This window comes from Lycium ferocissimum, chromosome 11 (genome assembly GCF_029784015.1).
Source record: "Lycium ferocissimum isolate CSIRO_LF1 chromosome 11, AGI_CSIRO_Lferr_CH_V1, whole genome shotgun sequence".
Taxonomy (NCBI): Eukaryota; Viridiplantae; Streptophyta; class Magnoliopsida; order Solanales; family Solanaceae; genus Lycium; species Lycium ferocissimum.
This window is the reverse complement of record NC_081352.1, coordinates 37,260,928-37,382,051: the sequence shown is the minus strand read 5'-3', so window position 1 is coordinate 37,382,051 and position 121,124 is coordinate 37,260,928. Positions and strand designations below refer to the sequence as shown.

The following is a 121,124-nucleotide window of genomic DNA, read 5'->3' as shown; positions in this document are numbered from 1 at the left end:
CATATTTACTATAGTTGAACGACAAATTGAGATAAAATTTTAGCGGATCAAGGCTTATCATGTCTTGCCCCTTTATATCCCTAGTTCCCTACTAAATTACGTAAACATACTATGATTGAATGGATAACTAAAGTGAAAAAACGTGTTCTTTTATGAAATACACAAGTCATGTACTGATTTGGTCTGCATTCAGTGGATTTTAAGTACTTAAATGCTTTTCTTATTATTCTTCCGCTTCAATCGTCGGAGTTAATTTCTATCTTTTTCAATTTGACGAGATGGCTAAGTAACTAAAGTAACATTTTGACGTTTTTATAATCATTAAAATAATGGCTATTCCAATGGGTCCTTATTAACCCAATGACTAATTAACCTTATTAAACTACCACAATCGTTTAAGAATCAGATGAATTGACAAGAAGTCAAACTTAAAATAGCAATTTTCATATTATCACCAAAAGAATTGGATAGTCAAAGACTCACTAAAAATATGAATGAAGATTCCAACTAAGATAGTGGTACTGTGGTAGGGACGCACCCACGCGGTTCTCTTTATTGCAAAAAAAAAAAAAAAAAAAAAAAAAAAAAAAAAAACAAAAAAACTTGGAGGATATTTAATTATTATGCAAAAAATTTAGTTCATTAAATAATATTTCATAAGTTTAAAGAATATCACGGTTCAGTTGGGACCAATGGTTTTTTTTTGTCATGTATTTTCCCCTGCCGAAAGGTATTTGTCATTTTCAGCCGCCCAAATATTTGTTTTTCTCATTCACATTAATATATTATTCAACCACCGTATTCTCAATTTTAGTATCTCTAGAGTGGTTTAGTTTGAACCAAGCATGAGCCAACTAATGAGACAAAAATTATCCGCACCACATATTTATACTAAGTTAACAATGAATTAAACTAATATATATTACTTACCCATAATGAGTGATAAATGTTGATACATGACTTTTTGTTTTGTGGTTTCCATGTCAGTGTCCCATACCCATTTTGAGGGACAACTAATTCAAGTTTGCGCTGTGAAATCTCACTTATCACCTAGCGGAATGTTTGGTTAATGATGGAGTACTTACCACCCAGCAGAACGTTTGGTTAATGATGGAGTACTTACCACCCACCGAATTATTTTGTTAATGATGGAGTATTTATCACCCACCGGAATGTTTAGTTAATGATGGAGTACTTACTAACAACTGGAACGTTTAGTTAATAATACCACCCACCAAAATATTTGGTTAATATGGAGTACTTAACACCCCACCAGGACGTTTGGCGGTACAAATACATAACTATTTGTTCTAGCTTCTTAGTTTTCTCAGCAAATTCATATAATCAACTCTAATTTATCTAAATTGATATTTTGTTTATTGCTATCTGTTTTTAATAGTCAAAATCGAATATTTGTTCAACTTCTATTCAAAATTCTTTTTCACATTGCCAAGTCAACAAATTCCCAAGTCACACAAATAGATTTTAATGTATGGGCTCAAAAAAGAGACCTTCGACTGACAGGTCGACAAAGCCAGCTATAACGTTAAACAAAGTTCAGCAAGTCGGCGCAAATATTGCACAATTTTTATTCAAAGACATTATTATTGAGAGTGGGGACTGCTCGGAAGTTGGCAAATTAAATGCTAACATGTGATATTTTACAATGAAAAAAAGATGAACTCTTAAAAGCATAACCCTCTAGAACAGGGCTCTTTACACACCCACACCCAAAAAAGGCCAACTTCTTGACAACTAAAATAGGAATAAGTCTATCCAACCTTATCAACTTGTAAGTACATGGGCATCCCTTCTTTTTTTTTTTTTTTTTTTTTTAGGATAATTGTGATGTCGGATGGTAATACAAGACTTCGATCGAGGTATTTACTACCTCCCACCAGCGCAGATGTTGGATATCTCTGTCCATCAAGACTTGGACAAACGGGAAAAGATCACCTAACGTTTTTGCTTTCGCCGAAATTTGAACCTGAAACTTCATGGTTCTCCACCCACTTCATTAATTACAAAGCCATATTTGGGCATTCCATAATCTAATTCCACCCATTCCCATCTAAAACCAAGATGAAGTAGGTTTAGAGGACAAAGAGTGTAGGTATCATGTGAGAAATAATATACAAGCATGCCTTACATGGAATATGCTATCCATGCCAACCATAACCTAACATGGATAAGTGAAAACACAGGAAACTTTGGAGTGATTATTTCATCCTATATATCTAAGTTAGTGGACAGAGTTATCTGATATTTTAGTAACTACAAATACTTTATAAAATAGTCCAGGTGCGTGTAAGATAACTTGAACATATAACTTTAACGACAAAGTTATAAAAAGTTAAAAACAGTAGAGGATTTTAAAGGATGGAAATAGACAAACAAAGAAAGGGACAACCGCAACAACCCCTTAAGAGAGTAATTAATTCTATCAAACCCAGACACTGCCCTCTTCACCAGACCCACCCCGTAATAAGAACCGACCATCAATTAAAATTTGTGTACTTGTTACAAGCTGGAAATTTAGAATCTTCATATGCAATGACCATATTACCACTATCCCTTATCATTGAGAGTTTGATCTTATAGTGACCAAGATTGTCCTACTTGTAAAGCCCCACACAGCTAGTATTATTTAACAAGAATGTAAAAGAGAAGCAAATCTAAATAATGCATAGGTTAAATGATTATTTAACAAGAAATGGAGACATAAACAACTGCGCCTCAGTCTCAAACAAATAAAAAAAACGAAAATTTTATTGATAGAATGGTTGAGCAAAGAAACATAAGTATCAATAACATCATCATATTCATCCTTCTCTTTGACTAACCCCATAACTACCCACCATAATATCCAATTTCCCCCTCCTTGGCCTCCAATGGTTTTGTATATATGATTATATATATACATGTTTAAGATCCTCATCTAATGCCAGCAGCCAGCCACTTCTTTTCTCTCTAAATGTTCAGCTAAAATGGCCATAAAAATCAATTTTACAATGTTCGCTATTTTCTCCTCACAATAGAAGTTTATACTAGGGAAGAACAGCCTAATGTTTTAAAAAGAAAATGATTTGAAAAGGAAAAAAATGGAAGAGATTAATGGAGATGGGAAGAAGTTGGAACCAAGACAGCAATGAGGAATGAATGAATAAATTAAAATGGAAAAAAGGAGACTAAACTAAATCCCTCCTAAGGCTGCTGGCTTTTTAGCTGAATTGGCTCCTTAATGAAATTATTTGTAGTAGCTCAATTTTGTCACAGGTAATGGCGATGAATTCCGGGTGACTGGAATGGCCAGGGACAATAGGCTAAGAACCATGATTACGTTGCAATCAATGCACTTAAACACTGTAATGCCTCACCGACGATTCTAACACCTCTTGACTTGGGCAGATCATCTCCTTCACGCGGCTTCCCCTTTTGTATATCTTAAATGTCGGTACAATTCTAACGTTCTCTGCACTAGCAATTGCTGGGCTCTCTTCCACATCCACCTTCAACAGAAAAGAGGAAATCAATACTAGGAGTAATTACATTTTTGGACCGCTCAAAAGAATAATAGCCAGCAAATGTATAGGTGTTGTATAAGTACATATAATAGTACATGTTGTATTGTATACACATAATAAACATAATCAGTGTATATGTTTTGTTTATTTTGGCTAGCACCCGTAATTAATTTCGGCCGACGGGACAAAAATGAAAAAAGCCCATGAATATAAGGTTTCTTCATAAGTATGTTGAGCATATAAGGGGCTCTCTTCCACATCCACCTTCAACAGAAAAGAGGAAATCAATACTAGGAGTAATTACATTTTTGGACCGCTCAAAAGAATAATAGCCAGCAAATGTATAGGTGTTGTATAAGTACATATAATAGTACATGTTGTATTGTATACACATAATAAACATAATCAGTGTATATGTTTTGTTTATTTTGGCTAGCACCCGTAATTAATTTCGGCCGACGGGACAAAAATGAAAAAAGCCCATGAATATAAGGTTTCTTCATAAGTATGTTGAGCATATAAGATAATCAGCAATTGCCCCATCAAGAAACGACAAAACATTGCAAAAATTGTTTACCTTGAGAAAATTTATGGAAGGATATTTGGTGCTTAAAGTGTCTAAGAAAGGGGATATCTGCTTGCATTGTAGGTTAGATGCTGCTTTAAAATGGACCACAGATGCACCTGCAATTTCCAATATAATCTATGAGTTGGAGAAAAAGACTAACGAATGTCAAGCAATAAGGCAGGAAAACATACAAGGTGATGAAATCGCAGCTCGGAACTGCTCGAGACCAGAAACCAATTCCACCTCTCCACCAAATTTCATATTGTGAACGTCTTCACCACGTGATTTCTTTAATGCAACTTGGGCATGGAATAACGACTCAGCAACCTCATTATCATATGGAAGCTCTTTCTTCAAAACCTCATAATCTCTAACAGCTTCAGCCCATCTTTCCAGCTATAATTGATTAACAGTCAAAAAAAAAAAAAAAAAAAAAAACAACTTAACTCAACAGCAGGAACAAGCAAGTGATACTAGAATAAAAGATTTTAATATGGGATGTTACCTTGGTGTTTGAGGCAGCCCTTCGAAGAAGGGCTTTAGTGTAATTTGGCTGGAAACTGAGAGCTCGATTGCAGTCATCCACGGATCTTTCCCACTGCCCAAGTTTATACCAGCAAGCTGCTCGATTGCAGTAGAGAACTGAATTTGAAGAATCACGCCGGAGACCTTCCCCATAAGCAGCACATGCTTCAGTATACCTTTCCGATTTAAATAGTTCATTGCCGCGAGCACGAGCCCGTCCGACCAACCTGACATTGTTCAGAAAAACTGATACTTCAGTATTTCGAGGCTCAATCTGTCCAGCTCTCTCGACTGCACTGACTGCATTTTCAAACCTGCAAATATTCAAGATCCAATTTCTCATACTCCCGCATAGCCTTTTAAAAACTTAGCAAATCATTCTGAACTGACCTTCCTAGAGCCAGGTCAATCTGAGCTTGCACAAAGAACACGTATGCCTCTGAAAGCATCCCAAAATTTTTTGGCTGGGATGATCTGGTAGATAGTTCATGCTTCCGAGTAATTGATAGGCACGATTCTGCATCCTCTACTTGATGTAGCTTCAGAAGAGCTTCCGCTCTACATGCAAATATCTGTAAATTCAATTTCAGTAATTCAGTATCAGCATTTAACTTTGGGTCTTTTTAATTTTTGGCCCGTCGGCTGGAATTAATAATGGGCCAGCCAAAATATACAGAGCCTATACACAGATTCTGTATATTCTATGTATATTTATATTTAATATACAAAACCTATATATTTGCTGGCTATTATTTTTTCGAGAGGTCCAAGAATGTAATTATCCCTTTAACACTCTCATGCAGCACTTTCTTTTACAATGTGTGGAACCACTAGGATTGCTTTACCTGAGGAGATGCATCTGCTCCAGAAGCAATGGCTGCATTGGCTTCTCTTAACGTGCTTGTCCAATCACCGACTCTACGTGCATCAGTGCACTTGCCAATATGTTTTTCCACTGCTTGCAACTTATGCAACTCAACTTGATCTGGCTGATGCCCTTGGAAACAAATATGAACTCTGGCTTTCTCAACCTGTCCGAAACTACAAGCCTTACAAGAATTAGATTGCTTACATCACAATGCAAAATAAGCAAGGTGAATTTCAAGAACCTAATTCTGATAAGGACGCGGCATGATGCTGAAAGCAAGTGTGTAACTGGGAATTCTTGAAGAAAATTAATGTTTAACATAGAATTGTTAGGGGAAAGACATAAGCTTGAACTAGGATGATGCTGCCAATGATTACTAAAGATGATCAACAAACCACATCGTAAGCGACTGCAGCAATCACAATAAAAATTGAACAACAACACGGTGTTTTGATCGGCTAAGAATCCGGACTAACAGTATTGATAGAGGTAAAATAACAGGAAAAAAGACGGAAGGACAGCCTTATGAGAAATGGGCTGTCCTGTGAAAAATGGGCAAACATAGGGAATAAGTAACAGTGAAAAGGAAAAAAAGGCAAACATAGAGAATAAGTAACAGTACTATAGCCAGAACAATCCAACAGAGGCCAAACCATCAAATCCAGATCAGCTAAATCAGGCTAGATCTAGTAAATATGAAGGTGCATTCCCCCTTGGCACAAATGAAGATCAAAATCACTAAAGTTCATGAATTTTCAACATCTCATATGATAAATCACACACAGATTATTCACACATTGCCAAGATTCATGATAACCAATGACCAAAACATACATAAACATTCTAAAAATCAAGTCTTAACTACTAAACTTACCTAAGTAACAAAGATTATTCTCACACAGATTATTCACACATTGCCAAGATTCATGCTAATCAACAACCAAAACACACATAAAGATTCTAAAAATCGGGACTTTATACTTAACTTACCAAAGTAACAAAGATTATTCACACATTGCCACGACTCACGATAATCAATAACCAAAAACACACATAAACATTCTAAAAATCAAGACTTTATACTTGAACTTACCTAAGTAACAAAGATTATGCACACATTGCCAAGATTCATGATAAACAATAACCAAAACACACATAAACATTCTAAAAATCAAGACTTTATACTTAACTTACCTAAGTAACAAAGATTATGCACACATTGCCAAGATTCACGATAATCAATAACCAAAAACACACATATAAGATTCTAAAAATCAAGACTTTATTACTTAACTTACCTAAGCAACAAAGATTATTCACACATTGCCAAGATTCATGGTAATCAACAACCAAAACACACATAAACATTCTAAAAATCAAGACTTTATTACTTAACTTACCTAAGTAACAAAGATTATTCACACATTGCCAAGATTCATGCTGATCAACATCCAAAACACACATAAACATTCTAAAAATCAAGACTTTATTACTTAAACTCACCTAAGTAACAAAGATCCTAATCGATGATGTGCTCTTACATACGACGGATCCAACCTAATCGCTTCTTCACATTCCCTCATCGCCTCCGATAACCTCTTTAAACCGATCAACGCCGCTGCCCGGTTACAATGATAAGCAGCATTTCCCTTACAAATACCTATAGCTTTATCATATAGATTCAAAGCCTCTAAAAAACATCCCTTTTTATAACTCTCATTACCTAATCTCTTCAACTCCTCTGGATCACTACTATTATTCACCGTGTGGGTCCCACCCAAATCAACCCCAACACCCGACCCGACTTGTTTCTGACCCGACCCTCCCCGCATTATACTACCATGCCCGTAATAACCCGTACCCGAACCCAAAACATCAGTCTTCGTTGACTTACTAGCCATGCCCGTTTTCAAAATCTTGCCCGACGGGCAGATATTACCGGTGGGCAGTGCATTTAACTGAGGTGAATTTACTGAGCTACCCCCACTGGAATAAGACCGCGCGTGGCCTGGTTTAAACACACGCGCCGCTTTAGGTGAGCTTTCAACTGACCCGGAAAGTTCACCGGAATGACTTGAATCGGATTTTTTCGGACCCAAATGAGAAGACCCGTTATTATTATTATTCCGACCCGAAACCGATCCAGATGAACTAGAACTACTACTAGTAGTAGGCCCATTTCGTAAAGGTGAAACAGGTGAACCAAGATCGAGTTCCCGAAAATCAGGTTTGTTAATTTCGAGTACATTTTTATCTTCAACGCAAGTCAATGATGAGTTTCGTAAACGATCAGTTAAACCGTTTATTTCCAACATGGGTCTTCCAAAATCAGACATTTTTTTGTTTAATATAATGTGAAGTGTTTCAGTATAATGAACTGAGACTCAAGAAAGGATATGAAGAAGACATGTAAAGAAAGAAGGGAAAAGAGATGGGGATCTTGTGATATAAAAGGAAGAAGTAAAGAATGAATGCTGAGTATGAGGAAGAAAGAGAAATGGGTTTTTATTTCATTTATATTAACAGAGAGAAGAAGAAGAAGAAGAAAAGAAAAGTTTTTTTTTTTTTTTTTTGGGTGGGGGAGATTAATTAATTAAGGCAAGAGGGATTTGTTGGTGGTTCATGATCATCATCATCAACATCATTTATCATATATATTCATCTTCCTTCACGAGACAACCTTGCTTTGTCTCTCTACTTCTTTCTATCTTCTCTTTTTCTTTTTTCTTTTTTGGTTGCTTATGGTATCCGTATTAAAATTCGATTATATTCGAATTTTTAATACGATTATATTTGAATTTATGTTTGATAAGGTGTATTTTTAGATTTTTTTCATACCCAAGACTCGAACCGAGATCTCTGATCAGGGGCGGAGCTAAAAGCGCGAAGCTTTTGTTCAAACAGTGTATATGTGTTAAGAAATTTATTTATTATATATAAGTATTGAATGTAGAACTTAGGTATTATCACTTGAAATAGTTGTTCTAAAATCCAGAACGCATAAAATTGAAATTCTGATTCTGCCTCTATTTTTAATTAAGAGAAGAGCAGTCTCATCCGCTACACAACGTCCTCGTGATTTTCTTCTATCTTCTCATTTCTCTCTCCCCCATTAACTCTTGTTCTTGACCCCTCTTTCTTCTTCAATAATTTACTACTCCTTGTTTTGTTTTGTTTTTGTTTTTTAAAATTAAAAAGAAAAATTAATGCGTCTCCTTATATCCCTAACCCCTCAACTTCTCCACTCATTCTTCTCCCTTTCTCCTTTTTTTTTCTTTATCTTCTTTTTCCTCTTTTATCTTAAATTATTGTTGAAGTACACTGATTCGATTAGTTCGAGTTTATACTGAGTAAGTTAGTTCAGAAGTCAAAGTTTTTCCTATTTAAAGGTACTCTATTATTGGGATTCGAATCTAATACTTCTGGTTAAGGGCAAATAAATTCTAATCATTTTTTATTTTATATAGTGTATACAAGGTATTGTGCAAAAAGAGAATAATACTACTCCGAACATAAGTATTATAGTTTTGGTCCAAAATCGAACTTTGGAGCCGTTTGGACATAATTTCATCTCATGAGATGAAATCATGTTTGGACATACAATTTGAATTTCTTAAGTTGTAGTTTTCTTATAAACATAAAAACCCCACAAGTTGTTGTGAAAACCATCAAAATTTTCCCAATTCTTATACAATCTTACCAAATGAGTAAATCATAGTTCATAATAAAATTAATTCGCTACTAGAAGACCTTTCTAAAAAATACAGCATCAATTAATCAAACTTTAGTTCAATAAAAAGGAAAATTTTAACATGAATAATAATGTAACTACTCTTTAATATAATCCCACGTAGATACGAATAATATATCTACCAACTTATGGTTGGTAAACATGATTAGTAAATATATCTACCAACTTATGGGTCTTTTTTATAAAATATAAACGTATGGGTCAAATTTTACATTTATATTTATTGAAATCATGATTTCAAATCCCAAATCATGCATTTTTGGATGATTTGGGATTTCATCTCATGAGATGAAATCGAGAGAAATCGCGTGTCGGCCGATTTCACATGTCCAAACGGCTACTTAGTTTTTTAACTCTCTGAAAAATTTAAATTCAAAATTTAGAAGCTAGGCCAACAGTATGATATATTTATAGGTAAATCTATTTAATCTATGTAGTCAAACTTTTTGATTTCTCAAATAAATAAATTGACGTGAAAATAGTAATAATATCATATAAAATAAGGTAGGGAAAGTATTACTTAGACAATAATTTTTTTTTCTTACTATGATTTCTATGACAAATTAAATAACTATTTGCAATCTTTTCAAATGTTTTTATACTATTTTCATGTAGTAGGAGCATATTATTCATGTATTCCCTATATTCATTGATATCAGCACGAAAAATTGATCAGTTGACTCATAATTCTACTGTATCATTAATTTTTGGGCAAAATCATAGTTATTAAAAAGTAATAATTCAAAAAAAAAAAAAATTACTCCATATGGTAACTTTCTTCTTCTACGGTAAGTTGGTAACTCCTGAATCTTTAATACAAATATCCCATTTATCCATATTAATAATATCTTCCTTTCCTTATAATTTCAGATCATACATAGGGCAATGAAGGAAAGTAGACTTGAATACGACTACAATAGCTCGATTTTGGTAATTGAATTAAAATAGAGTGGAGCTGAGAATAATAAATTGATAAAAACTTATTCATACAGGATATTTAAATTAAATCATATCAATTTATCAAGATTAAATGATCTAATGAGGTGAGAAGCAGGAGCTGACAATAGGGTTGGTCATATAAGTTCGACAAAACCAGTAGTTTTGACCTAGTATGTGTACTTTACATTAAGAAATACACTAAAAATGTAAAAAAATCAAAATTCAAAACTCAATTACTATCACATGAAGTCTGTCTTAAAATTTAGAACTCATAAAATTTAAATTCAGCACCTGTCTTTCATGAAAATATATGTTATATGGGCAAACACATAAATATGCTCATATAAGTTTGGTATAAATAGCGATACGAGTAAATCTTACCCAGAAGAAATGTTACAGGCTTTCTTCAATGGTCCAACTGTAACTATGTACCACTGTGGTCACAAACATGTACTCCCATTTAACATCGTGTACTTTTTTTCTCAGTTTATGTTTACTACGTACAACTGTGGGCACAAATTAAACCTATAACACTATTATATTTAACATTAGTATATGAACTTCCGTATATTAATCTATGTTATGATACCTTGCTATTCTATCCTTAACACACTCTAACCTAACAGCAGGCCGGAGCTACAATCGGGAAAGGCGGCCACAGAGTTATCAGTTGAACACATACATAAAATTTATGGCTTTACTACTACTTACTAAGCAAAATCGTAGCACCACCCTTGTTTAGAGACAACAACACTACGAATGATAATGTAGTTTCAGGACCGTAAACTTAAAATTCTATATAGGGTAAAGCTGCGTAAAATTGACCATATTGGTCCCGCCCTTTCACGAACTCCGAACATAGCGGAAGCTTAGTGCAAAACTTAAAATTCTAGCTTTGTTGCTCTCTCCCTCTCTGAAAGGGGATAGAGCAAGCATTCCTCCATTTTTGCAAAATTAGAAAGATTTTCAATAGGAAATATAGTCAACTAGGCAAAGATTATTGTGATCAAGTAGCCATTTAAGAAACGACAAACCGTTGAAAACAATATCACCATTACATAAAGTACTAAAAGATCTAGGTTATAAGAAAACGGCTCTCCCCTTGTCTTCACTCTTCAAATGTCTTAAATTCAATTGTACACATTATGAGCTCAACCATTATTTTTGTACTATATCAGAAAAAGAGAGGGGATCGGTGGGGACATGGGGTGAAGGAAAATTAGTTACCGATTTAACTCCATATGGATGTATCTCATCATTTCCTTCACATTTCTCCGAATTTATTTTGGGAGTGTGGAAACTCGAGATAGGAGAAAGGAAAAACTATAGTTACTTGTAAAATTATATAAAATATAAGATAGTTGCAATTATATTAGTAGTAGTAAGCAATCACTCAATTATCTTTCCCTGTACAAGTTTTTGTACACGAAACAACAAACAAATACAATGGTAAGAGTGACTTTGTGTAATTTTCCAATACCAAATTTTTATTACTAGCACTAAATAATCAAGATTCGCGCAACGTAAAGCTCGTCTGAGAAAAAACGTGTCTTACAAAAAATAATTCTTCATGTTCAAAATTTGAACCGTAAAAGTAACTTGGTATGTGAATCGATGCTTGAAGAATAACGTCACATAAACAAGTGGAGAAAACCAAACCATTAATTTTTCACTTTTGGAGATAGACATTGTGGAGGATTGAGCTATTATTGGATTTGTCTTGGAATCTTGGACTCCTATGTGAATAAAGATATCTATATATAGCCCAAAGAAAGCAATTGCATCGTTGATGCTCTCGCGCGCTCGTATGAGACACAATGATAACATATTCAACAAAGTGAACTGGATGAAACTTCACTGATTATAACTAGTTCTATGAATATGGATGATATATGTATATACTAGAGTTTTTTTAAGTTATACACAGGGGCGGATTTAGGGGGAGTGAAGGGTGAACACCCTCAACAAAAAATTACATTGTATATATAGGGTAGATTTTCTGTGTTTGTGTACATATATAATTTCTTAATACCCTATTCGGTTTCAACATTTTATTTTCTGAAAAATTAAGGGGTGATACTATTAATTACTTGACTTCTTATATTGAACGAACAAAACATAAATCACCCAACAAACCATTTAACCTCACTATTATGACATGATAGGTTGACTAATGTTTTAAAGCTACGCCTTAATAAAACATCTCTAGTCCATCATATCATAGGGTCCATATTTTAAAAAGAAAACGTATATCTTTGAAAAAAATTAAAAAGAAAGAACAAGAAAACTGAATTTGCTATGTGATATGGAGACAATGCGTCCGTTAATTTCTGTTGTTTACAAAAACCTAACCAAGACACTGGGTTTGACTTGGACCCACATAAAATATACACCTTGTTTCGCAGTAATTTGTTAGCCGTAATTAACTTATCTCTTTAATTATCATTTCTTTCCTAATTCTTGTAATTTAAGTTTTATTACTTCAAACGTTGGTGATATATAAACTATATGTATACAATTGAATTACTTATAAGATAACTATTTATAAAATTTAAGGAAAATAATTAATTGTTAGCTCAATAAAAAAATAACTAAAATATTAATATAAGAAATAAACTAGCTATACTTATCATTAATTTTTTTACATTATATAACATAAATGTACACATTTTTTAATTCATTTTTTTTAATTCTCACTTTCACATGGAAGCCTAGGGTGGTCATTCCAATTCCCCAAGATGCCCTCTGATTCACGTGTGTTTTCATTGTTAACACTCACTACCATCAACTTGTCAAAGATTATGATGAATGATAAGTATTCTTCAATTCTTAATTAAATATTTCGGATACAAATTTTGAGTATGAAGCTGCTTTTAATATAAAACACTTTAAACTTATAGTGAGATTTTCTTATGCAAATTTGAATTAATCCCCTCAAATAAATCATATTGTTCTCCAGATAATAAATAAATAAATATTTAACCCTCACTAATGCCCTTGATAGACGAAAATGTTTGGACAAAACTCCCGATCCTTTCCTTACCACGTGGCATGACAAGACCACATCATCGTCATTAGGCTTCTAATAACCCTACATCCGTTTCACAACATTGTTTGGTCAAATACGTGTTGCCTCCAATAGCATACAATGATAAGAAACACCCTTTCCTTTTACTCAATTCGTCTTATTTTCCTTTTTAATGTATTATAAAATACATATATTTTATATTATTTATTAAATACTATTTAATTTATTATTTCATATTTTTCTAATAAACTTTATGGGATGATATGGCATGTTTAAGATTATATTGATATATTATACACACTTCAGAATGGTTACAGTTTAAGTTTGTATTGTTATCAATAAGGATTGTGATGGGGTGAGTAAGATCCTCACCCTTAATCAGAGGTTTCGGATTCTTTAGGGTATCAAAAAATCTTGTTATAGAGCGTTTCGATCCTCAGTAAATTAGCCCTATGCAACACGAATTCAGATTAGTCGGGCCCAATACAAATATCGAACACCACTGGAAAAGGAAAAAGAAAGTTTGCGTGGTTATGTGAATCTATCATATACATTAAGGTTTGTCTCTTATAAATTTAAATAATTCCATTAGGTTTGTATATCATATTCATACAAGTGCAAGTTAGAACTTGATTTAAACTTTTCAATATTGTGAAGAATAAAATTGCTGTATTTTGAACCTATTACTTTTCCATCTCGCTTTCGATATCCAACTTTTGACCAACTTTCGTTACAAATTCATCATTTGAAAACCTGAAAGGGGAAAATTTTAAAAACCGAAAGAAGATGAAAAGGAAAGAGAGGACAGCCCTTTTACTAAATTTATCTGCTACATTACATATATTAATATATACTCGGGCCTCGATCATTCTTTCCTTAAATGTGTTTATATTCCCTTAAAGTGGAAATTTTTAACTAACAATGGATTATCCTTTTTGTATAAATTTAAACAAAAAGAGAAAAAGAAAAGCTTCAAGACAAAGTAATTCTTGCCGTTAAGATCGGAGAAGGAGTTTAATAATTCTGCAATTTAGCATTATATTACTTATTTGATTCACATTCCAATTTGCTACCTTCTATTTTACTCTATCAAATCCATTACTCCGTCGGTCAGATATGCCCCAAACTTTATAATCCTTGATTCCATGGCACCTTTAATTTTTCCATATGTACCAATTTATGTGATATATTTTTTTAATATATTTCAAAATAATGGTACATTATATAATCAGAAATAATTTAATTTAAGCTTCTCATTTTACCTTTATTGAAATGATTTACAATCACATATATTAATAATTTATTTTAAACCACAAATTTTTAAAGTCTTTCTCTCTTACTTAAACTCCATTACGGTCAAAGTAAATCACCTAATATGGAAGGAAGAGAATACTATATAAGAAAGCCAAACAAGTTTTTATTTTCTAAAATTGTTTAAATAATTGAAATTTTAGTTAGTGGGAGTTAAGCTATTTTATGTGATTTTTGAATATGCAAATTTTATTTTAAAGAATTGCTATTCTATACCCATTCATACTGAAAATTTCGTAATTTCACCTTTTTACTTTGAAAGCAACCACTTAAACAGCCGGTCGGCAGCTATAGTAATATGAATATTAATTAGTGGCTACATATATTCTTGGTCGAGCGGCCAATTATGTAACTTTCCTAAAATGAAACGGAGAAAATAATTATAAAAAAAAAATGAGAATTATTTTATTACAAAAAAAAAAAAAAAAAGGCCAACTCTTTCCACATGGAGACTTCGATGAGCTCGAGAGAGAGAGAGAGAGAGAGTGATGGGGAAATATCCACCTCAAAACAAGGCTTTTTTAACTTGGCATTTACGTGAAATCCATATGCAAACAGGGGTAATCTGGTAAACACATGTTGGCAAATTTTAGACATAAGTAGCTGGCCATGTGCTGGACTGCATTTTGCCAGCTGGCTCATTTCAGGAAAATCTATTGGCGTCCAGCTAAGCAGATCACGCGGAGATGCGACGGCGTTATTACACTATACTCATTTATGTATTCGTAGTTATATTGAAAAATTATAGTAATTCAAATATTAGTAAATCAGTTTTAAAAAGGCTTAATACATACGTTTTGTTTTGAACTCGTCAATAAATTTCATTTAGATATTCGAACTACGACTTATTTTAATTGAGCATATGAATACATGATAAAGTGCTCCTATTATATATATACATTAGCCTCAGTAAGCAGTAAAATTTCAGACTTGTTCCAATTGAGACTGATGTGTATAATCAAAGGAGATAACATACCTAATAGAAGCTTGAGAATACATGCAAAAAGAAATCAAAATTTGAATCAAATGTCTCAAATACAAATACTCTATCATGTGTTCAGGTGGTCAATCAAAATAAGTCAATAATTTGAGTGTCTAATTAAATTTGCTGACAAATTTCAAGAACCGTCCGTGGACCATCTTTTAAAATGTATAGTCCATGTGCAATGTTGGTTCCCATATTTTCACAATTCAACTTTTACAAATTATTTTTCCAGATAAAGTTCCTAGTTAAACACTATCTCCGCTTTTACAATTTTTCATATTTCTACTGTTAATATTTTTTTGGTTTCATTTAACTTAAACATTGTCCCAAAAGAAAAAAAACTGTAGTATATATTTTGCTTAAACAGAATAAAATCCAGGTAGTTGATGGAAGCGTAACGTAAGGCTAACGATTGGGTCAGCAGGGAAGTAGGTATAATCCGGTGGTGGCAAGGCGTGGAATGATGACTAGGCGATCTTCTCAATCCCTGCCAGGTCATCAATAAGCACTCTTACATGAATTAATTTAAGAGCTTGTTTCGGTTAGTATTAATATTTAAAAGTAGTTGTTAAACATTAGATATTGAGGTTGATTTTATAAAATAAATAATTACGTGTTAAGATGCTTATAAGCACTTTTATTTACTAAAAGGACCGAAATATCTTTATATAAATTAAAAGTTATTTTTACATAAAAAGGACGAATGACTGAAACAGATTTTTGTTTATTAGAAAGTGCATTTTAGGAAGAATATTGTGAAAATTACAAAAGATATAAGGGTTTAATTAAAGTCATAAAGGACGTTGTCAAGCCAAATATGTTTATAAAATGTAAAATTATATGTTGATTTTGACTAACTTATGACTAATTGTGACTTATAGACATACTTAGTCTTTGTCGAAACACGTAGATAAAACAAAATATGTTTTTAAGCTAGATTGACCAGCTTATAAATTTCGTCAAACATTCTTTAAACATATCAAATTACATTTTCCGTTTCAATATATGTTCGTACATAATTGACTGATCACGAAATTTATAAAAAATAAAATTAAAACTTAAAATCTTAAAGAGAAGTAGTAATTTATAACATTTACTTTTTAAATTTTCATATATTCATTTGCTTGATAATAGAAGTAATCATAGCTTTAAATAGATTGAGTCATAGCTTAGAGCCTATAATCTAATGTCTCACGGTTCACATGAGTGAAGTTGTGAAAAATAGTGTTATTGCTTGACACGTAACGTCATCGAATGAATAAAAGGTGAGCACATGGTTAAGAACTTTACAAGTAAATAAATGGGAGTGGTGATTTGGCAACAAGGTGGCCATGTGTTCCCCACGCTACTTTTGGGCCACATGGTTCTGATGTGGCTTACAGCTGGACTTTTTGCTTCGTGGCCGTTAACCAAGGCCCAATTGATTTTGTGGTGGACTTTTCACTAAAGTAATGGTACTACAAATTCAGTATTAAAAATAGGGGTATTGTCATGAAGAACATTATTTGTGCCCCTAATAACAACTTATGAAGATACAGCAATAGTTTTTGGCATAATGCATAAATAAACTCTCAAATTTGGCCTCAACCGGTAAGTATGCCTTCTAAATTTGAGTGCGCACAAGTAGGTATCTCAACTTGTCTCCACTTTGTCATTTGAACACTCCAACTTACAAAGTGATCATCTAGATACCTTTAAACTTACGTGTCACGTCAATGTCATGTCTGTGTCAAGTCAGCATTTTTGTTTACGTGTTCAACTTTATGTAAGTTGAGGTGTCTACTTGTGCACACTCAAAATTGGAGGTCATACTTGCCAGCCACCGTACATAAATACGGTCATACATATACTAGCCGCCGTACATACACACAGTCATACATACACTAGTCACATACATAATAATACAAAAAAATATGCTATAAAATTAAAATTTAGTTATATTTGTAACAATTTAAAAGTATTGATAATTTGTTAAAAGTATTGCTAAATGGTAATTAAATATGCTAAAATATTTAATTTTTATATTTTAACATGAAGTTGAATTAATGGAAAAATAGTAAACTAGCTTTGATTTGTAATTAATTGTCTCACCCCAATCTAAGTGAGGCGTGATTGGCACCCGGCACCTTACTAAGGCCGAGCGAACCAAACTATATCTCGCATCATCTATGTCTTGAAAGACAAAATAAGGCCAAGAAGGCCAACCTATGAACATAATATCATGCATAAGCAAACACCTGACCATCTGGGTCAACTTACGTCTCAGTAACTAGCAACCCAATATATATATATATATATATATATACAATGGGCCCACGAGGCCAACATAACAACTGACAAGACATGACTAAATTGTATACAGGAAACTATCTGCAAAGCCTCTAATAACATGACCAAAGTATATAAGTCAGGACATGTCCCTCGACATACCCATAAACACAAAATATATATACAATTCTTGACTCGGTAATGCTCCATGAAGAAGTGTAGTTCACCAATCAAGATTGGTATCTGGAGGCAGTCTACTGTGGAGGGTCCTCGTCTCGCCTGTCTATACATGTGTGGCATAAAACAGTCAGTACGAAGAATACACCGAGTATGTAAGGAAGAAATGTAACATAATAAACATATACTGTAGAGAAGAGGGATAAGAATCAACCTGACACTTCTGACTTACCGTTGAGAATCTATCATATATGTCTCTCTATTCTCTCGTATGCTTAACTACATCTATGTACAATACTGTGGCCCTGACTAACTTATCATCATGGTGCTATCTTCCTAACTGATCAGCGGTAACTGTCCAACCGACCGTAGCTTGGTGGTAGCTGTATAACTGCCCATATGGTTATCCCCCGATGGTAGAGCGCATATCGTAATTGCCTAACTGATCAGTGGTAACTGCCCAACCGGCCGTAACTCGGTGGTAAATAAGGATACATAATCTTCCTGACTGAGACCAGTGGTAAGTACCATCAACATAAGAACTATAAGCTGTGGAGCAATTCTATACCCTTCTTATGATCATACATTATCCATTAAAACCTATGTGATTTCATAAAACCCTTAAGCACATTTTCGAGTCCTTAAGATGGCTTCCTGGCTATCTGACCTTAGTTCATTCTTGGATACGTCCTAACCCTTTCTCCTAGCTATCTGACATGTATATATAAAGCATGCGTGATAGCTCAAAGAAATGCTATGACTCTATCGGAGTGACATAAGGTCGGTATACCTCTAATTACCATTATAGAGCTAACATCACCGACATATCTCATCTTGAATGAATCAATGACCATAAGATGAGATCAAGAACCATAAACAAGACCAATAATCATGAGAACATCAAGAACGTACACTTTTACTATTTTTAAGAGTGAAGGCATTATGGACATCATTGGTATAAGTTCGTATCAATAAGATTATGCCATAAGAAAGAAAGGTACAACCTTAACATGCCTCGTCATCAAATTAACCACTCAACGTCTATCTTCCTAAGCTTGCAAATCTTATACTTGAAGAATCTTAGCCACACACAACTTACTTCAAGACCAAATTCATCTCAACTCCAAGTGTAACCAAGAACAATTACTTTTTATGGACTAGTTAAGAATTTAGAGCTTGATCTTCTCTTGAAATGATTTAAAATGTTTATGGATGATGGACAGAGCTTAGAGGGTCACTAGGGTTCTATTTTGATGAACAAATGAGCCCCAAGTCATGGGAAATCTATTTATAGGCCAAGGAAAATTTTCCACCGACTTAAAGTACGGCCAAAATGTACGGGCCATACTTCAATGTACGTCCAGTACTTTCAGCCCGTGCTTGGAAGGTCAAAATTCCAACTTTCTGGAAAATTATGGAAAATGACATACGGGATGTACAATTTTGTACGGGACGTACTTTATCCCATACTTCTCAAAATTGCGATCTGTCAGTTGCATTTGAAAGAAGACTCGCGGAACTTGAATTTACATATGTTATGCATTCCATAACTCCTCATATGCTAGAAGATATACCTCCCTCAAGTTGGACCAAAAATTCCCATCCAGAATTCTGCCAAGTTTTCCCAAAGTTTTGACAAACTTAATTCCTTTGATTCGCTTGATCCCGGAACCTTTAGACACTTTCTTAGCACTTGTTAAAAGTCTTCCTTAACCTTATAAGGGTTCCACAACCTCTCCGGGCTTACGTTAGTTTACTTACGATGCAAACGATGCCAAAATTTCCGAGGTGTAACATTAATATTTAATATTTTGGAAATAATGTATGTCCAGACGCCTATGGAAGAATTTGTTTGAGAAGTATTTTAAGTAATATAATCATTCTTGCTCGAATTTCTTTTTCAAAGCAAAATTCAAATCATTAGTGTAACTTCCATAATATTAACTTTACTGGTGGAGATGAAGGTACTTTACCCCTAAAGCAACCATCTTCGTCTGCAAATTAAGGGAAATTAATGTGCATCTTTAAACTAATTCAAGGTATGGAAACTAAGTTAAACCGTGACTTAAGTTACAAGGAAATGAGATATTGTTGTCGTTTAATTGCCAATTAGTATAATCTTTGGCTTATGGGTTTTGTATTGGTCAGAGTAAATGATTCTTGCTTAACTGAACAACGACATTTTGAGTGAATTTTTCAAACAATAACAGTGTTCTGTCGCCTAATTTAGTGGGCAGTCATGCAAAGAGACAGTTAATTATCATATGATTAAAACAAGGCAGAGGCTTTGTAAAAAAGAATTAAAAATTGTTTGCTTCTAACTTTTTTTTACCCTATTTTTTGGTACATTTGCTTCTAACAGTTACAGACCAGTGTAACGGACCGAAAAGCCAAAACAGTGTATCATTTTTGGATTATACTGAGGATAGTTTAATCTAGAAAGAAAAAAGAAAAGCATAGTTAATCAAGGTTTTAAAAAAAGAGAGGATAGTTTAATCAAAGACTAAAGGATAGCCGGTTGAAGCCCTGTTAAAATACAATAGTGTAGAAAGCAAAATTTCGTTGATAATGTAAATTAAAATTCTTTACTATTTTAACTGGCGAGAATTTTAAACTCGTAAAAGAGAGTTAGAGTACTATTTATATTATGATCCAGAACATATCACATGCCTAGGTAATTAATAACAACATTAATTCTTATGCTCGTGCTAACAAGTACTAGTACTACATACGTATACAATTATTTGACTTATTAGCAACTTACCAAAAATACTCAAGGCTTGCTAGTACAATCTTTAAGTTCTAATTTAGGGATAATAATACTTTCGGTCCATCAATAATGGGTAAATTAAGATTTTGGTCCTTGTGATATATGAATTAACATATTTAACCTTCAATAATTAAAATGTGTATTTTTGGTCCCTTTGGTAGAAAATATGTCATATTTGATCTATTTTTAGAAGTATATTATCCTCATATATGGAGTAAGTAACAACATAAGTTTAGTAAACAGTGGAAGGTTAATAATTCTGAAAATTGTGAATATTCATAAGATCAAAAGTGTAAATTTCAAATAGTTGAAAGTTAAATGTGCTTAGTCAAATATCACAAGGACTACAATGTACTTAATCAGATATTCCACAGATAGAAGAGCACATTCTGCGCTCTATAGTGTTATTATCTATGGTAGAAACATACAGATAATTTAATTTCGAGTTTGAATTTAAATTTTTTATGTGTGTGTCACATATTATCTTTATTCATTTATGGAGCAGGCCGACTTACTATATTTTTTTATTTGTTCTAGGTGATGATTAATGATTAATTCTTACCTTATAAATCTGATCAGTTCGGAATCTAAATGACCCAAAAAAAGTTGAGAATTAACTAGGTCAACCATAAATAAATAAATAAATAATTTGTGTTTGAGTTAGTAAGAAAGCAAAGTTGGACCGAATATGTATAAGTTAACTATTGAATTATTGTCCAAAAAATAGACCACTCAAATCTCAATGTGAATATACTGTATTTGTTAGCTTACGTTAATTCTTAGAATTTAATAAGGCATCGTTTTTTTCATTGTTTTCTTGTAACTTACATTTGGCATCATCTTGAATCTTCATGTTTTTATTTTCTTTATAAAAAAACGAATAAAGCTCCTGCCATGATGGTGACCAAATTAAGCCATGACTCGCTGGATCTTAACGACTTGATATATACTACTCCATCTTTAAAGATATTTATTTGTTTCATACTTTCATTAATGCCTCATTGGTACGATGAAATAAGGGAGTAACAGTTACAGCTCAAACTTCTAGTACTAGTTAATTTAGGATCAGACTAATCTGAATTATAAGTTTGTTTAGATGGTTGTTACCTAGTTTACTCTATTTTATCGTATTGTTATTTTAAATATAAAATTCATTTTAGTTGTTACTTAAATTATATTATATTGTATTGCTTATGTAACAATCGATGAAAAGTGTGGTATGTTTTATTTAATGACTAATCTGGTGTGATCGTGTAGCTTATTTTTTTTTTCTTTCTTTCTCATTCTGCCCTTACTTATTATTTAATAATCTTATTTTATTCTTTACCAAACTTTTTTTTTGTAATAAAATTATCTTGTAACCTGCTTTTTCTTAGTTATATTGTAACTTTTCAGATTGCTGGTGCATGGCATTATGAAACGACGAGAAAGATACCATCTATCCAAATTATTCATCAAAAGAATACAATACATATGATATTTCATGAAAAAGTGTGTACAAACAAGCTGAACAACAATTATGGGGAAAAAATGTAAATGTGATATGTACGCGTGTTAACATCTTATTTTTATGCTGAGTGAATAGAAAATATAGGAACAGATTCGATATTAGGAAATATGGAAAAAGGAATTAAAGCAGTGAATTCCGTGAATAAATTAAAATCTTTTTTTCTAACTATATTAATCCCTTAATAGCAATGTACAAAGTGTGAAAAAATGTATACTTTCAGGAATAGCCATGGACACTTCAATATAATAGAGAATCTACTTGCCTTGTGTGTTTTTCAGAAGGAAAAAAAAAAAAAAGAGGATCTACAAATTGTCAGTTATATTCAGTGAATTTTAAGCAAAAGATATAGGCTTTAAAAGAACCTCGTAAGAAATGAAGAAATTGACTAAACTATAGGGAGACGATTAATAAATTCAGTATTCTGTAAATAGACACTTTTTGAGAAAATTGCAGTTCAATGTAGATATAATAAATATATAATCACTTCAACAGTATTTCTTTTGGGAAGGTTCACTGTACATGGCTATAAATCGAATCAATATCCATTGGGTTTACAAAAGTTACAACGTGAATGATGAGAGTCCTAAACCAATGTATACTCCTCAATATTTTATTCTTATACTTCATTTAAAAAGAAAAGAATGAAATCACCGTTGGATTTATTTTTTAGCCACAATATTGAATACTTAAATATTTCTAAGGGGAAGTGGTCATATTTACCATTGAATGAGCAAAGTGGTATAGCCATTTTTTAATGGCTAATTCTTAGAGATGTTTAGCACAAAGTTAAGCCACGTGTGATCGCGTTTAGTACCAGCTTTAGCCTCGATTGATGATTCATTTTCACAAAGAAGCATGACAATGAAAATAATTATCCTCCTGTTGTAGCAGGTGATGGAAATACTCTACGCATTCCATTAGTTATAGGTAAATTTCATTAATGATGACATAATAATAATTTTTCACCAAAGTCATATAATTATGTTTTGAAACAAAAAAATCACAAAACTAAGTTTATCCTAATAACACAAAAGTCATAACTTATCACTTATCGGAAAGTAGAGTTTTTCGGCAATTGTGAATTTTGTGTTAGTAAGGTGAAAGTTTTGTGATTTTTTGTTACAAAACATTTTTTTTTCCCCCGCAAAAGTCCACTGATGGTGGATGGTGGGATTTAGGCCAGACCCCAACCTCTTACAAAATACAGTTATGTGACCATTAATGAAATTTACCCAATAATTATATTAACGTTCCAATAAATAACTTAAATTCGAGACACTTATCCAAAATTTTAGTGAAACATTAAATTTCTTATCTTATACCTGCTTTTCGTGAAAAATACCGATTGAAATAAAGGATCCAAGTTGAACTATATAATAATAATTTTGCTCTCATATTCGTTACGCATGGAAACATTTTTCATTTACATATTCAGAATCGCCCTCAATAATCCATATGTTCCATGAAACAGCGACCAAAAACAGAGCATAAAGTGTTGACAAGAACTAAAAAAGTGTAAAGTCAGGTCATTTTTCGTATACCTAAAGGTGATAAAGGCAGAATTTCCAGTAAATAAAGGCTGAATTTTACAGCCTGTGAATCAAATCATTTTTTACTTTCCACGTCAAAGATTTATATGTTGAGTATGCACTGATAATTGATCACTACTTCACTAATACACTTATTTGGGGACAAACACATATACGGAGACGAATCCGATTCCCTCCCTAGTCTATCCATCATCCATTTAATTAAACAAAATAAAGGGAGGTTCCTCATTAACTATTGCGGTTGAAAAGGAAAAAAAGAGTAAAAGAAAGCAGAAACAAGATTTTAAGTCATTTACGTGCTCAAATATAAATTAAAACACAATATTTGTCATGTCAGGGTGACATGTTTAGGAGCTAAATCTTTGTTAAGAAGTGTCTAAATAAGGACTGATCACAATTGTGCCAATTCTGAGGGGCTGTCTAGTGTTTAGGAATTTAATCAATAATGAGTTGATTAACAACTTAAGTCTTGAAAAAGATAACCTGAAAAGAAGAAAAGAGGTTAGTACATTTCAAATAAAATTAAAAAAAGTAATAGTAGTAGCTAGGGGACTAGGAGTAGCTTTCTTAGTACTGGAAAATATACGTGAAAGTTACCAAAAGTCTGATATCCCAAACTGTACCTATATGTGTAGACATCATATTAAATCACCTAGCTTTAGTTTCCCCCAACAATTGGTCCATGAATATTAAAATCCCTAATCAGCTTTTTTGGCAACCTTAATCATCCTTCGCCCACAGTTTAAAACCTGGCTACCAAAACCTCCCTAACAGGTTGATTAAAGATTAATCTAGGAAAAAGAAAGACTAGGAAAAGAGAAAATGTATTCCCGGTTGCGGAGGTAGAATTTTCACCTAAATTTTTTAATATATATAATATACATATAAAGTATTTTTATAACATTTTATATACAATGTGATTTTTCAATAAAGGGGGTCCGAGTGAACTCCCTTCCGCCACTCCAAAATCCAACCTTGCTTAATTTCTTTGTCTCAATATATATAATATTATTTGATCGGACACAAATATTTTATAAAGTTACTTTTTCCGTCTCAATTTATGTGATATAACTTTACTCAGCATGAAATTTAAGAAAAATGATGACTTTTGAAACTTGTGGTCTAAAACAAGTCATAAATATTTGTGTGACTGTAAATCATTGCATTACAGTAAACGGACAAAAAAATTAAATTAAATTATTTCTAAATATATAAATTTATCTTTCTTTTTGAAACAGACTAAAAAAGAAAATTGTATCCATTAAATTGGGTCGTAGAGAGTAGTATTTTCTTAAAATAACTCTTTTAAAAAAAGATAAATTGGGACAAAGCTACTAGTATGGGGAGTATAGGAGCAGCAATATTAGAGTGGAAAGGCATATAGATATTTGAGAGTTCCAAAATCTGAGGTGCCATGTGATTGACATATGGAAAGGAGAACTAAGAACTAAACTAAAGAATGTCTTGGTTTTGGCAAACCCACACACTGTGGAAGAGAGAAATGGATATTTTTGCATATATTTTAGTGAGTTAAAGTCCTTTTATTTATTGCAGAGCTAGCCAATAATAATCATGAGATCTAGCAGAACACACCACGTTCTACCCTCACATGAAAGAAAGTGAGAGCAAGAGATTAGAATATCATTTAATAATAGCCAATTGGCCCAATTCCTTAGTTTGAAGTTTGAACTTGATGAAGTCCAAAGATGGAAAGGGTGACGAATTTTCGTTGGATTTGTAGTTAATATTTTTGTCCTTAACCGAACGTGTGTTTGTATTTTCGTCTACTATGTCCATTGTTTTATGTCTTTCAATGTACCCCAAAAAATGTAAGACTTTCTGTACTATAGGATGGCAATTCTTTTCCTTTTTATTTTAAGAAAAATATTTAAATTTATACCTGCCGATGTACAAAACACCTTATGAATTTTACTCGCCGTTATACTTTAGAATCGTTTCTTACCTTTATCATTAGCAAATTAAATCATCTAGCATTTTAATTTGACTTTTCAAGAATTTCTAGAGTGAATTTCGGAAACAAGGTCTACATTCCCATCTAATTTTAACTATGCTTAAAATAACTTTTTATTATTTTTCAGGTTGAAGTTCCGCTCGCTACATTCAAGTATAAAATAATTTGTTAGCAATAAGAGTATAAATGATCCCAAAATATAACGGAGGATATAATTACCTCTCTGACTCAATTTATATAATACTTTTTCCTTTTTAGTCGGTCCAAAATAGAATGACACATTTTTTATATTCAGTGGTAATAAATTTAACTTTAAACTTCCACTATCTAAAAGAGATGATTTAAAACTATATAAATATTTATAGTTTATTTAGACCACAAAGTTCAAAAATCTTACTTTAATTCTTAAATTTCGTGCTTAGTCAAACATATCATCCATAAATTAGAACGCAGGGTGTAATATATTTAGTATAGCCAAGAAATATTTTCGACAGTATTTTATCTCTGCATTGTTTGAGTTACTATTCGGTAATAGGCCACTTGCGAGCCTGCAAATTAGTCTTCAGTTACATGCCACCAATGAAAATATAATGTTCTCTGAATCTGTATTCAGAAATGGAGATTGGATATGACTAGTTGATCGAGAGAGATGAATTACAGTACTATTGCTGCAATGGCATGTGATAACCACATGTCCAATTGAAGAACAACAGAAGAAGATGAATAATAACGCTCAGTAACAACTGATTACACAATTATTAATTTTGTTTCTGGAATGTGGATATAGAGCATGGGGACTTATTTGTGGTATCCTTTTCAGAAAAGCTTGTGCCTGTCTTAGCTTATATATATCCCTATTTTCTGAACAATCCCTTTCTCTCTCAAACCTATCCTTATCCTCTTTAATTTCTCTCGAACGACATGCCTTTGTTTGACATGAAAATGGACTTTGGGTCTAATGCAATTAGAACGTCGAGAAAATAATATTAGGTCGTAATATCATGTACAATAAAAGTGTATTAGTCATGCAGTCTGATTCCGATATCATAATAAAAATTTTGGACTTAACTCAATTCGAAAAATTAGATATCATATGAGGAGATAAACTGTCATTCCACGTGAAACTACTAACACTTTTTTCTATAATAGTGATATGATCAAGTAAGTATTTTAGACGATTAGTGCGTAAAATTTGAACTCTTATATATCAACGTCCAGATAAAGAAGAAAGGGATATGTAAATTCTGATAGAATCCTGCTACTCTTATCGCCATAAGTCCCATACTCAATAAATAACAAGAATCTGGCCATATATGCCATGTTTGACGAGTATTTGCACCAAGCCATTATCCAAAGTAAATCGTAGCCTTTTCTTTTCTGTTTTTAATTTCAAGAAACTGAAATGGCCACGTGATTGAAGGGCCAAAAAGACAAAAGTACTACTCCAATTTAGGATGTCTTTAACGTGAAAAATAAAAACATCCTAAGTTGGAGAGTACGGTTTCTCACAAAGTTCTATGTAGAAAAACTACAGACACAATGATCATCCATCTGTTTTCAGACTTTCCTCTCAGGAAACCACTATTTGATTGGCTCCCCTCCTCCACAAATTTGATATAGAATGTTTTTTTTTTTTTTTGGTAAAAACATGTTTGCATATGTTCATGCAACTCTTTTATAATACCTCCACCTAGATAAAGACACGAAGAAATAAATTTGAAATCTAGAATAGTTATTATACTGAATTTGATTTTTTATTTTTATTTTTTTTGTATAATCATGTAGTGTTTTTGAATCTACTGTCCGAATAATCTATATTTACGTCCCATAGAGGTTCATTTAAGGAGAAACGCTCCTTATCAGAGATTTGCCTATTTTCAGGATTGAACCCATCTCTGATTAAGAGTAGAGGGATCACATCCATTTCATCATATTCCTTGGTGGTATATTATACTGAATTTGATAAAAGAATAAAACCATTCGTTTTAAATGTCAAATTAAGCTTCAATAAATTATATTAGTTTGGATTATTTACTGGAAAAAACCTTTTTGTACATGTAAAAATTATAAAACAGTTATTACTAATATTTCGGATCCAACTAAAAGAAAATGAGGTTATATATTTTTCAAATGAATCGAGCTTGACCAAATTATGATGTTAATGTGTACCTTAGTTAACGCAAATCGAAATAAACCAAATGATTTTTTCCCTTTTAATTGATTAATTTAATTACTCCACTTAACTAGGATAGCTATAGAAGCTAGCCTATGCTGGTATATATTCTTCTGACTTCTGTTCTCTGTCAGATTTATTAGCTAGTTTATGCAAAAATCACAAGATGAACATAAAAAATTAAACTAAAACCATGGTAATTATCCCATTTGCTCATAGAGTTCATTGGATTCCTCTTACATTCACATTAAATTCTTAAAAATAAACAAAGGGGGTAGTTGGGGGTAGGGTGGGGGGTGTATGGGCATCACCAGAATTCAGAGTAATTTAAGTTATTCAAGAAAATGGAGTTCTCCTCATGTTTGGGTTGTGACCATTTTTTGCCATTAAGTGCCTTTCTGGTTAGTATTCCTCACTGGCCATTGGCCCCTCTGTTCCCATCTACTAAGTATTTTTTTTTTCTTCTTATTTTTCAACATGTATATTTAATCTGAATCTTTGTTGTTCAGAAAAGATGCCTCTGGCATTACCTTTTGTTGGATTTTGAGTTAAATTTTTGGTTCAGACATCCACCTTTTAGGAAAAAGGATTACATAAAATAATAATTGCATGTACATCAAAGGACAGAAATTGGTATGTCAGAATGCTTAACTGGCTAGATTAGACCTAACCTCAACTGAGGACAAAAATTATTCATAATATATATTTAAACTAATCCAATAAATACAAACCTAAAGAAATTTTCTTATTTTTTCACTGATCGTAATAAATTAATATAATTTAATGTAAACATCACTACTCAAGAAATTCCACAGAAACAAGTTCATTAACCACTTTTCACTCTATTTTCATAAAATAGTGACTGTTACGAGGTTTCAAATTTCACAAATTAGAGTGCCAAATAGGACTATCAAATATGGAGCTTTAGAAGAATGTTGTCCAAGAATTCCTCATGTGATATTTGACAATTGGTCTACCATAAATATGCTGACCATGGTCTCGTGAATATTGACTTAGGATGCTCTACAAATCATAAATAAAGGAGGATCTACACACTAGCTACACCTTAATTTAGTGGGTCCTCCTTCACCACCCTAAAGAGGAAAACATCGAAAATATAAATAAAGAAACATTTCATTTTCGAAATAACACTGTAAAAATATTCTGTCAAGTTGTCTTATACGTGAATTTTGTTTACAATGATATTTCTTCTATTATATTTCAGCAGAAGTGAATCCAACATTTAAATTTTATGAATTAACTTTTAAAGTTTTAGCATTGAATTTGTTGTATTTTTTAATGTTACGGGTTCATACTATTTGTTTCAATTCTAGTAAATTTATACTCCACGTCAAACGTATTGGGTTCAGATGAAAAAGATGCCGCAACAATCCGCCTATGTAGCCAAGCCCCCATTTGGGTGCATTCATTTCTAACTTTTGAGAGGAATCCAATTATAAACATTGAGAACTACAGCATTAGAATAAATTTAATTGCAAAGCCATTTCTTAACTCCATCATTTGTCTCTCTTCTTTTGGTGAAATTCCTCTAAATTAGTTTGCGTAACAAGAGAAGAATTTCAATGACCTTTCACATTTTTAGAAAATGAAATCCATCTAAAATGTCCATAACACCCATAGCAAATCACTTGATTCCAAGAGTCTTAAGACTCAGAAAGCCAGAATCCAAAATAACAAATAAAAAAAACTTAGTATTTATTAGTACCTGTATAGTTTTTAGGTCTGGCAAAACAAAAAGTAAGTTTGATGAACAGGTGCTACCGAGCTGGAAGTTAGTCTTTCAGTTCTACTGGGCTAATCTGTCAAGTAGACCAAAGCTTGCCTAGTAACCGATAGGCCCAATTCATGAGAACCCAGGTGATTCTTTTTGGGCAATTTGCAGGATTAACCTTCGCCGAGGGTGATCTTCAATTTTTGTCCCTCAAATTGGTGGTCTTTAATTTTTGTCCTCTGCCTTTGCAAATTATGCCTTAAGGCAGAATTCTACCCATGCAAATTCTGCCTGGGCCTTAAGGCAGAATTTGCAAAACTGTTGATGCAAATTCCGCCTTAAGGCCCAAATTCTGCCTGCATGGACAAATTTGCAAAATTCTGCTGCAAGGCAGAATTTGCAAAGGCAGAGGACAAAACTTAAAGACCACCAATTTGAGGGACAAAACTTAAAGACCACCCCAAATGAAGGGCAATGCCGAAATTCTGCCTTAAGGCAAAATTCTGCCTAGTGAATCCAAACTCTACCTTGAGATTTTTTTTAAAAATTTTGAGCTGGAGTTTCGAACCCGAAACCAAGGGATTTTTAGCGAAGGACAAAAATTAAAGACCACCAATTTGAGGGCCAAAAATTAAAGACCACCCCCCAGTGAAAGGCAATCCTGCAAATTGCCCTAGGTGATTTACACTATTTTCTTTCACGGATTCCCTTCAAAGGCGCTGGTCTTTAATTTTAGTCTCTCAAATTGATGGTCTTTAATTTTTGGTCTTCGCTTAAAAAAGTGACCGAAAATATCTCGAGGTTCTTGGTTCAAACCCATCGCTCAGTTTTTCTTTTAAAAAAAAAAAAAAAAAAATCGTAACGCAAGACTTCATGAAAACAACAAATATATTTAAGGCAAAGGCGGAATTTGCCTTACGGCAAAAGTTTGCCTTGCAATTTTTTTTTTTTTTATCGTATTTGCATATGAGCGAGGATATCGAACCCAAAATCTGCAAGATATTTTTTTTTAGGTGAAGAGCAAAAATTAAAGACCAGCAATTTGAGGGGCAAAAATTAATGACCACCCCTAAATAAGGACAATCGTGCAAATTGCCCGATTTACACGGATGGCATTGAAGTGGAAGGTTCTGAACTTTTACTTCGCTTAGCCCACGCACAAATTTTCAAGTTTAACAAAACTTTTTACTTAAAGTTATGTCCATGGGGCAAGCGAGTATCGCAATATCAAAACCACCCATTATCAAGATCATGCTAAAACCCGCAAAAGGGTTTAGTAAGAAAATTTTCTTCTTTTCTAAGATCATACCATTAGACACTACTAGGGCTGTTTTTTAGAATATAGCTGACACTTGTAGAACTTTTGAAAAATAATCACACAAATTATTATTAGAAGAAGAAGATTTAAGCACAAAAAAATGGAGGAGGGTTTGACTAGTTTTCAATTACTTTGCAAACATTGGTTATATTCCAAACAACTCGTAAGAGTGGATCTCCATGAAAATCATCCTTTTTTTCCACCCTTTTTCAATTGCCGAAAAGAAAAAAAGTAAACTTGGATAAGGTGCGTTGTACCAATTCCTTGCAAATATACAGCAAAAAAATACACCTTTTCATGATTCTGGTTTGCTGAAAAAACCAACCATTATCATGATTTACAATTGACTTCTAAAAACCTTGTATTGTTCATAGATAAATATTAGTACTACTATCTTTTCCTCCACAGTGCATCAAACAAGTTCTAGGACCTCAAAATTACAACTGTGTGATGTACTCAAACAGAATATTTGCAGTATCAAGTCTCTTGCTCCTACAACCTACCCCCATAGTCTCCCATAAATCTCCTATTGCTACAAAACTCTGATCTATAAATGCAACAACCGCCGGAATAAATTATATTCCTCAACTACTGTTATACAGGTAACTTACAAAATGAATGTTGACATTTCGCGGAAGCAATTTTCCAGCAGCAACGTTGACTGAGCCCATTAACCGAAAGGAATGAATCAATCTGTAAACATTTGCCAGCCTATGTGTTTGATGGCAATGAGATCTAATCATCCTCATCTGATGGCAGAGTAGGACTCTTGGAGCAGGCATCTTTTGCCTGAAGTTCCAACATTTTCTTCTCAGGATTACACAGCCCTAGAGGATAAAGTTAAGCCAAGAAATGGTATCAGCTAGTTTGCAAGAACAAGTATTACGAGTAATTTAACTTTTGCAAGAGATCTAAAGCTGGTGTAAGTGATGATTTAATTGCCCCGGTAAAAGGCAAGTATCTATTATAGAAGATGTAAAAGGGTAAACTTTACCTTATTATATAAAAAAAAAAAAGACGTAAAAGGGATTATGCAAAAAGAGAACTGGTCCACTAAGATTCACATTTGCACAAGGAGATCGAGATTAAGATCAAGAAATCAAGTGTTAAGATGCTACAAGAAACAGATAACCAACATATTTCCGCGAGTAAAATTATCAATGATATATTTCTTCAGATAATAGTATGTATCCAATATTCTTTTACTAAAATAAGTGTCATTTAAGGAAATGCCCAAAACTAGCAGTTTCCATCGACAGTGCTGCACATTCAAATTCATGAACTAACATGTATCAAAACATAAGATTATTTGTCATTGGTCCCTGCTGCATGTTGAAATTCATGATCTAATATTCATCAAAGCAAAAGTTCATTTGGCTATTTATCCCTGACAAAAAATCAACACCGGCACATATGTGAAGCACTGATTTTCAAATAAGAGGACAGACCTGAACACTTGGGAATGTCCCACACAGCAATGGATGAAGGAGTACACTCTGGTTCACATAGTTGTCGGTTATCCTCATGATTTACATTCATTGCAAGCATCCAGGAACCAATAGTAACATCCTCATTGCTAAACATTCGGAAACTGAAAAATTAACAGCAAGGGAGATGGCTTATCAGCTATTATGCTTTTTGACTGGGAATTAGCGGAGACACAAGGTTTAATAAAACAGAAAAGGGCCAAATATACCCCTCGTTATACTTTGGGTCCAAATATACCCCTACTGTTATACTATTGGTTCAAATATACCCCTCCTCCGTTAAGTTTGTCCAAGATGGACATCCAATCCTACGTGGCACTGACATTTGATGAGGTGGATGCCACATGGCATGCCACCTCATTATTTATTCTTCCACCACTAAAATTATCTTCCTCTCCACCACCATTACCGCCACTATAACCATCTCTATATCTAAAAAAAAAAATGAGTTCGTACAGCTAAGACAAAGGAAAATTTAGTGCTACCTAAGATATCCACTATGAACAAGCTTTAACCCATACCCCTCAATCATAATTGCAAGATATTAACGAGTTCAATTTTAGTTTCTATTGAATCCATATTTTAAGAATTTGAATTTATAATTTAATTGGATAAAAAATTATTAGATTTAACTGGATCCAATCAATAAGGCTGCATCCATCCTCCATTGAATGTAAACAGAATAGGAAAAAACATGAATGCATAAACAGAATAGGAAAAAACATGGGGAAGGAACTTCTGTTTTTTCATTTCCTCTAGTTTCCTTTTTCTTTTGGTCCATACTTTCCCCATCGGCCAACTGCTGTTTTCCCCTCTATCCATTCCTATATCTTGATAAAATTTCATAAACGTGGTGCTTAACCTAAATCGGATAAAACTTCTACAAAAACAGTTCACAATGTTTAGCTAAGCTATTCACAATGGCAAGTAAATGTTACTAGGCTTAAAAGTTTCATCTTTCAAGTTAGATAAATAAATAGAGGTGGTCATGGTGGCGGCCGACGGTAATGGTGATGGAGGGGAAGAGAATTTTAGTGATGAAAGAATAAATAGAGGGGAGGGTAAAATGGGTTGGGCCCGATGAGGTGGCATGCCACGTGGCATCGACCTCATCAAATGACAATGCCATATATGAGTGGATGTCCATCTTGGACAAACTTAACGGAGTAGGGGTATATTTGAACCAATAGTATAACAGTAGGAGTATATTTGGACCCAAAGTATAACGAAGGGTATTTATGACCCTTTTCTGATAGTACAGGGGTATATTTGGCCCTTTTCCGTTAATAAAAATAGAGAAAGAGGTACTGAAAGCAGTGTGATGCGTAATATACATCCAGCTTTTATAGTAAAGATCTTACGCTATCTTAATTTATTATTCAAAACACCAATTAAGATTTTCACTTTGAAGAATTAATTGATAAAGACAACTTAAATATTTATGGTAAGTGTTGCAAGAGAATGGCATGATAGATGAAAATGCAACACACATAAAAAAAAAAAAAAAAAACAGAAATATGAGTGCGCTACACGAGTGTTATAAGAGAACAGACCTAACAAAGTGAAATGATTTTAGTTTATTCTTCACGTTTGTTAGTTTATAATGAAGCTAGGGTTTTTTTTTTTTTTTTCTTATATGATGAGAAAAAATAAAGGTCTGCCTAGGCCAACCTGGCAGGCCAATGGGAACATATTCCAGAAGTAATATACACAACAGGCAGTAAACAGGACCTACTACTAACTTTCTGAAAATAAAAATTTATGGAGTGACAGTGTGCACTTCAGGATAGATCTTTTTTTTTTTTTTTTTTTTTATATACAATGGTAACATAATTTATGCACTTCAGGATAGATATAATTTATGCACTTCAGGATAGATCAAAGACAGGATTTTGTACAAAGACGGCTAACTTGCCTGTTGTTCCTGAGGGCAACCAAACTCACAACAACATCAGCAGAAAGAGCATAAATAGGACCATAAGCGTGGAGAAAATACTCCTTCCCTAGCATATATCCAAGTGGTTCATACCTGCATCAGTTTCACAGAGGTTATATTTTAGCTAAGAACATGGATGGACAATTATAGTATAACGAAGAAGGATCTTCACATAATATTTTTTGACCTATAGAAAGCAAATGAGAGAGTCAAGAAAGGTCCTCTAATGATGTTGCAGAATAAAGAGATTCGTATCAAATAAATGCCACAAAAGTTATGTACAATAGAACAATACAAGAAGGAAAATAATCGAAGATGGAAAGGAGTTTCACATAATGTAGGTTTACACCAGATCTACCTTGAGACTATACCTATTTACCATAGTTTTGAATGGGCAAACCAATAATATACAAGAGGAGAATACACGGTGTATGTTACTTGCGGATGATACTGTGTCAATTGTAATAACCAGAAAGAATGTCAACAGCACTCCAGGAGGTAAGGTTTTAGGATAAGTAAAGGTAAGATAAACTAAATGCATTACAAGTTTAGCATCTGTCGGAAGAATGAATAAAGTGATACTAGACGGGATTATAGTGCTAAATGCAGACAATTCAGTGATCTCAACTCAGTTTGCAGGAGAATAGCATGACATTTAAAGATGTCGCAAATAAAATTTAAATAAGTGGCTGAAATAGAGGAGTGCTACAGGAGTTGGAGGATTTATGCAAAAGTGAAAGCCAAGTACAATTGGAGACCAACAATACCTATACTGTAGTAAATGTTGAGTCTCTAAGAGCAGCTAACATATCCACAACATAAACCTTTTTGAAATGGTGATGTCAAAGATAGATATGTTGTCATATTAAATTATACAATATTAAATATGATCACATGCGACATGAGCAAATTAGCACGTACAGAGAATAAAACAAGAGGTCATTTGAGATGGTTTAACCATATCTTACGTTAACATTTAAATGTTGTACTATATATAATGATTAAAGGTGTTGAAATGACGAGGTACACATAAAATCACAGGGAGAATAATGGTCTCAAATAATTTACATATCTAAGATCATCAGTTTTTGCGTTAAAAAAGAATATAATGGAAATAAATGATTTAAATAGACAATATTTACTAGTTGGAATTAAGTCTTAGTTGTGTTGATAAAAATTACATTTACAATAAGTTCATTGATTGCCAAGAGTCGTTTTAGTTAGGTTAGGAACTTTATGCCGCAATATGGATATATATGAGATTGAGAAACCTATAAGTTATATTTAGTTGTCAATGTGGTGTTCATAAGTTTTAAATTACACCACACTGACAACTAAATATGACTTTTGCATTTCAGATTACATATGAGATTTATTTATCAGAGCATATTTGACTTCTCTCCACAGAACCCAAACAAACTTTATATACTTTATCCCACAATCATCACAGGCTTCACAGCATGTACAGCGGGCAAACATACTGCTAATGATTAATATCTTTATCCCCTTCCATCCTCCACACACACACACAAAAAAAAAAAATAAAGGGATTAATTCATTTGGAAGTCGTCCAGTAAATACCGGATTTTTTACCTTTTCCGCAATGAAATTCATTTACTTGTAGAGAAAAGAGATAGGAGAGAATTCGTAAAAGCAGAATGGAAACTGTGGAAGACACAAATGCATTTTGGCATCTTGTTAGCTACATTATCATCCTACATTTCTAAAATCCTACTTTTAGTTAGAGCCCGTTTGGCTTAGCTTATAAGTTGCTAAAAACAGCTTATAAGCTGTTTTCAGCTTTTTTGAGTGTTTGGCTGGCCAACTTATAAGCCATTTTGTGCTTAAAATAAGCCCAAAAAAATAAGTTGGGGTAGCCCAACTTATTTTTTTTGGCTTATAAGCTGTTTTCAGAGCTGCTTCTTTTAAGCTAAGCCAAGCGGGCCCTTAATATCATTCATCTAAACAACTAATATTACGCTTGTTGTTTAGTTCCCTCCTTTTCCAGAAAGAGTCCATGGGTGATGAGGTGCTCACCCTAGCTCTTGAGTGTCTACACTTAAGCGCATCTATGCAAGGTACAGCAGCCAGCCTAGTGTCCTTAGCTTAAACAAGACTGATATTAGTCTGCTTACATCTTCACCTCTTTTATCCATTAATAGAGTTCTCTGTTTTAGTGCAAGGATTTAGTACAATCTTTTAGATTCACTGCCATGGTCTGTTTAAGAGTCAGATTGAAACATTAAGTAGTGTGATTTTGTGTAGTAGCTTGGTTGGCCACCTAATTCAGATTGTAAGTACTTACTTGTAAGCAAAACATAGTCAAACTCTAATCTTATTAATCATAATACTGAGACACAACTAGGAATCAAGGGACTAAATTTTACCAGTATAGGGCAAATAAACTACTCCCTTCGTTTCAAAATGTTTGTCTTACTTTCCTTTTTAGTCCGTTTCAAAAAGAATGCCTCTTTCCTTTTTTGGCAACTCTATAATTCCAACTTTCCACATGGCATGTTTAAGACCACAAGATTAAAGGGTATTTTGGTACATTCTACACATCTTTAATTTAAGACCACAAGATTCAAAAGTCTTCTTTACTTTCTTAAACTTCATGTCAAGTCAAAACCAGACAAACATTTTGAAACGGAGGGAGTAGATAACAACAATATACTGGGAACCTACCAGCATGCAGGCAACTTATTAGACTCACCATTTGAGCTTGGGGTCAGTAAAAACTGGACCCTTTTTCATGCAGCCAAGGTATGTTTGCGAGTGAGGACGCTCTTTGGCCAAGAGCAGTGAAAGGCGATCTGTAACGGAAAATTAAAGCAACTCAATTACATCAAAATTATAGAAAATGGTAAATGCAAAACATAAACCGTAAGTAAAGAACAGTAAGAATAGAAAAGCTTCAAAATTCTAATTACCTGGCCGCAAGTATATGTCGTCATCAGCTTTAACATAAAATTCAGAATCATAAAGCGCATAGGCAGCTTTGAAAAAAGCTATGCTGCAAAAAAACAACTTGAGTAAGTATAGGTAACAACAAAAAAAAAAAAGGAGAAGATTATGAATTACACGAGAGTAGCCAGAACTAACGTTTTGTATGGGAGCTTACTGTACTGTTCTTCAATGTCTAATAGTAAAAAATCATCATATTCTGCTATCTCTTTCTTGAGCTCTGCCATTTTGGATTTATCACTTGTTCTACCAATTACAAATCTAAAAGCCAAGCCAGTGGCTTCTTCTAACCTGCATTTTCATTTCAGGCTTTTAGCAAAGTATAGACTTATGAAATGCATAGAAAACAAGCAGCACAACTTCATATAAACATAATGAACATTACTGATTTGTGAATATTTGGCTCTAAGTGCTTAGCGAAAACGGAAAACAGCTTCTTCTTCTTTTCTTTTTTTTTTTTTTTCCCAAAAGGAGACAGCCTTTTGGGTATATATGGCAGGAAACTTCTAGTTCAATTCAACAAGAGCATGATAAAAGTGTCTATTAATAACTCAACTTCCACATGCTAAATCAAGAAAATGTACTATAACCACATGTCATATGCATCAATTTATTACCAGTGAATCGTGATACACAAGCAGATAAAATCACAAGAGTAATGCTACCGGGAAGTAAAAGAAAATGATACAACATTCATAAAATTAACTAAACCAGATTTTAAATTTGATGATTAACAGAAACAGTAAATACTCCAAATACCTCAGGGTGAGCTTCAATAAAATGCATATTTATTTAGCTAATAAGAATATCCAAATGAAGGTAATTCTCACAGCCATAGCTTCTATTGTGTCTTTTTCTTAGCTAAGTTTGTATTAATTAAATCAAATCATCAAAAATTACCCTTTATGTCTATTTTGAAGATATATACACCACGTAGCCCATACTTTCAGTTTGTAACCCGATTTAACTCATATATGTGTATAAACACCTTTTATACACTTTATACAAGGTCGATGCATTATGTATAATACTTCCCCCCAGGTATAAAATGTCGTATATTGGGCTACGTCGCGTAATAATTTTTAAAAAACTGTATATTTTTGAAAATTTCCCCAATAAGAAATCTCAGAGCAGATCAATAAACTAAAGATTTTATTTTTTTTATTTTTACATTCATTACAAATTTACATAGAAAGAGGTAATACTTTGAAGCCCTTGATTTCGATATTGTGATCTTAAACTAAAAATACGTTAAATGTACCAAAACATCCTTTAATCTAGTTGTTTTTAACACGTGTAAAGTTTAAGTTAAAACTAAAGAGTTGCCAAAAAAAGAAAAGAAACATTCTTTTTTAAACAGACTAAAACGGAAAGTAAGATAAATAAAGTACCTTTGAAGGCCTTGATGATCAGATGGAAACCAAGTTTTCCTCAATGATCTACGACGACCCGTTGACCCGAACCCGGTTTGAATACCAACAAAGCCCATAACTTTATGCCTTTTTTGCCCTTCATCTAAAACCCCATTATCATCTTTCCCAATTGCTCCTCCATTTTTATCCCATACAACTGAAACAGATCGAGGTTCTGCATATTTACATTTTGACCCCAAACTTTGTCTCGAAATTGCAATGAAACCGAAAACAAATCCAGCTAAACCGATTAAGGAACAGAGAATCAGGACCGTTGATCTACGGGAGTAGACGGATGTTGAAGATGGCCATGCATTGAAAGATTTTGGAGATGAAGGCATTGAAATGTAAAAAAAAAAAAAAAAATTTTTTTTTTGGGATTTAAATTTAAAGGTGAAAAAGAAATGGTTACAATTTACAGAGATTGAATGTTAAAGGTTTAGATGGGTTTTATGGGGGGGAGAAGAGTAAATTTTACGTTTCAAATTGGTGTGTTTGGGAGTTGAGATTTAGTAATAGCTCTCATTTTGGAAGTTTTATTTAAGTTAAAAATGTACATTCTGTTTGTTGATTTCTTGCAAAATGTTAGGCCAGTTTTTTGTTTTCCTTTTCTTTTGTCTCTTTTTGGAATTATTATAGTATTTATGTGCTTTCCTAATCTCTCTATTTATTTGTTTCTCTGCTTTTGACTTTTTTTTAGGGTTAAGGATAAAAAAAAAAAACACATCGGGTATTATACTTTTTTAAGTTTTCTATCCGAACTATTAGGTGTGAGAGTTTTCTACCTAAATTATCACGAATTAATTTGTAAAAGCACACCTCAACTATCACTTGCTCACTTTTCCTAGTTGAACTATCACCGACAAGTTTGCAGAACACATCTCAACTATTAATTTTTGAAGTGTATTTTAAAAACTAGTTGATAATAATTTAGGCACGAATTTCTCACAACTGATAGTTTATGTCTGTTTTGCAAATTAATTGGTATAGTTTAGGTAGGAAACTCAAAAAAAGTTGATACTAAAGTGCGCTTTTGTCCATTATCTCTTCTTTTTTTTTTTAATCCCATCAAAAATATATTGAGACTTATGTTTTAAGTATGTAACGTTATATTTGTTTCTTCTTCCTTTTTTAGTTTATTCGGTAATGAATGGAAGCAGGCTCGAGAAATGTGAGAAAAATAATATTTCCTCCAATCTCTTTTACATGTCGTCAAAAAAAAAAAAAAAAATTGTGATACTCCAAAAGAGAAGGTCTTTGGTGAGACGAGAACTATACACTTGTAGGGGTAGTAATTAGTAAAGTTGAAAACATGAAGCTACAAGTAGGCTATCAATAGTCAGAGAAAGATACTCACAGGGAGGATCTTTGTAGGGTAAAATTGTAAACTCAATGCTACAGTGTGATTCCTGGACTCCAACTGCTGATTTTTTTTTATTTTTTTTACTTCTTCGCACATGTTATTACTTATTACGTAGTTTAGTTACATATGTTGTACAATCAGGTTAAAGGGTGCCTGGTGAGATCCTAATCTCCGTGATAGTACATCAGTTCATTGATTTAGAGAACATGATGATATGTTTATCTGGTTGGTTAATTTTAAAGAATGAGAAGAGAAAAATGAAAAAAAAAAAAAAAGCGCAAATAATGGTCGAGGAAAAAGATTGAAAGGGGTGACATTGCATCCTTTCGATTTTTAAAGGGGTGCAACTTTTTAGAGATTTATTACCCGTTTGGCCATGAAAATTTCACTTTTTTCCGAAAAACATTTTCACTTTATGTGAAAATTAACTTTGATCATGAAAATTTTAAATACAACTGTGAAATTTGAAAAACACCAAAAAACTTATTTTCACTTTCAATACATTTAAACAATCAAATATTCTTTGCAAAAACTATATCCAAACACAATTCCATCTTCAAACTCCAACTCCAAAATACCAAATAAAGTGAAAAAATATTTGATTTTCATGGCCAAACGCCTACTTAGTGAACCTTACTTGTTTTAAATAAGAAAATTGTTAGCGAGCCTTCTTATCTACCCTCCCTCGACTCCACTTGTGGAATTACACTAGGGTCTATTAGAAAGAGCCTATCTACCTACCAAGGTAGAGGTAAAGTCAGCGTGCACTCTACCCTCCCCAGACTCACTTGTGGAATTACAATGGGTATGTTGTTGTAAAATCATAGTATGGATGCACGCAAAAATAAAAAGTAGCTTAGGCGGATAATGAGAAGGGAAACTAGTTTTGGAGCTGTTTCTGCTTTCCTCTTTACGTTTCGTTGATCAGTATTGAATTTGTTCTTTGCCAACACAGTAAACTTTTTTATTTTTCAGTTTCCTCATTTCTGCCCTCATTTTCATTTTCCTTTTGATAAAAGTCCCACCAGCCCGGAGGCTCACAAATTATAAATAATCAACGTCATTTCTCATTCACTTGCAATACATCTAAACAAAAATGGCTTTCCACATTTATCTGCAAATTATCTACTCTACAACCTACTTCCCCATTGCTGCTATATGTCAGAACCGGTAATTCCTCTGAGAGTTTTGAACAATCACCAGGCAGACAGTCAACAACTTGGACTTCCTCTAATTGCAAATCATTTGAGTCTGGCAGCCTGGTTTCAGTTTGATGCTCTGGACATTGATTAATGGTTTTTCCTTCACAACCTTGCCCAGGCTCATCAGTTTCTATATCACAATTCTTGTTGTCCGTTAACATAATAGCTGATTCCTCGCCGGAAGTCATGGAACATTGACCAGCAAGATTACTATCACCTTGATCTTCACTGAATTGCAAACTCTCAGATTGAGGTGGGTGTCTGACATCAACTCCTGCATTGGCATCCTGAGATGGCACACAATGTTGCATGGGCTCAATAATGGTGAGGCCATGTTTGTGGCAGGATACTGGTTCTCCTGGAGGAACTGCTTTCAAGGGTGAAACACATCAGTTCCAGTTTTTAGCATCTCGCTAGTTTCTAGCGTTCAAGAAAGAGAAGATTTCTTTAAACTTAAGATCATCAAACACTAAATACTCACCACTCGGCTGATCAGCATCAGCAGATTGAAACAAAGGCTTCTTCAACCATACAGTTCCGGGGAACACCATGAGGTTGATATGACTTAGACTTCGTTTCTCGCAATCTTCCAACGGTTCGAAGCCAAAGCCAGAAGTCCATGTTTCCACTAAACCTGGGATAGCTGATATTACCAGTTTCTCAACCTTGAAAGACTTCAGCATCTACAAGCCATGATCAAGGGAAACTAGTAAGTAATCATGGCAAAACCTTGCTTTACCGTAAAATAAAAGATGATATACATTGCAAGTCACAGAGCCGACGAAAAAGGAAGTAGGGAACAAGCAAGAGGTGATAAACAAGACTTGAACCATAACCATACAAAATAGACAAGCTCGTCCTACCTCCTCCCCTCACTCTCTCTCTCTCTCTCTGCTATTTAAGAAAAGAGGAGATTATACCCTGTCAAGATTGATGATCTTTCAGGGACCATGGTCATAGGAATGTTATTGAACAATTAAGTGCTAACCAACAACCTCCGAATAATTCCTTTAGAGATTAATCTTTCAGTGGTGAAGTATAGTACTACGAGTTGCTTTTACATTAACTTCTTGGGTGCACACAACGCTAGAGTTATATTATGTACTGTAAATTAATCCTATTGGACTAAAAGTCATTTTCTGATTTATCCGAAGCCTGGTTGCATCTAAAATCAGATTTTCAATATTGATAGTAACCTTTTAAGAGAAAAATATGATTTAAAATATCATACTAAAAATGCTTCTAGGTTTATGCAAATGTCACAAGGTACAAATCCCATTTTCGTTATAAATTCTGATTCTTTTTTTTTTTTTTTTTTTTTTTTTTACTTCTAATATTTGGGTTGCTCAGATGTTCTAGCTGACTCGTACCTCATGATATCTTATATTGTTGAAAATTACTTTCAGTTACCGCTGATTTACCAGAGTAAAAAGTAGTTTAGATTTAAGAGGAGTCTTTGTTTAAATTCAAATTTTATTTGATAAGTTTAGTTGAGATAATTTAGGTTTTTGAATTTTAAATTATGCAAATTTTCTGTTGTTAAATTCGCTATTTAAGGCCCCTCTATGCTTAATAAAAATATTGAGAAACTTTTTCAATCAACGCTTTTAACCCTTTTGCTGCCCCATCTTTTAAAAAACCAACATATACACTTCTCTAAAGTCATAAGTATATTAGCATGTTAAGCACTTATGTTAAAATAATTCAACAATTTATTAATTTTTAATCATATAATTTTAATGCAGTTGTTATTTTGTATTTTCATACTATCTATAGATTAGTAAAATTGAAAAAAATTCATGGCATTTATACGGCTCATGTCCCATCCAGTGATAGGTAAAACACTCCGTGCAGGACCCACAGCATTTAAAACACTGCTTCCTGGTCACATTACCTCCAGTATAGAATTCAGTAGGCGTCTGCACATTCCCTGGCGACGGTATTTACTGCATGTTGCAATTAGAGGCATCTCAGCAACTGTTACCCCATGGATCCTGCATAAGAACCACATTCTGATTCAGAAAGATTTGTCGTGGCAGAAAAAATCCTGACTTTAGTGACAGTTTTATCAAACAGCCAGCAGGGAAGCCACGGCTTGCTAGTCACAATCAATGATTCAGGATTTGGGAACAAAGTCTAAGTAAACTAAAACTCCTTTTGGCATCCCATATAGTAAATGTAGGGATTGGACAGTGATAGTTCAGAAATTTATAGTCAACAATGCTTAAAGTATCTTCCTTCTAAGCACCTTCCCTAACAGACATGAATGCACCAGTTATACAGAAACCTCCAGATGAAAAAAGATGAACACCTTTTCTAAGGAATTCCAAAAATACCTCATTGTCCGCCAAGCACAACCAACAGAAACAACCTAAAATCGATAGGCATATGATACTAAACTACTGTCTAGCCTCTCACTTTAATCAGCCGATGGAGAAAACACTTTTAATACTCACAAGACAAGAAAATACTTGATGCATTTCGAATTGAAAGGCATACAGAAGAAACACAAACATTGCATACAAACCAAATGATCGGGTCAAGATGGAAACGTGAAATTGAAAGAGCAAGCTGAAGATGTCATACTAAAGTACTTGTAGGAAGTTTCAACTCCAAACGTATCTTTCTTCCTACAAGGTCTGCGTACACTTTTGCCCTCCCCAGACCCCACATTGTGGGATTTCACTGGGTATGTTGTTGTCCTTTTTGTTTAAAATGAACAAAAGAACAGATGCTGTGTGTCAGAAGGTAAAAGAGCACATAGAAAATCGAAAAAGATGCATATGCTCTGAGATTATCTACATTGCCTTAGAGGTATGGAGTTTATAGAATAAGCATGACAAAGTACAATTTTTTTCAAGATTGTAAAGAATTACCTTACTGATGCTACAGCGACTGATATGTCATCTTTCTCCAGGATCATAGTGTAGAATCCATGATAATTTAATCGTGCAAATTGTGATCTGTAAAGATTTTAAGGATCAGTCTGACAGCACCACCTTACGCGTCATTGTATTTTGTAACGTTGATATGAACATAGTCAAGTGACACCATGGATGCAGGAACAAGGCACCATTTTATTTGGGTCATTGAATCAATGAAACTTCATCCATGTGTTTGCATATTGTCATATATTCCTTAGAACATAATGCTTCAGATAAAATTGTAAAGTACGATGTCATTTCAAAAATATATTATTCAGAAATTTATAGTTAAACCTGCCATTCAATCCTTCCATTCAATTATTTTGAATGAGAACTGAATAAACAAGAAATGCTAGAAATAATGCCTCATCTATCAAGTGCAGGGAGTTCAGCAAAAACTACTTGGTAGGCTGTAATTCCACAAACTGCTTTAAGAGAACGTGGAGGAATAAGCGTTAAGCGATATACCCACACCAAACAGGTAAGCACAGTAGTATGCCAAGATAGAAAAGAGTTTATGGCAAACAGAAATACTCACCCCCAGCTGTATATTACATGGGGTATCATATCTATGCCAGTTCTTGGATCTACCATGGGAAGAAAGCACTCCTCCATAATCGTAAGGGCAACTGCTAACTTTGAGTTGCATTCTGCCTTCAAAGCAATAAACCGCTGAGCAGAATGAACTCTGTGGTCACCATGAATGCACCTCAGAACAGTCCAGGAAAAGCCATCAGTCAGAAGATTAATGAGCCCGATGCGAGAGTGAAGGCCTTCATAAACCTGCAAAAGAATATCAATTAAGTTTTTTCGAAAGACGACTAAAATAATTCATAGTCAAGCTTGCAATGAAGTTAATAGGAGTATATATTTCAGCAGAATTCACCATTCCTACATTTTTTGTTCTCATCTAAAACAGCACCACCAAGGGGACTGATTACTTAAACTAACTATAGATCAACCACGCCAATGTTTCATAAATTTCCTTTTTTAGAAGAAGTTCACATAAGGTTTGTCACATTTTCTCATTAATCAAAATCTTTGGTCAGCAGATTGAATTATATACTCCATCATGATGTCATCCTGAATGACTCCAATAAACAGCCGGGGGCGCAATCCAAGCATTATGCTAATGCATACTGAAAAGCTTTCAGACACTTGGAGAAGTTCAAATGAATAAATATGATCAAGTATTTCAGACCTCAAGGAAACCATCAAGTAGAAGACTTAACGGGGTGAAGTTCTTTCATGATAAAATCAAATACACTTATCAAAGAAAAGATCTAGCAGGTGAACGTAATCCAAGCCAGATCTATAACTGATGTTTCAAAGCCACAGAATAGTACTCTGGCAGTGGAAAAACAGATGTTTTAATATAACTATACATGGTGCAAGAATTTCTGTTATTAGTTTAGCTGTTACTTCTATATAGACTGATTCAGATGATACTTTAACGATATAACAATCATATCACATTCTCCTGCCCAGTTATATCACATGTAAAAGGAACTAATAACCATCAGATAGCACTTCAAGACTACACATTAAAGCCTTCAAAGAGACAAAAATTGAGCAAGTTTGTTTTATAATAAAAAATGTAAAGCTGAGATGTCTAGCTCACCTCCTGACAGCTTTCGCTGCAGAACCACGTATCAGAGGCCTGTCCACTTTTGGTAATCCTTAGTTTACTGCATGATTCATGATCTGTTCACAAATCATCAAAGCCATCAAGGCATTTAGTAAGAGAAAAACGAGGAAACTTTTGGGAAGTAAGATATACTTTTCCCGCCCCAATAACTGAACTAAATGTGAACGAGGATAATTCTCTGATTGAGGTTTGTGAAGTTTGACAAATGCAAAATCTTATTATTTGAGACCATGCATTCTGGTAAGAAGTGAAAACAGCGCGCCAATACCCATATTTGGACATTTGCAGGCCTGCAATGGGAAAAGAATAGAAACCAAACAAGTCAAGTTCATGGGGAACGTACATTTATGTTCACACTGTGAACATTTTAATCCACCAGAGGAACTCAATGCTTCACTATATTTAACCACATCCCCACATTTCGGGCAAGTGCACTGCGGGCAATACCAACTCCCTTCAGGAAGCTCCTGAAACAAAAAACAATAAAGTTAATCTACTAGAATTTATATCTCTTGTCCAGTATAGTTAAACAAAATGAAGTACTCAACTTCAGATGATACGCAACAAAATCAAAGGAAATCCAGGCCATATGAATGGATATGTTATTTTAGAAGAAGTGTCGTACATTCATGCCTCGTGCACACACAAAAACCAAAACAATATTGGTGAATAAATATAGCACATGTTTGTAGAGAAAAACATGGTACAACTTACGAGAATGGTAAAAAGGAAAGAACAACAAAGTAAAACAAATAATCAAGAAGTAAAAACAAATAATCAAGAAGTAAAGTAAAAATAAGTTATCAAACCAATCTGAATCAGAACATCACTCACTAGTTACTACCATCGATTTTATCAGTTAAAAAAGTGATTTACGTCTCAACCAAAAGTTAAAATACCGTCAAAATTAGAACTAAGAGAAGTACCAAAAAGCTGGTAAAATATAATCCCAATTCCCATGGGACTTCAAACATGGTAACAAATGTCAATTAAGTGAGACATCAACAAAAGTATACGGAAAGACTGACGAAAGAAATGGCTTCCATCCTCTTTAGTTCTCCATGAGAAACAGGCAAAGAGCATGAAAACTTCTTGAAATAAAAGAAAATCACAAGAAACTTATTGATGTTAATTTACGTTTATAGCATGTAATAAATAAGCCAATTCACCGACTGTTATAACTCACAAGGAACGTGTGAACAAGCATTAAAGCAGAAGATCAGGATAGCACATAACAAAGAAAGGAAAGCCCATTCAGACCAAGTTGAATCCTGCTCCCCTCTCAAATATGATCTATATGCCACTAATTTGTTAGAACTTCTCTTTGTGTATAGGATAGTAGATTGGAATCTGGATCAAACTGGGCTGTTCTTAATAATTGGATCAAATTGAATCAACCACAATGAAAGAGATCTAATCCAGCTTTGGGATAAAATAGGAAAACAATACATACTTCAAGAGTTCTATACAGCTGTCTTACTTTCTAATTAAGCTAGGGCTCATAAATCTAGTTCAACTAGAAAATATGTTTGCATTGTTGAGAAGTCCCACATCGGATGAAAAAGGGATGGATGGTCTCCTTATATGGACTTGGACAATCCTCCCCTAATGAGCTAGCTTTTGGGTTGAGTTAGGCTCAAGACCCATTTCTTAACATGGTATCAGAACAGGAACCATCCCAATTCTTGTTTACCGATGTTGGGCCCCCATAATTTTTATCAAGTTGGGCCTCCATATTAAATTGCCCATGCTCCAGATGTCGGGCGTGAGACGGGTGTTGAAGAGCCCCACATCAGATGAAAAAGGAATGGGTGGTCGCCTTATATGGTCTTCGGCAATCCTCCCACAATGAGCTAGCTTGTGGGGTTGAGTTAGACCCAGGATCCCTTTCTTAACACGTTTATGAAAACCAATGAAGAAAGTGTAGCATCCTCAAACAAATGGGGAAAACATAGCCTTTAATTTTTGGTGACAACTTAATGTTCTATTTTTTTAAAAATTGTGATAATCAAACTTACAAGAACGATTAAAAGAATTCTAAAATGTTTCAGCATTCATGGTTGAAGAAATTTAATAAAGAAGATGACGATGTAACCATTGTAATCAAACAATAACTACACGTTTATCCACACTCCTATAATCGGAAATCATCATCTAGTACTTTCTCAGTTACATCTTAAATGCTCATCTTACTACGTATTTCTTTTGTGATGATAGCCCATATATGCTCTTGTTTTGATTCTCTTATACACATTTGCTCGCAGTATTACTTATGCCTTTCGTGTTATATATCTAACAAATTAGAATATTCTATCGGATGACTACATACTTCAATTTCTTGCATCCCCAAATCCATAACCCCAAAATTAATTATTTAAACATTTAGCTACCTTAAAACTCTATTCGCCGATGACATAGTATTGATTGACGCGATGCATGGTGGAGTTAACACTAGGTTGGAAGTTTCGCGACAGGCCCTAGAGTCTAAAAGTTTCAGGTTAAGAAGGACTAAAACAGAGTACCTGGAGTGTAAGTTTAGTGACGTAAAGCATGAGGCGGAGGTGGAAGTGAAGATTGATGTGCAAGTCATATCCAAGAGAGGAAGCTGATATCTTGGGTCCATAATTCATGGAAACGGGGAGATTGATGAGGATGTCACACATCGGATTGGAGAGGGGTGGGTGTAATGGAGGCTCGCTTCTGGGGTTATGTGCGATAAGAATGTGTCGTCAAGGCTTAAAGGTAAGTTCTACATAATGGTGGTTAGACCAACTTTGTTGTATGGAGCAGAGTACTGGCCAGTCAAGAACGCCCACGTCCAGAAGATGAAAGTAACAGAGATGAGGATGCTCAGATTGATGTGTGGGCATACTAGGAGAGATATGATCACAAACAAAGTTATTCAGGGCAAGGTGGGAGTTACGTCCGTTGCAGACAAAATGAGGGAAGCGAGACTGAGATGATTTGGGATGTGAAGAGGAGGTGTGAGGATGCGCCGGTAAGGAGGTGTGAGAGGTTGGCTATCGCAAGAGTTAGGAGAGGTAGATGTAGATCGAAGAAGAACTGGGGAGGTGATTAGGCAGGATATGACACAGCTTCAACTTACTGAGGACATGACCCTAGATAGAAAAGTGTGAAGGTCGAGGATTAAAGTAAAAGGGTAGTAGGTAGTAGGTAGTAGAGTGATACCGCACTGTAGGTGGGAGAGGTAGGGGCTAACCCCCTCTACACATATTCTAATTAGTAATCGTGTAGTTGTCTATTCTTCGATGTATATCACTATCTATTGCGCATTTGCTTTGTATCTAGTTATTTTGCTGTCATATATTTTTGTGTCTGCGTCGAAGTCTTTTTCCTTTATTTTCCTTTCTTTTCTTTAATGTTCTTCTCTTTCGAGCCGAGGGTCTTTCAAATACACCCTCTCTACCCCACGAAGGTAAAGGTAAGGTCTGTGTATGTCCTACCCTCCCGTATCCCACTTGTGGGATTACACCGGGTATGTTGTTCTTGTTGTAGCTATCTTAAAATTCTTTAATGGAAAAGTCGATAAAGACAACCTTGGTACAATATTGACGATCTCACAAAGATGAAATTTCAATGAATTGTCATTTACTGATCTCATCTAAGGGAATAGAAATTTTTATAGGTAATGTTATAAACCAAAAATTGCAAAGGTTAAAGTTTTAACTCTAGAAAGTTAAATGTAATACATTTACATGCCTCCTAAATTTACCTCCACTGTCAGTTCTCAATTTTTTTCTCCAAAGACTATTATCTTTATCCCCAAACTAAAAGGAAAACTTTTTTTTGACAATGAAAACATTCTATATATTAACAGGTGTATTATACCAAACTGTATAGTCCCCCAAGTTAGCCAATTACAAAATATAGAAGCTTTTCTTCCTATGATGATATTTCTTTCATATTGTCTAAAACATCGAAAGTATCTTCTGTTTGTACTAAACATTCCTGTTTCCACCAAAAATAGTAAAGAGCTAGGCAATTCAGCTACAGCTTCTGAATGTTGCTTTGCTTGCCCTCAAAACACCACTGATTTCTTTCTTTCCATATACTCCTCCAAATACATGCTCGGACAACCCTCCAAAAGGAAAACTTTTTCTCAATAAATACTAATAAAAATGTTAGAAAGATAGAATATGTTTTGGTAAACCAATGTTCATCTGCATGTTAAGTTGTTAGTTATAGCAATGTCTTTACTTTTGAAATAAAGTTTTGAGGGCACACTTCCTATATAAGTTAGAAGGATAAGATAAACAAAAGTTTAGAATAGTACTCATTCTTCTATTCATGAAATAATAACGCAGCAGGAAAAAATTGCAGTAACATCAATATCTTAGGAAAACTTCAAAAACAAATGCTAGTAAAAACTTACGTTGGACCTTAACAGAAATCTACAGCATTGGTTAAGCATTCTCTTCAAAAGCAGTAACTTAAGTCATATAAAGGGAGAGAAAGCAAAAAACATGAAAAATCACTTCTGTACCATAAAGGGGAACCACTGGTTTAACAGCATATTTGGTATTTCTTTAACCATTCTTTGACATACTCAGAAAAGATTCCTAAATTGAAACCAAATACCACAGCAGATACACTAATTGATAAACAACAGCAATCCTCGAATGAAGCAAGTGCTGGCAGATCATAACAGAGTACATGAAGTCAATCTTGGGCCGAGAGGTCATATCTTTAATACATGGGAAATCATCTTCTCAACAGTCAAGCAGGCTTTCAACCAAAAAGCCATCGAAACAGCACTGGTGGTGGGTAATTTTCAAGGCCATTTCAGGGAGAATAAAAATATTAAAAGGAGAAGATGGATGGGTATTGTGGCTGGAACCTGGTACAGACGAAGTTTTTGTTTGGCAGAAATGGCCAGCCAAATTTCTGATATGTTGTTGGCTTATTTTTTTTCAGACTTTTGGACTGTTTAGTAGAAGTAATGTGACTTCTCGGCTTTTGGGATACTATAACTTCCTTTCTTTAATAGTGACTGTTAGATAGATTCAAGTATTCTAAACAGGTGCAATTATGAGAGAATTAATGAGGTAATATTGGGACTTTTTAAAGTATCACATAAATTAACATAAAAGGGATAAAAAGCAAAAAAATGAGGCAAAAGATAAGTAGGAATTCTGACTTTAGAGAGTGCCGCATCACCCATCTCAACATCCACTGTAGAAGATACTCCTTCCATTTCATTTTACTTAGCCCATGTTGACTTGACACTCCCCTTAAGAAAATATTTATTAGGGGTTTATTTTACTAAATTAATCTTATTAATCATGCCTTGGAAGTACAAATTTAACTACTAGTACTTCATGTAGTTATTTAATGAATAATGATAAAGGGCAGTATTGGAAGAAAATCATTAATTTCTTTTTTTTTTTTTTTGATAAGGAAAAAATCATTAATTTCTCTTGATTTAATAAAATGGACAAGTAAAAAGAAAAATTTATTTTTAGTATAAGGGCCAAGTAAACTGAAACAGAGGGAGTAGAAGATAGCCACTAAACGAACTGTAGATAAACACAAACTGGGACATTCCAAGCCAAATAAACTTTTCAGATTGCTAAAAAGAGGCTAGCTGAATTCTTGAAGTACCGATTGACACTGAGCATGCTAAACTTCATTGATTGCCAAAGAGCAGAAGATCAATTTCAGCAGATCAGGGTTGCCCGGCACAATTTTCAACAACTTTTTAACAAAACTAACCAAAAAAACAGGGTGACGATTTTTGTTAAAGATTTAGTAGGAGGGACAAAATAAGTATTTTTGAAAGTAATAGAAATAATTTTAAAATGCTCTCAGGCACTTCTCCCAAGGTAGAATTCCAAAGGCCCCTTGGAGCCTGAGGGACCCTTTCCGGTGGCTCTCTACCATCGGAATCTTCCACCATGGGTGACAAAATGTTCTTTATTTCTGGTGATAAATCTTTTGAGCTTAAAAATATAGGAGACAGACAGTTCAGATGGTATTCGTTGATCGAAAGGGGCAGGAGATACACAAGCAAAGTTACAATGGACGCCTACAATCTCAGATGGGTGTGCGAAGCCCTCAAACAAGCATCAAAAGGGTCAGGGAAGCTATACAGAAAGTGGGGAAGGAAAAAACAACAAAGCCTATACAGGGTCTATCAAAACTACAATGTTCATGGCAGATTTGTGAGAGTAGAAGTTTGGCATGGTTCCTTCAAAGCGGCAGTGATCATCCCAGAGTTGAGCTCCAACAGTGGCTGGTATGATATTGCAGAGAAAATCCTTCGATTTCTCGGTAACAACATTCCGGCTCGATTTCCACCACCGGCCCCAATGACTAAATCCTATAAAGCTGCTGCTAACATTGAAAGCTGGCCAGAGTTAAACCAGAATCTAGGTAACACTCTCGAAAGCCATCCACTCCACAGAAGTCTGGTAGGCACCTTCAATGATCCTTTCCACCATAGCCCAAACCACGATATCATCCATAAATGGTTTCAAATCAGGTGGGGAATCACTGCTGGATTCAAAGTCATCCCCATGGACCACAATCGATTCCTCTTTGAACTTCCTTCCAGACATGAAGCAGCGAGAGTAAAGGCGGGGGACTGGTTCTGGAATGGCAGGCACCTCTCCCTTGACTGGTGGTCGCCGGGTATCAGTTCTATTCAACAAGAAAGGTCGGAAAATACCTGGGTTAAAGTTTTTGGGATTCCATTGAATGCTTGGTCACTGGATACGTTTCAACAAATTGGGAATCAATGTGGAGGCTTCATCGGTGTTGACGAAGATACGAAGGAAAGAACCCATTTTTTCTGGGCTCGTATCTGCATAAAGAATACCGGCAAGCAGATTCCGGCGAGTTTGGGTATTGATTTGCAAGGTTGGAAATTTGAATTATCGATTCTCCTGGAGATCCGGTCCCCTCCAGTATCCACTGGGTCTTTGATTGGGTCAGAAAATACTGTACGACAGAAGGAGCCAGAGTCCTCTTTACACACTATCGCACGTGAAGGAAATTTGAAATTGGCATGTGAGGAGCACGTGAAGGGCACAGGGGCTGTTATAACAAATAACAAATTAAGGGTTTTACCTCTTAATGGGCCGGCCCAAAACAGGGGAAATAAAATCAGCAGCAACAAAGGAAAAGCCCACAAAGGGAAAGCCACAAGAGATCTAAACAACGGCTTTTATTCCAAGGGCCCGACCAGAAGCAGACATAAACGAAATTACAGAGCAACGCAAATATGGAGAGCCACTGCCTCCAAAATTGATCCTTGCATTCTCAAACCTCCCTCTTCTTCTCAGGCAGCGGTCTCTTTTGATCCTTTCGAATTGGAAATTCAAGCATCCAAACTTAGAGATTGGGAGCCTTCTGATGGAGCAATTTCACAATTAGAGGCAGACGACGAAGCAGACATGTACAGTATGCCCGTCACACCATGCAAAACCGAATCCATCCTTCATTCAGATTCTCCTCGTGAGGAGTCAGATTCGGGTATCACTGCTCACTCTTTCAACAGTTTCTTACCACTTCCTTGGCATTGGGATGGTGAGCAGTTGCCAATTGTTGATACACCTGTGGTGGTGGAAACTTCTAAATGGTCGAAATTGACAATGATGAAAGCTTGCAAGGCTTTGGGGGTGAATGTAATAGGTTTCAAACATGAAATTTTTGACATTATCCTTAGAATGGAGGAAAGGAGAAAACTACAAATACAAGAGCAAAAGTTGAAAAATGGGGATCCTAGGAAAGGGAAGAACAAAGCTGATGCTGAACTAAAAAAATTGGCCTGGGGACTTCAAGAGGGCAGTGGAAAGAAGGAAAGGGGCAGGTCTCACAAGGTTCTTTCTAGATGAAAGTCAAAGCAATCATCTGGAATGTGCAGGGGCTTAACAATAAAAATAAGAGAAGCACCTTGAAATCTCTTATCCATAAATGGGGGGCAGACATCATCTGTTTACAGGAAACCAAAATAAATGAATGGAATACTACTTTAATCAGACAAATTTGGGGAAATAGGTGGATAGCTTGGGCTGAACTTAAGGCAATTGGTACCAAAGGGGGAATCCTGATAATGTGGGACAAAAGATTATGGAATTGTGTTGACTCTGAAGCTGGTGTCTTTTCCCTATCTTGCAGATTTGAGAGTCTTACTGAAGATTTTAAATGGGTTCTTTCAGGGGTTTATGGGCCTCACACAAACCCAGAAAGAGATGAACTTTGGATTGAACTAGCAGCTATTAGGGGTCTGTGGTCTGATTTGTGGGTAATTGGAGGTGATTTCAATGTATGTAGGTTTGAGGAGGAAAGAATGAATTGCACCAGAAGATCAAGAGCTATGTTGGGCTTCTCTGACACCATTCAAGACTTAGAATTGATTGATCCTCCTCTCCAAGGAGCTCAATTCACCTGGTCAAGAGGGGAGGAACCTATCCAAGCCTCAAGAATTGACAGGTTTTTAATCTCACCCGAGTGGAGTGAAATGTTCAATGCTATTAAACAGTTTCCATTGCCTAGAGTGTTCTCTGACCACAAGCCTATTGTCTTGGAAAGTGGGGATTGGGATGCTTCACCCTCTTACTTCAAATTTGAGAACATGTGGCTTCAATCAGATGGATTCCTAGACATGGTAAGAGATTGGTGGAATTCGTACATTGTTTTGGGCACTCCTGACTATGTCCTGATCCAGAAGCTTAGACATCTAAAGAGGGACATCACTAAATGGAACAAAGAGGTTTTTGGTAAGATTGATTCTCAAAGACACAAAGCCCTTATGGAATTGGGAAGGCTAGACCAAATTGCTGAACAAAGACGTCATACTACAGAGGAGAATTTGAAGTCAGTTAATCTGAAAATTGAGATTCAACAGATTGCCATTGCTGAAGAGATCTCATGGAGGCAAAAATCCAGATGTTTATGGCTGAGAGAAGGAGATAAGAATACTAAGTTCTTCCAAAGAATGGCCAACTCACATAGAAGGGGTAACTGCATTAACAGATTGAAGATAGGGGATGTTTTAATTGAAGACAAGGGGCTGATAAAGGCGGGTATTCTTGATTATTATCAGAAGCTGTACCAGGAGAATGAAGCATGGAGACCCTCAGCTGTCTTCGAGGGACTCTCCACTATCAGTGCTGAAGAAAAAGAGGTGCTTGAATTACCCTTCAATGAACAGGAAGTTTCAGAGGCCCTAAAGTCATGTGCTCCAGACAAAGCTCCAGGACCAGATGGCTTCACCATGGCATTTTTTCAGAGTTCATGGAGCTTCATGAAATGTGACATAATGGGAGCACTCAACTTCTTTCATCAGAACTGTCAAATGGTGAGGTCTTGTAATGCTTCTTTCATTGCCCTCATCCCAAAGAAGAAAGGAGCTTTGGAGCTAAGAGATTTCAGACCTATAAGTCTTATAGGTAGTGTATATAAGATATTGGCAAAGACCCTAGCTGAGAGGATTAAAAAAGTGGTGTGCTCTCTAATCTCTGGCCAACAGAGTGCATTTATGAAAAACAGGCAAATCACTGATGCTTCCATGATTGCAAATGAAGTATTAGACTGGAAATTCAAAAGTGGAGAATCTGGGATCCTATGTAAACTGGACATAGAAAAGGCTTTTGATCAACTAAATTGGGCTTACTTGATCAACATTTTGAAGCAAATGGGGTTTGGAGATAGGTGGATCAGGTGGATCTTTTTTTGCATATCAACAGTGAAATTCTCAGTATTAGTAAACAGGAGCCCTGTTGGATTTTTCTCTTCTAAAAAAGGGCTAAGGCAGGGAGACCCACTCTCCCCTTTCCTCTTTATTTTGGCCATGGAGGGACTCTCTCAAATGCTAGCAAAGGCCAAAGAGCTACAGTGGATTCAAGGATTCCAGGTGGGTAGAGACCCTGCTACCACAGTCAATGTTTCTCATCTACTTTATGCAGATGACACCTTGATTTTTGTGGAGCAGACAGTCAACAAATTCACAACCTCAACATTACTCTTATGGTCTTTGAATCCATTTCTGGTCTGCACATCAACATGCTCAAGAGCATTATTTATCCTGTTAATGAGGTCCCCAATCTAGAGGAACTAGCTGATATTCTAAGTTGCAACGTAGGCTCCTTTCCCACCGCTTATCTGGGCCTACCATTAGGTGCTAACTTCAAATCCACTGGGATTTGGAATGGAGTAATTGAAAAGATGGAGAAGCGACTAGCTACATGGCAACTACAGTACCTATCTATGGGGGGCAGACTCACTCTAATCAATAGTGTATTGGATAGTATTCCCACATATTTTATGTCTTTATTTCCTTTGCCAGGTTCAGTCCTGAAGCAGATAGACAGGTTAAGGAGAAAATTCTTGTGGGAAGGTAACAGCCAAACTCATAAGTTCTCTCTGGTGAAATGGCAGAAAGTTATTCTACCCAAGGCTCAAGGGGGGTTGGGAATTAGAAACCTAAAGCTGCATAGCAAAAGTTTGCTTATGAAGTGGCTTTGGAGATATGGGCAGAATGAGACAGGGTATTGGAGGGACATCATCAAAGCAAAGCATGGATCTCATGACCATTGGAGCCCAAAGAAGAGTACAGAACCTCATGGTGTAGGAGTCTGGAAACACATTAGCAGTTTTCATGATGATTTTTCCAGAAAGTCTTTTTCAAAGCTGGTAATGGAAGCAAGATAAGATTCTGGTTAGACAAATGGATTGGGAACACTACTCTGAAGGAATCCTTTCCTAGGCTGTTCCAGATAGCTACCAACAAGGAAGCAACAGTTGCACAATACAGAGTTGACAATGCTTGGAGCCCAATCTTCAGAAGGAACCTGAATGATTGGGAAATTAATGAACTTCTTCTTCTACTACAGACACTTGAAGAATGCAACTTAGATGCACAAATCTCAGATAGATTACTTTGGGGCAGCACCAAGCAAGGGGTCTACACTGTGAAAGAAAGCTACAAGTTTGGGTGTGCCCAGAATGGCATCCTTGAAGATTTTCCTGGAAACATATTTGGAGGACAAGACAACCTCTTAGGGTCTCCTGTTTTACATGGACAGCCCTTCATAAGGCTTGCCTTACTCAAGACAATCTCAGGAAAAGGGGCATCATTCTCATCAATAGATGTTTTTTCTGCAAACAAGACAATGAGAGTGTCAATCATCTTTTTTTGCATTGCCCCATAACAGCTAACATATGGTATTTCTTCTTCTCTTTGTTTGGCCTCCAATGGGTGATGCCCTTTTCCATCAAAGATGCTTATGTTAGCTGGATATGCTGGAGAGTTGACAAGACCATCAAAAGGATCTGGAGGATGATCCCAGCAGCAATCTTTTGGAGTATTTGGAAAGAGAGAAACTGCAGATGTTTTGATGGAATATCAACTTCCATAAGTAGCATTAAGGCTAGATGTTTAGTTACTCTTTTCAGTTGGCACTTTTTCTCCCCTGTAAACAGTGTGGATAACCTTTTGGATTTTGTTAGCTCCCTAACTCTAGCACAGTAGGGTCTTAGGGGATATCTTTTTGGATCTTTTGACTGGTTTACAGATTTTTGCTCAGCTAGCTTCATGTTAATTCTTGTTTGAAGCAGCTCTATGCTTAGTTGTAACCTCTGCATCTTCTTGATGCCATTCTAATACATTTTAATTACTTCACCAAAAAAAAAAAAAAAAAAAAAAAGATTTAGTAGGTCTAATTATGGGCTTCCTCAGTCTCCTTATTTCGAATATAATCGTATTTACTTAACCCAAAAAAAAAAAAAAAAAAAGAACCACTATGTGGACAAAATACAACCTCTTTTCATATGTTTGATCATCTTTCTTTACACAAAAGACAAGGAAACCCACGGGTCATTTGTTGGAAGGATTTGAAAATAACCCTTACATAACTTACTCCACCTTGCGATTACTGAAATCACTTCATCCTAAACGGAATGTCCCATTTTCAGGAAGAGAGGCGACCACATACACAAAGATGTGGTGCAAACACATAATAAACCAGTAAGCAGCACATCCATGGGCATTGAATATCAAATGGTTCATGGCAAAGTGGTAACTGAAACGTGCTTCACCTTCAACAGATTAACGGCAACTTCAAGAGGTCAATTACTCTTCTTCATATATTGGTCACTGAGCGTGTCTAAGGAACCTGTAGCTACATATGGTATAGCTGATTTAGAAAGTTGATGCTGGCTGTTCACCAGCACTCTGATGGTAAAACAGATCAGAAAGTTTAAAAGATCAAGATGGATTAGAAACTGTTTCAGAGAGTATATTATTTCCTTCCTAGGGAAAAATACTTTCACAATATAATGTCACCTAAAAGGCTAAAACCATGTAAGAACCCAGGCATAAAGCATAAGGACTGATCTTTGACATCTTACCATTTACAAGTTGACTAAACTTAAATGTTGAGCAAGAAAATAATGAATTCAAGGCAAGATAAAACTATCAAATTGGCTCGAACAAGTAAACCAAGTGAAAAGGGTCAAAAGACAAACCTGTGTGAACAAACAAGCTAGATGAAAAGTAGCTGGACAATTATCACAACAAATCAACTCGCCACCATCACCACATCGCCCGCAACTGTCATCATTTTGGTCCCTTTCCTCAGCTTGGGCAGTTTGAGAAACAGCTCTCCGTGCCTTGTATTCATCTGACCAAGCCTCAAGCTGACATAAGGTGAATGGCTCACCAGACTCCATGAAAAGATTCAAACAGGGACGATTGAGCTTAAAACCAGCATGACTTTTGAACTCAGAGATGGATAGCACCTTGCCACAGCAATTACAGAATATTCCATCACGGGTAATGAAACCGGTTTTTACCACAGAATCATCCTTCAAGTTCCGGTACTGGATCATATCGTTTAGAGAAACAACCCCAGAATGAATTAACCAGGATAACACAGTCCTTGAGGCAAAGGTAGGCCATTTTGCTTCGGTGAAGTGCTTTCCACCCTTGTTGAGGCTACGCAAAAGCAACTTGCAACCACTTTTCTTGCTCTTCCTTTTCCTTAGAGGTTTGATTTTACCAGAGGACCTCTTGTTGCCAGATCTGCATGTCTTATTTCTAAATACAGCTGAAATTAAGAGATCATCGTCACTAATACGACATGCCTTACGTTTCTTTGACCCAATTTTGCGCTTACTTGTAATTGCTTTACATTCAATATTTCCTTCGAAAGGGTTATCATCATCAATATTCCCAGAGTTGAACCCCTTCATACTCACATTAAACTGACTAAATTGCTTAGAAGTCTGCCTAAACCTCTTGAAATTGCTCTGTTCAGTATTTTCCTGAGACTCTGAACAACGGAAGGACATCCCTTGATGACCTCTAGCTCTCCCCAGGTAGTCTACTAAATATCCCTTAGGTTTTGAATGTATTTGTATGCCAGATCCACTACCTTCATGAAATCCACTCTCATTATAAGATGGATCAAACTTGTCATCTTGGTAACCATTAGTAAATTCCATTTCTGATAACTTTTTTGATTTCTTCGGAGCCTTCCTTTTCAAGACTGAATTTCGCTTGGTATCCGCTGTTTCACTGTTTCTATGGTTTGAATCAAAAATCAAAGGCTCCTTCAACATGGATCCCACCAAACTGGGAACTTTTCGGACGTCAAGACCACTCGCTGATACATTTCTGGAATACAAATCATCAACATGATCAGAACTCTTTACATCACTGCTTGAGAAGCTTTTATTGCTATCTTGCTGAGTAAGAACAATATCTGATCCCCCAATCAAGGCTAGTGCATTTCCTGAACTAATAGGAACTTCAAACAAACAAGATCCAACATGCTCACTGGTGCTTTCAGATCCACAAGCTGGTAAAGGAGCTAAATCCGGTACATCTTTACCATTTTCCAAGAGTTTCCTGTATTTATTAGCACCCCCACTGACAGTATCCCTTAAGCACATGGATCTTTCATTAGGATAATAATAAGATGCGCCATTCAGATATTTGCCTTCACCCATCTGTGACTCTGTTAAGTTGAGAGAACTTTCATCACCATACTCCTTGTGGATCCATTTATCAGTCTCAAGACTTGTCAATGCACTATCTGAGACAACAGAAGAGCTGCAAGGCTGGTTCTGCAAAGTCCTCTCAGCAAACAGGTTTCCTGTGGCGTCTACATTCTTTAACCTGTTATTTTTAACAGGAGCAGTGGCCAAAGTCATTTTGGCTTTAATTGTTTTTCCCTCTTTGAGAAAGCGTAATGCCTTGTCAATGAACACGACAGTTGCAAATGGATCAAGGAGACTCCAAAGCCGAGCCAATGCAGAAGCTGTTTCCAAGGTATCCAGTTTTTCTTCAATCTCCATCACTGTACCTGAGAGGTCACTCAAAAACTGTGTCATATCAGACCATAACCTACAATCCTTTTCTGGAAAAATACCATCTGCATAGGTAAACAAACTCTGTCCACACAAGGTCCAGGCTCTCCAGAATTCACGGATTGGTCTTCCTTCAGGTGACTTGTAAACATACTCACCAATTCCATGAAATTTATTATTTCTTTTACGCCTCCCAATTACCCATCCTGCTGCTCTCAGCAAACGATGGATATGGTACCGGAGAAGAGGGCGCGGGTCATTTGGAGAATCCTTAATCGTTGACAATTCAGCCTCATCCAGTTCTACAAAGCAATGGTCCCTCCACTTTGGCTTGGCTGGTCGGAGAATTCCTGACGACTTTGCAGCACTGCCAACCAAAAACTTGGTTGCATAGCTCTCCTGAGAAGCAGGTGATGCAATTGCTTTACCAACTACATCCTTCCATCCATTTCCTTCCACTTTAGACAATCTTAATTTTGATGAATCCATTTCACCAAGCACGTGACTTTTGTCCAGCACAGTGTGCCGCTTCTGCAAATAAGAACTTGATTTAACACCTTGGTTCGAAGATTCAACTATATGACATATCACACTCAGAGAAGGGCAGGAAGAGGGTTGCTGAGATATATCTGCAGGTGCTCTATCCAAAGAAGCTAATGGCTCAGATTCCTTTTCCACATGACTATTGATTAGCTCTTTGCCACAATGGTCTTCTCTAGAATCCTCCTTTATGTCATGAGAATCATGATGTAGTGTCAAACCAGAATTTTCACCACAGAAATGTCCAGGTTCATCTGTCTGGCTAGTAAGGTCGCCCTCAAAATTGAACACTCCGGTCACAAGACACCTTTTGGTGCTGCTCTCATTTCCGAAGAACACATCTGAAAATATCTGAGTCTCATTCACTGAACCATCAAATCCATCATCACGCAGACCTTCAACGTCTTTATCAAACAGCATCTTTGCTGAATTATTACTTTACAACAATCCTAAAGTTCTCCGCCTATGAATGAAAGACCAGCACCGAGCCTCGCTACAAAATAAATCTCATCGTCTGAATGATCTGTAGTCTGGACACATAATATCCACTTGTATGCTTCTGCACAGAAACACAAACACAAACACAAAATTCTAAGAAATTCATAGTACTGCAATAATCCATATCCATGATGAATGAGTCAACAAGCAGATCTCTTCCCACACTATAATAATGCAATTCTGAAAAATCAAATCCCAATTGCTTTTTCACACTGAAGCCCAAAAACTTATTTAGCCACAATGACTAGTACCTGCAGCCCCCAATATCAAGGTTAAATTATCATTTCTATCCCCAAGTCCTAAGACAGGATACAAAAGATTCCAGATGGATGGGGTTGGAGGAATTAGTATGGAGCTTATAGTGTTTCACGGACCAAGGAATTTGGTGTTCCTGTTTGATTAATTATATTACAGACCACAGTGGACGTGGAAGCCTTACCCGTTACAGAGGCAAGGCTGGATCATTAAAAAAGTAAAGGATATCATCTAAAATGTGTTTCACTTCTTGAAAAAATAAAAAATAAACTAGAGTGTGTAACAGGCATAATCCTATAAGAGGCAGCTGTTGTAATAAGGAAAGAAAACATTGCAGGAGCAGGGAGCATCTGAATCCAGACGCCGCAACTGCCAGATTAAGGAAAACTAATTATTCCTAATAATAGATCCAGTGTTGTCAAAGGCGCGCTTAAAACACGCTTAAGCCCTACAGCGAGGCTCAAAACATGTTAAGCGTTTCGCCTTGCTTAATGTGCGCTTTAGTGTCATCATCAAGGCTCTAAGACAAATTTCCCTGCGAATGAGCGTTTCCTGAAGCGACACTAAAGAATTGATATTTCACTTTATCATTTTTAAAAAAAAAAAAAAAATCTTTGTTCATACATTTGATATTCATGCTTATAATTATTAATCTTGGACTAGACATATATATATTTGTATTTTTTTTTCTCCATTTGCGTCTTTTTTCATTGATCTTAGAGCTTTTTTGCGCTTAAAACCCCACGCTTAAAGCCCCGACGGATCTTAGAGCTTTTTTGCGCTTTTAGCTTTTGATAATACTGAATGGATCTAACATCAAATTCATGGGATGGAATTAGTGCATCAAAATCAAGTCTTTCTTTGTTTGTCTAGTGGCTTTGAAGTTTAAAAGTAGACATTGGTTACAATGGAATTCAAGCAGCCAGATAGCATTATAGACTACAGACCTTTTTTCCTTTTGTTTAGGTGAAGTGTTAAGACTATACAGAATTAGAAAATCAGGAACTTTAGACACTCAGATACTACATTTCCTAAATTGAGGCATTTTCATCATAAATGTACACAGTTATGCGGAATTAAAACCTAGCCTTTATATACATGCGCAGAAAGAGAAAAATAAGTGGAATTATAACTGGAATCTAACATTGAAAAAAGATATCTAACATATGCATAAAGAGTGGCTGCTTGAGAAAACCGTTCCAAGTAAGCTAACGGCAACGAAAATGAAAACATACAAGTAACGATTTTTCAACTAAACTTCAGCAAATTCAATCACAAAATTCAGAAAATTTTCGGACCCAAAAAGGCGAAAAAATAGTCGATACGAACAAAAAACAACAAATCCGAAGAAACTAGAATACTGATAGTACTACATTTCCTAAATTTATGCATTTTCATCCTAAATCTACACAGCTATCCGAAATTAAAACCTAGCCTTTATACACATGCCTAGAAACAGTAAATCAAGTGGAATTATAACTGAAATCTAACATCGCAAAAATAAATCTAACAGCAACAAAAATGAACGAAAATGAAAACACACAAGTAACAATTTTTCAACTATAATTCAACAAAATTCAATCAAACAACGCACAAAATTCATCAAGTTTTCGGATCCAAAAAGTCGAAAAAATATTCGATACAAAAAAAAAAAAAAAACAACAAATCCGAAGAACTTAGAATTACTGACCTTGAAAATGCATATCACCGAATCATTTTAGGGTTTTTTAGGGCACCGTTACGGTTAAAAACAAAGAGGATCTAAAGATAAGGTCATTTTTAAGCGGTATAAATTTACCTTAATGTTGTAAAACTCATCACAAGTAAAAGAGTGACTGCGTGTAACGCTAAGGCTTTGTTTGGATTTGAGAAAACTGAATAGCTGTATACAAAAAGATAAACACTAACACCATTAACAGGTGCATTCACACTTTCTACTTCTCTCCGCCATTATTTATATATACTGTTTAAATGAACCCTCTATTAGCATTTTGCTTGTCTGTATCTTTGTTCAATTTTATTTACATTGCGGCGATTTTTTATTATTTTTTTATGTTTTTACCGCTTGCTGACCTGGAGCAATTATTGGCCGTTTAGAGTGTATTGAATTGGTTAACAGTGCATTTTTGCATGGGACAATCTTGTTTTCTTCTTGGACGGATAAATAAATGTTACTGAGTTCATTTTAATATCTAGCTTCCATTTTACTGAGTTCATTTGAATCTAAATAAATATTATCAATTTAATGATAATCTAATGTTCGATTTGCTTTTATTGATTTTCATAAGATGTTTGGATTTGATTATTAAAAATCATATTTAGAGCTAAGAATTAAATAATGTCGTATATAAACATTTGCTTACTCAACATTTTAAATATTCTTTGTAAAATTAAAATTGATAAGTATACATAATAAAAAGTAAATTATTTTAATAGTAATAAATAACATGTGCGTGAGTGACATTATATACTCTTAACCCACTTGCATTTGCTTGTCTCTTTGTTCATTTTTACATTGCGGCAATTATTTTTATTTTTTATTTTTACTTTTATTTAATTTTTAATTTTTAATATTTACCGCTTACTTACATTTTTTTTTCTCCTTTAATTGCTTAATTGTGCATTTTTGCATGGCAACCTTTCTTCTTCTTGAATGAATTAATAAATGTTAGGTGGATTCATTGAACTATGTGTATGTGCACGAAGAAGCGAATTTAATTTTTTTTAATATGCCGCTTTCATTTTACTGAGTTCATTTGAATCTAAATAAATACTATCGATTTAAAGACGATCTAATGCGCGATTTGCTTTAAGATGCTTGAATCTGAGTATTAAAAATCATATTTATAGCTAAGAATTAAATAATATCGTATTTGAACATTTGCTTACTCAACATCTTGAATATATATAAAAGTAATAATTAAAATTGATAAGTACATAATAAAAAGTAAATTAATAATAATACATATTTACAAAAGTGTTTAATAAAACGTTAGTTTACATATTGTTGTATGGATGGTTATTTCCTGAAGCACGCTCTAAAATCTAGTGATAGCATTAACTAGCGATTATATTAGTCGGTAACATTGTTATGATGTGATAATTGGTGATGGTTGTGGTTGATAAAGAAGGTTGGTTCTCGACTCCTCCCCTCCTCGTCCTCATTTGTCTTTTTCTCCTACTTTCTCTCCTATATATTCTTCTTCGATTTTAATTTTCAACCGGTGATACTCCGACCTCGAATTAATTTTCGCGAAATAGATTGTACCTTGTAATTGGTTAGACAAATTATTAGTGTGAAGCAAAGGATACTGGTTTTTTATTGTATCCAGCTACATGTAATCAACACACATCTGCATTATTGAGTTTATTTTTTCTTTGCAAACAGTATCGGTGCACCCCAAGTGATATGTTAGGCCTGATTGTAACAACCCGGACGGTTGTTTTGAGAACCGATACTCTGTTTTGCGTGTTGTCTATTTTAGAAGTTCCATAATAATTATTTTGACTTACTTGCCAAATTTGAAGTCAAACGGATATCATTTGATTCACTTTGGGATAAGGTTTCACTTTGGAATTCCGACATTCAATTATTTGGATAAATTGTTTGTTTTGGGAAAAGGTGTTGTAATTTGCGATCTGAAAATTCTGTTAGATTTGAAATGTTATTTATGACCTATAGAAATTGACGGAGCTAATTTTAGAGCCCGTTTAGTTGGTTTTTGGCAATTAAGTCGATTTTAGCGTTTAATATGCCTATTTGTGGTGAAAAGATGGTCATGGGAAGAAATAAGATCCGGATTCGAAATTTGTTGGTTCCATTAGCTTCGTATTGATGTTTATGACTTGCCGGGAGGGCACAATTCCCGAGGATTTTGGGTGAGTTTTGGCAAGGAAAAGGATATCTTGGAAATCCTTAAGTTAAGAAATGAAGAAGTTTGACCAAAATCAACACCGGAGGTAAGTGAGTTCTTTTTCAGAATTTCGTCAATTTCATTAGGTCCGAAATATGTGATTTATGATTTAGTTGAGTCATTGGTTCGGTTCCCAAGAGGTTCGGGTGTGATTTCGGGGGTTGGTATGATGATTTTGGACTTGTCCGCAAGTTTTGGTGAGATTCCAATGAGTTTCGAATGGATTTAGGTTGTGTCACCCTCGTATTTGATGTTTTCGACATAGTTTCTTTGGCCATAAAGGGTACCATATTGAGCAAATGACTTTTGATTTGTGTTTCAATTGAACCATTAGATTTGTATCGCAATTACGGATCAATAGCAAAAAGAATCGTCGAATTTGGACGTCGTATAAGGGAGCTATAGCCATTTTAGTGTCGGGGAGGATTGCTGGTGCTGGTGCGAAGTGGGGTCCACACCAGTGACCACGCATGTGCGAAAATGATTTCTGCAGGTGTGAAGCTGGGGCTCGCAGGTGCAAAGGCCCTGAGCACTTCTGTCATACTCCACCCTAGGTGAGGCGTGATTGGCACCCGGCACCTCGCGAACCAACTTACAACTCACATCCTCCATGTCTCGAATGGCAACAATAAGATCGAGAGGCTAAAAATGAATATAATATCATGCATAAGTATATGTACAATGGACCCATGACGCCGACATTACTACTGTCACACTATGACCAAACTGTACACAGGAACCGTCTGCAAAGCCTCTATGAACCTGACTGAGGTGTACAAGTCGGGACAAGGCTCCCGACGTACCCTTAAAACAATTCAGATATATATGTATAGGCTCAGACTCGGCAATACTCCAGGAAGAAGTGGAGCCATCACTCAAGACTAGCACCTGAATGCAGCCTACGATGAAAGATCCTCGTCTCGTCTATCTACACCTGCGGGCATGACCGCAGCGTCCACAAGAAGGGACGTCAGTACTAGCAATGTACTGAGTATGTAAGGCATAAATAGTAACATAGTAAGGGATACCAAACATGGAAAATAATATAATGAACATATAAAGATAAAGTAATATAAAAGAGATCAACTTGTGCCTCTAAATGCCCTTTTAAGGCGAATGTCGTGCATGCTTAGCTTTAAAAAAAAAAAAAAGACTTTTCCATATATATCCATATATAATATCTTGTCCGGCCGTTAAGGCGCGGTAATAGATATAGCATCTTGCCCGGCCATTAAGGCACGGTGTTATCTTACTCGGCCATATAGGCTCGGTGTTGTCTTACCCCACCATGTAGGCTCGGTATTGTTTTATTCGGCCATGTAGGCTCGGTGTTGTCTTATCCGGCCATGTAGGATCGGTGTTGTCTTACCCGGCCATGTAGACTCGGTGTTGTCCCCAGCTGATCAGTGGGATGCAATGCATACATACATACATACATACATACACATAAAAATACATAAATGAAATCAACATCATCATTAACATTACCATTGTCACTATATCATTCCTTGAAGGATCAACCATCGTAAGATGAAATCGACAATGTCACGGGAGTCTTGAGAATCATGAACTTAGATAACATTGGAAATAGAATCATTATCTTCGCTATACCTCACCTCGAAGGAACGAGTAACATGAGGTGAGACCATCAACAATAAGTAAGATCAAGAGATTCATGGAATGGCTCAATAATCTCATACTGCTCTCAAATCATAGCTTCGGAGTTGCTAGAAGAGAATCATCATCATCGTCACAATTATCATAGAACATATTTCATTTAACATCATAAGAAGGTTTAAGAACCATGGACTTTTAGCTTTTGAAAACAAGAAGGTTACGGAAACATTTATGAAATCATACCATAGGAATCATGCCTTTGAAAGAAAGGGACGAGCCTTAACATACCTGTTCAGCCTCCAATTATCTACACTTATTCGTCCGAGCTCGCAAGTCTACATTTAAGAGGATTCACACAATCATTAGACTCATCATAGTATATTTGTGCTAAGCTTTCAAGTCAAACTATTTTATATCCTGCTGAAAATCGGGACAAACATCTCTCCCCGTTTACACGTTTGCCCGAATCTCAATTCAAGAACAACAACAACAACAACAACAATACCAACATCAATAACATTATTTCCAACACCAATATGTACCATAAAACTGCCCACACGCTGTTTTCCAACTTCCATAACTAACCAACTTACTACACAATTATTTAACGACTTTGTCTCCGAGAATAGGCTTTAAATAATACCAAAAGAGAAAGATTCATACCTTACTCTTGTTGAAGTCGTGTTGACACCCAATTTTGTCCCTCCTTTATTCACATTTTATTTCCTTGGGCTTTTAAATTAATTAAATTTAAATATTTTATTTTCACTACTATTTTTATTTTACTGCTATTAATACCATTACTTTCATTTTCACTATGCTACTATCAACATCACTTTCGTTACTTATCACAAATTTTAAATGGTTCGTTATCGTTTCATTTCTAAGATTTGTACTCGTTAAATTAATTTTACTTTATCAAACCTTTACCTTCTACATACTAATCATTATTTATCTTCACATAACATATATTATACTAGTAGTTATTAAATTAGAAGTCCAAAAGTGATTTAAAATGGAGGAGAAAGGATCCATGTTTTCAGCCAAACTACTGGCCCAACTCATGATCAGCCCACATCATTCCTTATACCAGGCCAGCCCAATAACGTCTGACCCGACCCGACCGGCCCACTCCCCCTTTTTTCATCTCATCACTCCACATACCTAATCTCTCTCTTTCCCTCTCTCTCTCTCTCTCTCTCTCTCTCTCTCTCTCTCTCTCTCTCTTTCTCTCTCTCTCTCTCTCTCTCTCTCACGCCGCCGTACACCACGCCGTCGTTCCCTCCTACCTCACCTCCCTCATCTTTCCATTTTCGAACAAAGTCCATGTCTCCTTTCGACGATGGCAGATTCAACGAACCATTTTCGTACAATCTGTTCTCTCCGCTTTATTTCCCCCATTTTAGTAAAAGTTCAGTCTTTCTTTCGCCATTACATCGGACCCTTCCCATTTTCGTGCAATGATTCTCTGCGCCTCACCCTCTCCCTTCATCTCTCTCATCGTTTTTCTTCTTTTTAACAAAGATTTGTTTTTCTTTCAACCATGGCTGGTCTTGCCACCCCCTTTCGTGCTAGTAGCTATACGGTCACCATAAAGCAGGCCAAGCCAACGTTTTGAAATCTGATACAGAGAAAAAACAAAAAGCATTTTGAACCCGTGACTTTGCCTTTACAAAATTTGAATTCAAAATCAGGAGAAACCTTAGTTTTTCATCTACTATAAAATGGCCTTAAACCTTCAGCCGAAAGAGGGGATGATGATAAAAAGGGATAGCCTCACTCTAAAAAAAAAACAACCACATATTACTCTATTTTCACTTTACCAGTTTGAAACTTTAGCCACTTTAATCGGGTTCGTTCGAGTTCGAGCATAGATTCGAGACCTTGACGACCTCACTTCACTGCACCACGAGCAGGTACAATCTGATGCTATTTGTATTTATCGTCCTGTGAAATTATGTTAGTTGAAGTTCTGTTAGCTGGAATCTTGTTCTTATTGGGCGCTTGTTGGTTTATTAGGTATTAGGTATGACTTATCATGAATTTTGCTTAGTCGTGGGTCTGCTAGGTTAACCTAGATTAATCAACACATTTCATATTCTGATTGTGCTATTTTGATTCTTTGTTTGGCTAAGTGTAAGCCCATTCGGTCTGAGTCTCGTTTGCGATACACTCGATGATTCATAAATATGATTAAAGGATGATGTTTTTCTCTAGTAAACATGTTGCTAAACCTGCCAGTATGCCTTGCTTGTGGGAGCTTATTTGCTTAAATGATTATGCCGCACTTGTTTAACCGAAGCTGTGCACGCTATGTATATCTTGAATTTGTTTCGTATATTACCCTCTTTGTCCTAAACTGTTTGGGTGTTGTCTTTCTCTCTTACATATGTTATTGTCGTTTTTCGGGAATTTGACTTAGGGAAATATGGTTTCAGCTGCTGTTTGACAGTAGCTGTTCTCTCGTTTGGTCGGAAATGTGTTGGGTTCTGTTGAATGATATTTAGCTTACTTTAATTACGTTTGCCCGTATTATCAATACATACAGGTGGTAGTTGAAGATTCATATCAGTCCTAGTTTGCTTTAGTTTATTTTTTTTATGTTTGCCCATCAGACTGCCTCTCTAATATTGTTTTCCCTGTTTTGTTCACATGGTAAACTTGATGAGCACTAACTCGGAATTAATTGTTTGGCAGTGGGTAGTTTAAGTCATGTTGGCTGTTTAAATATTGAGTAAATGGTTGGTCTAGTCTTAATCACTTATTAAGCGTCGGAAACAACGAAGCCGTTGATTTGCTCGTTTGGATTTTACATTATGTAGCTTTAGTTATTGATCATGTACTAATCTTTCTGTTTTTTTTTTATGCATGACACCTCGCATATGAGTCCGGGGACTCGCCATCTCCCGCATTCGGTGTTGGGCCATAGCCCAACGAGACCTTCTTCTCCCGGGTCAACCCCCACCAGCCATCCGCAGCAACATATTGAGGCTGTTGGGCCAAAAGCCTAACAGCAATGAACAATCCACAGCAGCCTCTAAAAAAATTTCTGGGCTGAGGCCCACAGCAGTGGTGGTGAACAGTAGCGACTTCACAATGGGCTGAGCCCATTTAGCTTTGCCTTCTTATTTTATTTTGCGCATATTATTTGTATATTATTTGTATTGCATGACTAACTCTTTGTTTTGTTTTGTTTTCTTAAATTAGACGAAACTTAGATGAGTTAGCAGTTTAAATTTTAGTAATGGGTAATTAATTTAAAGAAAATTAGGAATTAATCCCACAAGACTCATTTTCTTCTTTTATATTTAAACTATTTATAGTATCCATAATCTTTACTTCTAGAATAATTGGTAGTTAAATAGTATATTTTGAATTGAAGGAGTTATATTCCTATTATCTTAATTTCGAAACATCGGTATAGACTCAAGTATACTTTATGAATGACTCTTCAAGCTTGAATCAATCACATAGACTTTTAGCTAAACATAGTTAATAAAAAATATTAATAAAAGGGAGAAAGAAAACTCACTTCTTCTTTTGAATCCTATTTATACAACTAAATTTTTCTACATTGTTATATTCATATAATAGAGTTTATCTAAAGTTCAAAACTATTAAAATCGCATCCCAAAAAACTATTTATCATATGTAAATTATTATATTTTCTACAAGTTTTATTTTAAACAACATTCTACTTCTACCTATAACTTTAACAATACTTTCAAGATTATTTTCTTAAATATTTAAAATATTATATCTACACACTTAGCCTAACTAATCACAAGTCCGGTCGGATTAACCATCATTAATGGAACTTAGAGGATGCCTAACACCTTCCCTCTAGGTTAGTTGAACCCTTACTCAGAATTTTGGTTTCGTAGACTTTAAAATAAAATTAACTTTAGATAATTACTTTAATTAACTTTAGGTGCCCTAATTCACCATAAATAATTAGGTGGCGACTCCATAACTTTAAATAACCCCGGAATTACCCGGATGTTGTAAACTATTTTGACCCTGGTTAAAATAGGGTATGACAAGTAGCAATATCCCCGATATCCGCTTTGAATCCACGTCAAAATCCACCGCAAAACAAGACTACAATCACAACCACGCGCTATCCGGACCTAAACTAATATTCCGTCACTTGAAAATTGCTCATTTTTTTTATATTCTCACACCCTCAACTGTTTTTCTGGAATTTTCTAGGCAAATCTGATGAAAAAAAGGGGTTATTACCTTTATATAAGGGTCAAATTACTGTAGCAAGTCGGTTGCTTAGCAGTACTGTAGCACGCGTTTCTGCTTTGTCAGCTGAATTTCTAACGTCCATAATTCTCCACTCCGATGTCCTATCGACGAGCAATTTATTGCATTGGAAACTAGACTCAACGAACTTCATTTTAGGCTTTTGAAACACCTTAAAACACTTCATATGCTAAGAGATATTCTTCCCTCAAGTTGGAACAAAATCTTCACGCGAAACTTTACCCATCCTTTCTCCAAAGTCGTACTACTCCATTTCTTCCACTCATTTCCTTATAAAACCTTTCGGTATACCTTATATACATCCTTCACTCATTAAATATACTTAATAATGCCTGCTCCTTATATTCCAAAGTGGTTTTACTTAACCCTAACTCAACGTACTTATGTTTCAAATTTGATAAGTGCTCTTCGAAGATACGGGGTGTAACAACTTCAAATTTCAGACTTCGTTCATTTAGTATTTTCATCATATCTTGAGTTCTAGAGCTCCGTTTGAGGTGATTTTCTTGACGTTGTTCTCGTATCAATGAGGGGGTAAGTATCTAACCTTTATTTTGATGTTTTCCTATGATTATTTCTGTGGGTTATCATTTTTATTCGTGTTTGGATTGTAGAAATTGGGATTTTAAAGCGCCAGGATAAGAGAATAGAAAATCTCATTTTAGGGATCGGTTCATCGATGAAATTGGGTGATTTTCTGGATCTAGACTATATAAGTTATGGGTAAGCCAATTTTAAAATAACATTTCAGTTTTGCCCTTGGGGGCTAGGGGGTTACCTTTTTGGGTTCGTTTTTGGATTCCAAACTAAAGTATATCAATATGGGTATCATTGGACTCGTTTAAATTCGTAGAGTATTGTTTTGAATATATTGGACCCGATTTTTCAACGAAATTATAATTTTACCCTTTGGGCTCGGAATCCTACATTGGGTGACTTTTTGGGTCTGAAACTATTATATGGCAATATGGGTGTCTACAGACTCGTGTTCTAACATACATTACGTATTTGAACAGTTTAGGGTTGTTCGAAGGCTTTGAAGAAGGGAAAAGTCGTGTGCTGATCGTTTGAGCTATGAGACTTCTATTCAGCCAAGTTGAGATCTTAACCTTGTGGTTGATTGAATTGGACTAAATAAGAGGAAGTAATGGAGAAATTAAGGGTGTCCCGATACTTGTGAGGTGACGAGCACTTGTATCGGGTACCGGTGCCATGCTATGGATATTTGTATAGTCCGTCTGAATGCCATGCGTTGGGCACTAGCTGGTAGCATAGATTGTTGTGTGACTTGTGGTGGGCATGAGACCCCTTATTTATTGCATCTATCCTTTCTACCTGTCTTATATGTGCTTAAATGATGTCATCACCTTGAAATACTTGTTATAAAAGTGGAAAAGAGGCTAACGACTGAGTCTTTATTGATTGGCATTGATTGCTTGTTGTGTGCATATCATATTTATGCTTTCATATGGTATCTCATGTGTATTACATAAATAGGTTGAGTCCCAATAACGTATTATGTAAAACTTTATTTCTCGACCTGTGTAGTAGGTAGTCCTAGTAAATCCTCTAAAAATACATCAGGATACTCACATACAAACAGAACGCTGTAAAAGAGGTAACATCCTTGACAGAAGTGTCTCAGACTGTATATTGAATTAGTCAAGACATAAATGATAATCCACGTTTTCTGCTCCTTATCTTTCTCCTCCTGTTCTCATCCTTCTAATCCATTTTCCCATGTCTCCATACCTTTGTTTCCTTACCATTCTCCTCCTCCTCCTCTTTCATAGTCTTATCATTTTCCTTCTCATCTCAAACAATTCATTTTTAAATATTATGTTCCCAAATTTCTTCACTTTAAATTATATGTAAGATACTTGAAAATTTGTAAATAATGACATTATGTCATTTTGATCCCACACCCTAGGCTAGCCTATTAAAAGATTGACATACGCTGATAATTTGAAGTAAACAGTTGACCTTTAAAAAAGTAAAATAAAATAAAATTGCAGAGCTTCAATTTTGTGATGATTTAGTTGAAAATAACCTATTGAGACGTTAATCGTAAATGGTTACTTCTTATGGTTTATCCAACCACTATTAATAAAGAATGGAACTTGGAATTATAGTACAACCCAAAATTTCAGCCTAAAGTTCGAACTTCAGACTATCACATGAATCCAGGCTTGCAAAAAGTCCAAAGTCATAGGTATTTTTCAATGTGTATGCTTTAAAAATTAGATTTGAAATATATTATTTATCTATACTTTATTAACGAGATATGAATTTGTAGTGGGACATTTTTTCACAGATCTTCCATGCGAGAAAAGCGCATGTCAACATATTATAATATCAGTTGATGTTGTATCATCGACTTGAAAAAGGTTGGTAGACTTAAAGTTGGGTGAATGACTTAACTGGACCTAATTAGTAAGTACATCGAAGAATTAATAAGGATTGTAGTAGGGAGTTGTGCGAATTAACTACTTTTTGAAAAGAAAAAAAAATTAGTGGCCGATTCCTACTCCTCTGCAGTAGTATTCTTCTATGCGATTTTGAATGGAAGAACTTATAACAACCCCCAAAATCTTAATAGCCATACGTAAAGCTCTTAAGTTACTATTATGCCTTTTTAATTAAAGAAAACAAATCTATTGAATCGATCATTCACTGGGAAAACAAGTAGGGAGAGAGAAAAAACAAAGATGGTTAAGCTTTTCGATTTTTCGATCTTTTAAGGAGCAATTGGAATTCTACCTGCAAACCCCCCCCCCCCCCATGAAAACGGATAATGAAACTCAGTCCATTATTTGTAATAGGCTAGTAGCAGTGTAATTAAAGGGCCTTTAACATATATATACATAAGAATAGGGTATATTTACAAAATATGACGATACTTTTCTAAGCATAAAACATAACAATAGATTTCTTACAAAACATATACGAAAAGTTTCTCAAGGCTTAAAAATTTCGCTTAAAATTTTGTGTATGAAAACTGTATGAAATATGTATATCTCGCTCAAGGCTTAAAAAATCCGCTCAAAATTTTATGTATGAGAACTGTATGAAATGTGTTTATCTCGCTCAAGGCTTAAGTTTCTCACATTTTACGTGTATGAAAACTGTATAAAAAAAGTATGAAATATGTATTTAACTATATAAAATTTGTATAAAGTTTAGGACAAGTTTTTGAAAATTTAATACAACTACAACAACACGGTATACAACTTTCATACAAATTAGAATCTCACTTTGAAATTCGAATGAAATTAATACAATTGAAACAACATTCTATACAACTTTCATATAATACGGCAACAAACAAGGCGGAGTCAATCGATATTAATAGGACTGGAAAAATGATCTTGCACTGCATTAATTGTACTCTGAAGTGAGCCGTTTGACTGCACTGCAAAATTATCTTCAAGGATCTTCTCGCCGGGGACACGTCGAAGTCGTTCTTGAAAATCGTAGTTATTGACTGGCCCGTTATCTTCAATTTTAGTAGCAGCAGCATACTCCCTTGCCTGGATTTCTCCACCAAGCATGTAGTTGGGCACCGGCTATGTTATTAGAGGAAAGAGATCGGGGAGAAGGGGAAGGGAGAGTGGGACGGCTCTGTTATGGAGGAAGAGAACAATGAGAAGGGGAAGGGAAGGGTTGGTTTTAATTTTTTGATCTCGGTATGTTTTGTAATTAAGTTATTATGTTCTGTAAATAAGGAAAAATATTCTTATGTTTTGTAATATAGAGCCTTAAGTAGTATTATTAGGTTATTTTCCCGTAATTAAATTGTTGCAACCCGAACTTTTTTTAAAATTTAGTCAAGTAGTTTTGGTTGCCGATTAGGATGAAACTTTTTCACGTATTAAAATTAATATAGTTAATCCTTGAGCTGAGGGACTGATTAAGGGTCTATCAGAAATAATTTCTCTACCTTTCGAGGTAGTAACAAGGTTTGCGTGCATTCTACACTTTTCAGGCCCTCTTTGTGGGATTACACTGGGTATGTTGTTGTGGTTGTAGTTAATACCATATTAGATAACTTTTTAGTTGCTTTCTACAAAATCCAGCACATTAAGTGCGTTGTCTGGTTATTATTTTACCATCCACATAACTCAAATATTTATAAATTATGAGTTAATTTATGTATTATTTGTGGCATCGAATTATGTATTATTTGTGGCATCGAATTTTGCTGTGGGAGGAGAAAAGAGAGAGAGAGACTAGGTTTAGAGGTTTAGCTAAAATTGCTTCAATCTTTAAATTGTGGTTACATTTTAAAGAGTAACATGAGCTCGTTTGGATTAGCTAAAAAGAAAGTGTCTTTTTAAGCATGAGTGCTTAAAGTACTTTTTAAGTTCTGAAAGTAATTTTATAAATAAACAGTTATGTGTTTGGATAAAAGTGTTAAAGTTGAAAATAAGATCTTGAAAGCGGAAAATGATAGTTTAGAATTTTTAGTAGTGAAGGTAATATTGGAATTAGAAGAAAATTTAGGGATAAAAGAGTAAAATCGTTAGTCAAATCAAAATGACTTTTAAGTCAAAAAGAAAAAAATTAAGGTTCACCAACTTATGTTTTTAGCTTATTTTAAGCACTTTTTTATTTTATCAAACACTTAATAAATTAGAAATGACTTATCAACTGATTGATCAGCCTATAAGCCAATCCAAACGGGCTCTAAAAGTCACGTCGATTATCATGTCTACGCAATAATACACCGTGTATTTTGGCTTTAAGTTGAAAGTTTCGATGCTCTTTGCATCACACATCAACATTTCCATAGCTCGTGAGACACCGATTCAAAAAGTAAAGATGACCCTACCCACAAAAGACACAAAACGCAACCATCCATGGGACCCACGAATAATTTAGGACAGTTGGATGCAAATGAAATCACTCTCTCAATGTGTAATGCAACCCGTTTGGACATTATTTAACCTTGTCATATACAACCAGATTAATTTGAAATTAAAATTTTATTTGGATAGGTAATTTAGGTTTCTTAAATTGTATTTTTTTCATAATAATTTGTAAAAATTAATAAAACTTATCAATTCTTACAATTTTTCCAAATGAACAAACTTTAAGAAACAACAAAATATAATACTCCATTAGAAGATCTTTCTAAAAAATTCAACATTTATTGATCGAACATTAATTCAATAAAAAAGGAAAATTGAACATAAGTTGTAGTAATTGAACTACTCTTTAGCATAATCCTCTCACGTGGTATGAACATCTTCAAGTCGAGCATCCATTCTCCGATCAGAGTAAATATAAATATGATTGAGAGATATTTTATGAGTCAAGTTTTACATTTAAAAAATTAAAATCACAACTTCAAATTTGAAATCCTACTTTTTAAAGTATCTAGGGTTTGAAATGAAGTTGAAATTAAAATTTTATACAGATTTCATAAACAAAGCGGATTTCAAATCAATACTATTGAAATTGAGATTGTGGCCAACCAAATGCATACTAAGTTAGCCATGTTTACAATGACGGATTCAGGATTTTCATTCGGGATGTTCGAAAAAAAAGGGAAAATCAATACTATTGAAGGTATTCAAAAAAGTTAATATACGCATAAACATAGTAAAATTTATCCTATATATACGTAATTTTTATCTAAGTGGCCCCAAGTAGAGCCGCCCCTGCATGTTTATCCTCGGCTCGAGCCTTGCTAGCTCAGCATCTCCAGAAAACTCCTCACTTTTTGTTACAAAATGGCAGCACTAGTATTGCGCCACCTCACTCCCCTCCCTTCCTTTATAAAACTCTCCCAAAATCCCTCACTCTTCACTCCTCCCAAACACAGACGATTCTCTCGACTAACTTCATTTTCAGTCATGGCTTCTTCTACTAAAAAGGTACGTATATATAATTATCAAAATTCCTCAAGCCAATTATTTTTCCTCGGTATAAAAAATAGCTGTAACTTACATTTGTTTGTTATAATAGGTATTAGTTCCGATTGAAGCTCCGATGGATATTTTATCGTAATCGTTTGCTAATTATTTTTTTCTCGTTTTAAAAAATGGATTAAATATCTCAAAAGGTCGCTCAACTCGAGGAATTATGTAACGATGTTATTCAACTTTGTTTTGTATCAATAAAATTACTCAATCAAATTTGTCATAAGAAAATCCGACATGGCAAAATAAATTACAGTAATTTTTTATTGGTTGTGATTTACATTTGTTTGTTATTAGGTATTGGTTCCGATTACTAACGGGACAAAGCCGATTGAGGCTATAGTTCCAATAGATATTTTTTTGTCGTTGAAAAATGGAGTAAATATCTCAAAAGGTCGCTCAACTTTGAGAAATTATGTAGTAAAGTCATTCAATTTTGTTTTGTATGAGTAGAGTCACTCAACTTAGGACTTTTCTCTTATAAAATTACTCAAACCAAATTTGTCATTAAAAAATCTGACATGGCAAAATAAAGTGCAGTAATTTTTTATTGGTTGTGATTTACATTTGTTTGTTATTAGGTATTGGTTCCGATTGCGAACGGGACAGAGCCGATTGAAGCTATAGTGCCGATAGATATATTGCGGAGAGCTGGTGCGGAGGTTACTGTTGCTTCCGTTGAGAAGCAGCTTCAGGTTGAAGTAATGCATGGAATTAAGATCGTCGCTGATGCTCTAATTTCGGATTGTGCGGATACTGAATTCGACCTTATCTCTCTTCCGGTATGTTTGTTGTTCAAGCTCACTAATTAGGGAAGAATTGGAGGGTAGATTTGGACCTAGGCTTTGCTTAATTGAACATTGATTGGCTGAACTGTTAGGAGGCAAATTATTCATGTACCTAAATCCTGCATAAGTATCACGTTTTTAGGAGGTAAGTTATTCTATGTATAAATAAATACAGTGTTTGGTTTGCAATTTAGAGACCCGCATAACTAATACATGTATAAGTTATGAGGAATCTATTTATTATTTTATGCAGGATAGAAAATTTATAGTAATACATGAATAACTAAACCCTGCATAATAATACATCAATTCCCTCACGGCTAATCCCTGCATAACTCTAACCAGCTACCAAACGACCCCTTAATCATTTGTTTATTTCCCGGTATAACACTCCGAATAGCTAATGCCTACATAATTTAAATTATTATCCACTGCCTAAAATTACAGGTAGTGTTATTGACTGAGAATCCATGTATTGTTATTCCTCCACCTTCAGCTCTTATTACTTGTATGTTAGTAATACTTTTATCAGATATTCGACGCAAGACTCTTTAGTTCGGATTCTAGATAAACTCCTCTTGAATTCTGTAAAAGCCTGTGGTCATATGTGAATTCTGTAAAATCCTATGTTCGTTATTATGTGTTGTTTTAGCAAGATCATTACGATCAGTTGTTATGTAAGATTTTCCTCAAATACATGTATCGGTTCCATCTTGTTTCGTTGGTCAAAATCTAGTTTACTAATGTAAGTGAGCAGATTCTATGATGATTATTTTGTCCATGTCCATATTTGTGCGTGGGGAATGTAAGAGTCAAAAGGGGATGTCTGCACAACTAATGTAGCTGTATTGTTTTTTTGCTGGAAATGATGAATATTGCAAGAAGGTTCTTTCTTACATGTCCTATCCCTTTTCCTGAACCAATATGATGTAAGCATAAATGTTTCTTCATACTGTCCAAGTCTCATTCAGGGACACATGAAGATATCCTTTTACCTTAGTTATGTCTCTTTTCTTTGATTTTTTGGGGTTAACATTTTTTGTCATTCTGCAGGGAGGGTTGCTTGGTGCTTCCAACCTTCGGAACTGCAAAACTTTGGAAAGCATTGTAAAAAAGCAAGCTGAAAATGGACGATTTTGTGCTGCAATATGCGCTGCTCCTGCGGTAGCACTTGGACCATGGGGGCTTTTGAAGGGGCTGAAAGTTAGCTCATTCATTTCCTTCCTGCTTAAAATTCAACGATGTTTTTACTTTTGAAGGGACTGAAAATTAGAAATCTTTTCTCTTTGTTTTTCTATAGGCAACATGTTATCCGTCGTTTATGGAGGAACTATCTTCTTATGCCAGTGCTGTTGAGTCAAGAGTCCAAAAGGATGCGAAAGTTGTGACAAGTCGTGGACCGGGAACGGCCATCGAGTATGCTGTTGCATTGGTTGAAGAGTTGTATGGAAGTGAGAAGGCTAATGAAGTTTCTGGCCCACTGGTAATTTCAATCTCATCCCTTCGTTTTATCATAAAAGTGGAAGCAATGTCTTGGCATGATGTGGGACATGGTGCTGTAGTTCTAAAATTTGGGATATTCAGGACATTCGATTTGCATCTTATGTTAACATATATGCTGAAACAAAGAAATGGATTCCTTTCACTTCTAGGTATGATTCTAGTTTGGAAGAGATTAACTAACTAAAACGTTAAAATGTATCCTACTATGCTGCAAAGGGAGAAAAGATGTTTCTGACTATTCTATGTCATAGTAATATGAATACATTGGTGGTGTAATCGCGGGTGTTAAGCTGATACATAATTGGCTGGAGGCTGGATAGCAGAAAGGTTGTCTTCTACTTAGAAGAGAAGCTAAATCATTTGGAGGAGAGTTGAGTGGTTATGACGGATAGTGTTGAAAATCAGAGCTTGAGCTCACCTTTGTTGATGCAGAATGCAACGTTGAGGCCTCATATCTTTTCTCATCATATATCAATTTGGCCTACTGAATCATCTTATCCTGATGATTATTTTGATGTGGACAGTTGTTGAAATTAGTTCCTTGTTAGTTCTTCTTCTATTATTGAATATTTTGTTTGTTCAAAGTCCATTTGTTTTTTTTTTTTTTTTTTTCACTTAAGTATTCTATGCGTCATGCTCGATGTCAATGCATTTTCTTAATCATTTTAGCTTTGGTATCGGAGATCTGTAGATGTTGTTTTCGTGTTGCAGTCCCGGTGGTCCAGTATTTGCTCGGTGCCATATATTTATGAAATTTTGGAATTGTTTATATTCAGGTGATGCGCCCAAATCACAGTGAAGAATTTGCATTTTTGGAGCTTAATTCAGTAAATTGGACATGCACGAGTAAACCACAGGTAACATTTTGGCCGAGGGTGCGGATCTGTCAGTTTTATCTACATTCATTCATGTACTTGATATATTAATCATTTCTTTACCAGTGATCCACTTGGACTTTGCATATATTAAGATCTTCTACTACTATGTGTATGTTGATACATACATTATTGAGCTGGTAAATGTCTCAGGGGAACTTTATTCAAAAAAAAAAAAAAAAAAAAATGTCTCAGGGGAACTTTGTGAGTCTTGATATATATGCTCAAAAAGAGAAGGATGCTGTATTCTATGGGCATCCGTGTATAACCGTGTCCCCAGAGTGAAGGGTTTGCAAACTTTTGTGCTAACTATCATTAGTAGAATCCTTTCTACCTTTGGAAGTTATAGCAGTGTCCCATTTCTAGGTAGAATGTTTAGCTTCTGAAGTAACAGCAATATGTTGTACTTATAGTATGTCATGAACTGTTCTTTCGAGTTTTCGAGCTGAATCAACATGTTAATATTCAAGTTCTTAATATTTCCGAATTTATCTGGAGTTTTACTTGTTTGACAGATTCTTGTGCCTATTGCAAATGGTTCTGAGGAAATGGAAGCTGCTATTATTATCGACGTACTGCGGCGAGCAAACGCCCAAGTAGTAGTGGCATCTGTGGAAGATACATTGGAGATTGTTGCTTCCAGAAAAGTTAAACTAGTAGCAGATGTGCTCCTTGATGAAGCTGCCAAACAGTCTTATGATCTCATTGTCCTGCCGGTGAGTGCAATCCTCTGAAATGCTGCTTCAAAAGCTCCTTGAAGTTCTTGTCTTACTGTAGTATACAACTATGCAGGGCGGTCTTGGTGGTGCCGAAGCATTTGCCAACTCAGCGAAGTTGGTTGACATGCTGAAGAAGCAGAGAGAATCAAGCAAACCATATGGAGCAATGTGTGCATCTCCTGCTCTAGTCCTCGAGCACCATGGGCTACTCAAGGTAAGAAGACATTCTCATGCTCTTGGATTTTGAAAGTTGAACTATAAAAAAGCAAGTGGATATTACCTCGATTACTATAATCTGTACATTATGCTGGTTATCAGGTTAAGTTTAAAGGCTTGATGGGCTTTAGCCTTGTTGAGCTAGGTTATAGTGGTTCGTCTTGATAAGTTTAAAAGTAACAGTAGTACATTATTAAATGTACAAGGACCTTGTTGCTGCAAGTCTTGCAGCATAGCATGCTTTCATAACAGTATTTATGTATTTGACTACTTTATTTCTGATCTGTTAATTTTGCTCTATTAGTTGACATGCATCTTTTTCTTGTTATCCAGGGTAAAAAGGCCACTGCCTTTCCAGCTTTGTGCAATAAACTCACCGATCCAAGTGAAGCAGAAAACAGGGTGGTGGTTGATGGCAATCTCGTTACTAGCAGAGGACCAGGAACTACCATGGAGTTTGCGCTGGCCATCGCAGATAAGTTTATTGGACACGAGGAAACATTAGAGGTAGCAAAGAAGATGGTTTTCTAAATAAAACTGTTTTGCCAGCGTCTTCTGTCTTCAGCATTATGCACCTATAGTTGTAGACTTGTAGTATAGGAGTAATAAACTTTGCCATCAGTATGCACTTAAAATGTAGTTGAATGTAATAAGTGGGTGCTTGCCAAACTGTGTCCGAATTTTTCATTCGCACGTGCTAATTTCCTAGTCGAGGCACCCATAGTTGTAAACTTGTAGCATATGAGTAATAACCTTTGCCATCAGTATGCACTTAAAATGTAGTGTATGTACTAAGCGGGTGTTTCCGAACTGTATGCGTCCATACGCGCTTGTTAATTTCCTAGTCAAGGCAATGGCTGTTTATATTCTTCTCGTCCCTCCCAAAGGTATAAGCTACAGTCAATTGAGTTTGAAAGCTATGTTGGAATACTTACGGAAAATATTTAATCACGAATTTTGTCGGAAAAATATTTGATCATGAACATTGTAGAGAATTCTCCGTAGCTTGAGGCATGTCAATTAAGACACTGTCTTTAAGGATATTCATCCGGTGTGGGTGTATCTTTTAGGATTTAACAAGTTTTTTTAGTACAAAATTAGAATTCAGAATTTAACAAAGATTTGGTAAAGTAGAAAACCTAGCACACTAAAATATGAGGAAAAAATCTCTTTTTGTCTTAAGATATCCACCAAAAGGAGAGGACTTACGTTTATATATAGGTAAGAAATATAAGCCATAAAGAGTATAAGGATCTGTTAGAACTTAGAAGCAGACAATAATTCTCACTAACAAGACTTATTCAATTTGTTTGAAAATAACGTTAGTAGTTTAATTAGAAATAATGCTCAATAAAGGCTAGTCAATGACCAAGTTAATTGCCAGAAAACGGTTTTGCAATAGTCACGTTTTTACCATTAAGGCTCAAATCTTTTGTTTTACATAATTAAGATACCATCCTTTTGAGATAATAATTATTTTTTCAACAATCCCCCACTTATTTCAAAAAGATTATTAAAAAATAAAATAAAATAAAAAGTTTTGTTGGGTTTACATATATGAGTATAATGCGTCGAATCTAGTGTCTCGTAGACTATGAACCAAACTTAGATAAAACAAGATTAAACTTACAGAACAATTGGTGAAGTTTAAAACTTCTATGAACCAGGAATTCTTTTTGTAAGCCTAAGGTTTTATTCTATCACATTATACTCGCACAATCTTTGTCGTTATCGCGGCTTTGCGTTAAGAGGCCATGCGCATGTCCTGATATTCATGAGTGCTCTAGAAATCTGTCACAATTTCATAGGAGCGACACCACTCCACGCTCATATAGGTCCACCCATCAAGTGTATTCTGCAGAGCAATACACCACCTATAAAGGATATGGTAATAGATTAAGAGTTTATAGCTCAACCTCACTTTGCCTTGCAGATTTGAACTATATTCACACACCATAGGAAGAAACATAATTTTATAGTGCTCTTTTGATCAACTAATGACTTGTTATTACACATATGAACCTAATTCATGGGATCTCCAATCACATAGGTTGGGTTATCATCATTGTTAATCTTCTCAAATGACAAAAGTCTCATTCCCCTTGATGTTTCTTTTAGTCTTATGAATCGGCCAAATTCACCTCAGACATCACATAACTCATGAAATAATTTCATCTCACAACGACGCTGTTTTATCACTTTATTTCTCAAATGAATATGTTTTATTGCTATTGAAAATTTCATTTTTCTCACACAGCTAACGCTGCTTGGAACCCACAATATATAATCACATTGGTTTCAACTCAACCTTAATACTCACTGATAAGTATCATAAGTCTCATTACCAGCCAACTCCAAACCACAAACTCATATTTCATTGCTTATTTGGCTGATTTTCATATTATTACACCCCCAAAAAGGTGAACACATAGTTTCTAGTGGACTTTCTCTCATCTGAATAAAAATTCAGGTATCATCACTGTATCTCTCTAATACAACGAAATATCCATTTAATACCCTGCTTCATGGTACTTCTCAAATAATTATGTTTCAAAATTAGAATTGATCTCATCATCAACAACTTCTTTTTGCTTTCCAAAACTTTATTTTCAAAAACATTTTGAATAACAAACCAAGTAAAATATTATCTCTTTTTGAAAAATTCTCTCGACATAACTCTAGTAAGACACCATGACCCCCACATTTTCAAAAATTTAAGATAGGGGATAATATTTTCATAACTCATAAGACACCGTAGACCCCCACATTTTCAAAAATTTAAGATAAGGGAATAATATTTTCATAACTCATAAGAAGTATTATTACTAATTCATCATAAGATATTTCATCTTATAAATAACAAGCTAATAAATATAACTTCACCCAAATAATTATATAAAGTTACTTACACTATGTCATCATCAACAAATATTTTAAGAAAGTAATATCTTTATTAAGAGTTGGATAAGAAATAAACAAATAAATAAAAATAGTAAACACACACAAATACACTAACATATTCGTCATTCATTTAAAAAATAGTAAGCGCAAATAAACTATGGTAAAAATATCCATTGCTCACGAAGATGTTAATTTTGTTACCACTTTATCAAACTCAAATAAAATATTTATCCAATTTTTCCTAATAACCACATAGCAACCAAATCAGTTCAAATATAATCAGGAACAAGTACCACCTCAGTTAATGCCAATATTTTTCAAATGTAAGTTTAAGAAGGACTTTTCCTTTTCAAGGACTACTCAAGTTCTTGAATCACCAAGACAAATAAATCATTATTCTTCTTCAAATTGAGAGTAGAACACAAAATAAATTTGTTAGCACAAAGAAGTTTAGTAGCACCAAAATCGTCTAACACCCAATGTCTCACATTAGCCACAAGATTCGCTTGAGAAATGACCACAATAATTATATCATCCGCTTAGTCTACTTTATTTTTACTTAGCGGGATTATCATTTTTCTGAATCTTTTTCTACTTTGAGGATTATGATGGCTCAATTTGTCCCACACAAAATAATTATTATTTCCATTAAAAAAATTGATAGCACATATTGTTGTCCGGAAAACTCTTCACGGCTATCTCATTTACTCTACCCGATAAAGGAAAACAAATATCTCATTTTGACTTACTGATGGAAAATAATCAAATAACCTAGAACATGAACGAAACGCATATAAGCATATCGCATCTATAGATAAAAATATTATCCAAGCTATATATGATGTAGCTTTCTCTATTAAACACATCACAGCATCATCCTTAAAGCATTATCCTCAAAATCAGTTTTGCTATTCCCACTCTCCTATCAATTACCTTCAATGGTTAACAGAAACATTCTCAGGAGTCACTCCACTGCCCAAATAACTCATAATTTTTACACTAATAACCTGTCCCACAACTCAATATTAAATCTTAGAGAAGATAATCACTGAAACTCACAGAGAAATTTAATTGCAATTTTCAGAAAAGTATTTAGTTCAATTGCACATACCTGGTACTCTTGATATTATGTCATACAAAAATGTAAGTGTCCTTAGAAATATTGTACTATTCGTACTTTGTATTCTCCATAAGAACAAAGTGGAGATATCCTTAAGATTGTTGGAAAACTTACGAAAAATACTTGATCACGAACGTTGTAGAGAATTCTCTATAGCTTGAGGCATGTCAATTAAGACACTGTTCTTAAGGATATTTCATCCGATGTGGGTGTATCCCCCAGGATTCAACAAGCTCTTCTAGTACAAAACTAGGAATCAGAATCTAACAAAAATTTCACAAAGTAGAAAACCCAGCACACTAAAATATGGGAAAAGAATCTCTTTTTGTCTTAAGATATCTACCAAAAGAATAGGACTTGCGTTTATATATAGGTAAGAAACTAGTTAATTGACCCGCGCGAAGTCATTAAAAAGTTTGTCAAGTTATTCTTACAAAGCTATGAGATAGCAGAGTTATGCCGACATCTATTCGAAAAGTAAGTCAGAGCAAGCTCAATATATTCTCTACAACTCTATATATAATGTACAAAAGCACATCATGAATGTGAATATTCTCCTGAAAAATGTACTGCAGGGTATACTCCTCACTGTCCCAATAATACATTTACTTCCTAACGGAAAAGATTGGCCCAACTTATCTTTGGCCATTGGAGTAAATATCCTATCCAAATGAAGACACCAAAATAAACTTCGAGCTTTAACAAAATGTGCAAATAAACAATATTACGTAAGTTTGCCAACCGATCCAAACCCAACGACTCTCCTATAACATGAGACCTGGCAAAATATCCAAAAGACCATTTGACTACGTGCCTACTTGGAACGTTTAATCCAACAATTCAATTTGTAGGTTTCGTCATTCTGCACTAATAAATTAAATACTTATAAACAAAGTCAGAAGGAAGCTCAATGTCATTTTGATAAATGTCTAACTGACATTATATTTGTTTACCCCGGATTCGGATAATCAATTGAATTTACGAGCGGGTATAGGATATGTGCTTTGTTCTTGATATGTATGGAACGGAGAAAATGTGTGTGAGAGGGTTCTTCGATCAAGTGGCTAGTGATGGTGATTCGTTTGAGAACATGAACGTTTATGCGCAATATAGGACAATTGGTGTATTGAATGCAATATAAACTTGAGCAAAGACGGCCTTGGCCGAATCAGAATTTAAGAGAAAGATTGTATATATAGGCTATTCTATTACAAGTGTTCTTAGAAATCATGAAGAAGCCAACCCCCTCAAAGGAGGGGGATGCCCCATATTTATAATGTTGCCCCCATGGGCTTCGTACAATGTGAACTAATAAAATAATGACAAGGACAGCTCTGAGCGGATTTGGTGGGATTGGACTGACGGCGCCGTCTGACACACGCATGGTTGGTGGCTGACCATGACAGGACGCTACTGATGCGCAGCTCACGTGTAACGGCTATTCGGACTAACGGTAGCTCGGGGCAACGGCTATACGGGACAACGGCCACGGACGCTCGGAGCAGCGGACTCGGCCGTTTCGATAACGGGGAAGAGAGGCTCGTCTCACTCCGATACAGAGCCTTCCCCGGAAAGGACCGGGTAATCATCCGGTACACTCATCACTCCTTCCCTATCACCGGTTTGGACCATATCCGGTTTTCACCGTATACAATATTCTTCTTTCAAGAAATAGTTAAAAGTGATTGCTATTTCGATCAAATGTCTGTGTGGAAAGAATAAGCAACTTTTAAACTATTTTATTGGAAAACACGGTGAAAAGCATAATTAAAAGAAACACCAGGAGCCACAAGCTATGAGTAGACGTGAAGCAACATATAAGTAAAAAATGCTATTCATTTGAAAAAGAAAATTCAACAGAAGTTGAGTTAGAGTGCTGAAAATGGACACATATACCACAAAATATCTTCCTCTTCAAATAAATGGAGGTAGTTCACTATGATAAATTGTTGTCCCGGTAGGAAAAATCTAATTTTATATCCTAATTTACTACCACAAATTCCGTCCTCTTCAATAAATATGTCGTCATATTAATAGTATGTACATTTCCTTTGACTTAAATATGATGTTATTTCTCCTTTTCTGTATCACACTGTAGAACTTGTGAAACACTCCCATAATCTGTTAAGAAAGTCTTCCTACCTAAAAAACAATAGTAAGATATTCAAATATTAATACATATTGCGTATATTTTTTTGTTTCACGAATGACTAATCATATATGAGTATTTATATAAAAATTTATACCTTTTATACAAAAAGTACTATGTCCTCTTCATTAACAATGAAAAATCTCACTAACTATGAATCCTCTAAGAAATAACATTACGAGCTTAGAAAAGATTAAAAAAAAAAATACTGTATTTTTTTCACGAGCAGAACGAATTAAGATGTGTAGGCCACAATTCATTCGGAGAACATGCTATTCCAAAAAGGAAAAGAAAATGAATATCTTAATAGTAACTTACGTAAGAAAGATTCTCAAACACCAAGAGGTTTGTGCGATATGACTAAAGAAATTCTATAAAGAGTCTTTGTGTTCTTTCAAAACCAGGTAAGTGAAAGCTTATGTTTGGCAGAAATCATCAGTGAAGAGGACGAACCTTGATGCTTATCTTTGGATCAATTTAGTTGTAAAGACAAAAAGATGTCTCTCTCTCGTTCAGTAACAATTTCAAGAGTCTTTTATTTTATTTATCACAAAATGACTTTCGTCATTATCAAAAGGAAGAAGAAACCGCAATAAGTGGGCCGTGTCATTTCAATGAAATGTTTTGCTGTTGCTATCTATTTAATTAATAAAACTAATGGTTAACAAATCGGAGATCAAACTTGATCAAGTGATGAGAAATTATCCGAAATATAGTGATACTTGCTCTTCTTGATGTGACATATTTCACAAGCCAATATTTATCTATTTTCTCCTTCTTCTTCTTTTTTTGCCATTTTCTCTTTTAATTCTAATAAACAAAACCTCAAAAAAAAAAAAAATTATCTATGATACTACCAACAATCGCCTCTTTTTTCCATTTGCCATTTGACTGTTCCATCTAATTGTCTCTTCCTGGCTGTTCCCATGTTTTGATTATGCATGCATACTTGATTCTTTGGATTTAAGTTGTACGTGAGCTTTCTTTGTAAACTTTTTCTTTCAAGAATTTATTTATTTCAAAGTTTAGTGTTTGCCTTTGCGTAGGTGTTGTTGGAAATTATCCGAAAAATATGATACTTGCTCTCCTTATTTTGCTTCATCTTGTCCGTTTCATTTCTGCCGTTAGTGAAAGCCATCTTGGTATTAACATAAACCGAATAGGAAGAGGATCTCTCACTGGAATAGAACAAAAATTATCACTTATAGGAGATAGCGCATTCAAAGGATACGAAAGATGGCGACTGATTTCTTTTTCTCCTACAAGTGCCAAAAGTGCAGTTATCAATTGAACCATTACGATTTTCTGTTTAAGAAATGGGAAACTGAAAAAGTGACCCGTTTTATGTTAATTTTCTCTTTGATTTGAGTGAAGTTGTGGAATTTGGAGGCCATTTGAAATGTTACTCTTAGACGAAGAGTTGTGAGTGGCAAGGAGATGAGGAAAGGAATCAAATCCAAGGAGGTGTTTTTTGGATGAACACTGTCTCACATGGAATACAAAATATGGCTAAGAAGAAAAAGTAGTAATATTAAGGGAAATTGAACAGTCACTATTGGCATCCGAAAATGCATCTTTTCTTAAATGAGGTGACTGTTGGTTTTTTAAGCATATAACTTAAATATTTAAAATAGAGAAAATCCCAAAAAATTGAGGAAAAAGATAAATGAGAATACTTGCCTGTGAGGCTGCCACGTAAGCGTGACTGAGTCCCAGCTTTATATAGATATAAGCCATAAAGAGTATAAGGATCTGTTAGAAGCAGACAATAATTCTCATTAACAAGACTTTTAAGACATTCAATTTGTTTGAAAATAACGTTAGTAGTTTAATTAGAAATAATGCTCAATAATGGCTAGTCAATGACCAAGTTAATTGCCAGAAAACGGTTTTGCAATAATCATGTTTTTACCATTAAGGCTCAAATCTTTTGTTTTACATAATTAAGATACCATCTTTTCGAGATAATACCTATTTTTTCAACAAGCTATACTTGTGGAAAATTAAGTCGAATAAACTGTTCTTGGGGCAATAAATTTGGATCCCAATTTGCTCTTCTTAGACCCTTTTTCGATTCTTTCACCTCGTCTTACTTGAAAGGCCGCATCTCTAATGTAGAACTCTTGGGGAAACAATTACAATAGATGCTATTATATCTTTGGGTGGCATTATATTTTAATAGCCTGTTTGGCCAAAGTTTTTGAGAAGCCAGAAATTCATTATTTCAGCGTTATTTTTCAAACATACTTGTAAAAAATTACTTTTTGAAATAAGCTGATTTTGGGAGGCTTGTCCAAACAGGCTATGAACTAAATGTTGTGTGTGGACTGTTTGCTTATGTACAACTTTTGATGATGTTTGACAAATACTCCCTCTGTTCACTTTTACTTGTCCACTATTCTTAAAATAGATTTTTATTTTACTTGTCATTTTTCACATATCAAGATAAGATAAATTCTTTTTTCCTGTTTTACCTTTAACATTAATTACCCATTCCAAATCTTTTTTCAAAATCAATATCATTATATACCAATTAATATGAGCATCATGGTAAAATACACATTATATTTATTATTTCTTAAACAACGTGAAAAGTCAAAACTGGACAAGTGAAAGTGAACGGAGGAAGTAGGTGCAAATTTTAAATGCTGAAAAGTGATAACGTGCATTGTAGAATTCTTCCGCGACTATGATTTCTGAAATGGACACTTGTGATGTGGATTACACTCGGTTATTGTCTTCTCCATCGATTGTTTTTAATTTGTGTTGACTAAAAGGTCTTGATTCTTTTATAAACATCTGCCTTTTGTCCGACCACCTTTTAAGTGGAGGAAAAGTCCATAGATTATTCAAAGTCTTCAAAATTCAAAAACTTGTGCCAGTTAATGAATTTCTTTGTAGTTTCATCATTCATGGCCTATCTACCTAACTGTGATTGACCCTAACTTGGCCCCATTTATAGTCAACTAATTAATTTCTGATGACTGTAAACACTTGAAGTGTCCTTTATTACCAAAAATGATGAAACCTTTTGCAAAGGTAAATACTAGGCAATCTTGTGTCAAAAGGTTTAAGCACGGTCTTGGCTATCTCATGATGTCCACTGCCAATTATTATCGGCGTATCCCATGTAAATAAAACTCTGTTGGGGTTGAGCATGATATAACATCCTGAATCGTGTTTATTTGCAGAAGGAGCTGAAATTCATCGAAGTAATAAAATATTTTGATTGTCATAAAGGTCGTCGCGAGATATATTCTTATGAAGTCTTGTTATAATATCTACTAAACTAACTAGTTACATGAGGCCCGTCTTTCCAAACTCATGCTACAAGCATATTAAGTTTATTTTCTAAAAAATATAACTTATATTATAGTTTTCTATTGCATAATTAGTTTAATCTCTTAGCATGTATCATTATTCATTTTTTTGCGCGGATTACCCTTCTTTTGGGGTGGTGGTGAACTTAGGAAATATTTTTTGTCCTCAATAGTTTGACTCATTTATCATCTTTAATTAATAAAAATGACTCATCACGCCATTTTTATTCGCTAATATAATACGAGATATGACACGTGGCCTCCAACTAGATTATGGTTGTGGGTGGGTAAGGTGTATGAGTCGGATTTTTAATTAAAAAAAAATGGTGGTTTAATTAAAGGCATAAGTTGGGATGTCATATATGGTATTATAAAAGCGTTAATAAAAAATGGCATGGTTGGGATTTGCAAGGCATAAATGAGTCAAAATATTGGGGATTTAAATGAACATTTTTACCCAAAATTAGCCATTTCCATAGTTCGATGGCATAAATGAGCCAAAATTCCAAAGACATAAATGAATTTTTAGTTGGATTTTTTTCTTTTTTTGTTTAATCTCTTAGGCATATGTATCATTATTGATTACCTTTTGGGGTGGTCTTTAAACTTATGCCCCGCGAATCCCAACTTAAAAAAATCGCGTATTTTTTTTTTTTTTAATTCATAAGTTGGGGGTTTGAACTTTTACCGAAATTAGGCAATGGTTCGAATTCCCAAAATAATTTTTTTCTCTTTTTTTGAGGCTTTTAGCGAAGGGCAAAAATTAAAGACCACTGATTTGAGGGGCAAAAATTAAAGACCACCCCCAGCGAAGGCAATCCTGCAAATTGCCTCCTTATATGGACTTGGGCTATCCTCCCCTCATAAGCTGGCTTTTGGGGTTGAGTTAGGCCCATGATTCATTTCTTTACATGATATCAGAGCAGGACCCATCTCACCCGATGTGGGCCCCCAAATTAAATTGCCCACGCACTGGATGTCCAGTCTGGGCGTGAGGTGGGGTGTTAAAGAATGAAAAATATCCCTCATCGGTGGTTAATGAGATGGGTGGTCTCCTTATATGGACTTGGGCAATCCTCCTCTCATAAGCTAGCTTTTGGGGTTGAGTTAGGCCCCTGATCCATTTCTTTATATTTGTTGGTAAGTCTTTATAATTATTAAAGTTTTTCACTCGCATAATTGAATAATTTATAAAGAACAAATTATTTATGAGGAAGGAAGTGTGGAAGAAGACTTAGCAAATACAAAGGAACACAAGATTCAATATTCACTTAAGAAGCAAAACTTTAGAGGTTTTAAAACAAATAGAGGGTGAGTTCGGTACGGCAAATTTTTTTTCTCAACTTTTCCATTATTGACTGGTCAAAATTTTTGATAAATATTTTTTGTAGTAAATAATTTTCTTAAAAATGAAGAAAATAGCTTCCCTAATGAAAATAGAAAAATCGGCAATTAGAAGTTAGAACATTTTACGCGAACAAGTCAACCCTTGTTTTTGATGAAAAGGACATAGGAAGAAGTACATGTTTGTCTTACTTTCCTTTTTAGTCTGTTTAAAAAAGAATGCATTTTTTCTTTTTTAGTAACTCTTTAATTTTAACTTTCCACATGATATGTTTAAGACCATAAAATTAAATGGCATTTGTTACATTTTTCATATGTTTAGCTAACAACCACAAGATTAAAAAGTCTTATTTAATTTCTTAAACTCTATGCCAAATAAAAACCAGACAAACATAGTCTAATTCACGTGTTTATTTAAAAAGCTAATAGAGATATAGAAAATAAGATCAAGTACAAGGTACTATTTACATAGCTTGTTGTACAAATCTTGACAGCCAAAGTTATCCTTTTAAGATAAGATCAATAAGCATGGGAGATAAATAAAAAGGTAAGCTTTGGGATAAGTTTGGAATTTCACCAAGAAGGCCCCACCCAAAGCTTGTGAGGACGACAAAAGCAAGAGATTCCCTCTTATATTAAGTGGTAATATAACCACTAGTAGTTTAGGTCGGCAACCTGACAAATATATATCTACACGAGGGAGTTACTTAAGCAACTTAATGTCCATTGCTAATAGTTTCCATTAGAAGATTACTCAGAATTATGATTTGCATACAAGGCTTGTATAAATGAAAATTATGCAAGTTACTTTGTTATTCTCTCCTCTTCTGTTTTTGCTGAGCAAGATTCTCCGATCCAGATTCACGTCGGAAAGTCGCACTTCAGGTGTTAAATAACTCCTACCAATTACTGCGACTCAATTCACTGAATTTTTTTTTATTAATGATGGAGGGTTACTTTACTGCTGCTTCTCGAGAAGCCTGTTATAGCTAGATTGAGAATTCTTCTAGCTGATTTGAGTTCATGGAATAATTCAACTTTTTCTCGTACAATGTTCAATTTAATATGCTGGATTATTGAAGCCAAAAAACCGATTCAACTACATGTATGGTGGGTAATATTGAAGTTGAAGTCAACGATGAATTAGAAAATAGTTAGGAGAACAGATGAGAGTGTGAATGTATTAATTAATCAAGTATGTCCATAAATATAACACTGAGTTCGCTTATGACTTACTCATCGTTTCTTTAATCTTGAAGATGCGTTAAGGATGGAAAATGCATTTTGTCATTTTACGTCTGCAGAGTTGTCTAATTATGTTTTCAATAAGGGAAACATAATCTCCATTTCGACCTCATCAATAGTGGTTAAATTCTAGCCACTAATTTGGAATGGAAGTAGCATGACGACCGGTACTATTCTATACTCCCTTCGTCTCAAATTATTTGTCGTGATTACTAAAAATAGTTGTGTCAAATCATTTGTCGTTTTAGAAGTTCAAGACATAAGCAATTACTTTTTCTCCATTATGTCATTAATGGAGATGACACATAAATAGAGTAAATATTTAATGAAGAGAGATTATAACTTAGACATAAATAAGGGTAAAGTAGGTCAAATACCCCTCCTAATTAATTTTTTAAAGGGGCGTATAAAACAAAAAAAAATGACAAATTAATTGAGACGGCGGAGGGAGTAGTACTATTTACTTTGAGACAAATGTTTCTATTGGGTCTGCATTCCCTGACATTATATTATAACAATCTTGAAATTCATGAAATTTTAAGGGATAAATTTGCTTTGACGTCACCAAATTCCATTTTTGAATGGTAAGAAGAGCTGAGAGTTAGGTGGTAAAATTAGTTCATAGAAATATGATCCGTTCAAGTCTGGCCTGTTACTAAGTCAACCTATTTTAACCCCCTCAAGTCCCCTCAGTTACTAACTCAGCGGACTATTAAAAAGCAAGTGAATATTACCTCAAGTACTGTAATTTGTACATTACATTGGTTATCAGGATAAAAAATCCACACTTCAAAGGGCCTTCATTGGCCTTAGCTAGCCTTGTTGAGCTTGGTTATACCGGTTCATCTGATTGGTTTAAAAGTAACAGCATTACATTATTGAAAGTGATAGGGCCTCATTGTTACAAGTCTTGCAGCATAACATGCTTGGATTACACTATTTATGCATTTGACTGCTTCATTGTTGCAATTAAGTCTTGCAGCATGGCATGCTTGCATTACACTATTTATGCATTTGACTGCTTTATTTCTGATATGTTAGTCTGGCTATGTTAGTTGTGTTGACATGCATCATTTTCTTGCTACCAGGGAGTTTGCGCTGGTCATCGCAGATAAGTTTATTGGTCGCAAGGAAACACTAGAGCTAGCAAATAAGATGGTTTTCTAAATATAACTTTTTGCCTGTGTCTGCCTGCTTTAGCATCATATAGACACCCACAGTTGTAAACTCGTAGTATAATAAACTTTGCCTTCAGTATGCACTTAAAATATGGAGTATGAAATAAGTGGGTGTTGGCCAAGCTATGAATGAAATTCTAAGTCGCATTTGCTCTTCCCTCCCAAAAGTTGGATGAGCTTGAAAGTTGTAGTTGTCGTGAAGTCTGCCATCAATATGCAAAAAAAGTACATCGAATAAACAATTCATGTCCAAGCTTTAATTTGGCAGTAAATTTGGCTCCGAATTTGCTCTCTTAGACCCCTTTCCTTGCTCTCGCTTCGACCGACTTGAAAACCCATTTCTGTAGAGAAAATGAAATCTCTGTTCTCTTACAATTTGAATAGAAGAAAATGACTTTTTTTAGATCCCTTATGTGTAAAAAATGAAAATCTCTTGTAAAAAATCATAAAACTAAAAATAAATTTGTAAAGGACTATGAAACCATTTCTGTGGCATAGAACTTAGGAAACAATAATAGAAGCTATTATCACTTGGGTCGTATAATGTTTTTCGTTTCAACAGGATCAAGCTACATGTTGTATGGAATTGTCTTAATTGAAATACGGAACTATTCGTTAATGACTTGAAAGATATGCATCTTTTAAATATGTTGACAAATAGGTGCAAAAAAATTAATGCTGATAACGTTTTTAATTCTTGATGACTAAAAGGGTCTTGATTCTTTTATAAGCATCTGCCTTTGTCCTACCATCTTTTAGATTATTCAAGTCTTCAAGAATGCAATACTTATGCCAGTTATTGAATTTCTTTGTAGTTTCATGGCCTACCTACCGCAATGTTATTGACTTCAACTTGGCCCCAGTTATAGTTACCTAATTAATTTCTGATGACTGTAAATTTATTCACCCGGAGTCTCCTTTAGTACGGAAATGAAACCTTGTTTGTAGGGGTGTCAAATGAGTGAGTTCGGGTTGGGCTGAATTTGAACGGGCTAAATTTGTTGAATTAATAAACGGGGTCAATGACCGGCCCAAAAATTATTGGAGCTGAAAGGGGTTGAGTTAAAAAGCGGGCCGTAACCCTATTCGCGCAATTCTTACTAAGTTTTTATTTTTATTTTTCTATAACTTTTTAAGTACCTAATAATTTTTTTTTCTTTATTATGGCTATATATAACATATAAAATAAAAAGAATGCCTTCTTGAAAATATTTTGATAAGATTTCTCATGGATTGATCCAGGCTACATATCGATCCAATTTTTAGATAAGCTGTATTAGGCGGGTCTCGGTTGGATGAGTGATATTTTCGTGGGTTAATTTTGCCACCTGCACATTGAAATACAATGCTAGGCAATCTTTTGTCAAATGGCTTGACTCTGTTGTTATTGATAATGGTATAATATCCAGAATCGAGTGTATCTGTAGAAGAAGCTGAAATTCATCGAAGTAAGAAATGAGAGAGTTTGTGGCTGCAGGCAACGTGTATAGCCAAGCTGGAGTACCACTATACTTCTCTTTATAGCTTCTCTTTAGTCTACGTATATTCTGATTTTTCAGTTATACAAACATAATTTAAGACTAAGAAAGTGATTACACTTGCACCATTAATAATAAGCTGAATCCCCCATGAGTATATTCTGATTTTTCAGTTATACAAAAATAATTTAAGACACATTACAGCACCATTAATAATAAGTGAATCTCCCATGGGAGTTACTTAAGCAGATAGTTAGTCGATTTAGTCGGCGTCCATGTGCTGATAATTTCTATAATTAGAAAATAACTTCAATTAATTATTTTGCACACTGGGCTTTTATACTCTTCCTTTGGAATCATTAAATGAATTTACACCAGTTGTTCTTTCTTTATAAGTTTAATGAATCTTGCTCTTCTCCTTCTGTTAAGCGAGATTCTCGGACCCAGATTCATATCAGAAAGTTCCACTTTTGGGGGTAAAACGCTTCCTACCAAATATAATTATGCAAATCCCAGCCTTCAATAGCTAGCTTGAGAATTGTTCCAGCTGATTTGAGTTCATAGAATAATTCAACTTGTTCTTGTACCATGTTGAATTTAATAGGTTCACACCATGTTTGTTCTATCATGTGGATTATTGAAGCTAAAGAATTGATTCAACTACTTGTAAGGTGGGAATTGAAGTAAAGTCAACGTTCGAGTAGGAAAAAGAAGTAAAGTCAACGCTCGATTAGGAAAAAGTACAAGAACAGATGAGTTTTTATTAATGTATTTATTCAAGCATGACCTACATATAACACTAAATTCACTTATTTCTTACTTATCCTTTCTTTAATCTTGAAAGATACGTCAAGGATGGGAAAATGCATTTTGCCATTTTACGTTTGCACAATTGTCTAATTATATTCTCAATAATGGAAAACTCTCCATTTGAACCTCATCAACAGAGGTTAAATTCTAGCCACTAATTCTGTATTGACTTTGAGTCTTTGATACAAATTAATGTTTCTACTATCTGGCATTATAATTCAACAATCTTGTACTGTAATTCATGAAACTTTACGAGATAAATTTGTTTAATGTCACCAAATTCTGATTTTTTGTATGGTAAGAAGATATACGTACAACAATACGAGTTTGGTGTTTTGTGTATTATATTGTGTTGTCCGAATACATCATGTTGCAGGAGCGTATGTAAAGTTATAAGCACCAACTATGGTTGTGTGACGCTAAATACTCATTTAATTATTCCTAACCAAGGTAAAATACTGGAGGATTATCGGATTCGGTTTCAAAGTAGCAAATCGTCTTTGTTAGAGAAATCTCTTTTGCCCGCCCCAATACGAGACTTTCAAATGAATTTAATTTAATTAGAAATCCCAAGCACGTATCAATCCCACTTCGAGAAAGAAAAAAAAAAAGAAAAAAAATTAAAAAAGTAAAAAAATTATAAGCACCAACTGTATGACTGAAAGGAAAGTGGCAGTGATGTGATTCTAAAGGACAATCTCAGTACTTAATAGTAAAATTTTCCTTTAGATTAGACTTTAGATGGGAAATGTCGGTAAAATTTGTTTTGTGTTATCTTTCTGGTGTAACATGAATAAAGTAGATTTTAGTGACTTTATTATTGTTCTCTTAGAATTGATGTTAGATTTTAGCAACTTCATTATTATTGTTCTCTATGATAATAAAGTTGGCATGTGCAGTTGTGCAGCCAACCTTATCTTCCGTTGTATTCTTTTCTTATATAAAAACTTGACCGCCAACTAAATAAGTGGCTTAATACTAAATTATATGTTGAAGATTAGTTGAAAAGAAAAAAAGTTATGTGTTGGACTTATAGAAAGTCTAAAATAAGGTTTTTTTTCCAACATAATCCTAGATCAATTCATGTCAATTCAAGTACTCCGCTCATTTATAAACTCAATCCATGTTGATTAATTTAAATTCAGTCCAATTCACTCATTTAACATCCTTAAAATGTTTTGCATACTAATATTGTGGCAGTCGTGTGATCTAAAGATCGACAATTTCAGTACTTAATAATAGTACTCAGTAATTTTTTTTCCTTAAAACCTGAACACTGGTCATTAGAGGGGAGATGTCAATATATATTTTTATTGTGAAATTTCTGATGTATCAATAATGAAGTAGATAATTTCTTTTTATTGGAGATAAATTGTCACTGTATTGGCATTTGATGTTTTCTTTTGTCCCATAGAGTAGATAGTATATACTTTTGTCATGTACATCCTATCGGGCCAACCTTATCTTTCCGCGGTTTTCTAAAAACGCCCATATATATTGACCAAGTGGCTTAGTATTAATATTGATTATTGAAGTATTTGTTGAAGGGTAATATTAGCTGGGGAAAAAAAGAAGAAATTAGGTGATAGACTTATAGGATACGAAGATTCTCATATTAAAAAAGCTAAAATGTTATTTACCAGCCAGAATGGTTAAAAGCAGGTTTTTCATCCAAAGTGTTCCGAAGTTTGTCCTATTTTCCTTGATATATTATTAAGTTTGAAGAATCAAATATTTTTTTCTCAATATAATTATTTAAATATTTTAAATTATAAATTATTATAATTTGTAATACATCTTATTTAATCCATGAATTATGTAAAATTATTTAGGCAAACAATTAAGAAATTGTGTCTAAATTCACATTCAAAATTACGTATCCCGTTACAGTTTAACGAAGAGAGATAAAATTATGTTGAGAACTCATCTTCCAATATAATACTTTTTTGACTTTTTAGAGTATGTTGATACCAGGGAAATAATTTTATAATTTTGTTTAAATAAGTAAAATTTTAATTTTTTAAATATTTAATAAGTACAAAAATTATTTTCCAAATAATATTTATATAGAGTTTGGACAAAGATTAGAGGAGGTGGGGTATATATCGTGGGTGGCGGGGGCGGGTGGTCAACAGGTGAGATGAATGCGGGGAGGAGATAATTCAGGTGAAATATTACTTACTCCCTCTATTTCATAATAAGTTCGTTTTTGAAGCTTATGCACACTCGTTAAGAAATTACTTACTCCTAAAAAATTATGAGTGTTTTTACTAATTTACACTTAATTAATGCCTAGAAAAAGAAAAACTATTTAATGATTCTTGTTTATAAATAAGGGTAAGTTTGAAAGAATAAGATTATTAAGTTTGAAAGAATAAGATTAATTTTTTCTTGAAATTTAAAACATAATTATTATAAACAAAATTTTTTTAAAATACCACTTATTATGAAATGGAGGGATATATAAGACTAGTACTAAAATAATATTTTTCATACTCCCACCAAGAAAGTCTTTGTTATGATATTTAAGAACTACTTTATCTGTTTCACATTTTCTATCATTAAACTTTTACTTTTACATGCTTTTTAAGAAATAATAAATGAAATGCATAATTTATCAATGTACCCATATTAATTGGTGCATATTTTTATTGGATTTGGAAAATGATTTGAAGTGAGTATTTAATACTATGGGTAAAATAGAAAAAAAGAAATTATCTTGTCTTAATATGTTAAAAGTGATAAGTAAAAGTGAAAATTTATTTTTATAATATTAAATAAGTAAAAGTGTACCGAGGGAGGGAGTACATTTTAAATAATTTTAACCAATCAATTGAAAAAATTAAAAAAATATTTTCTCAAAAAGCGTTTTCCTCCGTGTCAAACATACCGTATTTTCCACGTATATAGTAAAAAAGACGCGCAGAGTGAATTTTTATAGTAAGATTCTAATGACGTGCAAACATAACAACAGTGGCCTGCAACTCTTTTTAATGGTCAAAAACCAACCAAACTCATCATTTGTCAAACAAAGACTTTTCTCTCTTTTCTTCTTGCTACTACTTCCAACACATAATAATAATTCAGGTTTGCTAATTTTTCATCTTTATACCCTTTTCCCTGTAATTTTCACTAATTTTAATAAGCTAAATTTAGCTCTTTTAAGTAATCTTGAAGCTTTTTGATTGATCAATCAGGTTAGTATTTTCTCTCTAGGTGGATCTAAAAAACTTGAAAGTCAGTGGATTTGGAGTACATAAGTTTATTTTATCTGTAAAAAAATGATCCTTTTTTTTTTTTTTTTTTTTTTTTAATTGTATGGTTAGAGCTAAAAGCAGTGGTTCTTGATTAAAAGTACTGTGAAGGGTAGTTTTTTTTATCTGTTTCTTCTCAATTAATTGATCTGCTGAGCTGATTTTAAGTCATTGTTATTAATTGTTGTAAAAGGGTCATTTCTATTTTTGGAAACTGTATAGTCCATCTTCTTAGTGATACATATAATGATATAATCCATACCAATTAGGCAATTATACAGTACACACTTTTAAGTTCTTCCTTTAATTTTTTATGTAAACCTTTAGATTGTTATAGCTGTAATTTTTTTCTGTACTTTGTTGCCTTTTGGTAATGGGTGTCTAGAATTTCTGTTTATCTCTCCTTTTTTATTCTTCTTCAAGTCTATATGATCTTAGATATATTATTAGTAATGATGAAATATAGTTACCGAGCAGCTGGTTCAAAATTATGCTTGTTTGAAAATCTTTGTTTTTGGGTTTGATGGAGGAAATTAATGTATTATTTCTTGTTCAATTCGTAGGTGAAAGATGTAAGTTTTCTCCATTATTTTCCATATCTTTACCATTGTTAAAGGGAACTAAATTTTGGTAATGAAGTGTTAACATGTTGTTTTGTTATGTCACAGGCTTGGCGGCTAAGTTCTTTTTTCTGCGTTGATCATTCTTTCCATTGAAACAGAAACACTGGTGTGATGACTTGTTTTGGTCTCTGCCTAAGAGGGAGAGCATCTCCCCCTCACAACCAGATAGCAGAAATTGATGAAGGTTGAATTTTCAATTTTTTTTCTCAACTCTCACTTGTCATTCTTGTAACTGTTGCTAGCTTCTATAGCAGTATAGCATACTTGAGCAAGTTGTTACAATTAGGATTCTTTGCTCTTCGTAAGCATAGACAGGCATTGCCTTTTCCATACATGATCTGTCAATGATGATTTAAGTTGTTTGTGGTCTAGTGGTCAATGAAATGGGAGGAGAACCACGGGGTCTCAGTTTCAAATCCCAATGGAGGCCACAAAACACTTGGCGATTTCTTCTCATCGGCCTAAGCCTTGGTTGGCACTTGGCAGAGTTGCCCGGTACCTATGTTGGTGGGAGGTAGCAAGTACCCGGTGTAAATATCGAGGTCTCTGTAAGCTGGCCTAGACACTAGCGTCATAAAAAATGATTCTAGTTATTGGATCATTCAAGACATGTTAAGATTCCTCACTAGATTTAATATTGTTGCAGAAATTTCAACAATTGAGAATGCAAGGGTGTACAGCTACAAGGAATTGCGCGATGCAACCGAAGATTTTTGCCCTGTAAACAAAATAGGGAAAGGAGGGTTCGGTTCTGTATACAAGGTATTTTATATTCTACAAAACGATATTTCTATTTTGCAATAACATTCAATTAATAAGCTAACTTTTTATTCTGTTGTTAGGGGAGGCTAAAAGATGGAAAAATGGCTGCTATTAAGGTACTTTCTATTGAATCGAAACAAGGTGTAAGGGAGTTTTTGACAGAAATAAAGGTGATCTCAAGTATAGAACATGAAAACCTGGTGAAGTTGTACGGCTGTTGTGCGGAAGGGGATCATAGAATATTGGTGTATAACTACCTGGAAAATAATAGTCTTTCCCAAACTCTGCTTGGTGAGTTCAAGTCCTTTGTCATGGTTATTCTTTAACTTTTCTTTTTTCCTTCTCGTTGGTTTGTACTTGTGGCATGGATACTAAAATTTGCTTGCTCACAGGTGGTGCCCATAGTAGTCTCCAGTTTGGCTGGAAAACACGGACTAAAATATGCATTGGTATTGCACGAGGACTTGCATTCCTCCACGAAGAAGTCCAGCCTTATATAGTTCATAGAGACATTAAAGCAAGTAACATCCTTCTCGACAGAGACCTGACCCCAAAAATTTCAGATTTTGGTCTTGCTAAGCTTATTCCAGCTGATATGACCCATGTTAGCACTCGTGTGGCAGGAACTCTGTAAGTTTACATATTCTTATGCTTGTTATATTTTCTTAGACAAATTTCTCTTGGTAATTTCTACGTTGGTTTTATGAATGAAAATGAGTAAGCCATTCAGAAACGATCACTCGATCAGGAATTTTCTGAGGTAAGAATATCCAAAGAACAAGATGCTGACTCGTTGGTATCATCTTTTTCCTATTCATAGAGCTCCCATTTTGGCTTTATATCTGACGGATGAGGCTTCCGTGTCTAGGAATACTATTTCTCTAGTCTAAATTATTGGAGGTGGATTTTTCAGTTGGCACTTGAACTTGACAATTAACTTCTTTCTGCATTTCCTAGTTCTAGTCTTGATCTTGGAGATGTCAACCATGTTGCTCATCTCATAATCTTTTTTCCCCTATCTTGGCCTTTATAATTTTCCTTGGCCATTATTCTTGTAACAGAGCAATGAGTTCAGTTACATTTAAGTTTTGCACTGCTCCTTTTCAAGGATTGCCGGTGAGGCTGTTTAGTGTTTGTGTTAGTTCAGGGATAGTTCCGCTACTGTGAATGACTTCATTATCTTCAAATTTATTAGCTGTTTGAATTCAAGATGCTAAGTTACTCTAGGAATGTGCAATGCATGGAGTTGGGTGGTGTATTCGATTTGAGCTTGATGTGAGAGTGCTAAGTAATCCTCTGAGGTATATCAGGATAGATTTTGTTCTTCTCTTCTTTTGTAAAGAAGGCTTATTTTCAGAAGGTCTTCGGATCAATTGGTGCATGGATAAATAATATACTGATTATGGAGCTGGGAATATAATGAGTCATAATATCAATAAAATATTGTATTTATTATCAACTTGGTTCTTCACATTTTTAATTGGATGTTTAATTTAATTTTGTAATGCCAAAGCATCTTCTCCTTCTTCATATCACTTGTTCTTCCTAAAGAAAGGAATGCTCTATCTCGAAATTTGAACAAATCTCTGCCAAAGAGTTCTGCTGCAATCCATGAAAAGTAAATTTGGAGTACAGACAAATTGACAGATGTTTAAATTATGTAACAATCACTTTGCTTTTTTTTTTTTTTTTTTTTTTTTTTTATATGTCAAGTCACGATATTTTGTCAACAAAATGCAACTTGGTGGTCTAATTTAGTAGTAGTGAGGAGTTAATGACACAACACTTGGTGGTAGTAGTTTAAATTGCAAGAAAAATAATGTAGAATAGTTTTTCCCTTTACCTTTTGAGACACAATGCTTTGATCTCTTTTAAGTTTTTCCACTCACATTCAGGTGGTGTAGTTGACTATTAATAGGCTCTCGCTCTTTTCCAGTTCGCTCTTTTCCAGTTTATAACTGGCTCTTTCTTTTATATACCTACTTCTTCAGTTCACATTTACATGCTTGCATCTCCAGCTCTATATATTCTCCTTTGTGATCCTGATCTAGCAATGTTGTAAAAGAAAATGTAGAAAGGCTATTGATGGTCTTATAATACATTCAGCTAAAACTGGAGACAGCAAATCATTATTTACTTGTTTATCATTGTGTATAAATTCTAAACTGCTTATTTATTTGTAGAGGTTATTTGGCCCCTGAATATGCCATTAGAGGGCAGTTGACACGGAAAGCAGATATATACAGTTTTGGGATTCTCCTTTTGGAAATCGTTAGTGGAAGATGCAACACAAACAAGCGGTTACCTATTGAGGAACAATATCTTCTTGAACGGGTACGCAGTTGCTTTTCAATTATTCTGTTTCTGTTGGATCCCGACCTGCATACTGAAAATATCTAAGAAGAACATAATTATTTCTAAACAAGATCAGCATTGGTTGTTAAATTAGTTGGTCTTTGCTTTAAAAAGTATCATCCTGGCATTCTCTTTGCATGGTAAGAAATTCTTTTTTTGTGCTCCTGCCGGTAACACTATTCAAACCTAACCTTTTAAAATGGCAAGTAACATGGTGGAAGCAGCTTATGTAGTCCGAAGCGGCGAAGCCCATCTAATCCATTGTTCGTATATTGTTTTTCTCAGGCAGTCTTATCAATATTATGTTGAAATCAATATTATGTTGAAATCACAATCTTGCTTAAAAACAAAACAATTACAAAATAGCAATTTTGACATTTGATGGAGCAAACATTTATCCAACCATTGAAAATGAATATGATCGCCATCCCCAACTCAAATAGAGATTAGATCTATGAAGATTTGTATTACCTATGTTGGGTTTTTAAAAGATGGTGCAGCATAGAGATTGAAAGTATTGATTGAAAATGTCTCTCAATACTACACACAGGGCTTTAAATAGCCACTTGAAAACATAATCCGCAGAAAATCTCCATAACCAAAATTCAAAAAAACTAAAATATTTCAACAAACTAAAAAAATCTAAAAGAAATTTAAAATTTAAAAGTATATTCATCCTATAAAACTAAGCAACTTATTATGCTAAAAAAATGTAGCAGTAACTGAAGCAAATTTCAACAACATATGTTAACTTGATATGCAGGCATGGAGACTGTACAAGAAGGGGGAGCTCATTCAATTGGTAGATGCATTGTTGGGAGACGACTTCGATGTTGATGAGGCTTGCAGATTCTTGAAGGTGTGTCTCTTATGCACCCAAGTCCTCCCCAAGAGCCGACCATCGATGTCCACTGCGGTGAAATTTCTGACTGGTGAGATGGAAGTGGATGACGAAGAGATATCTGAGCCAGGAATGTTATCAGATCTGCAGAGTCTCAGGAATCAGAAGAATACATCATCAGGCTCGGTATCTGGTGGCTCAGGGAAACAAGTTGATTCCTCTCCATCTATGGACACAACAATGACACATGGAACTATGACTTTCACAACAATAGATGACCGAGATAGCTGAGCTAAACACAGCACGGTAAAATACATGTCCTTGTCTATCATCCTTTTATCTTATTGACTTTATTTCTTGGTAGGATTTTGCTTTGTAGCGTGTGGAATTAGGAGTTTTTTTCACTTCATTTATATTCTAAGCTGTAAATATGACCTGGAATTTGTATAATTAGATTAGGTAGTCGACGATTCATTGAGACTTTTCTATTTAAGTACATGTCGCAATTGTACCATGAGACATTTTTCTTGGAAATGTAATGATTTGTAAGCAAAAGCTTCTGTGGAATTTACAGTATTGGGAACAAATACGCTGCAAATGGCTTGAAAAATTTCTCCCTGCACATCATTTATCTTGCCATAGTATTTACATGGTCACTAGATGTACACCCTACTCTCCCTATGGCCTGAAGGACATTGAGGACATGCAGTGACGAAGCTAGGAATTTCACTAAGGGTGCTCAAGATTTAATATACTATGTCTATAAATAGTAATTTTTGATCTATATAAGCATTATTATTTTCTATATATACAGTATATTTTACGAGAAAGGGTGTTCAATTGACCACCCTTCGTAGCTACGCCACTGGCATCACATGGACAGTGAATGACAAAGAAATGAGTCTGGTGATGCTGTAGGTTGCTCCTAGACCAAATTTACCTGAGATATAATCCTTACCGAATTATAACATGGGGTGGGAAACTTTTATTTCATATGATCTCTGAACATGAAAAATTTATGAATGACTAATCCATCTTATCCAGTGTAACTACAATACTACATTCACTTGCCCAATCAATTTAATAATCAGAATAAGAAGCAAAAGAAAACCGTAAAAAGACAAAAGAATGAAACCTAGTTTCTGGTTCTGTAACATCTGCACCATAATATTAGATAACAGAGGACTCTGTAACCCAAGATGAAACACAGCATCACAGCTAAGTTGCTCCATTTCAATGATTCTTTAACGTCTTGCTGTCTCAAGAAGTCAATCGCGAACAACTTGCATTCTCCTCCTTCACTTTCTAAACATCTTTTCCCTCCCTTGCCCCCATACTCATTTATCAAGAAGCACTCGAACGGGTACTTAAACAGACTTAAGTAATGCATGAAGATCCAGTAACTAGGTATCTTCTCTTTTGAAAGGAAATAGCCTGAAAACAGGAAGAAAGACCCCATCAACCCAGCAATAATAGATGTTCCCATGATGAAGTTTGGGACAAGCGCGCTGAAACATGCAGTGAAAGAATTTGACATTAAGACAACCATCCAAACCACCATGGCAAAGTAGAAGAACCCATCCATGTTTCGCCTCAGACCAACGAGCCAGTAAACCGGGATAGTGTAGAGAAGGCCAACCATTAAGAGGAAAGGAAGGAAGACAAATGTGTTTGCCACAACATAAGAGGATACTCTATATGCTCCTCTTGAAGTCTCTCTCATAAAGATTGCTCTCTCTTGCAAGAAAATAGGTAAGCCTTCTGTCATGGAGGAGAGCAAGAACGTTAAACTGAACGCGAAGAATCCTAGTCTGGTTTGTAAAGCAACCTGCCCTAGATTGTTATCAACATTCATGAATATTGACCCCAATATAAAGCCTGCTACCAATGCTTGTATTATTCTTGTTGCAAAAAGTTGCTTGGTTCTGAATATGTTCTTGCAAAATCTTCCTCCTAGTATTAAAGTCTCCTCAATATGAGAATTTGAATAGGAAGGACACGTCTCTAACGTGTTGTCATTGTGGCTGGAAATTGTATATCCCTCATCATCTTTCCTTAGACTTCCCTTCTTTTCGCCATGATCCTTGAGATGGAAATGGATATTGGGAGTTTCAGAAGATTGAATGACAATGCTGCCTGTGACATCAATGGCAAATTCAAGAACATTGATGTGGGGTGGAATTTGGAGACCGGAAAACTTGATCCTGTCTTCTAGATACTTCAACGAACCATTGTGAAGAACACACCCATTTGAAAGCAAAACAAGTCGATCAAACAGTTCAAGAATACGAAAACCAGGTTGGTGGATAGTCAATACAATTGTCTTGCTTTGATGAGCCACCATCACTTGAAGGAGTGATATAACATGAAGTGCTGATGCTGAATCCAGCCCAGATGTTGGCTCATCAATGAGAATCACAGCAGGATCATGAACTAATTCAACTCCAATCGACACCCTACGCCTTTCGCCACCCGAAATTCCCCTGTTTGATCCTCCCCCAACTCTAGCACCAGCAACATTTTCCAAACCAAGCTCCTTGATCAACACTTCAACTCTATTTGCAACCTCTTTTTTCCCACTTTGTAGCCTCAGTAGAGCACTATACATGAGTGTTTCTTCAACTGTGAGCAGAGGAAACAGGGCATCTTCTTGTGTGACATAACCGGATAATCTCCTAAAACATTTGGCATTCACAGCATGACCATTAACTAGTACATGTCCAGTGACTTTTGTTGGTGATATTTTCCCTGCAAGAATCTCTAACAGTGTTGTTTTTCCAGCCCCACTAGGACCAGCAATAGCTGTAATCTGTCCTGGCCTTGCTTCACAATTCACATCCTTTATGATGAACTTCTGAGGTCTCTTAGGATTCTTGCAGCAAAACATCCAACTGAATTCGTCATACAAACTAGGGAGTGCATAGGAAAGATTTCTGGTTTCTATGGTATATGAACCTTTCTTCTGGCCACCGGAATCCGGTGTCGTTACTGGAAGTTCCATAGTAGAATGAGATGGAAAGAGGGTAGAGAATCAAAATCTAGAGAGGGAGGTGAGAAGATGAGCTAACACACCAACCATAATAGTCCCTTGTGAAATATTTGTATGGGGAGAAAATAAAGTTTTGTTAAAAAGAAGCTTTCTTGAACTTCTTTCTTTGCCCAAAAACTTCTTGTTGTTGTTGGTTATTAGAAGTATGGAAGAATTTGGTAGAGTTGAAGCTTGCAAAGTTAGAAATGTGTTTGAAGCATAAAGGAGAAAAGAGAGGTTTCTTCTTTGTGATTACTCTTGCAGGTAAACTGTATTGTTGACCATGCAGCCTCTTTCACTCTTCTTTCTTCTCTACCTGCCAGCTCTATTGTTTCTACTTGTCTCCATTCTATTTTTTTTCCTTTTCTTTTTGACACATTCCATTTGCACAATTGTCCAGGAGTTTTTAAATCTTAGTAAGTTCTCCCTAAATTATTCTTTTAATTTTAAAGGAATTTTTTCTGCTATGGGTATCATCCCGGCAGTAAAAACTTACTTGTATCCTGTGTTTATACTAACATAATGAATACATGACACGTGCATTCATACAGGGGCGAATTATAGGCAAAATATGGGGCACATAAACGCATGATCTCTCCCTAAAACTATGTATTTGATAAAAGGTAGAGGTAAGGTCTGCATCCATCTTACCCTCCTCAGCCCCCACTTGTCAGATTATACTGGATATGTTGTTATTGTTGTATTTCTAAAATTGATATAATATTTCCTACTGACACCCATATTCAAGAAAGGCTAAATTATGACTTGATTGAATGTTAAGTTATTTACTAGGGATCAATTCCCACTTAATACTTTTTTTTTTTTTTTTTTTTTTTGTGATGCACCCAAAATTCAACTCGGAACATTTTTTTTTGTGATCCAAAATTCAACTCAGTATGTATAGCTCATCACTAAATCATAATTAGTTAATAACCCATTCTCACAATATCTTACGACTTAATAATGATAAATTAGTACAATTTGATGTAAATAATGGGTGCGGATTAATTTTCACCCAGGATTAATCAATTCAAGCTGTATCATTATACTTTGTCTCTTCAACTATCAATATTTAAGAATACACAAGCCGAAGGCAGATCCAAAATATTAAAATAGGTATAACATTATCTAGGTATACCTTAAATGAATATTTAGCTGTTATGAGTCCGGTTTTACGTTAGTGATTTAAAGTAATTTAGTTCAATAGTGGTTAGTTGTTGGTCTGAATATTAAATTTGTTTGTAAATATCTTGTGACATTTGTTAGAGAGAAGAAGAAAATAAAAAAAAAGAATAAGAATGCATTTCCTAAATTAGGTCTACGGTTTTCCACACGCTACCGCAATTAGCATATAATAAACAGTAAAACAGAATATTAAAATCAAAACCAACTCCCAAGCTTGTTCCAAGCAAAGCAGTAACGTGCCCAAGCTAGGCAGCCCTCTACCAAACAATCTTTATTATTATAAACTCCCAACCAAACAACGTGCCCAAGCTAGGCAGCCCTCTACCAAACAATCTTTATTATTATTGTTTTTATAATGGATGGTATCGCGGTCAGCTTAAGCACAACTCGACTATTTGATTAGATAATTGCTATTTTCCATCAATATAGATATCGAGAACTCTGCTTATCAAGATTTAGACACATAGAGAGGGGTGGATCTAGAGGGTACATGAATCCAACATGATATTAATTCTAGGTCACGGTAGAAATCCATAAATTAATCTTCAAATCATATGCCCCTCTCTACAAATGGAAATAATATATCTAGTATTTTCTTATTCTGCTTAAATTCAAACATGAGATTTGATGGTTCTTCCCACCTCACTAACCCCTAGAATAAACAATTGTTAGATAAAGATGTTGTACTTGTGTTGAATTTGTAAGAAACAAAGTAATACAGATATTTGATAGAAAAAAGTCATATTTTTGGACTTGTAGCGTTCAATAATCTTTCCAATAGTTACCATTGACAAAATATCAGTGGATAAATAGTAGTAAACTAATCTAGGCTCACCTGTTGCTTTATTTTTTAAACTCCAAAACTTATGGTTATCAATTCCTCAAAAGGCAAAAGGATGATATTTTTGATAGCTTGTGAAGAAGAGTGAAATATGACAAACTTTTCCTTTATACCGTCTATGTTAAGATTTAAAAGCACAAGAAAGGAAAAAGATTATCCACACCAATGAGAGTCTTGTGAGATAATATCTCTTCACAAAAATGTGGTTAGTCCATATAACAGGACATACCTATTTATTAACTTAGATGGAACTATAAGAAACTTTGTCAGAATATTTTTTTAAGTTATTTTTGTTTGATATGTTATATATAGTCATAATAAAAATAAAAATAAAAGACTATAAAAATTGGACGGATTTAGTTATGACCGATTGTTTAGCTCATCTTGATTCAACTAATTTCTGCTCAAGTAACCTTTGACGAATCAATGACCCCTCGGTAACTCAACTAACGTCAAAACTACTTAATTCGAATCTGAATTGCAATATCTTGACCATTTTTTATATGAGAACTCTTTTGAACAAGGTCGAAAAAAAAAAAAAAATGACGAGATTGTTGTCAATTGGCATATACGTACATATAATATGCGCTTTTTTTGTTGATGATAAATCTTACATATTTAACAGCAAATACAATTATTTCAAGCATACACTTGAGAAATTAAAAAGGTTCAAATCTATCTTGACCATTTTTTATATGAGAACTCTTTTGAACAAGGTAAAAGCGAAAAAAAAAAAAAAAATGAGACGAGATTGTTGTCAATTGGCATATACAGTACATATAATATGCGCTTTTTTTGTTGATGATAAATCTTACATATTTAACAGCAAATACAATTATTTCAAGCATACACTTGAGAAATTAAAAAGGTTCAAATCTATCCCTGAATAATTTTAAAGGTCAAAATATACCCCTACGTGACTTCTATTAGTGCAAGGGGCATATTTGGACCTTTTTAATCTTTCAGGGGTATATTTGAAACAAAAGATAGCGTTAGGGAGATTGAACCGATAAATTAACGAAAAACAAATACAGAGACAAATCACTAATGTTAAAGAATATTTTTGACCCTTCGTACAAATACAGGGACAATCACAAATGTCAAGAATATTTTTGACCCTTTTCCTTACTATTGGTGCAAACATAGGATGTTTGATGATTTACTAGTAACATGCTCGGTTTAGTTGTGGATCCAAATAGGGTTCGATAGTTCTGATACAATCCGAAGAAGCAGAAGCAAACTTTATACATATTCTAAGTGTCAATTGAATTACATTAGATACTATGGGTGTGTTTGCCTGTTTGGGATGATGGAAAATGATTTCTTGGAAAACAAGTGATTTTTCTACTTATTTTTTTGTGTTTGGTTGGATGTGGAAAATATTTTCTAGTGTTTGGTTTGACGGAAATATCAATTCCAACCCCGTAACCACACGCACCTCCAACTCACTATCTCTCACCAGCGGCGTATCTAGCCTACAAGGTGGGGGTTCAATTGAACTCCAAACTTTCGACGCGGAGCCTAAATTTATGTGTACAAAATTATTAAAATTGCAATAAATAGTAGGTATGAACCCCTAACTTTAAAAATATAATGGATTTCAATGCTAAAAATCTTAAGATTGAACCCATAAAATTTAAATCCTGAATTCGCCTCTGCCTCTCACCTCCTACCCCCCCCCCCCCCACACACACACATTCCAACCTTCCCTACTACCCTCAACCCACATTTTGAAAAAGATGCTACTTTCACAAAGTGCCTATTTTTATAAAATAACCAAATATCTACATACCTTTGCAAGTGGCGTTTTTCTAAGATAACCAAAAAAATTACTACTTTGCACTTTGAAAGCAACCCAAAAAAGTGGCTATGTTTGTAAACTAGCCATGTTTTAAAAGTGACACAAAAATGACTATTTTCGTAAATTGGCCATTTTTTGAAAAGTGACATAAAAGTGTTTATTTTTTGCAAAAAAGTATTTCTTGCAAAATGACCAAAAATGTAAATTTTCAAAAATAGCATTTTTTTCAAAAAAGTGGTCACTATCTTAGAAAGGGAACATTGCAAAAATAGTTACTTAAATACTTTCACAAATAGGCTATTTTAAAAAATGGTTACTTTTGAAAGCAACTATTCACAAAATTACTATTTATGAAAATTGGCTACTTTCAAAAAGTGAATATTTTTAAAAAGTATCTACTTTCACAAAGTGGCTATTTTCTAAAAGTGACTATTTTTTAAGTGACTACTTTTGCAAAATGACTATTTTTGAAAAGTATTCACAAGTAATATTTTTAAAAATCGGCTACCTTTGTAAAGTGATTACTTTTGTAAAGTTACTATTTTTGAAAGTTACTACTTTCACAAAGTGCCTAGTTTTGCAAAGTAGAGAGATAGGGGTGCGGGGGTGGTAGGGAGGTGGGAGGTAGGGGTTGGGGGCAGGTGATGATAGGGGTAGGGGGTGGGGTAGATGGTTATAGGGGTGGGGTAGGAGGGGTTGGTTAAGTGATGGGGATATTGGGGGGTGTAGGGGTGGTTAGTTGGTGGGGTAGCGTGGGGAGTAGGGGTTCGGGGGTGTGGGAAGGTCGAGGCATAGGGCTTTCATTTGTTGGGTGGGTGGGGAGGAGATAATGAACTTGCAATATTACTTGTGGAACTTGTTTTTCCTAATTCGATTAAAGAAGTCATTTTTCTCATTTTCAAGAAACTTGTTTTTCTAGAGAAAATATTTTTCAAGATATTTTGACTAACCAAATATAGGAAAATTAGAAAACATTCTTCATACCAAACACACTATATATTTTAGAAACACCCTCTTAAGTTCATAATTCACAACGTCTAAATTCTAAGTTCATAATTCACAACGTCTAAATTCTAAATCCGAACTATAATTCGGCTTAAGTCAATTTACCTCATTATGCGTTACCACTAATGCGAAACGTGAAACAACACGAAAATACGAAAATCAAAATCATGTGATGAAATCCAAAAAACAATATAAAGCTCTAGAGATGTAATATACTATCAACTAATGCTTGATCAAAAGTTAAGCTCCCCTTGGAATGTTAAAACTATGAATAATCTTATTAGGACTTTGACAATGCGTAGCTTAATTAGCAAACACCATAAACTGATCATTTCTCATTTGCTTTTCTATATTATGCAAAGCGTTTGCTTTTAGTGCTGTTATGTTGACTGCCTAGGCCTACGACCTATTGCTGTAAGTTTTCAATTTTGTTACCAAATTTGTTTCTTGCAGGTATGCAGAATAAGAAAGCAGTAATTGTTAGTCCCTTTTAACTTTTGACACTTCGAAGTTGATAATGAATCAAAATCTAGGACTTAGTTTAATTTACTCCAAAATACCGTCATATGTAAAATAAAAGAGAGTAAAAAAAAAAAATTGATGATGAGCTTTTTGCAGATTGAGTCCTTCCTTAGAAAATCGCCTTGGCTCCAGGAAATTAACTCAATGACCTCGAAAATGGGTGGTTTTGAATTTTTAATGGGCAAACCTCGAATGTCAAAAGTCAAAAATTGACCTTGAACTTTTATTCATGAGGCAAGAGAGGTCAAAGATTCAAAACCACTCACCTCCAAAATCATTCTTGTAAATCACCCTCTTTGTTCACTTCCAACAAATTGCAAGGAAACAAAAGACCACTACACGCATTTTACAACGTCTTATGAATTAATTTTTGTCATTGATGTTGTAGAATCTTTTTCTGATATTTGCATCAAAGCTAATGAAGAGCAGGAACTACATTGAGCTACTGAAGATGCCAGCAAAGGCAAGTAAAATGGCCCTTCTGTTAGTCCATAAATACTTGAAAACACCCCATGGCAAACCTCTACATTGGAAAGAGCAAAAGTTAGTATATCAAAAAGAGATCCCTAAATTTGATGGAGACATCTGATTTTGATTTTTGATTGAAAAGAACAAATATAATATATTAAAGTGACATTTGTAGTTAATATAGCTTGCTATGGATAACAGCATAAGGGTGAATTTGGATTACTCAAAAGTATGAACATCGAAACCATGCGATGAAATCCAAAAACAATATATTATGCGAATCATCATAAATTGACTAGTTTACAATCGTTGTCGGCCTATCGCAACCCGTCTCCTTTTTCCAGGCTCAGAACTAGCTATGTGAGCAAGCTCATACATCCGGGGTTCTCTAGTCCTGTCGGAGATTTACATTCACTAGTGCTTGATATGTCTTGTGACGATTCGTCATAAAGTGGTCAGGTTCACTTCTTGTCAGTCTATTGCAACCCTTCTCCTTTATTAAGATTTGGAACCGACGATATGTTCAAGCTCATGTGGCGGAATGTTTTAATCATATCGAAGATTTATGGCAGTAAAACTACAGTGAACTTACAATACTTTTTTTTTTCCTTCTTATTTTGTCTAATATTGGTTTGAGATGATTCTTATATTTGACCCGAACTTGCTTGAGATTGAGGTGCAACTGTTGTTGCTTTCTTGATTGATCAAAGTTAAGTTTCTCTTTGAATGCTTAAGCTTGATAATCTTCTTATTTGCCAATGCACAGCTTATCAACCCTATAAACTGACAAGTATTCATTAGCTTTTCTATTACTATATGCAAAGCGTTTGCTTTTCTAGTTAATAGCTGCAACGTTTACTGCCTAAGCCTACTGCTATATATTTTCAATTTTGTTGCCAAATTTGGTTCTTGCAGGTATACAGAATAGCTCTAAAAATCTCAGAAACAGAACATCTCTTTAAAATGGAAAGAGCCCTGCAATTGGCATTTAATACCCCAGCAACATCAGACACACACATAGCCGGTAAATCTTACTAGTACGTGTTTACGTCAAACCGTGTAAATTTACTATATTAAATATTTAATGAAGTGAAAATACATGTTAATTAATCATGTTTAAATACTAAAGCTTTATGTATAGACACATGTCATGCATATATTGGCTCGGTATAAACACAAGGTAAGTTTTTAACTACATTGCCTTTGGTCCGTCTCTTTATAAGAAGCAACAGAGAGAATAATATGCAAACCATCTGTATCTCTTCATTAGTACTTCCTTTAACTTTGAAAAATGAGTCAAAATCTTGGATTTATTTTCACTTCGAAACTAAAAGATCTTTCAAGAATGTTCTTGCTTAGATGTTTGTATTTCCTAAATGCAATAGAGTTATGGCTAAATGTTCATTTGAACAAGAAAAATGATCAAGAAATGAGCATACAAAACATGAATCAGTCTCTTTCTCATGACCAACTCAACAAAATTGCAGAAGGCATATCTGTTTTACTTCCCGGGGTACTAGAAAACGTACTTTCCGGGACTAAAACTACGTCCCGCGAGGGTTCTATTCATCGAAAGCTCTTCGTTGGGAGTCTCGGGTTACATACTACATCCGAGACTCTGCATCAAATTTTCTCTGCCTATGGAGAACTAGAAGAAGCTTTCGTGGTTATAGATAAATCCGGTATAAGCAAAGAGTACGGCTTTGTGATTTTCAAGAATGTAAGGAGCGCTATAATGGCACTGAAAGAGCCATACAAGAGGATCGATGGAAAAATGACGGTTACAAAGGTTGCTAATTCGAGAACCAAAGACGGAGAAAATGAGTCTCTACGTACAATTTATGTGTCCAACGTGCCACGTGACATGTTTCCTGGTAAATTATTGGAGTACTTCTCGTCTTATGGCGTGATAGAAAAGGGTCCATTTGGTTTCGATAAGGAAACAGGAAAATCAAAAGGTTACGCGATTTTCGTGTACAAAACACTAGAAGGTGCCAAAACTGCAATTTATGAACCTAGTAAGTGTGTTGATGGACAATATTTGACTTGTGAAATGGCCAATCCGCGAACAAAGAAAAAACCGCGCACCATTCCAAATTTATGCAATTATGGAACCGGTTTTTATGACCGTTACAAGAATGAAAGATCAATGTTCGATGGTTATGGCTCGAGACCAGAAGTGTCACAAGTTGGTACTCAGTATGTCCCTTGTCAGGGCAATGGGCAAATGTATGCACAAAAATGTGATTGTGGGCTGGTTTCTAATGGCAACATTCATGGGGGCTTATCACCAACAGTTATGGGCCTCAATCACATGGGCTCTGGGCTTTGTTCTAATATGGGCCATGCAGATTTCAGTTTTTGGTCCTCAGATTTTCCAAGGCGCAAGCCATTATGGTTTTGATGGTTCATCTCTTTGGCACCATCAAGAAGTTATCAAGGAGGAACATTCTGTTATAAGCCAGACTAGTTTTAATTGCTAATATTTTCTGTATTTTGCTCTCACATTTTGCTGACTAGGTATGAAGGAAGTAGGTTAATTTAACTAAGTGTACTAGCTAGGTAGTTTCCTTTATGAAAGCTGGGAAGAATCTTGATTATGAAGACTTAAAAGTTTTTAAGTAGCATCTTGTTACTCCATATTATTAATTTTTTCATCATACCAGTATTAGCGTCTTAAGTGAAAACTCTGATTGACAGGTTATAACTAGAATCACAAAATGAATTAACTGTAATCAAGTATAGTATCTCATATCAAACAAATCCTCCTGAATATAAGTAATACTATAAAATAGCTCGTGAACCAAACAAGTAAAGGGCAAGGTCTAGCTAACCCCAACATAAACGGATGGCAATTTTGAACCATTTTCCTCAATTTTTTCGTAATACCACTATTAGTGTCTTGATGAAAAACTTATTGATAAATCAAGCTATTTTTTTCTTGGACATACAGATAAGTAGGGGTTATCTCAGCATATACAGGATGAAAAGGACCAAACATGTCGAATCTATCACTTTTTCAAAGAAAGAATTGCTAATTTGTTCCCATCATGGGCTGATCTGTGGTTATGCTGAAGTAGGAGAAATAAACAAAAAAGATATCTATCCAACAGATAGAGAGGACATGACCCTGAGAAAGATTCAACATCAAAAGTGAAGGACTAGTCAACCCCTCTTTAAAAATGGCTATGCTTCGCCAGCTTTTGTACTTCTTTTTTCTGTCTTAAATCTTTTTTTAAATCACATTGGAAATCAAACCTACGTGAAAGCAGTGTTTTAAAAGGAGTTTTTTGGGCTAGCCCGGGGCAAAGCGTGCCAAAAAAGCAGTGGAGCGAGGCTTACCCAAAACGCCCCGAGGCGTAAGTATCGTGAGCGTACGCCGCAACCTTTCGGGCGTAAGCACCAACATTTTGGGTGTAAGCCCCGATTTTTTTTTTAAAATTTGAGTCAAAATTGCTTAATAAATCATTTTTTTTAAAGTTAAATATCCAAAAGTTTAACTCAAAGTAAATTCTCAAACTAAAAATCTCAAAAAGTCAAAAAAAAAAAAAAATCAATTGTTTGTCCTAAGTTCATAACCCTTTCTCTTTATTGTTTACGAAGTAACAGATACACGTTAGACATATGTATGCAGAGTGCAGTATGCTTCCATGCTTGCATTTTCCTTCTTTATGTTTTATTTTCTTCAAAATCTTTTTAGCATTCTTCAATTTATCTCTTTTTAAAATAGTTTTTAGTTTTAGAATTTATTTTTGTATCGCTCTAGTTTAGATATATTTTGAAGATTTGTATTATAATGAGTATTAATTTGTTTTATCTATTTTTAGGTTTTAAAACAATAGTAGGGATCTAGTAGCTCAGTTGGTTGACTACTTGAACTTAAGTCCGGAACCAAAATGACCCAAAAAAAAGCCTTTTGAACCAAAATACCTCAACAAAAAAAAAGCTGACATAAGTACCTTTAGCGCAGTAATTTCTTTGCGCTAAAGGACTTAACCGTAACCGCTCGGTTAAGTCCTTTAACGCAATAAAATACTGCGTTACGGAATCAGTAAATAAACAAAATTCTATAACGCAGTAAAATACTGCGTTATAGAAACAGTAAAAAAAAAAAAATGGCCAACTTTATTTTTTGCAACACTTTAGTGTTTTGTTTCATACTTTGACCAACGATTAGTCGTGTGTCAAAATTCCGAAACGTCAATATTTTATATAGAATCTGATATTTTTTCTGCGTACAATAATGTAGGCTCAATACATCAAGGATACGTAAACGTTCAGATCATCATTTTATAGGTTGAAAAGGTGCCGAAGTAAGTTTTGTTTGAAAACTTTAGGTTTAAGTGTTCTATATACATAGACGTCCATTTTTGTTTGAAGACTTGTTGTCATTAGCTTAAAGTTTTTTATTTTTAGGGTTTAGATTTAAGTGTATTATTTTTTAAAGCGTAACTTTATTTCGAACATACGCGAGTTTTTGCGCTCGGACATCCGATTTACGCTTTTTTTTTTTTGCAACATATTCGAAATAAAGTTATGCATTAAAAAATAACATACTTAAGGAACACTTAGTGTTTTTTTTCATAAAAAGATCGCAACATTTTATTTTAATAAATATTTTCTTTGCAACACTTAGTGTTTTTTTCATACTTTGACTAACGATTAGTCGTGTGTCAAGACTTTGAAACGTCAATAATTTATATAGAACCTGATATTTCTTTCTGCGTACTATAATGTAGGATCAATACATCAAGGATACGTAAACGTTCGGATCGTCGTTTTAGGGGTTGAAAAGGTACCTGAAGTAAGTTTTGTTTGGAAACTTTAGGTTTAAGTGTTTTATTTTTTAAGGTTTTGATTTAAGTGTGTTATTTTTTAATCAAGACATAACTTTATTTTGAATATAAATCTAATTCTAAAAAATATAGGGCAAAAAACTAGTTGTAAAGTGGTCAAACTTTAGATGGTCATAACTTTGCTGGGATGTCCGTTTTACGTGATTTTTTTTTTTTTTGATCTTTGCATATTTTTTCGAGATCTACGCGAGCCGATTTTTAAAAAAACACTTATTATCCTATTCAATTTTAATTTCCCCCCAAATTGGCTTGAAGTTTTTAGTTTTCGTTACTTATAATATGATGATACGCAATAGATTTCAACGAAAAAATCCCGGGGCAATATAGCTGTGAATGTCAATTTCACTTTTGAGGTTTCAATTTTTCAAAATAAAGCTGACTAATTTTCTTGACATATAAAGTTGACTAAAATAACCTTATAAAAATAGAAGACTTAAATCTAAAGTTTTCAAACAAAACTTACTTCGGGCACCTTTTCAACCCCTAAAATGACGATCCAAATGTTTATGTATCCTTAATGTATTGAGCCTACATTATTATACGCAGAAAAAAATATCAGGTTCTATATAAAATATTGTCGTTTCGGAATCTTGACACACGACTAATCGTTAGTCAAAGTATGGAAAAAAACACTAAGTGTTGCAAAAAATAAAGTTGGCCAATTTTTATTTTTGTATGTTTCTATAATGTAGTATTTTACTGAGTTATAGATTTTTTTTTTTTTACTGGTTCTATAACGTAGTATTTTACTGCGTTAAAGGACTTAATCGCGCTGTTACAGTTAAGTCCTTTAGCGCAGTAAATTACTGCACTAAAGGTACTTATGTCACCTTTTTTTTGGGGGGGGGGGGGGTGGGTATTTTGGTTCAAAAGGTTTTTTTGGGGGTCATTTTGGTTCCGGACTCCTTGAACTTTCACCTTATTGGTGAGGGTTCGAATCCCCTCGTTGTAATTCCCTTCCTCTACCCCCTATGTAATAAAAAAATTAAAAAAAAAGGTTTTAAAACAATAACTTTATATTATTGTCATTTTTATCCTTGAATTATTAAGATAGAGTATCATTTTTACAACTCTGATTAAGTTTCATCATAATCATGTTATTGGTGCAATGCATCTTTACGTCATTCACTTTGCAAGATTTTTTTAAAATAATTTTAATGTAGTTTTTATTTATATGTTTATTTTATTAATTTATAAAATATAAAAATTAAATATCATGGAACCTTCGTCCTGCCGAGGCATATGTAAGACGCCTCGCCTCACGCCCACGCCTTTTAAAACATTACATGAAAGAAAGATAAACATAGTATTTATTGGGCTAAAATAATTTAAAAATATTCTTAATATGATATTATATTACCCGATTCAAATCAAATCGCACGATTTCTCTAGAAAGTCTTACATCATTAAGATTATGACTATACTTTATATGTATTTTATTTTTCTTTTCAGCTAGAAATATAAGGCTTTGTTGGTAAAGGTAGTAAATCGGCTTGTAGAATTTCAATCTCGTCTTAACAAACCATTATTTTCTATACTCGTTGTTGGGCTAAAACAACGCAAAAATGTTCTTAACATATTGTAATGTCGTCTTCTTGAGCCAAAAAATGCAAGTTTTTTCCTCAAAAATCTTACACCATTAATAATATTACGACATCATGTATAATAACTTCTTCTTACTTTTCATATCCTTAATACTTATGAATAAGCATTTCTTTAATTTTAAGCAAATGGAAAATGTTGACAGCTTTGTAACTCAAGAGTCACATGTTTTTGTTCTTAACAAAGTTTATCTATTTGTAGGCCTAATTTCTTCTTTCTAATCCAAGTGTTTGATCATGTAGTGCACACGTTCACACTCACTTGATTTTGACTAATGACTTGGACAACTTGTTTATTGTCAACACCGATGTGGAACTATAGCCAAAAAACTTTCCTTCAAAAATGAACGCCCTTCTCTTCTCTAGCCTATTTATAAGTATCTTTTAACGAGAAAATAATAAAAATGTTTATTATGTTTAAGGGTGGGCATTCGGTTTTTCGGTTCGATTTTATCAAACTTCGATTTAGCTATTTCGGGTTCAATTTTTTGAAGGTGGACACCGAATACCGAACCAAACTAATTCGGTTCCGGTTTCGGTTTCGGTTTCGGTTTTTAAAGTTCGGTTCGGTTCGGTTTTTTCAATTCGATTTTTTTATATGATATTAGAAGCGATTCCATTGACACTAATTCGTATTCTTAAAAGCAATAAAACATAAAACTGATAAATTGAAATCAAAATCAAACAAACAGGATACACAAGAACAGAAAACTATAATCATGATATAGGATTGCTAGGTGTTATATACATACCGTAAGAATAAATAAGAAAACACATAAAGGACATACATTAATCCTAAAGACATATCCTAGTTACCTTCTTTTGTTAAGGATATTTGATTTTCTTAACTAAAGTGAAAAATTAGGGATACAAATGCAAAAGCGGACTTGTTCAATTGGGTTTTTTCTGGCTTTAAACTTAATGAGTCTGGACTATTTTAATTTTTTTGGGTAATGTATTAAATTTCGGTGCGCATTCGATTTTTCGGTTCGGTTTTATCAAACTTCAGTTCGACTATTTCGGTTTCGGTTTTTTGACGGTGGACACCAAACTAGTTCGGTTCGGTTCGGTTTGTTG

At 34.6% G+C, this 121,124-nt stretch overlaps 7 protein-coding genes across 10 annotated transcripts; 3 read left to right on the top strand and 4 right to left on the bottom strand.

Annotated features, from left to right (window-relative positions):
• Positions 1-2,749: 2,749 nt before the first annotated feature.
• On the bottom strand, positions 2,750-8,111 carry LOC132038647 (TPR repeat-containing thioredoxin TTL1-like). Its single transcript, XM_059429329.1, has 7 exons — positions 6,989-8,111; positions 5,463-5,658; positions 5,008-5,189; positions 4,598-4,931; positions 4,284-4,488; positions 4,102-4,208; positions 2,750-3,509 (listed from the first exon to the last, which is right to left on the bottom strand). The coding sequence occupies exons 1-7, from the start codon at positions 7,819-7,821 to the stop codon at positions 3,357-3,359; spliced, it is 2,010 nt and encodes a 669-aa protein (XP_059285312.1). The 5' UTR covers positions 7,822-8,111; the 3' UTR covers positions 2,750-3,356.
• A 23,102-nt stretch (positions 8,112-31,213) lies between these two features.
• Positions 31,214-39,289, bottom strand: LOC132036361 (probable beta-1,3-galactosyltransferase 14). The gene is made up of 7 exons (XM_059426681.1): positions 38,748-39,289; positions 37,495-37,647; positions 37,323-37,405; positions 37,106-37,205; positions 34,372-34,485; positions 32,418-32,560; positions 31,214-31,796 (listed from the first exon to the last, which is right to left on the bottom strand). Exons 1-7 carry the CDS (start codon positions 39,107-39,109, stop codon positions 31,705-31,707), a joined length of 1,047 nt encoding a protein of 348 aa, XP_059282664.1. The 5' UTR covers positions 39,110-39,289; the 3' UTR covers positions 31,214-31,704.
• A 1,777-nt stretch (positions 39,290-41,066) lies between these two features.
• Positions 41,067-63,497, bottom strand: LOC132037788 (increased DNA methylation 1). Of its 3 annotated transcripts, none has more exons than XM_059428406.1 (9): positions 63,223-63,497; positions 58,395-61,338; positions 46,249-46,372; positions 45,879-45,961; positions 44,796-45,040; positions 44,210-44,296; positions 43,228-43,327; positions 41,815-42,016; positions 41,067-41,703 (listed from the first exon to the last, which is right to left on the bottom strand). In XM_059428406.1, exons 2-9 carry the CDS (start codon positions 61,197-61,199, stop codon positions 41,192-41,194), a joined length of 4,158 nt encoding a protein of 1,385 aa, XP_059284389.1. In that variant the 5' UTR covers positions 61,200-61,338; positions 63,223-63,497; the 3' UTR covers positions 41,067-41,191. The 3 variants fall into 3 exon arrangements, with proteins under 3 accessions (XP_059284389.1, XP_059284391.1, XP_059284390.1); XM_059428408.1 differs by having other exon boundaries at positions 41,067-41,700; XM_059428407.1 differs by having other exon boundaries at positions 63,331-63,496.
• Positions 63,498-77,017: 13,520 nt separating this feature from the next.
• LOC132036046 (protein DJ-1 homolog B-like) lies at positions 77,018-82,138 on the top strand. Its single transcript, XM_059426268.1, has 8 exons — positions 77,018-77,214; positions 77,841-78,041; positions 79,101-79,250; positions 79,348-79,530; positions 80,327-80,407; positions 80,941-81,141; positions 81,218-81,358; positions 81,694-82,138. Exons 1-8 carry the CDS (start codon positions 77,071-77,073, stop codon positions 81,889-81,891), a joined length of 1,299 nt encoding a protein of 432 aa, XP_059282251.1. The 5' UTR covers positions 77,018-77,070; the 3' UTR covers positions 81,892-82,138.
• A 17,945-nt stretch (positions 82,139-100,083) lies between these two features.
• LOC132037888 (cold-responsive protein kinase 1-like) lies at positions 100,084-105,295 on the top strand. Of its 2 annotated transcripts, none has more exons than XM_059428528.1 (7): positions 100,084-100,102; positions 100,828-100,966; positions 101,429-101,544; positions 101,625-101,835; positions 101,937-102,174; positions 103,728-103,878; positions 104,663-105,295. In XM_059428528.1, exons 2-7 carry the CDS (start codon positions 100,894-100,896, stop codon positions 105,029-105,031), a joined length of 1,158 nt encoding a protein of 385 aa, XP_059284511.1. In that variant the 5' UTR covers positions 100,084-100,102; positions 100,828-100,893; the 3' UTR covers positions 105,032-105,295. The 2 variants fall into 2 exon arrangements, with proteins under 2 accessions (XP_059284511.1, XP_059284510.1); XM_059428527.1 differs by lacking the exon at positions 100,084-100,102 and adding an exon at positions 101,155-101,324 and having other exon boundaries at positions 100,133-100,966.
• Positions 105,296-105,694: 399 nt separating this feature from the next.
• Positions 105,695-108,172, bottom strand: LOC132037887 (ABC transporter G family member 10-like). Its single transcript, XM_059428525.1, has one exon. The coding sequence runs from the start codon at positions 107,739-107,741 to the stop codon at positions 105,876-105,878; it is 1,866 nt and encodes a 621-aa protein (XP_059284508.1). The 5' UTR covers positions 107,742-108,172; the 3' UTR covers positions 105,695-105,875.
• On the top strand, positions 107,975-115,994 carry LOC132038303 (UBP1-associated protein 2C-like). Its single transcript, XM_059428986.1, has 5 exons — positions 107,975-108,032; positions 113,054-113,079; positions 113,511-113,585; positions 114,506-114,614; positions 114,976-115,994. Exons 1-5 carry the CDS (start codon positions 107,975-107,977, stop codon positions 115,992-115,994), a joined length of 1,287 nt encoding a protein of 428 aa, XP_059284969.1.
• Positions 115,995-121,124: the final 5,130 nt, after the last annotated feature.

Bases quoted from the DNA above. Each gene is read 5' to 3' on its own strand.
- LOC132038647 (XM_059429329.1), bottom strand. From the start codon at position 7,821: ATGTCTGATTTTGGAAGACCCATGTTGGAAATAAACGGTTTAACTGAT. The intron at 5,659-6,988 runs GTGAGTTTAAGT...TAAGGCTTGTAG, and splicing joins TTAGGATCTTTGTTACTTAG to TTTCGGACAGGTTGAGAAAG. The intron at 4,489-4,597 runs GTAACATCCCAT...AATCAATTATAG, and splicing joins GGGCTGCCTCAAACACCAAG to CTGGAAAGATGGGCTGAAGC.
- LOC132036361 (XM_059426681.1), bottom strand. From the start codon at position 39,109: ATGCCTTCATCTCCAAAATCTTTCAATGCATGGCCATCTTCAACATCC. The intron at 37,648-38,747 runs GTACTTTATTTA...ATGAAAATGCAG, and splicing joins GATCATCAAGGCCTTCAAAG to GTTAGAAGAAGCCACTGGCT. The intron at 32,561-34,371 runs GCAAGTTAGCCG...TTAATTTTTCAG, and splicing joins GTTGCCCTCAGGAACAACAG to TTTCCGAATGTTTAGCAATG.
- LOC132037788 (XM_059428406.1), bottom strand. From the start codon at position 61,199: ATGCTGTTTGATAAAGACGTTGAAGGTCTGCGTGATGATGGATTTGAT. The intron at 46,373-58,394 runs GTTTGTCTTTTG...TTTTTGTTTCAG, and splicing joins TAGCTTGTTTGTTCACACAG to GAGCTTCCTGAAGGGAGTTG. The intron at 45,962-46,248 runs GTACGTTCCCCA...ATTTGTGAACAG, and splicing joins TTCACAGTGTGAACATAAAT to ATCATGAATCATGCAGTAAA.
- LOC132036046 (XM_059426268.1), top strand. From the start codon at position 77,071: ATGGCAGCACTAGTATTGCGCCACCTCACTCCCCTCCCTTCCTTTATA. The intron at 79,531-80,326 runs GTAATTTCAATC...GTTTATATTCAG, and splicing joins ATGAAGTTTCTGGCCCACTG to GTGATGCGCCCAAATCACAG. The intron at 81,359-81,693 runs GTAAGAAGACAT...CTTGTTATCCAG, and splicing joins AGCACCATGGGCTACTCAAG to GGTAAAAAGGCCACTGCCTT.
- LOC132037888 (XM_059428527.1), top strand. From the start codon at position 101,204: ATGGAGGCCACAAAACACTTGGCGATTTCTTCTCATCGGCCTAAGCCT. The intron at 101,545-101,624 runs GTATTTTATATT...TTCTGTTGTTAG, and splicing joins GGTTCGGTTCTGTATACAAG to GGGAGGCTAAAAGATGGAAA. The intron at 103,879-104,662 runs GTACGCAGTTGC...CTTGATATGCAG, and splicing joins AACAATATCTTCTTGAACGG to GCATGGAGACTGTACAAGAA.
- LOC132037887 (XM_059428525.1), bottom strand. From the start codon at position 107,741: ATGGAACTTCCAGTAACGACACCGGATTCCGGTGGCCAGAAGAAAGGT.
- LOC132038303 (XM_059428986.1), top strand. From the start codon at position 107,975: ATGTGTTTGAAGCATAAAGGAGAAAAGAGAGGTTTCTTCTTTGTGATT. The intron at 108,033-113,053 runs GTAAACTGTATT...TGTTTCTTGCAG, and splicing joins CTTTGTGATTACTCTTGCAG to GTATGCAGAATAAGAAAGCA. The intron at 113,586-114,505 runs GCAAGTAAAATG...TGGTTCTTGCAG, and splicing joins TACTGAAGATGCCAGCAAAG to GTATACAGAATAGCTCTAAA.